Source organism: Ictalurus punctatus, chromosome 5 (genome assembly GCF_001660625.3).
Source record: "Ictalurus punctatus breed USDA103 chromosome 5, Coco_2.0, whole genome shotgun sequence".
Taxonomy (NCBI): Eukaryota; Metazoa; Chordata; class Actinopteri; order Siluriformes; family Ictaluridae; genus Ictalurus; species Ictalurus punctatus.
In genome coordinates, this window is record NC_030420.2 from 6,693,111 (window position 1) to 6,837,289 (window position 144,179).

At 37.3% G+C, this 144,179-nt stretch overlaps 4 protein-coding genes and 3 long non-coding RNA genes across 13 annotated transcripts in view; 3 read left to right on the top strand and 4 right to left on the bottom strand.

Moving 5' to 3' along the window:
- Positions 1–568, bottom strand: part of LOC108265221 (uncharacterized) — a 1,074-nt gene extending 506 nt beyond the window's left edge. Inside the window, exons 1-2 of the long non-coding RNA XR_008396419.1 lie at positions 444–568; positions 93–313 (exon numbers count right to left, since the gene is read on the bottom strand). This is a non-coding gene — a long non-coding RNA (uncharacterized LOC108265221). The remainder of the gene's footprint in view (positions 1–92; positions 314–443) is intronic.
- The window catches only part of LOC108264892 (rhamnose-binding lectin-like), a 22,874-nt gene extending 9,816 nt beyond the window's left edge, over positions 1–13,058 (bottom strand). The window contains exons 1-12 of one of the 2 annotated variants that reach the window (XM_053679997.1): positions 12,961–13,058; positions 12,813–12,848; positions 12,658–12,702; positions 11,894–12,023; positions 11,159–11,268; positions 10,340–10,384; positions 10,107–10,242; positions 9,906–10,009; positions 7,417–7,461; positions 6,289–6,424; positions 6,071–6,170; positions 2,105–2,157 (exon numbers count right to left, since the gene is read on the bottom strand). In XM_053679997.1, coding sequence (XP_053535972.1) covers positions 2,105–2,157; positions 6,071–6,170; positions 6,289–6,424; positions 7,417–7,461; positions 9,906–10,009; positions 10,107–10,242; positions 10,340–10,384; positions 11,159–11,268; positions 11,894–12,023; positions 12,658–12,702; positions 12,813–12,848; positions 12,961–12,994 — 974 coding nt within the window. In that variant the 5' untranslated portion in view covers positions 12,995–13,058. 2 annotated transcript variants of the gene reach the window in all.
- Positions 13,059–13,758: 700 nt separating this feature from the next.
- LOC108264893 (uncharacterized) lies at positions 13,759–18,283 on the top strand. Its single transcript, XR_001812547.3, has 3 exons — positions 13,759–15,215; positions 16,202–16,298; positions 18,166–18,283. It is a non-coding gene; the product is annotated as an uncharacterized LOC108264893 (long non-coding RNA).
- Positions 18,284–28,921: 10,638 nt separating this feature from the next.
- On the bottom strand, positions 28,922–51,684 carry LOC108265167 (L-rhamnose-binding lectin CSL3). Its single transcript, XM_053680564.1, has 11 exons — positions 51,654–51,684; positions 50,019–50,063; positions 49,667–49,802; positions 49,449–49,548; positions 48,207–48,339; positions 38,074–38,209; positions 37,856–37,955; positions 33,550–33,553; positions 29,495–29,539; positions 29,159–29,278; positions 28,922–29,043 (listed from the first exon to the last, which is right to left on the bottom strand). The coding sequence occupies exons 1-11, from the start codon at positions 51,682–51,684 to the stop codon at positions 28,922–28,924; spliced, it is 972 nt and encodes a 323-aa protein (XP_053536539.1).
- An 8,499-nt stretch (positions 51,685–60,183) lies between these two features.
- mfn2 (mitofusin 2) lies at positions 60,184–79,061 on the top strand. 3 transcript variants are annotated; one of them, XM_017468377.3, is made up of 19 exons: positions 60,184–60,292; positions 60,457–60,547; positions 64,095–64,273; positions 65,440–65,575; positions 66,847–67,009; positions 69,930–70,054; positions 70,251–70,359; positions 70,651–70,758; positions 72,240–72,393; positions 72,595–72,662; positions 72,758–72,879; positions 73,226–73,352; positions 73,770–73,874; positions 74,101–74,203; positions 74,534–74,754; positions 74,921–75,076; positions 75,196–75,392; positions 76,708–76,842; positions 76,959–79,061. In XM_017468377.3, the coding sequence occupies exons 3-19, from the start codon at positions 64,099–64,101 to the stop codon at positions 77,026–77,028; spliced, it is 2,274 nt and encodes a 757-aa protein (XP_017323866.1). In that variant the 5' UTR covers positions 60,184–60,292; positions 60,457–60,547; positions 64,095–64,098; the 3' UTR covers positions 77,029–79,061. The 3 variants fall into 3 exon arrangements, with proteins under 3 accessions (XP_017323866.1, XP_047011420.1, XP_017323865.1); XM_047155464.2 differs by having other exon boundaries at positions 60,195–60,547; XM_017468376.3 differs by lacking the exons at positions 60,184–60,292; positions 60,457–60,547 and adding an exon at positions 61,878–62,370.
- Positions 79,062–81,631: 2,570 nt separating this feature from the next.
- On the top strand, positions 81,632–115,184 carry LOC108265021 (uncharacterized). 4 transcript variants are annotated; one of them, XR_001812581.3, is made up of 4 exons: positions 81,632–81,663; positions 82,590–82,665; positions 88,297–88,413; positions 114,811–115,184. It is a non-coding gene; the product is annotated as an uncharacterized LOC108265021 (long non-coding RNA). The 4 variants fall into 4 exon arrangements; XR_001812579.3 differs by lacking the exons at positions 81,632–81,663; positions 114,811–115,184 and adding an exon at positions 106,836–108,138 and having other exon boundaries at positions 82,392–82,665; XR_008396422.1 differs by lacking the exons at positions 81,632–81,663; positions 114,811–115,184 and adding an exon at positions 94,466–94,554 and having other exon boundaries at positions 82,392–82,665.
- Positions 83,423–86,383, bottom strand: LOC108265020 (polyadenylate-binding protein 1-A-like). The gene is made up of 6 exons (XM_047155302.2): positions 86,259–86,383; positions 86,029–86,163; positions 85,583–85,678; positions 84,527–84,760; positions 83,966–84,039; positions 83,423–83,649 (listed from the first exon to the last, which is right to left on the bottom strand). The coding sequence occupies exons 1-6, from the start codon at positions 86,307–86,309 to the stop codon at positions 83,613–83,615; spliced, it is 627 nt and encodes a 208-aa protein (XP_047011258.1). The 5' UTR covers positions 86,310–86,383; the 3' UTR covers positions 83,423–83,612.
- Positions 115,185–144,179: the final 28,995 nt, after the last annotated feature.

Sequence of the window (144,179 nt, forward strand, 5' to 3'; positions counted from 1 at the left end):
TGTAGTCCAGAGCCCTGCCAAAGTTTAATTTCATTGGTTTTAAATGAAAAATTATATAATCCTGATAGTATTGTATTTTTTAAAAAATGTACCTGTAATCTGATGACTTGTGGAAAAGACCCCCCTCACACTTGAACCTCAAAGAGCACACCCAGTCCCTGTCTGAGGTTGACGCCAACCAAGTTCTGCTGACGCCAAAAACTGCTGACACCAGAGTCTGCTGACAAGGCCGATTAAGTTCTGCCATCCTGTTCCACTGGACGTCTCTCTTTTCACCCTGCTAAAGCTGATAACCCACACCTGGGTGCTACACCTGAATCACATTCACTTAATGAGCACTTATGTGTATATAGCCACAATTTGCACTGCACTCCTAGATTTGTCATTTGTTGCGGTTGATACTATTTTTGTATTCAAGGTCTTTGTTAATATTTAATTCTTACTTTAGTGTTTCATTTGCTGTTCATAGCTCTTGTTTTGCTTTTTGTTAGGCATCTTCATTAAAACTGAAAATCTGCACTTGCATCTGTCTCCACCTCCAAATTGTAACACCAACACAACAAAGGACTTTATCAGGGAGAAAAAGCTGAAGGTTTTAGACTGGCCAAGTCAATAACTGGACCTTAACCCAATTGAGTAGCATTTCACCTCTTGAAGAGGAGACTGAAGGGAGGAACACCCTAAATTAAGCAACAACTGAAAGAGGCTGCAGTAAAAGCCTGGAAAAGCAACACAACAAGAAACCAATACTTTGGTGATGTCAGTGAGTCAAAGGCTTAATGCAGTTATCGCAAGCAAGGGATATGCAGCCAAATATTAAGCGTTATTTATTTCAAGATGTATCTGTTCCCATACTCTTTGTATAGGGGTTCTTATCTGCTTAAAAAGTTTCTAGTTTGGTACTTCCCCATCTGATTTATTAGCCCAGAGAAAGCAATCAAAGGTACTGTGGTTAGGACAAATTCCTGCAATAAAACAAGCACTCAAGTACTGACTTTTCAACTCTTGGTGCAACATTATCTAGGCCAGTGTAGGTGCAGGTTTTCATTCCAACCAAGCAGGAGGCACACCTGATTCCACTTGTTTAATCAGTTGATCTTGGCTTTCAATAGATTCAGGTGTGGCTTCTGCTTGGTTGGAATGAAAACCTGCACCCACATCTGCACTTTCCGGATAAGACCGCCCACCCCTATAGTGAAACATTTGCACCAAGTATTCAGTCATTGCTGTTTGTCTAAATTCCAGTGAAATTGTTTGTAATTAATCTAATTATAAGGAACCATAATGTTTGACCTAGAAATTCATACATTTGCAATTATAATGTTTTCTGGGCGGGTCAACGGAGTGGCTTTAGTGCAAGCATTTTGTTTTCAGTTACTGGCAGAGATGGAAACTCGAGTATGGAAATGTAAGGTGCAGAAAAATGACTTGCAATTTGATTGGAGTCGTAAACAACTGACTCAAGATTTGGACTTGAAGACAGAGACTTGTGAAAAACATGTCATTTTGGTTTGGTATTCCCGATTCTCTCTTTACTACCCTACATGACAGCATCAAACCACATTTTTCTATTCATTCCTTCCCAATCAGTATGTCCCCCATCCCGCAACTTGTGATTATGTCCCACATTTTGATTGGAAATAAAAAGTTTGAACAGACATGGGATGTGTCCAAAGTTGCATACTGTGACAGCATATAGTGCAGTCGATGCAGTACCTACGGCATGGCTGTTGAAACAGTACGTACTAATCAGTATACGTGTATAGTATCAATACAATCCTGGACATACTACATCAGCCATGTTGGTATTGTCATAACCTTCAACTTCATCATAAACACAAAAATCTTAAAGGGACCACCAGATTAAAGCAACCACACTAAGGTGAAATGCACATCAGGAAAGTTACCTGAATTAGCAATTTAATGAGGGCAGTGTTAACACGCTGAGGTAAATTCATTGCTGTTAGCTTGGTCAGCTAAATATATTTACAAATATATTTACATATATTTACAGTCCATAGTGATAAAAAAGCATGCGTTTTCTCTGCATATACAATGACATTACTCATTAGCACAGTTGGAATGCATGCATGAGAAACTGCACAATCCTGGGTAGAATACCCTGGAGCTCGCCTCGTGTTCCCTTACCAGCATAACCTGGTAGATACACAGAATACACATTAAAATACGATAAAAATAAAGTCATTTAACAAATAAAATACACTTCCTATAGTTGAGCCTAAATGTGAAAATGGGAACGTGCTCGAGTGCTGTTCCAAGTTGTCTCCAGCTTGAGTTATTCCAAGCCTGTCTCCAGCTTCCTCATTCCCCACCCGAATTTGGGAAAGTGTTATAGTAAAGTTTTATTTATTTATTTTTCTCATGTTTTTACGATAATGGCATTGCTGCTGCAGCTGCCCCTACTGCCATGACCTGTGGTGCTGACTGTTCCTACTTTGACCTGTGGTCGGGATTGCTACTGCTCTGACCTAAAACAAAATAGTTTATTCTTGCAGTTTAAAAACATTTCAGGTAATTTTTTTTTTATCATCAGTCTTGGTCTTTCTCCTCACTTTTTGCAAGTTTAGACAGGTTTCAAGATGATGTGAGCCAAATTTGGTAAAGATTGGACAAAATGTGGAGGAATAGCAGCAAAAATGGCAGTTAGATGTAAGCAATTTTAGCACGTTAGTGTTACTTTTGACCAGTAGGTGGCGATGGCACAATTTGTTGCATAGCGTCAGGTCATGGTCCTGAAGAGCCTAGCAACATTTGTGTCAATGCACAAATTTGTTGGTTAGGTACAGCCTCACATCCTTTTTGCAGGCTTTACTGTCAGGTTCGTTGTCCCAGTACAGACAAACTGTTTGGAATATTCAAAATTCTTTTCATAATTTTTCTGAGGCTTACTCTGAAGATGACACTTGCCAGATTTGGTGCTGAATCTTCCGAGTCTGTCATAACCACTGAGCTATCACTAGTAGCTGTTTCACTCCCATTGGTAGTTGCTGCACCAAGTCTCTCCAAATTTGCATAAAGTTAAACTTTTCTCAACTTTGTTGCATCACTGGACACACCCACATCTAGTCACCAATGGTCACTATCACTCATGTCACTGTTAGTTGCCAGCTTTCATTGAATATTAATGGTTTCTGGTCACTTTGTCCCTACGAATCGCTGTATGTGTGGATGAAGAGTCACCAGTACTGCCCCGCAAGCGTGAGGTCTTATCCATATTTAATTCAGAGGTATAAAGTAGGGGTGCTCCGATCAGGATTTTTGGGGCCGATCACCAATCCCCGATTGCTGGAAGCTGTATCATTTGATACCAATACCGATCACAGGGTCTTTTTGAAGCCTTCTATTTATCATGTAGCATTATTTATTAAACTATATTTAACAACAATGTATATTAAGTATTAAAATTAAGAGATGAGAAAGTATCATGAATTGACAACTGTTTATTTAAGTTTTGATTAATAAGCTGCGCAGTTAGGCTCAACATGGACATGGGACATACACGCAAACTCCAAATGTCACTTTGTGACTCAGTGAAACTGATTGATGTTATGTTATCCTTCATAAGGCTGTCGACATGTGTAAACACTGTTTGGTATAACTGCAGCAGGCATACCATCAGTGAAATATTTACGCCCTGGCAGAGTGAACGTGAATCCAAGTAGGACATGAGTCGCCGGAACCCTTTGTCTTCCACAATAGATAGCGGCTTGTGATCAAGGCATATGAATTCCATTATTTTGTCTAATATTTCTTTATGCTTCTTGCAGCCCTTGCTGTAGGATTGCTGTCTTCTAAATGTCTGTTACCGACAGCTGAGTGAGTGGTGCCTGAGTTGCTGAACTACGCCACTCTCTCTTCGTGCTAGCTAACTTTGAAAACTGCTCATATTCCTTTACGTGACTAATCTTCAAATATCTGATGAGGTTGGTGGTGTTAAAATGTTAAAATGTCTCGCAAGTTTTGCATCATCTGATTGGTTCTTCTGGATCAACCTTTATAGAGACTGATGAAACTATTTAAAGCGATTATCAGCCGATAATGATTGGCGACCGATCAATTGGGGCACTCTTAATATAAAGGTTACCGTAAAAGGTAGTATTTTCTTTAATGTTTTCAGAAAATGTCATTAATTAAATTCTTAATAATACTATCATTAAAGAAAGAATCCTTTAAGGGAGCATTATTAAATTTACAGTAACCATGTAACGTTGGAGTTTCATTAATAATGCTGCCCAATTTAAAATGTACTTGTTTATGATCTGAAAAGGGAGCAAATGAATGAGACACACTTTTAACAAATTGAAGAGCTGATGAGGAAACTAAGAAAAGGTCAGTTCTAGATTTTGAAGACATATTCCTATTAGACCAAGTGAACTCAGGGTAGAAAAATGCCAGGAATTACATAGATCAGCACATAATGATAAAATGTTATCAGGTATATGTACGCCTTCATTTCTCCTGGGAGGAAATCTGTCCAGTGTGTTACCCTAGCATTCATTGAAATCACTGCCTAAAATTACAATGGAATCTGGGTATTTAAGTACTTTTTTCGCTTCAGAAGTTATCTGAGAAAAGAGTAAATTGTTAGCAGAATGGGAATTACAGTCATAAATATTACAAACAATAAAGGCTGAATTATCTTGCTTGAGCAACATTACGATCCATCTACTTTTGTTTGAAAACCTCAAACTGCAGTACATGCCCCTTAAATTTGTGTAAACAAAGATTTTGGTAATATTATTGAGGTATAGTCTACTGTCATCTACTGTTTTCCCTTTTTTTTGTTGTTGTTACATGTTTATATGTTACAAGTTTTATGTAAGTGCTCATTTTGTTCTCCTGAAGGTGTACAGTATCATCACTGTTTCTTCAATAATAAAAAAATATTTAATGAACTGTCCCTGCACATGTATTCACACATCTCTCATCCATGTTATGCTGACATTTAGAATATTTATTGCACAATCATTATCAAAGTGGATTAGTTCAAGAGGAAGTGATTACATGTAAAAGCAAATAATTAAGTTCAAGAAATAAATTCTTCACAGCAGTTGACTATATACCATGCAAATATTAAGTATACCACCACCAAGACTCCTGCAGTGTATCTTTTCAGACTAAAGGGAGGCCACTGGAGAGAAATCTGGAATCCCTAAAGTTATTCTGTAAATAAAAATAGAAAGAACTTTCATATTGTACATATTAGAATGTTTTGTTTTTTTATCTTTCATTTAATAGAAACGTTCATAATAATTGTATATAAAGTCTGTATTGTGTTGTATGATTGTTTTATATTTAATAAAATATTAACATGGATATTAGTGTTTGGTCACTTTTTATAATTGTATCTGTTCCTATTTACCTCTTTACTCTACTGCTATCTTGCCTTTTAAATTAATTACATGTTCTTGCACTATATGAATATATGTACTGAATAAAACATGACAGAGCGTGCTGTTACAGGAAATTATTCACTGACTGGGTGGTGTAACGTGGTGCGGTTATTGTTACCACCACGAAGTTGATTATTTTCCAATGACAGCAAAATGTTTTTTTCCTCTAATACCATAGCATGATTAAAATTTTAAATTTATTATTAAACGTGTCATGATATTAAAATTTTATGTTTACATTTAATGCTGCTGTGGAATGCCTGTGACCAGAAATTTCTCTGTCCTGAAGACTTTCCTGTGTTGCAAAGTGCTAACACTCATAAATGTTAAATAAACATCTCTGTACAAAAACCTTCACTATATCAATGACTAAATGTCTTTTTACATTTTTACAAATCTGTTATTACTAGCCTTTGATTATATGGAGCGCCCCTCCTAGATGTCCCTGTGAATGAGCTGTTTCGATAGAAACAAGTGTATTTATATAAACTTGTGATTTAAATTACATCTGACTTACTGAATACTTTCTGACCACCCAGAATTAATAATTCATCAGCACTGTAGCACCAAGACAGTAATATAGGATTTATCTAGGGCTCAGTATAGGCTGAGTCATGTTCATTAGATCTTTGAGAGAGAGGAACTCACAGTTAGACACAGGAGTACACAATTGTCAGGTACTTATAGGTGCCAAAGCAGGGGTCAGAGAAGACGACATTTGTAGCAGGCACCTCGCAGCTGCTCTGTTCTTCACATCTGCAAAACAACAGGTTTTCATTTGAATTGTCTCCACAGATATCAGTAATGTATTTTTAATGAAAACAATCCTAAGTGATACTGATAAAGATCACACTTCACTTAATACTTCTGTTACCTAGCTGCAATTTTATTTAGTGCATCAGGTGTATAGCAGTTTTTGTTGGAAGTCTGACTGGCAGGTCGTCCAGAAGAACATGTGGTGGAATCGGTTCGGCCGTAGTTAGCGCTGATGATCTTTATACGGTGAGCACCTAAAGTTAGTTGAATTTATCACAAGGAAAAATAGGCTATTAAAAATAAGCAGCTATAAAGAAAAGCAGTGAGAAAAGACCAAAGTTGTGTTGAATGAATGCTAGATCTGCTAGCTATAACACTCATCACTACTTTCCTAGAACATGGGATATTGTCTTAAAATCTATAATAGGTAGTAGATAATGTAAATGTTATTATATAATATGTCATGTAATAAAACAGAACAACATAACATAACATAATGGGTAAAAAATAAGGGAACGTAACAATCTGCAAAGATGTACAACCTGTAGTCATATAACAAAATGTGTATACGTTATGATACTAATTTTACACTGATATGTGGAAACAAAATGAAAATAAATATACAGATTATTCACCCCCTTGTGAAAATAAAGCATACCTACATGCATAAATATTATACTTCAAGTATATAAAGAACAATAAAAATACATTTTTCATTTCTTGCAATTTCTAGAAATGCAGCTAAAATACTTTTCTGTATTTTTCAAAACATATTTTTAAAGTAGTACATTAAAAATTATACTTCAATGAGGTGTAAGGAACTACACTTGAATAAATAATCCAATTTAGGAGGTACACTTCAGTATATTTAATTGTTTTTTCAACTTAAGTCTATTTTATTATAAAGATAATGTTTTTTTTTTTTTTTTTAAAAAGTAAATGATGATAGTACATTAAAGAGATACACTTCTATGATATAGGAGGCTTAGGTTAAATTCCTAATAAATTTAAACAATTTGGAGAAAGTAGCTTTAAAAAATAAAATTTAAAAAAAAGCGGCGAGGAAAGGTCAAAGTTGTGTTGAGAGAATTCTAGATTCTAGACCACTACTCAGCGCCTAGAATGTGCATTTATAGTTTAAATCTTTGTTATATAATAATTTGTATGCAATGTAATGCTATTATACATATGTTGTATAATGTAATAGGTATATGGTAATTAATAGGGAAATAAAAGGTTTACAAACCGCAGTTCAGTGTAGCAGTACTTGATTCACAGGTCACAATTTCCCCTGCAGGAAACAGATTCATTGTGTAATTTAAAGAAAGAGTTGTTTTGTGTGGTAATTGGACATAACTTACATGTTTAATTAGAAAATTTAATTAAAAAAATTGTGAAAATGAGTATAACAGGGCTCGATGTAGGATCAGACCTTTAGGGGTATTCAGCTGTAAAGTTAAACAGTTAAACTGTACAACGTCATGGTCCGGGCCATATCCCCTGTGTATTTCTGTGTGTTTTCCTATTTTCCCCCTTCCTAGTGTCCCTTCCTAGAGCGTGAAGATTCAAAGAAGATTCAAAGCGGGCGAGTGCATCTATTGTGGTCAACTGGGCCACTTCCTGGTTACCTGCCTTCTCCTCCTGCCTGCAGTTGGAACTACCTTCTGCTGTAGTGAGCAAATCCCCACGAGCTTTGTCTCCACCTGATCTCTCAGCCATGACTGCTGAGTACCATGACCTGGGAGAGGTCTTCAGTAAGAACTGGGCCCTTTCCTTGCCACCAGCCTTATGATTGCATTGCAGCCTTATGATGTTTGACCTGCTCTTGGGTTGTGTCATTGAGCACAGACAAGTCAGAGCTGACCATGAGGAGATCCTGGCCATTACTGAGCGACACAGATCCACTACCATAAAGCAGGGTTTTACCGCCTCTTTATCAGGGACTACAGCCGAGTAACAGCTCTCACTAGGCTTACCTATACTTCTACTCTCTTCATGTGGACTCCTGAGGCAGAGGCCACATTCACTATGCTCCAAGAGCTATTCACCTCTGCCCCTATGCTGATCTAACCTGATTCCTCTTGGCACTTCATCATGGAGCTTGAGACCTCAGATTCGGGTGTGGGTGCCCCGGCTTCACCAATCACTCAAGCCTGCTCATGCTCTGCATCACTCCCCCTTCTCTGTGGCACATCAGTTGAACATTGGACAACCACTCAGCTGGTCTGAATTCAAATCCTAGATATGAACAACTAACTCACGTCTGCAGTTAGTCAGGTTTTCTTTATAAAAACTGTTCATTAACTAAAAATACTTAATCTTTTCCAAGAATGGTTCAACACAAGCAGAAATATAAATAGAAAACCTTTACATTTATTCAGGTACAATTTTTTTTGTGTGTTTTGTTGCTGTTAATTCTACATTATGAGCATAGCTATTTGACTCTGCAAACTACTGTCATGAATAGAATAGCTTGCTAGCTGGCCAGTGTCATATTTATATCAGAGAAATCATGAAAAAATTTAATCCTTGTCTTTGCTAGCTTCTGTTTAGGGATACTGGACACCACTGGGCTTTCAAGCAACTAGCTTACAGGTGCAATAGTTAAACACTTAATCATTAGACTCAAACAAACCATATATAGAACATCAAATTAAGTTAAAATTGCTAGTGTAAGTCATCATTTGAGAGCCACAACAATGATTACAAGCTACTTACATTTGTAGCTGGAAGTCGGCTGAGAGTTTATACCCCATTTTTTTCGAGCTGAGAGGCTTCAGAAAACATCATGTAATTTCCAGTAAGGGAACATAGTGAGAATTGATGCTCCCTGGTTTTTTCAGTGTATTGCGGGATTTTTTTAGGGAGCAAACTTCCAGTGCATTGGTAGGATTTGGCGATTGAAACAGCCCTTAAAATGGCCAACTCCCTGATCAGTGCCCTGACTACTGACCAAAGGAGCTGATTGAGACATACAGTACCCCTTGTTTATGTTTGGATGCGCCTCCTGACAGACATTTTATAGACACTCTATTCTATGGACCACCATAGATACTGTGGGTGGAGGTTTGTGAACATGGGCAGGAATCATTCAAATGTCAAACCCGCCTAACTGTTAGAGATCTAATCTTAAAAAAAAGTCAGATGCAGTTTAAGTTATTGTAATGTGTTAATGTCCTCCTGACAAGATGGTGTTTCACTGGCACCTGATATCCATATTCACCTCTGGGTGCAGTTTATGGTCAAAACACACCTGAACTAAGAAAAGTATTTTGTTTGTGCCACTTATTAAGGCAACCTCTAACTGCACATACTTTACCATTTTCTCATGAATCCATGCCTATTAACGTTAATAAGACATTATATGGCAGTGTTGATAGATGCTTTGATAAATATAAGCTAGCCAGTTAGAACAACCGGATATTGCAGACCAGAAATCTTACACAAAAACCTTCGAACACACTGAAGCCACCTGAAAGCTGAAAAATGTTCTTTGTAAATACTTTATTTTATGATGAACATCTTTGGTGGGAACTTAGGCTAGGTCCAATGTTTTCTGATACTTATTTGCCCTAGCCAATTTGATGTTTTTTGTTTTTTTAAAGTTATTTACCTTAGGCTACTTTTATTAATTTAGTTATTCCTGTTTACTTAATGTTTTTTTTTTAAAAAAAGTTTAAAAAAAGAAAAAAGAACAAAAAAAGGACAGAGTGTTAGGGAGAGCAGATTACTCACTAGTGCAGATGTAGGACACAGTGAGGTATTTAACAGTCCCAACACAAGGATCGTTAAAGATGGTGTTTGAAGCTTCTACAGTGCAAGTCTTCTTTCCTTTACACCTTTAAAATGAAAATAAGATGTTAACATGGCCACTTTCACCAAATTTCACTATTTCTAGTAAGTAAGATATTTAAATAAGCAAACAGTTGAAGTTACATTGCAGCCACAATTGAGAGTGTGTTTGGAGCGTAACAGTTGGTGTTCTGGGTCTGAGAACTGAGGATTCCATTTGAACAGGTTCTAGAATTTCCCCGCCCATAGTTTGCATTTATGATCTCAATAGAATCACTTCCTGCACAGAGACAAAAATAAACCTGCTGTGGATCAACAGCAACATCAAATATAATAAAACGCTCAGCAGCCCAACTGTACGGAGAAAGAGTTCCTACCACAGTCCAGTGTGCTGTAGCCTTGCTCACAGATCACAACACGATCTAGAGAAAGGAAACAAAATAATCTGGATAACCACCATGGATAATTATTTAAAAAACAAAACTTCAGGAATAGAGAAAAAATCAAGTGTCAAGAGGTTAGTATGTTATGGGCATCTATATTTTAAATATACACAGTGGAAAAATCAGGAATGTTTTGATAAACTATATTGAAAATATTCTACAGTAATTGAGAGAGTGAATTAAAAAAATAGTTAGAAAAGAGAGATATAAAAATATAAAGCCTAATTCTTTTTTTTTTTTTAATTTGATCTGAATTAATTCTAGAAAACTTCTGAGAGTATGACATGAAAAAGAGGGAGAATAAAAATAAGAATAAAGCAAAATACTAAGCACTGTAAGTATTCATAGCATTCCTCACCCATTACCTGTATTAGACATTAATCATATTATATTATATTACATTATATATATGTATATATGTGTCTATATGTGTTATATACAGGGACTGAGACAGGCCCGAACACTGAATCAGTATTAGGTTGCATTCGACATGTATTCTGATCAAATGCTATGAGCGCACCTTTGGTCAACTGACATGACACAGTTCAGTTGTTACACATCAATACAGACAGCACTTGTGTATTAAAGCATGCAGCCGAGGTTTGCAGAGAGTGAGCTTGTTCACTATGAGAATGCCAGTATTGGACCAGTATCAGTGTGTTAGTGGTGAGAATCCTTCATCCTGCATTGTGATGCCAATTCTATAAGCGTTCTATAACAAATCTCACACACCCCACTCTGTAGCCTACTTACGGCCATTGATGCAGTCGTAAGTGGTGTTGTAGTACTTGTAGGTTCCAAAGCATGGGTCGGGGTTGCCAAGTAAATCAGTTTTTAACTCACATTCTTTTAGTCCGTTGCATCTGTTTGGGATAAAAAGACCAAATGCTTTCACCAGGGTTATGGTGTTGGGTTACATCAGAATTTGAAATAAATAGCAAACATCTGCAGTTCAAACTCTTTCATCGTGAAATTATATTCATTACATAGGAGTAAATCTTATACAGTATAGAACACATTCAGACACGCGAATATCAAACACAGATCCCACAGCCTCATTTCATTCAACCCATGTGTACTTGGAAAAATAATAGTGAAATAGCCGTAGTATATTACTGGTCAACATTTTCACACTTTGTACCCCCTTGTACCCCCCATTTTCACACACACCCCCTTCGCCATCACCCTTCCCACCTTCCCAGGGGTTTTCAGGGGCAAAAAAATAATTTAGGCAATGCCCACTTCACGTTTAAATGCATATACAAATGCATCTATTTGGAGCACTAAACAGATACATAGTTTAATTGTGTTACACCCCTACATACAGATATAAATATAGTATACATATACATATGCACTTTGTTACAGTTACAAAACTGGCCATGGACATTTTTTATGTTGCAGAAAATTTATAAACTATTATATTATAAAACATTATATAGCATATATTAACTTTAGCTGTATATATATCCTAACAAGACACTGTACCTATCAGCGATAGTGGTAATCCTCAAGGCACAGTTGGTAAAAGTAACCTCAGAAAAGGGACGATTAGTATTACAGGTTATGCTGTTCGTACGGCCGTACACAGTAGACTTCACTTTTATCAGTCCAGTTTCTGAAGACATATAAATATATTATAATATATTCCTATAATATACAGTGGTACCTCGGTGTTTGAACTTAATCTGTTCCAATAGGCTGTTCGAACACTGAAATGTTCAAGCTCAGAGGCAATATTTGCACGACCGAACGGAACAAGCTTCTGTGAAGAACTGATGCGCGTGGGAGATGTACGAGTGGTTGCTGGGAGCGTTGTGGCAGTGACTCATCCCCCAACAGACACCTCGCCGGCTGCACTACCACAAAGAGCGCGGGAGGTTCGAATTAGCGGTTTGAGCGGCGGAATTTGTCCTAACACCGAGTCAAAATTTACTCGAGAAATTCGGTTCAAACACTGAATTATTCGAGCTCAGGGGCGTTCGAACACCGAGGTTCCACTGTACAAATTTACAAATTTGCATTGTGTAAAAGTTGAATTTATATTCACTTTGTGTTTTATGATTAGCAACAGTATTCAAGTACAAATGTATAACTGCAGAAAATAATTTGAGGTTTGAGTGAAAAATCAGGGTTTTTTTTCACAGTATTGAAATGTCTATTTTCCTATAATAATAAAATGTTTTCATTCACATCTATCATAGGCTTATTACACTATATGCTGTTGGAAAATGTGGGACATTTAAGCATACCACACGTGAGTCTTTGGACATCACTGTAACAGGTAATCATATTCTCTGAAAAAAGAGATTAGTCACACATCATTATTTGCTTAGGCTCTCTGAGAATCTTTTCTGATATATTAGGTTATTTCAAATGTTATTGTCTGAATGCATTTAAATATTACCTCCAGAAACCATTAAGCCAGGAGCTGAAATAATTACTGTAAAGCAAATGCATATAACTTACTCTCAGAAGAACAGAAATTGTGTTCATTGTTTCTCTTGTTACGATACAGATGGATTTTATATGGAAAAGCATGGAAAAATACATACAGGTGAAGAGGCTGAGTTTCAGGAAGAGCATCATGATTCTTGATGTGTTGAGACTGAAGCTAATTCTTCAAGTGTTGCAACAGATTTGAAATGGATCTATTTATACTGAGTACCAGGAAATAATGATAAAAAAAATACTTTGGACATCCTTGTACAAAAAAACCCTACTTGTCCCCAAGGTTGGAATAAGGTTACTTTAGATGTATTCCATTATCTTCATAAAAATGTTTTCAGTAATGTAATCCAAATATCACAATATGAAGGTAATGTAATCTGATTATTTCAAGGTCACATATGTAAATAAAGTCAAGAGAAAAGCAATATGATTTAATGTACTTTTATTTAGGGTTTATTTTAGAGCTTAAAACATGTACAGTATTTGGATTTGTTTAATTAAAATAAATAAATGTGTTAAATTTATTTGTAAAACTGGTAAGAGAGAACAAGAACTACACAGCAAAATCCACAGAAACAAATCAACTCTATTGGCGTTAATTTCAACACTTAAAAGTGTCCGGAGGGTTCCACACTCCACAGTGTCATTAGAACACTTTTTAAAGTGTTGGCATTTTAACACTTTAATAGAGTTCACATCAACTCTTTGTATAGTTGAAATTTAACACTACTCAAGTGTTAGTTTCTCAACACCAGTGTGTAGTGTTAGAAATTAATTCTCATTGGAGTAATTCATAAACTCTCATAGTGTTAATTGCATACAATAAAATGAGCTGCCTCTAACACTATAAAATGTTAATATGCTACTTCACAATTATAATTACATTTAAATGATTACAAATCTAAAAGCCAAATAAAAAAAAAACAAGTTGATTGCTTTATAATAGTTTTATTTTTTCAACTCTGTCTTTTGTTTCTTTGATTAAAGGACATCTTTGCCCTAATAAATCCTCATATTGATTCTATCTCCAAAAATGTGTTAATATTCCCTTTCATTCACCTTTCTAGTACAACTTTATCCACTTAAATTCTGAACCTCTTACTTGATCCTCCCTTACCTAAACCACCAGACAATCAAGTTGCCTGTACCACACTCAAAAAAGAACTCAGACACTTCATAAACATGACACAAACATGATTTACATTTTTGTTCAGTTTCTGTAAATATATTAATTTCAGCATTATTTAACTGTCTTCCAGCTACTTCTTTACTCTTTATCTTTCAAATTCAAATTGTAGGTAAGCGTTTATTGCACTCGTATTGGTATCATTATCCAAAGTTATTAATTGATCTGCCTCTGCTAGTTTCACAAGTGCATCACCCAGAAAGGACTTTTCCAGTTTCTTCTCACTATAGCCTCCCAATTTACATATGATCACTCTATACTCACGTCCTTAAGTTAGTGGGTTGTGTTATGCTTAGTAAGTAATGACTTTTCCTTTTCTTCAGTTAAAGAAGCATTTTCCTAATAATCCTCATACCAGCTCTCCCTAAAAATGCGTTCTTGTCCCTCTTGCTTCTACACTTAATTTATGCTCCCCTAAATTTATGTCTACCCCTCTTCTTAGGAAGCATTCCACTAGCCTGCCAATAGCCAGCCTAACACCGTATACTGAGGAAAACTGGGAACAAGACTCATCCAGTCAGGACTCCAATAGCCTAGATCTATTCTTCAGTTTACTCCTACAACCCAATTCCAATTTACATATGGCCACTCTTCTTCCATTTCTGCTATATTCTGTAATCTAGATATTCACACCAGGGACTTGTTATTTTTCCACTCTGTTAGCTACTGTCTTATCTTTCCCTCATCTATATAGAATCACTCTTTCCAACAATGATTACTATTTCCCCTTGTTTACACTATAGCTTGATGCACTCTCTCATTCATTAATTTTAATCTTTTTAATTTAATGCGCTTTTGAAATCAAAAGAAAAGCAGCTGTCATGCAATTGATATCTTTTTTACTCATATACACACAAATTGAGCAGAGTTAGCTTTTTGGTGTTGATGAACAGAGTCAATCTATCTCTGCTTGGAATTGATCTGACTCTGTATGTTGTCTAATCTGTTAGATTTCACACTGTACCATGAAAGAGTTGGTGTCAAAATGGAGTGTTATAACTGTTTTCTAGAAATCAACTCTGACAGTGTTAGGAGTGACTGACCTAGATCAGACTGGTCACTGATTCGTCCGTCCTTTTGGCAGGAGTTAGGACCCCTCCCTTAACTCTAGTGGAATGCACAGCAGGTGGAAGGAAGGATATTTTGTGGAAGAAGACTTTTCGCATTGTGTCGGTAAGTAACAGTTTATTAGATGACCCAATGCGTGCTATTGTTATATACAGATGAAAATACGTATTTAGACTTTGGTATGACGTTTATAGTCACTGCAAGGAAGAGCAACAGTAAAGCTAAAGCCGACAAACTAACATTACCTAATGTTAACGTTAGCTAACGTTATCATTAGCTGCAAATTAAGTATCTGGCAAGCTAACATTAGCTAGCGTTTGTTTCTTCTACTTTCATACGGTTTCTGATTACTGGTCTATAAGTGAACTAAATGGAAATCTCGCTGAGTTTGCAAAGTTTGCCAATGTCAATTATGTGATGTTACGTTATGTTAACAAACTTTTGAATAAGAGAACAGTTAAAATTAGCTAGCTAATTAGCTAAAGTTAGACAAGAACCTGCCCCCACGTGTTAGCTGCATGGAAGCAAAGATATTGATATGGGCATATCAAACTTAAATTCAGATTATCAGACATGTGTGAGTAGTTAATTTGAAGTTAGGAAAGCAAATTTGAAGGACTCATTCACAATGAGGTTTTTCATGCATACTAAAGGCATTTTCACATAGGAAGCCACACCGCTAGTATTCAGTTCATTTTCAATGGGAAGCGGGCAGGTCGGTAACGTTATGGCAGTCCCGAGAGAGTTGGCGCTAGTGCACAAAGAGCTTGTCCGTCCGCCTCCGAAATGAACAATGTTAATCTATCGAGGTGCAGGAATTACAGCCAAACCAACTGACAAATGAATGCGACTGTCCTCAAATTATCAGTTTCCGTCTCACTTTTCATAAGCAAGTAATAATCTACCTAACAGACAGAAAATGTGCTAAATTTGCTGACGTGTTTATTGCATGTTTTGACATGAATTCACATCGCGGAATGCACTTTTGTGTAACAATGTCTTGTTTTAGAGAGCCATTATAACTTTGCCTCCTATTTGGACTGTGTTGGCCTGGCTTGATTAAGAAATAATTATTCTCTATCCGTTTACAGGAAATGCTGGCGAAAGTGGAGATAGGAGGATTTCAGACATATATTAAAGTTCCATAGACTGATGAACTCTTTCAATTTGAGAAGTTCCTTCAAGAAGGTTTGTAGTTTATTTATGGGAATATTTTTTAATTTAATGCTGTTATCACTGTAGTTGAACATGCAATATTATAGATTCTCTAAATAAAGAGTTTGCAAGTGCTGTAGTGTTAGCATATGAATTACAAAAATGGTTCTGTCAGCAAACAAAAATCATCTCCATGCCTATTTAATATTGTATTATCGCAATGTACTGCACTTTTTATTCTCCTAGTAACAGATCTACGTTATTCTACGTAAAGTTCTACGTTATTATCAACCAAAAACCGATCCCATGTAAGGTGCACACATCAGTGGCATCTTTTGATTAACTGTTCAAAGCTCACTATGTCTTCAGTCTCTCATATGATGAAGCTCTTTGTGATTTCTACACATTTATCCAAACCACTATCTATAACATCGATGTTGGAAGAGCAAAGGAGAGCCCGCATGTTAAAGAACTTCAAGCACAATTGCTGCAGTGAGATTAACAGCCTTGAAGATGTTCATATGTTTGTATGTAAAGCACACCTCAGAACTTGTTTGGTTCTTTGGCAACATTTAAAATTTCAACATGGTTTATATCCTAGAAAAAATTTACATTTAAAATGTGGAGAGCCAGGTTGCCTGTTATCATTTTGTATTCATAGTGGCTTCCGAAAACACCTCAGCAAGGTACATAGTCACACTAGTATCAATCTCTTGATCCATAATCAGGATCTTTCCACTCAGGGAGAATGAGGCGGAATGTTCAAATGATCGCCAACATTCTGTTGCCACTTCAAGTCAGCTTCAATGAGTGGATCAATTGTTGCTCATTTGCAAGCATCAGGTCTTTCTGAAAGTGCTGTCCAAACAATTGTTTGTTCAGTGGAAGAAGTTGTTAATGATGTTAAAATCCAAGCACGAGATGCAGTTCTTAAAACTGTTACTCCTGAAAGTACAAGTTCAGACACTTGTAGAAGAATAGAACACTGTTTTGATCAATTAGGTAATCCTTTTTCAGCATTAAATACTGAGTCAAAGAGGCATAAATATTATGATAAGAAATGGGAAATAGTTGCACCTAAAGAATGTGTTGTTGGGGTGAGAATGGATTTGCGCAGAGATAGGACTACAGGCATTGTTCCCGTAATGGACACGTGCATGTATGTACCCATTCTGGATACCCTGAAATCCATATTCAAAAACAGTCTAAGTTAGAGAGAGCTTTTAACAGGACAAACAGAGTGGAATTGGAGTTTACAAAGACATTAATGATGGGTCGTATTTCCAAAACCATGCACTGTTCTCGCAGCAAAAGCATGCTTTACAGATTCTACTCAATTACGATGATTTTGAACCTGCGAACCCTCTAGGTTCCAAGAGGAGGATCCACAAACTTGATTGTATCCATTTTACTCTAAAAAATCTTCCACCCAAGTGTAGCTCGGTACTGATTAATGTACGTCTTGCCACTCTATTTTACATGGATGATCTTAAGACATATGGTTTTGATGTGATACTAAAGCCCCTTATTGATGACCTGAAAATCTTAGAAACCGAAGGCATACAGCTACCTTGTTTTGAACAACCATTGTTTGGCTCGGTAATTCAAATAACAGGAGATAATTTGGCTTTAAATGGCTTACTGGTATTTGTGGAATCTTTCAGTGCAACTAATTTCTGTAGGTTTTGTTTAATTAGTAAGCAAGAAGTTCAATCTATATTTACTGAAGATCATTCTGGGTTAATTTTCCATTCCAAAGAGGTTCATACGGAACATTGTAAGGCACAGTGTGGTACTGTATGAACTTTAACAAGGTACTCAAAAAAAACAGTTTAACAGGACTATGTCTATTTGAACACATTGTCAGCTAGGATACAGAGTTTTAATTGTGTTTACACAGACCGTAAAAACAAACCAAGTGGGTTGAAAATGGATGATGAGAGCAAACACCTGTGTTTGAATGCCATACAGCCATGGTGTTTTTGCACAACACTCCACTGATATTTGGTGATGTCACTGAAAGGAATAATAACACTTTATAGTGTTAGAGGCAGCTCATTTTATTGTATGCAATTAACACTATGAGAGTTTATGAATTACTCCTATGAGAATTAATTTCTAACACTGCACACTGGTGTTGAGTAGTGTTAAATTTCAACTATACAAAGAGTTGATGTGAACTCTATTAAAGTGTTAAAATGCCAGCACTTTAAAAAGTGTTCTAATGACACTGTGGAGTGTGGACCCCTCCGGACACTTTAAGTGTTGAAATTAACGCCAATAGAGTTGATTTGTTTCTGTGGATTTTGCTGTGTAGTTCTTGTTCTCTCTTACCAGTTATACAAATAAATTTAACACATTTATTTATTTAATTAAACAAATCAAAATATTGTACATGTTTTAAGCTCTAAAATAAACCCTAAATAAAAGTACATTAAATCATATTGCTTTTCTCTTGACTTTATTTACAAATGTGACCTTGAAATAATCAGATTACATTACCTTCATATTGTGATATTTGGATTATGTTACTGAATACATTTTTATGAAGATAATGGAATACATTTTTAAAGTAACCTTGTCCCAATCTTGTAACCTTCCTTTCCCAACTTGGGGACAAGTAGGGGTTTTTTGTACACGGATGTCCAAAGTATTTTTTTTATCATTATTTCCTGGTACTCAGTATAAATAGATCCATTTCAAATCTGTTGCAACACTTGTTATTGAGGTGTGTGGTGTCATCATACCAAGATCTAACAAGTTCTATAAGGCCTTCAGAAAATAGGTTGTGGATGTCTGTGGGATTTAAAAAGATCTCCAAATTTGAAATACGTCATTCCACTACAAGGAAAATCATCTACAAATGGTGCAGATTTCAATTGACCAGGACTAGCCACCCCAGCAAATTCAGCCCAAAAGCAGACCGTCTGATGCAAAACGAATTCTCGGGACCTTGGGTTGCTTCGCTGCCTCAGGGATGGACAGCTTACCTTCATCGATTCATCTATGAATTCTGCATCATATCAAAGAGTGCTTGAAGATAATGTGAGGTCACCTGTCCAAAAGTTGAAGTTGAACCTGAAAGTGAACCTTTCAACAGGATAATGATCCTAAGCACACTAGCAAATCGACCATGGAATGGCTCAAAAAGAAGAAATGGAGGTTTATGGACACACTTGTGCCTTAAAGCACATCACCATCACTCCTCTAATATTTTGCATAATTTTGCAGGAGAGGTTTGCAGAGAGTTGGCTTGGTCACTGTGAGGATGTCAGTATTTGATCAGTATCACTGTGTTAGTAGTAAGCATCCTGAATTCTATAGACTACTTACGGCCACGGATGCAGTCATAAGTGGTGTTGTAGTACTTGTAGGTTCCTTTACATGGATCAGGGTTGCCAAGCAAATTCGTCTTTACCTCACACTCCCTTAGGCCATTACATCTGTTTGGGATAAAAAGACCAAATGTTCTCACAAGTTTATGCTGTTGGGTCATTTGCAGTTAATCCTTGTGCGACCTTATGGATATTTTTGTCTTTTTTATAATAAAAAAAAAATCATTTTGCATACAGCATACATTTTGCAAAAGGTGTGTATTTTTTATTGGAATTTTAAGATTTCACCCTCATTTGCTTTCATAAATTTATTTTAAACTATGTACACAAAATGGTTACACTCAGGTATGTAAGGACAAAAATGTCCCCACTGAAACCCATTCAAACTGCAATATTTAATCCCTGTGACGTTTAAGAATAAAATCATGCATTAGGTGTTAATAGGCTTTTACTTTGTTGACTAGGTTTCAAAACTGAAAAATTGTGAAATGTGTACTATTTTCTCAGGTTTAGCCTATGGGGAAAATACATGCTTTTCCTTTGATTCCATCTGATTCTGCTGTATTATAGAGCACTGCAGACCAACTGAATAAATGATGCAGCTATAAGTGTGTGGATGTGTTTGTATGGATATCAGAGTTGTGGTTTGAATGTGTATACTGAAAATTTTGTGTGTGTGTGAACAGTATATTGTACTGGAAATCACAAATGCCACACCATATATATGAGTCAAAGGTTACTGAGCTTTGACAATTTTTGCATCATGTAAAGAAACTGCCATTTAAAGGGTTATAATTCTGAAAATGAATGAATGTTTTCTAATTTTGACATGTGATTTGAGAGGAATGATTATGTAATTGGAAAAACAATAACTTTCTTAACTTCCTCTTAAACCAAGCCACAAAAAAACACTTGGAGTTTTTAGAATTTCAAAGTAAATTCTGTTTTTTATGCAAATTCTGTTTTTATGTCAGCAGGCAGTTGTAAAAACGCATTTCACTGCACATTGTACTGCGTATGGTTGTGTGTTTGACCAATACATTTTTTATTTGAATTGAAGTAAATTTTTAGAAGCACTATATACATCAAGGTATTCTCTCTTGTAGCTAAAAAATTCAACCTGCAAAGCAATAATTAAAAAAACAAATTATACCTGATGCTAATACATTAAATATCAAATTGCTATGCATTAATTCAAGACATTTATCGTTGTTCATGTCAAAATATTGTGACAAATTCCGTTGACCTTGTCAAATATTTTAATATTTTGACCTTCTGGCAACATTGTTTTCGACATTCCTCAAAATATGGTAGAAGGGTTGTGTGCAGACGATCAACAAGTACAAACAGGAGTCAAAACATAAATGTAAAAACATTCATTACACACACACACACATGCACACACGTCCCCGAATGTGAACACAACCAAATGGCTGTCACAGAATACAGAATGGTTGTCATAGAATACACCAAGTCATACCTAACATTACATGTCAACTAAATCCATACGCTGAACACATCACACCTACTGTAACAGAAAAATCAAATGCAGCTGGGTGCAGAAAATAGGCCAATAAAAATTTTAATGTGCATAGTACTGTGTTATTCGACTAGAATTTAATTGAAATGAAATACCAGTTTCAATTATCCAAAATGCTATAGCCAAACAGCCAGTCTATATGAAATTAATGCATTTTGAGTAGCTTAAAGACACAACCGCTTCCTGCTGCCTCAGAGAGAAAAAGGCTTACTATAAGGCTACATTGGACAGTGAACAATCATATAGCTTAGAGAGTGCTACAATGATCCTAGCCAGATCCTCTCTCTCTAACTCAGGACAATGCCTAATCTCTTCCCAATCCTCTCCCTCTAAATTATCAAAAAGGAAGAAAGCTTGGTCTGCTGTGGACAGGCAGTGGGCCCACATACAAGCCTGTGCCTCATCAACCCACTTGTTAATATTTATACCACTTACCACTGAATTTTGGCCCCTTCTGGTCCCTAGGTACAAAAACAAACCTATCGGCGCTTGCAGCACTGGCCCCAACCAATGAAGGTCTAGCCGTTGCAGCAACATGAGTACCATGAGCAGTACTAATACTTGTAGAACTGGCTGATTATAACCAAGTGGTGAGGCCCAAGACCAAATCAGAATTGGAGATATTACCTAACTAGAAAGTAATTAAATAACTAATTCCATACTACACCACCCTGGGAATTTCACTTGAAGAATTTGCCTCTAAGGCTACGCACAGGTTTCCCACCTGAGGGGAGTGTGGTGACACTCGTATCTGTTGTCAAATACACAAATCTTTTATTGTAACCAAAGAATGCATCACATGATATAGCCTCCAATAAAAATATGCACATAATAACTTCTGAACACACATTATACAAAACAAACACCCTCACAGAGCTACAACCTTACCTAAAGGGCAGGCTAGGCAGAAAGCAAATTGTTCTCCATCTTCACACCCCACTCACACATGTACCAGCAGAAAATCCGCTTGCACACTGCAAATCACAGCATTCGGTGAGGAAACACTACCACCACAAACAGGACAGCCACTCTCCTTAATCCTATGGAGACCTGCAGCTCCTAAGAGAAGACACACACACAGTTAGCACACAAAATAGTAGCCCTGCTGAAGATAACAATTCAGCATGAATCACAGGGCATGTAAGTTTCGACAGGCTTCAATACACGTAAATGTTTTGCGTGTTAGCTTAACATGCAACCTCAACATTTAATATTGTTAAAACATTTAATAAATATTTGAGACCAGGATGATCCTACCAAAAATAGACAATAATGAGTTCCAGGTTAATATACAAAGAAAAGGAAAAAACTCAATTTAATTATTAAATTATATGTGATTAAAAAAGACTCACTATCATCATCATCATCATCATCATTACCATTAGTAGACTGAATAATTAGCTGGTTGTATCAAACGAAAAAAACTCAATTATGATGCTTCAAATGTATAATACACAAAACGAAGGAAACAAAATAAAACATAGCACAACAAAAACAAACTAAGAAACACAGTATCCAGGAAGAAGACTTGGCCAGACCCACAGGAACAATATGCTCGAGGCCAACAACTAGGAACAATATGAACAAAGCAGCCATAATGCCAGTGCAAGGAAACAGTAATTCCCCCTGTAGTCCATACAGACAGCAAATACAACTGATATAATGATTCAGTGTTATAAAAAAAAGAAAGAAATTGCTAAAGAACGCTAACCTACCATTAAACAGCTGCGGGACTCTGGATATAACAGGATACTCGAATACTCAGCCTACCTTCAACAGTAACCATCCACATGCACAAACTATGATGCTAAGCTAAAAAAGTAAAATAAAAAATAAATACAAATTCCCATGACCACACTACAACAGCCAGTGCACCGTTACAATAATCAGCCAAAATACATACCTAGCGAAAAGCAGATGCGGATCAGCGGAATCAAAACACAAAAAGATTAGCAGTGCTGAACCAGTTGTAATGATATTCCTCACTCTTCAAACAGTGGAGCTATCTCTGGAAAGCAGGCAGAAAAAAGCTGCTACAGGAGCCACAGCAGCCTCCAAACACAGGCCAGGAAACAGGGCGGTATCCCAGGAAATGACGCACGCCTAAGCTGTCTGTGTATATCACTTATATATGCGCTCAACACGGCATTAGTAAATGACGAGTGTCACATGTGTCACAGTAACAAACGTTCCCTGCAACAAAAGGCTGATAAGCCTATAGCCTATCATGCTACAACTGAATTCCAGCATATGAACCTTATCCCATCTGTGAAACATGGTGGTGGTAGCATCATGGTTTGGGCCTGTGTTTGCTGCATCTGGGTCAGGATGGCTTGCCATCATTGATGGAACAATGAATTCTGAATTATGCCAGCAAACTCTGAAGGAACATCTGTTCATGAACTAAATCTCAAGAGAAAGTGGGTCATGCAACCCTATGCATGGAAGTCGTTCTATCAAAGAATGGGTAAAAAATAAAGTTAATGTTTTGGAATGGCCAAGCCAAAGTCCTGACCTGAGTCCAATAGAAATACTGTGGAAAGACCTGAAGCAAGTAGTTCATGTAAGAAAACCCACCAATATCCCAGAGTTGAAGCTGTTCTGTACTGAGGAATGGGCTAAAATCCCGCCAAGCCGATGTGCAGGACTGATCAACAGTTACTGGAAACATTTAGTTGCAGTTATCACTGCACAACGAAGTCAAACCAGATACTGAAAGCAAAGTTTCACATATTTTTGTCACTCACAGATATGTAATATTACATAATTTTCCTAAAAAAAATAAATAAATGACCAAGTATAATATTTTTGTATAATTTGTTTAATTGGGTTTTGTTATTTACTTCTAGGACTTGGGACATACACTTGAACTCCATATGTCACTTGTGAAACTGATTGATGTTATGTTGTCCTTCATAAGGCTGTTGAAATGTGTAAACACTGGTTGGAATAACTGCAGCAGGCATACATCACTGAAATATTTATGTCCTGGCTCACTTTTGTTGCCAGCGGTTTAGACAGTAATGTTTGTTTGTTGAGTTATTTTGAGGGGACAGCAAATTTACACTGTTACACAAGCTGTACACTCACAGTGTACAGCTTGTACACTCAATGTGCACGAGCAGCTTGAGAGCGCGCACGTGCACATGCTTGAAGTGCGCATGGACGCTAAAGCTGTGTCAAATGTTGCCAGCTGTCGGCAATTAAGAGACTGGCTACTTAAATCTCTCACTTTGATGCGCACATCGTGTGGCATTAAAGTGTTAAAGTGAAGCGAAGTGTAGAAAGGACTAATGGTGAAAGGACTAACAGAGAAGACGCGGAATGAATATTCGTGCCAGGTTGTGATGTTGCCATGCTCTGTCTGTTTTCCTGTTCCTTAGTTCATGTCTTGTCATAGTTAAGAGTGTGTATGCCCTGCATTAGTTAAGAATGTGTTTATGCCACGCCATAGTTGAGTGTTTGTGCTGTGCCTTGTTAAGAGTGTTTATGCCATGCCAGAGTTAAGAGTGTCGATGTCACGCTCTAGTTAAATGAAGTGCTCACACTCTAGTTAGATGTGTTCATGCCATATTTAGAGGAGTGTTTCCTGCCTTGTTTCTAGTTAAAGGAGAACTGTTTAAGTCAGTTAAATATGGTAGTGTTTCCACACCCTGTTAAGTTTCATGCTCTTTGCTTAAGTTTGAGTTTTATGTTTAGAAAAGGTTTTCATTCCTGTAGCTGACTGATCACTCTTACTTTCCCAAAAACACCACACTGGTGATCTCTAATGAGCACACCAACAAATAAGCAAACACAAAAGGGTTTTAAAATGGGTATAAAGTGCCAATTGCCAAGTAAATGTTGTGAAAAAATGCTTTCTGAAAAATTCAACTATACCATGTACAATGCTTCTCTCTCTCTCTCTCTCTCTCTCTCTCTCTCTCTCTCTCTCTCTCTCTCTCACACACACACACACATACACACACACACACACACACACACACACACACACACACACACAAACACAAATCTGGATTACTGATGCATGTTTTAGCACTCTAAATAAAAACCTTGATTCCCTTTATACATCAAGTATTCAACTATATTCTACTACCAAGATACTCAAGTTCTATGGAAACAGTCAATTAGCCACAAAACCATTACTTAGTTGATGAAGTTATTATGCATAATAAATGTAATACATGAAAATAAAAAAAAACACTGTTCATGAACTAGAGATATCAAATTAGGTTTATCCTCTGTTTTAATTTTGGCTGAACTTATCCCCACCCAATCTTACCCCAAGCAACATCGTCACCAAAAACATGACACAGAAAAGAAACCAGACAAAAGCAGATCTCACGTATGACAACTCTTTGGAAGGCAGAAAAATGTAATAGCATGTATTTCCTCTCTTTTTCCGGTTTGATTCTGCACTTACTTTTAAATGTAGTAAAGTAACAAATGTAGTGTCAGTTATTGATCCTATTTGTTATGATTTTGTTATGCCGTTATTATAGGTGTGGGGGAGACATGAATAGCTAACGCAAGTCTGCAGTCACTCAGGTTTCCTTTAAAAAAGCTATTCATTAACTGCAGAACAACTCAATAAAATTTTGATGCCAAATGATAGTTCCAAGAAGTTTTGTACTTTAATACAGATAGAAATATAAATAAACTTTTTTAGCTGTTAATTCTAAACTATGAGTGTTGATATTTGAGGCTGCAAACTACTGTTATGAACAGATAAATAACCTGGAATATTTGTAGAACATGATTTGTCAGACATTTTATAGACACTCTACTCTATGGGCCATGATAGATCCTGGGGGCGAAGGCTTGTGAACTTGGCAATATTGGGAATCTTTCAAATGTCAATCCCACCTAACTGTTAGAGAACTAATCCTGGACCAAAAAATCTTAATGCAATAATGCACCTTCGATTTCTAAGTAACATTGTAATATTTATCTTCATTCACATGCAGTTTAACTTGTTTTTATGTGTTGATATCGTCCTGACAAAACACCGCCTTAGAGTTATCACTGGAGCATCAGAGCCTAAACATTCATCTCTGGGTGCAGTTTATGGTCAAAACACCCATGATCTAAAAAAAACTATTTTATTTTGGCCAGTTATTAAGGTGACCTCTAAATGCACAAATGATACCAACTTCCTGTGAATCCATACCTATTAATATCAATGTTACTTATATTGCAGTGTCAACAGACGCTGTCATAAACACAAGCTAGCCCACTAAAATAACCGGAAATTGCAGACTGGAAGTCTTATACAAAAATCTTCGAACACACTGAATCCACCTGAACACTGCCAGTAAGTTTGATACTTCTACATTAATGCATATTTGTGTCTTTACCTCACAGAAGCGGGGGCCAACATGGCACACAGTGACTTGCTTTGAAATGTTGTGACATTTCTTCCTCAGGTTTAATGTAATTCATTATAACATCATTCAAATAACAGTACTATTATTGCAATTACATCTCAAGAGTAAACAATAGCTTGTATAAAAATATAGGCCAGCTATGACATTAATATTTTAGGGTTGCTGAAGAAATTGAGGGGTGCTTGAACATAGAAATCAGCATGTAGATGTGTGTGTATATTTAGATATGAGCGAGACAGAGGTGACACTAGCAAGGAAAACTATCTACTACATGAGACTACATGAAGAAGAAACCTTGAGAGTATTCTTGACTTTTATCAAAACATTCTTCTTGGAACATTAGATAAATTGGGACAGTTAGCAGCATTTATTTTCTAGCCTGATACGTGAAAGTCAAAACATATAAGACCTTGCAGTGGAATTGCTTGATATAAACATGACTGTGATCTCATGTATGGGGGTGTGTCAGCATTCAATCAAAGCTGACTTAAAAAATACTGGCATTGGAAAAATTATTTTATGTGCTTTCAATTATTTTTTTTAAAACTAAAAGGGTTGTTTTTAGCCCAATGGCTGGGTAAATATAGGACAGAACCCATTATGGGCTAAACTAACCCATCAAGTTGGGTTGTTAATTTTTACAACAAAAGTTACTTTGGCATACTATTTAATATGCAGAGATTTTGATTTGTGTAATGTATTGTTATAGTTGTAGAGATTAATCTTGAGATATATATATATATATATATATATATATATATATATATATATATATATATATATATATATATATATATATATATATATATAATCGATTTGTCATGCTGCTATCGCAAGACATAAATTATGTTTTATATAGGTATAATTACTTACAGTATATTTATTGTATATATTTTCTACCTTGGATTTTACTTAATCTGTTTATACTGATTTTTAAAAAGGATTGGTTATGAATTAGAATGTTGAATATTATACAACATCTTAATACACTCTAAAGAACACTGGGTTAAATGCAACACAAATTGGGTTATTTTTAATCCACTGGTTGGGTAAATATAGTACAGAACCCATTTTGGGCTAAACTAACCCATCAAGTTGGGTTGTCAATGTTAACCCAGCAAATGGGTTGTTTTTCAACCCAAAAGATGGTTTCATTTTAATGGATAAATATATTGATATGAACTATCACTCTTAAAACAGATGTGTTAAAAATAACACATTTTTTACTTTTAATTAGTGCCCACGAAATATGTTTGAAAATAGAGCACAGATACTAAATTACAAGAAGATGAAGAAGCCTTTATTTGTCACATATACATTACAGCACAGTGAAATATCCCTTCGTATATCCCAGCTTTTTAGGAGGTTGAGGTCAAAGCGGAGGGTCAACCATGATACGGCACCCCTGGAGCTGTGAAAATTGTCTTTATTTTTTATCTTGTGATATTTTGTGCAAAACTTTCACAAAAATACATGGATATCAAACAAAACACAGGTTTACCAAAAAAAAATCTTTATTAAAAATAAGTGTGCAACAATTATTGGCACGCCTATGCATTCATATGAGAAACATATATTTGAAGTATATTCCCATTGATATGTTGCTTATTTTTTGCATACCTGGGTGACTAGGAAAAGGAAATTGTTTAACCATGACTTCCAGTTTCACAGCAGTATAAATATGAGGTAACACATAGGCCAAATTCCCTTATTCATTCATCATAATGGGTAAGACAAATAAATATAGCTGTGATGTGCGGTAAAAGCTTGTTGAGTTTCACAAAATGGGAAGTGGCTATAAGAAAATGGCACAAGCATTGAAAATGCCCATTTACACCATCAGGGCAGTAGTCAAAGCTACAGTAAAATGGAAATGTTATGAATCAACCTGGAATTGGACATGTGTATTCACTTTTGTGAGATACTGTGTATATATACACACATACACGGTGCATGGTGGCTTAGTGGTTAGCACAGTTAGTGGTTAGCATGTTTGTCTCACACCTCCAGGGTCGGGGTTTCGATTCCCACCGTGGCCCTGTGTGTGCGGAGTTTGCATGTTCTCCCCGTGCTGCGGGGGTTTCCTCTGAGTACTCCGGTTTCCTTCCCCAGTCCAAAGACATGCATGGTAGGCTGATTGGCGTGTCCGAAGTGAATGTGTATGTGATTGTGCCCTGCAATGGATTGGCACCCTGTCCAGGTTGTACCCTGCCTTGTGCCCGATACTCCCTGGGATAGGCTCCAGGTTTCCCCGTGACTCTGAAGGAAGGATAAGCGGTATAGAAAATGGATGGATGGATCTTGCTCTCACTCTCTTTCAGTCTCCCATATATTACCAATATGTGTGTGTGTATATATATGTATTAGAGAGCGAGAGCAAGAGAGAACTTACAGTTAGACACAGATGTACACAACTTTGAGATACTTATAGGTGCCAACGCAGGGGTCAGAGAAGACACTATTCGTAGCAGGCACCTGACAGGTTTGCTGTAGTTCACATCTGCAACAGAACAGAGGTTTGTTTTTAATTGTCTCCATGCATATCAGTAATGTCTCTTTGTGATAATTGTCATGTATGGTAATGATAAAGATCACACTTCAATTAATATTTCTGTTACCTAACTACATTATATAGTGTGTTATATGAGTAGCAGTTTGTGTTGGAGAGTTGACTGGGAGGTTGTCCTGAAGAACATGTGGTGGAATCAGTTCGGCCATAGTTAGCCCTGATGATCCTTATACGGAGAACACCTAAAATTAGAAGAATTAAGCACAAGGGAAAAGTGTAGACTATTAAAAATAAGCAGCTGCAAAGAAAAGCATCACTATTCAGCTGTCCAAGAACATGAATTTATAGTTGGTGCTAATTGTCTTAAAATCTTCATTCTATAATGGGTAGTATTTAATGCAATCTTTATCATACAATGTATAGACATATAAATATATATTATATAAAAGAGCACAAACCACATGTCAGCACAGCAGTGTTGCCTTCACAGGTCACAATTTCCCCTGCAAAAAAAACAGATTAATAGCTTCATTTCGTTTTTTAAAATTTAGACAGCTATATTTTATATGACGCAATGTCTGTGTGTGTGTGTGGGGGGGGGGGGGGGGGGGGTGTTGTTTATATACTGTATATGCTAAGATATTCTTCTGAAGAATGGAGGACATTTAAGCTTACTACAATGCTGGGGGCCATCATCATAACAGGTATTCATGTCCGCTGAAATAGACAAATCATTAACACAGATTTTTGAGTAAGTGAACATGAAACATTCACTTGAGCTCTCTATGAAACTATTATCACATGATAGGTTATTTAAAATGTTCTGTTGGACTGCATTCAAATATTACCTCCAGAAACAAATAAGCCAGAAGCCGCAATAAGTACTGTAAATAAAATCACACATTGTAGAATTATAAGTGGACACTACAGGGAAATGTAGAATATCGCATTTTAATCATGCTAAAAATTCTCCTATTCAGCTAATTAGAAATACAATAGGGCAATGTAAACATGATATGTCAGTAGTAGTTGTCTTTTTCATTAGTATATTATAAAAGAATAAATGCCATGTTCAATAATGCGAAACAAATTTGAAATTATATCAAATATGGCAACATAAATATCTAAAAGAATTTAGAGCATTTTCAAATAAACTTTCAGAATTGCACTGTTGGTTGGACGATTGCACCACATAATATTATGACTATTCTAATAAATGAAAAATGACCAATACATATATAAATTGTTTAATGTCTATTCATGTGTTATAATGTTTAATTTAATGTTTAATTATTAAAAGGCAAAAAAATTAAATGACAGAGTAAAAGTCTACAACACTACATAAACCCACATACAGTACATTCTGCTAATTGTTACACTGCTATTTCACATGTTGAAATGCAAGTGGTGTAATTTAACTTAACTTAACACATGGATATAGACAAGCATGGAAGAAACTTACAGCTGAGTAGAGTGAGCTTCAGGAAGAGCATTGTGGTGCTGGATGAGTCTAAGCTTAAGATGAAACCTCAAGTGCAGCAGCGCTGGAAAATATTTATTTATAATGAGGAAAGAAGTCATAAACAAAGCCAAAATACATCCTTGTACAAAAGAGACCAGCTGATAATTAGAAAGTTAAATTCAATTGCAAAACGTATATTTACTGTTGCATTTCATGAGCAACAATTTTTTTGACAAGGCAATAACAATCCTCTCATTTACCACTGCACTTTCTATGGAAGCTTGTTTCCAGCAGAAAATCTTACACAGATTTACACAACTTTTTATCCTGCAATTGCCAATTTATGTCACTCAGTTGCCTCTTTGTGCCTGCACCTGCATGGTAATATTTCACTATTGCAAATTTTAATCTCACAATAAAATGTAATTATCAGACAATTTTGACTTCCATTCTTCTATTTCCCATTAACCAGCAATGAAACCAGGCACTCATGGCACTCCTTTTGAAACATTCTTTGGTTGAAAAAGGAAAAAGTTGCCACTATTATATTATAACTGTGATATTAACTTGCTATTGCAGGATATAAAGTCACAATTGCATGATATATCTTAATTAAGATGTAAAAAGTCAAAATTGCAACAATAATCTAAATCTGCATAATGTGGTTGTGAATACAATGTAATAAATTAACAAATTGTGTAGGCCTATCAGTAGACATTTTACAGTTATTGCAACTCCAGTGAATATTATATGTACTGTATATGTACTGTATATGATATGCAAGTTTGCTAAGTCAGCATCAGGTCAAGAAGCCCTTCATCCTGAAACAAGATAGAAAATTAGTTGTGAAATGGCTTTTTCTTTTGTTTTTTTTTTGGATTTTGTTTAACACAGAGTAAGAATGTGCCACGAATACTACAAGGAGATACTGAATTTGATAGTAAAAATATGTTTATAATAACATTAGATAGCATTTGAATTTGAATGAAGTCAAGAACATGCCCAATAGACAGAATAACATGAATTCTAATGGACTAGTAGACTACTACTGAGTACTCCTAAAAAGTGACTGTCATATGGCTTTGGTTGATTTGACAGAAAGAATGCATGGCAATCAAAATATATATAAATATCTATGATAATATATATTTTTAAATATTTAAAAAAGCAAATGCTACAAAATATTAATTATTTGATGAAATATTGTTACATATTTGGTTAAGCTGTTAAGTTTGGCTAATTTTTAATTTTGACAAAACCATCTGGTTCCTGTCCATCTGCTTCTTGTCTATTGATTATGTGGGATTGACATTTATTGTTAAAACCACATTAGCTCAACTTTGATTAACCTGATTCGGTAGAATGTTTGATTGGACAAAGTTTTCATTTACAACAGTGAAATGAGAGTTATTAAACATAGGAATTCAGAAACATAGTTCAAAAATGTAAACATTTCTAAACTGTACCAATTTTCAATGTTGGCCTCTTATGCCACTTTTCTTATGTTTAAGTACAAATGCACAATGCTCGTAAAATGTTATCTGAATTAAATTAAATGCTAGTAAAATGTTATCTGAATTACACTGCAATGATTTAGATTACATTCCTTTAGATGGTACTTTCTACAATCGCTTAAAGTTTGTTTAATTGGATTAAAACGGTCACAAAAAATAGTTAATACTCTAATCTTGAATGAAAATGCTCACAAGTGAAATAATTTGTCATAGAGGCAGCTGTATCTATTTAGTTTATACATCTGGAAGATTTGTATCATTAATCAATGCCCTCTAATTTGAGTTTGGCTTAAGACAACTAATGTACTATTCATATTCAAAAGGTTCAAAAACTATCCTTTTAACTCACCAAGATGGGGCTCAATCAGGTCTTGTCTTTTGTAGCTCTTTGGTTCGATCAACAGCTTTCAGATTTTGGTCTATAAAATCTATTCCTAGACGAGATGTTACACCATGAAGCTCTCAGCGCCCTGTACACTGAGTGTGCGGTTGTATCATCTATTTATTGGCACCTGTCCTTGACTTAATCAGAAGATGCTCAGAGAGTACAGACAGATGGGCACCAGCAGCCCAGTCAAATATAAACATACAGCAAAACATCTATTAAAGCAAAGCAGTAAAAAATTGTGAATTTCCCTCTGGGGAATATAAATAAATAAATAAATAAATAAATAAATAAATAAATCTCAATAAGTGTGAACAGTATCAAAGGTCACAGCACAACAGACACTTATTCACAAAATATGGAGCAACTCCAAATAGTCCTCCTGCAGAGGTGTCAACACTGCTAACAAGAAAATCCTAGTGAAAATTTTACCAAAATTTTAGCATATGTTGGTGGTGTGTGCTAACAGCATGAATGATAAAACATGTATTATTGAAATGATGTTTAACTGCAATCTATAGAAATATTTGGCTGTTTTAGCGACCAAATAGGTTTTAAAGCTTATTTTGTTATTTTATAGTTTTGTATACATATTCCTCTTATTATTATTATTCTTCTACAATACATCCTGAAAATGAATTAATTAATAAACTTCCTGTTTAATGAAAAAGAAATACACAGTACTTGTCCTTTCGTACAGTATTTTGTTCTGATCATTGAGAAAGCAGATATTGTTGTAGCAAGGAGTCAAAATAGTAAATGCTATGGCTAAACTGTAAAGGTTGTCACCTGTGATCAATGTGATGTGTGTCCACATCACATATGTACACACACACACGCACACACGCACGCACACTCACAGTAATCACAGTTACATAAAGTGTATATATAGGGGTATATATAAAACTGCAGAGGTATAAATATGAGGTAACACATAGGCCAAATTCCCTTAGTCATTCATAACCATTCATAACATTGGGTAAAACCAAGGAATATAGCTGTGATGTACGGCAGAAGCTTGTTGAGCTTCTCAAAATGAGAAGTGGCTATAAGAATTAGCACAAGCATTGAAAATGCCCATTTCCACCATTAGGGCAATAATTAAAGTTCCAGTCAACTGGAAATGTTATGAATTAACCTGGAATTGGACACGTGTCTATTGTCTCAATACACTGTGAAGAGGATGGCTCGAGTGGCTCCAAGGATCTCAGCTGGAGAATTGCAGTTAGTTGCATTTTGGGGTCAGAAAGTCTCAAAAACTACAACCCGAAGTCACCTACATCATCGCAAGTTATTTGGAAGGGTTTCAGGAAAAAAAGCTTCTACTCTCATACTTATACTTATGTAAATGTGCTTTTTAATACATTTGCAAAGATTTCAAAACAAACTTCTTTCATGTTGTCATTATGGGGTATTGTTTGTAGAATTCTGAGGAAAATAATGAATTTAATCCATTTTGGAGTAAGGCTGTAACATAACAAAATGTGGGAAAAGTGAAGCGCTGTGAATAATTTCCGGATGCACTGTATGTATTAAATTTAAATCAGGACTCAAAACTGACTTATTTTTTTTCAAGCATGCTTCCTGGAATGGTCCCCAAAGGAAAGATGTCTTCTGTAAATTATATTTTCCAAACATTCATTTTTCATAAAAATTTAATGTTTCAGTGAAATGTTTGAATGTCTTTTTATAAATAAATAAAATAATCCATCCATTAATCCATACCACTTATCCTTCCTTCAGGGTCACAGGGAACCTGGAGCCTCTCCCAGGGAGCATGGGGCACAAGGCGGGGTACACCCTGGACAGGGTGCCAATCCATCGCAGGGCACAATCACATACACATTCACACATCCATTCATACACTTTGGACATGCCAATCAGTCTACCATGCCTTTGGACTGGGGGAGGAAACCAGAGTACCCAGAGGAAACCCCCGCAGCACGGGGAGAACATGCAAACTCCGCACACAAAGGACCACGGTGGGAATCGAACCCCTGACCCTGGAGGTGTGAGGCAAACGTGCTAACTACCAAGCCACCGTGCACTACTACTACTACTACTACTACTACTGCTACTACCACTACTACTACCACTACTACTACTACTACTACTACTACTACTACTACTACTACTACTACTACTACTACTACTACTACTACTACTACTACTACTACTACTACTACTACTACTACTACTACTACTACTACTACTACTACTACTACTAGAAGGCAGTCCTGTCTAGGAACAAGAAACAGAACCAAATGTGACAGCCAGGAGAGTGTCCAGGAGACCTGTAGCAGAAGCATTTCACCCTATTCCCACTATAGATATGATATTGTGCCTGTAGAGGTCACTCAGTAGTCATTGTCTTTTAAAATATGTCCTTTGTATGGAACTGTTTTGAATTTGGCTAAAGATTTCATTGTCAGTATTAATTGGACAAAAATGTTGTATAAAATACCTCATTTGCAAATATAAATGAATATTTCTTCCTAAAGTAAGCCAATTTCTCTGCAGTATGAATCTCAACATCTTCTTCAACCTACAGTGTTATAATATGATGCAAAGAAATATCTCAATTTCAAGCATGCAATGTTCAGACCACTGTTTAAGAAACTAAAACAACTTGAGTCATAAAAATCTCATGACTAAAATAACACTCACTGTCTCCAACCAGGCCCAAAGGGATCTTCACCCTATAAAGTAATTTATATAAAATGATCACACCACTGTCTGAAGGGTCAAAATGTTTATGGCATTTAAACATAATGCTATGCCATGAGACTACACTGCCTCTTTAATTAATAGTTTTATTTGTGTATTGTTTTGCCTATTAATAAATGCCCACAAGAACCTAATGTGTATAATTTACTGATTTCTTAACCTTCTTAATCTTGTATTACAACCTTGGACTGTTTACCTTTAGATTTACCTTTTGCATCTTTTGCTTGAGCGCTGTGTTTGAAATATTTCTTGGACTTTATTTATCATATCACAGATTAGACTATCACTGCCTTGGATTACATGAACTGTGTGTATTTTAATAAACTTTGCACATAAACATACACAACTCTCATCCTTATTATGCGTGCATTTAGAGAATTCTTTATTGCACAATCATTAGTAAAATGGATTAGTTTAGGAGGAAGTTATTACAGGTAAAACAACTTAGAAAATTTCAGAAATAAAATCATTACAGTAGTTGATTATAACATGCAAATGTCAAGTACACCACCACCAAGTCTCCTGCAGTGTATCCTGTGCATGTTTCCATATTTAAAACTTGCTCTGATTCCTTTTCAGACTGAAGAGCGGCCACGGAGCAGAAAGCTGGAGTCCCTCGAGTTATTCTGTCTAAAGCAGTAAAACAAACAGGGAAAAAGAATAGTTTTAGTACTGCACATAAAATACCTTTCATACTGGATGTATGGTGCCAATCTGTTTAGGTAAACTGTACTTGAGATGTCAAGTAATTCAGATTAAAGATAAAAGATCATTTAATTGTAATTTTTAAAAAAATGTATTTTTATATATAGTATATAAAGAATATTTTGGGAGTGCTGTGTTTTTTGTATTGAATAACCTTTTATCAATAAGTAAAACATTTTATGCACTTTTTATGATTGTATAAGTCTTTCTTTATTTCTTTATGTCTCTCTTGTCTTTTAAGTGCTTCATTGTGACTTCAAATTGCACTTTTGTCATCAATATGTAAATAATCAAAAAAAAATACAGGGTGTGTTGTCATCAAGGACAGAGTGGTATGACAGTGAAGTTGATTATTTTCCAATAACAGCATATATAGAGTTTTATTCCTTCTGTACAACAGCAATTTACAGCCAACTACTATTTTTTTTAAAACATTCATTAAAGCACACCTATTATGGTTTTGAAGTGTCCCTAATTTTGTTTCAGAGGTCTCATACAATAGATTTACATGCATCCAAGTTCAAAAAACACTTTAATGTGCTCATAATTTAAATTGTAGCATTACATTTTTCCCTGCAGTGTCACAAACGACTCATTAAATGAACCTTTCTAAAGGATTCATTCTAAACTCCCCCTTTCAGAGAGTATACTCTGCTCTGATTGGTCAGATGTCCCAGTCTGTTGTGATTGGTCTACTGCTGTCAGCGAGCAGTCAATGAAGACCAGAGGCAGGCTTTTTTTTTTTTTTTTTTTTTTTTTTTTTTTTTTTTTTTTTAAACAAAAAACTATTTAGCTTTGTGCAGGAACTACTAACAACTCATTTAAGCTGTTCAGAATCAGCTCCTTCTTTTGGGAATCAATATCTCCATTTGTCATGAGCTTTGATTTTTTAAACTTTGTAGATGTTTTTACATTCACAAACAGCTCTATAACACACTACATGTAAGGTAATATTTAAAAAAACAAAACACAAAAAAAGCATAATAGGTGCACTTTAACTGTTAGAGGTCGCGCTACATTGCTGGCAGCCAACAGAGGGCGGAAGAAGCGCACACTGATGACTGTGTGGTAGAACTTAGTTGCCCACAATTCTCCAGGCTGATTACCCTGGATTGCCTGCACCTGCTAGTCAGGATACTTAAGGGCAGCCTTGGAACCAGCCCTCTGTCACACCTTTGTAGAGAAGTGTGGTATGGCCTGTCAGGGCATTATCCATGGTAAGGTAAAAGACTAGGAAAATAAGAATGACAAAAGAATTAGAAAAGAAACTGAAAAGAAATGCAGAACGACAGTGAGACAGTGGAGTAAATAAGGGCCAATAAAGATTAGTCATTGCCAGGAAAAGAGAAAGAAAAAATACAAGACAACTGTACCAAAGGGAGAAATAAGATAAAAAGTATCTCTGAAAAAAAAAATTGTATATAAGTTTGTATATAATCTATATAGTTATAAAATATAAAAATATAATCTTTGGCATTTACACCTCTATTCGGTGGTCTTTGCTGTTCTAGAACTCAATTAAAAGATCTTGTATGGTAACACTACTTGTGTTGCTCTCCGTTTGATATATAGCTTTGCTTGTATTTCCTCCTTTGTAATTTGCTTTGGATAAAGCGTCTGCTAAATGAATAAATGTAAATGGAAGTATATACACTCACTGTCCATTTTTTTAGTAACACCTGCACATTCATGCAGTTATCCAATCAGCCAATCATTTGGCGGCAGCACAATGCATAAAATCATGCAGATTAAGGTCAAGAGCTTCACTTAATGTTCACATCAAGCCTCAGAATGACATGTGAAAAGTGTGATCTCTGACTTTAAATGTAGCATGGTTGTTGGTAACAGATGGTTTGATTATTTCAAAAGCTGCTAACCTCACGACATTTTCACACACAGCAGTCTCTAGAGTTTACACAGAAATTTACATAGTTTGCACAAAACACACCCAAACATTTCCAAATTTGCATTTCACTCTGCAATTGGATATATATATGTCCAAGAGAGAGAGAACTTACAGTTAGACACAGATGTACACAACTTTGAGGTACTTATAGGTGTCAACGCAGGGGTCAGAGAAGACACTATTTGTAGCAGGCACCTGACAGGTGTGCTGTAGTTCACATCTGCAACAGAACAGAGGTTTGTTTTTAATTGTCTCCATCCATATCAGTAATGTATGTTAGTGATAATTGTCATGTATGGTAATGATAAAGATCACACTTCAATTAATATTTCTGTTACCTAACTACAACATTATATAGTGAGCTAGATGAGTAGCAGTTTGTGTTGGAGAGTTGACTGGGAGGTCGTCCTGAAGAACATATGGTAGAATCGGTTCGGCCATAGTTAGCGCTGATGATCCTTATACGGCGAAAACCTAAAATTAGAAGAATTAAGCACAAGGGAAAAGTGTAGACTATTAAAAATAAGCAGCTGCAATTTATAGCATTGCTATACAGCTGTCCAAGAACATGAATTTATAGTTGGTGCTAATTGTCTTAAAATCTTCATTCTATAATGGGTAGTATTTAATGTAATCTTTATCATACAATGTATAAACATATAAATATGTATTATATAAAAGAGCACAAACCACATGTCAGCACAGCAGTGTTGCCTTCACAGGTCACAATTTCCCCTGCAAGAAACAGATTAATAACTTATTTTCTTTTTTAGGCAGCTATATTTTCTATGAAGTAATGGTGTGTGTGTGTGTGTGTGTGTGTGTATGTGTGTGTGTGTGTGTGTGTGTGTGTGTGTGTGTGTGTGTGTGTGTGTGTGTGTGTGTGTGTGTGTGTGTGTGTGTGCGTGTGTATGTGTGCGTGTGTGTGTGTTTATATAGCCTAAGATATTTTTCTGAAGAATGTAGGACATTTAAGCTTACTACAATGGTGCTGCAAATCATCATAACAGGTAATACTGGTCTCTGAAATAAACAAGTCATTAACACAGATTTTTGAGTAAGTGAACATGAAACATTCACTTGAGCTCTCTATGAAACTATTATCACATGATAGGTTATTTAAAATGTTCTGTTGGACTGCATTCAAATATTACCTCCAGAAACAAGTAAGCCAGGAGCCGCAATAAGTACTGTAAATAAAATCACACATTGTAGAATTATAAGTGGACATTAGACGAAAATCTAGACATATAATGTTAACATTATATGTTGGTAGTAGTTGTCTTTTTAAAAGTATAAATCTTTCTTTTCTCCTAGCAAGATAATCATCTCTTGATTAGGGACAGAGTAATCCCACTGTCTGAGATGTGCAGGTTGTTTTTTTATTTATTTATTTATAATAATTTTAAAATTAATATATTTACACTTGTACTTATTTTCAGGAAAACACACTAAAATGCAGACAATTCTGCTGCAAATTAAACTGTAATAAAGAACTATCTGTATATGACCCATAAGTTGATTATAAAAGCAACAAAAAAGACAGATTTTTTAATTTTAAATTTCCAAAATCAAAACAGACCACCAAAGCAAAATGTCATTGTTTTCTTGGTGTTTCCATAAAACAAGACAGCTTCTAAATGTTTCCAATAATCCTAGGCATGTTACTTTATGTTTGTTTGTTTGGTTGTTTTTATTTTTGTTTTTGTTTTTTTGCCATTGAACTCTTTGTCATTATTGTTGGTGACAGCTGATTTCCTAAAATAAACAATTTTGGACAATTTTTCATTAGTATATTATGAAAGAATAAATGCATTGGTCAGTAATGCAAAACACATTTGAAATGATATCAAACATGACAACATAAATATCTAAAAGGAGCAATTTCAAATAAGCTTTCAGAATTGCACCAATGGTTGGACAATTGCACCACATGATGTTTTGACTATTCTAATAAAAGAAAAATGACCAATACATCAAAAGTATCAATTGTTTTATGTCTATTCTTGTGTTTTAATGTTTCATTTAATGTTTAATTATTAAAAGGCAAAAAATAAATGATCATTAAAAAAGTCTGCAACACTACACAAACCCACATACAATGCATTCTGCTAATTGTTACACTGTTATTTCACATGTTGAAATGCAAGTGGTGTAATTTATCTTAACTTAACCCATGGATATAGACAAGCATGGAAGAAACTTACAGCTGAGTAGAGTGAGCTTCAGGAAGAGCATTGTGATGCTGGATGAGTCTAAGCTTAAGCTGAAACCTCAAGTGCTGGAAAATATTTATTTATAATGAGGAAAGAAGTCATAAACAAAGCCAAAATACATCCTTGTACAAAACATACCAGCTGATAATTAGAAAATGCTAACCCAAACATATATTTGCTATTGCATCTTCCAGATATGTGCACACAATTTCAAACATAATTCAAATTCAATTTCAAAACTTGCATTTCATGAGAAACAGTGTACAATAACAATATTTAAATTATAATATATATATATATATATATATATATATATATATATATATATATATATATATATATATATATATATATATATATATATATATATATAATTTGACAAGGCAATAGCAATTCTCTCATTTTCCACTGCACTTTCTGTGGAAGCTTGTTTCGGGCAGAAAATCTTATACAGATTTACGCTACTTTTTATCCTGCAATTGCAAGTTAATGTCATTCAATTGCCTCTTTATGTCTGCACCTACAAAGTAATATTTTACAACTGCAAACTTTTATCTCACAATAAAATGCAATTATCAGAGAATTGTGAATTTCCATTCTTCTGTTTCCCATAATCAAACAGTAAGGAAGCCAGGCACTCATGGTACTCATAGTGAAATATTCTTTTGTTGACAAGTAAAAAGTTGATATGTTATGTTGCTATGATATTATAACTTTGATATTAACTTGCTATTGTGGATATAAAGTCACAATTGCATGATATAATATGTTAATTAAGATGTAAAATTTCATAATTGCAAGAATATTATAAATCTGCATAATGTGGTTGTGAATACAATGTAATAAATTAACGAATTGTGTAGGCCTATCAGTACACATTTTACAGCTATTGCAACTCCAGTCAATGTACGATATGTACTATATGTGTACTGTATATGATATGCAAATTTGCTAAGTCAGCATGTTTGTGAAAGTCACAAACTCTCCCATCAGGTCAAGAAGCCCTTCATCCCAAAACAAGATAGAATATTAGTTGTGAAATGCCTTTTTTTGTTTTTTGTTTAACACTGAGTGAGAATGTGCCACCAATACTACAAGTAGATACAGATTTTATTGCAAAAATATTTTTAAAATAGCACAAGTTAGCATTTGAATTTGAATGAAGTCAAGAACATACCGCATAGACAGAATAACACAAATGCTAATACTAATGGACTAGTACAGTACTATAGTGTACTTCTGAAAAGTGAGTGTCATATGGCTTTGGTTGCTTTGATAGAAATTATGCATGGCAATCAAATTATATATATATATATATATATATATATATATATATATATATATATATATATATATATATAGTGAAATGAGAGTTTTTAAACATAGGAAAAATGGCATAATGCATTTTTTTGAAGGCCAACATTGTAAATTGGAACAATTTAGAAATGTAAACATTATCTGAATTAGATTGTACTTAATTAAATTGCAATTATTTAGTTTGCACTCCTTTAGTTGGTACTTTCTACCCTCGCTTAAAGTCCGTTTTTTTTGCATTAAAAGGGTCACAAAAAATATTTAGTACTCTAATCTTGAATGAAAACACTCACAAGTGAAATAATTTATCATAGAGGCAACCTATGATGCATAACCCTTAAAATGCCATCTAATAAGTTATAGTCTAGTTCTTTTGCTGTTCCAGTTTCTTTTGTTTTCAATCCTTTTAACTCACCAAGATCGGGCTCAATCAGGTCTTGTCTTTTGTAGCTCTTTGGTTCGATCAACAGCTTTTAGATTTTGGTCTATAAAATCTATTCCTAGATGAGATGTTACACCATGAAGGTCTCGGCACCCTGTACACTGAGTGTGCAGTTGTACCATCTATTTATTGGCACCTGGCCTTGACTTAATCAGAAGATGCTCAGAGAGTACAGACAGATGGGCACCAGCAGCCCAGTCAAATCTAAACATACAGCAAAACATCTATTAAAGCAAAGCAGTAAGAAAATGTGAATTTCCCTCTTTGGAATCTAAATAACTAAATAAATAAATCTATCTCAATAAATGTGAAAAGTGTCAAAGGTCACAGCACCACAGACACTTATTCATAAAATATGGAGCAATTCCAAATAGTCCTCCTGCAGAGGTGTCAACACTGCTAACAAGAAAATCCTAGTGAAAATTTTACCAAAAAAGGCTAGCATATGTTGGAGGTGTTTGCTAACACCATGAATGATAAAACATGTATTATTGAAATGATATTTAACTGCAATCTACAGAAATATTTGGCTGTTTTAGCAAACAAATAGGTATTTAAGGTCATTTTTTAATTGTATAGGTTTGTATACATACTCTTATTATTCTTATTCATATTATTTTATTAAAATATGTTATTGTCTGGTCTGCTGTCAGGTCCCTTGTACAATACATCCCGTTAAATGATAAAGAAATAAACAGCACTTTGTTCTGATCACTGAGAAAACGGATTTTGTTGTAGCAAGTGGTCAAAATAGTAAATTCTATGGCTAAACTGTAGATGTTGTCACCTGTGATTAACGTGATGTGTGTCCAAACTTCACTTAATGATGGAGAATAACAATTAATTCCAGTTGAGTAAGATTAAGTAAAATAGCTAACTCAGCTGAATAACCTTCAGTGCTATCAGGACACTTTAGAAATAAACATTTCTAGATAAAATGTAACACCATGAAACTCTCATGACCATATGTTTATTTACACCTGACCTTGACTTAATCAAAAGACATACAAAAAAGTAAAGAAGGCATTGAAAAATCGACTTTATTGTTTAACCGTTTGATCTTTTGCAAAAAAAAAAAAAAATCACAAAAATACTCTGCTCTCATGGGTATCAAACAATTGCAAACACAACACAGGTTTGTCAAAAGAAATCTTTGTTAAATATAGCTGTGCAACAATTATTGGAACCCCTGTGAATTCATATGAGAAACATATATTTGAAGTATATTCCCACTGATATTTTAAAACAAAAATTTAGTACGCCTGGTTGACTAGGAACAGGAAATTGTTAAACCATGACTTCACAGGGGTATAAATATGAGGTAACACATGGGCCAAATTGCTTTAGTCAGTCACAACAATGGGTAAGGCCAAGGAATATAGCGGCAAAAGGTGTTGAACTTAACAAAATGGGAAGTGGCTATAAGAGAGAATATATATACATATATGTATATACACACACACGTACACAAACACACACACACACACACACACACACACACACATATATATATATATATATATATATATATATATATATATATATATATATATATATATATATATATATATATATATATATATATATATATATATATACCTACTAACCACTACTAATCATCCCTGGACAAGTGAACCACACAAGACTTCTTCAGATTTATAGTAAGTAATGTAAGGGAGAAGTCAGCTTTTAGTCAAAGAGAGTTGCAGGATTCACTAGAGCTGCAAACCATTAACACATGCGTGATAAAGTCCAGGCAGCATCATCACTAACTACCTGTGTCCACTGCCTAATTTACACAAGTGCATTGCAAGTCAGGCAAGGGATGTGGATTATGGGAATTACACAACAAAAATAACTTAAGAAGGCCTTGCTCCTGACTTGAATGCCACTGAATATTTATGGAGAATTTTGAAAATATGAGTCCATCAGAGTGACCTCCTTAACCATCGGGAATTGAAGATGATTTGCCAAGAAGAAATGGCAAGAATCTATTTATTTTCTATATTATTGAGCACTTAACATGTATTGCCTTTGCACAAATCCCCATAATAAACTAATGTGTGGAATTTGCTGATGTCTTAGCTGTGATTGCTTATATGACAACCTTGAACTGTTTATCTCTTTTCTGCATTTAGATTACATTTTGCTCCTGTCTGCTTGAACACTGTGTTTAAATGTTTATTGAATTACAGATTGGATGGTAAACTCTGCACATAAGTTCACACAACATCCATCCCTGTTATACTTGTATTTAGAGGACACTTTATTGTACATCATTAGTAAACAGCAGATAAGTAATCTTCAGAAATAAAATCTTTACAGCAGTTGATTATATAACATGCAAATATTAATTAGAAAATAGGTGTGAGTATATTTAGATATGAGTAAGATGGGGCGACACTAGCAAGGAAACAATCTACTAGACTACATGAGGAAGAAACCTTGAGGGTATTCTTGACTTTTATCAAAACACTCTTCTTGGAACATTAGATAAATTGGGACAGTTAGTAACATTTATTTTCTAGCCTGATAAGTAAAAGTCAAAACATATAGGACCTTGCAGTGGAAGTGCTTGATATAAACAACATGTCTGTGATATCATATAAGGGGGTGTGTCAGCATTCTAGCAAAAGCTGGCCTCAAAAATATTGGCATTGGCAAAAATGATTTTATGTGCATTAATTTTTTTTTTTATAAAGTATTTAAATAAGCAGGGGGTTAAGGTAGACTGGGAAATCAAGAAAATTATTTTAGCATACTATTTAATATGCAGAGATTTTGATTAGTGTAATGTATTCATATAATTTTAGAGATTGATGTTGATAGATAGATAGATAAGACATAAATGATATTTTTATGTGGGTATAATTACTTACTATATATTTATGGAATATTTTCTACTGTGGATTTTACTTCATCTTTTTATACTGATTTTTTTAAAAGGATTGGTTATGAATTAGGACACTTCTGGAGATTTTTCTAGACCCTCTAATTGTATTAAATTAAATTCTAAGTTGGAAGAAGAAGAAGCCTTTATTTGTCACACATACATTAAAGCACAGTGAAATGTCCCTTTGTAAATCCCAGCTTTTTAGGAAGTTGGGGACAGAGCGGAGGGTCAGCCATGATACGGCACCCCTGGAGCTGTGAAAATTTGTATTTATTGTTTAATCTTGTGATATTTTGTGCAAACATTTCACAAACATACTCTGCTCTCATGGATATCAAACAATTGCAGGTTTATCAAAAAATATCTTAAATATAAATGTATTTAAGATAGGTGTACAACAATGATTGGCACGCCTATGAATTCATATGAGAAAAATATATTTGAAGTGTATTCCCATTTATATTTTAGAACATCTGCATGACTAGGAAGAGGAAATTGTTCAAGCATAACTTCCTGTTTCACACGGGTATAAATTTGAGGTAACAGTGGGTAAGACCACAGAATATAGCTGTGATGTGCGGCAAAAGGTTGTTGAGCTTCATAAAATGGGAAGTGGCTATAAGAAAATAGCACAAGCATTGAAAATGCCCATTTCCACCATCAGGGCAATAATTAAGAAGTTCCATTCAACTGGAAATGTTATGACTCAACCTGAAATTGGACGTGTGTCTACATTGTCTCAATGCACTGTGAAGAGGATGGTTCGAGTGGCCAAAAAATCTCCAAGGATCACAGCTGGAGAATTGCAGAAGTTAGTTGCATCTTGGGGTCAAAAAATATCCAAAACTGCAATCCGAAGTCACCTACATCACCACAAGTTGTTTGGAAGGGTGAAAAAATATATACTCTAATCCAAAAACAAACTCAAGCATCTTCAGTTTGCCAGACACTACTGGAACTTCAAATGGGATCGGGTTCTATGGTCAGATGAAACCAAAATAGAGCTTTTTGACAATAAACCATTTGACCATTTTTCTGCCAGAGGACCTGGACATTTTGTTAGGATACATGACATCATATCAACAGACGTTAAATGAAAACCTTACAGCCTCTGTCAGAAAGTTTAAAATGGGCCATGGTTCTATCTTCCAGAAGAACAATGATCCAAAACATACATCAGAATCAACACAAAAATGGTTTACTGATTCCAAGATCAAGATCCTGCCATGGCCATCAGTCCCCTTACTTTAAACCCATATAAAGCATGTGGGGTGTACTGAAGAGTCCACCAGCGTGGACCTCGAAATTTGAAGGATCTGGAGAGATTCTGTATGGAGGAACGGTTTAAGATCCCTTTCCATGTATTCTCCAACCTCATCAGACATGATATGAGAAGCTGTTATCTTGGCAAAGGGGGGGTAGCAGAAAGTATTGACTAAAAGGGTGCCAATAACTGTTGCACACAATATTTAACTTTTTTTTTGTCAAACCTGTGTTTTGTTTGCTATTCTTGCATATCAATGAGAGCTGAGTATTTTTGTGAATTTTATTAACAAAAGATCAAAAGGTTAAACAGTAAAGACAATTTTTCACAGCAATCTTTGCTCATATTTACCAAGGGTGCCAATATTATTGGAGGGCACTGTACATATGTATGATTGTATTTAATTTAAATCAGGACTCAAGACTGAGTTCTTTTTTTTTTTTTTTTCAAGCACGCTTCCTGGAATGGTCCATAAAGGACAGGTGTCTTCTGCAAACTGTAGGTTTGCAAACATTCATTTTTCATAAAAATGGAATGTTCCAATGAAATGTTTGAATGACATTAAAGAAAGTAGCATTTTAAAAATCAGACCACTTTTTAAATAATAATAATAATAATAATAATAATAATAATAATAATAATAATAATAATAATAATAATAATAATAATAATAATAATAATAAATGAAGGCAGTCTTGTCTAGGAACAAGAACAACAAACAAGAACTAAATGGGACAGCCAGGTGAGTTTCCAGGGGAACTGTAGCAGGAGCATTTCACCCTTTTACAACTATAGATATAACATTGTGCCTGTAGAGGTCACTCAGTTGTCACTGTCTTTTAAATTCTTTGCTCTGTATGGAACTGTTATGGAAATGTATAAAATACCTAATTTGCAAATATGAACCAAGTTCAAACCACCATTCAAAGAGGCTAAAACATGTTGTGCCACCAAAATGTCACCATAATATAAATGAATATTTCTTCCTAAAGTAAGGCAATTTCTCTGCAGTATAAATCTCAACACCTTCTTCAACCTACAGTGTTATAATATGATGCAAAGAAATATCTAAAATTCCAACATGCAATGTTCAGACCACTGTTTAAGAAACTAAAAAACTTGAGCCATAAAAATCTCACAATTAAAATAGAATTGTCTCCAACCAGGCCCAAAGGGATCTTCACCCTATGAAGTATGTTATATAAAATGATCACACCACTGTCTTAATGGTCGAAATGTTTATGGCATTTAAACACAATGCTATGCCACCAGACCACACTGCCTCTTTAATGAATTTTTTTATTATTGTTTTGCTTATTAATAAATGTCCACAAGAACCTAATGTCTAATGTGTATAATTCAAGGATTTCTTAAACTACTTAATCTTCCTAAGCTTGAGCGCTGTGTTTGAAATGTTTAATAGACTTTATTTATCATATCACAGATTAGACTATCACTGCCTTGGATTACATGAACTGTGTGTATTTTAATAAACTCTGCACATAAACATACACAACTCTCATCCTTGTTGTGCGTGCATTTAGAGAATACTTTATTGCACAATCATTGGTAAAATGGATTAGTTTAGTAGGAAGTTATTACAGGTAAAATCAACATGGTACATTTCAGAAATAAAATCATTACAGTAGTTGATTATAACATGCAAATGTTAAGTACACCACCACCAAGTCTCCTGCAGTGTATCCTGTGCATGTTTGCATATTTAAAACTTGCTCTGATTCCTTTTCAGACTGAAGAGAGGCCACGGGGGAGAAAGCTGGAGTCCCTCAAGTTGTTCTGTCTATAGCAGTAAAACAAACAGGGAAAAAGAATAGTTTTAGTACTGCATATAAAATACCATTCATACTGTATATACTGTGCCAACCAGTTTGGGTAAACTGTACTTGAGATGTGAAGTAATTCAGATTAAAGATAAAAGATCATTTAATGAAAAAAAGTTAATATATTTTTATATTATTATTATTATTATTATTATTATTATTATTATTATTATTATTATTATATGTTGTGTGTTTTGTATTGATTAACCTTTTATCAATAAGTAAAATATTTTATGCACTTTTTATGATTGTATCAGTCTCTCTTTATTTACTTATACCTATCTTGCCTTTAAAATTCTTCACTGTGACTTGAAATTGCACTTTTGTCATCAACATGTAAAGAATTAAAAATGACAGGGTGTGTTGTAAGTGGTATGACAGCGAAGTTGATTATTTTTCAATAACAGCACATGTAGACTTTTATTCCTTCTGTAAAACAGCAATTTACAGCCAATTAGAATAAAATAAAAAAATTAATAAATAAACAAAATATAAAAAAACATTCATCAAGTCTTAGAGGCCGCGCTAGATCGCCGGCAGCCAGCAGAGGGCGGAAGAGGCGCACAGTGATAACTGTGTGGAAGAACTCGGTTGTGACCGAGTCTCCAGGCTGAGTACTCTGGATTGTCTGCACCTGCTAGTCAGGATATTTAAATCAGTGGTTTTCAAAGTGGGGGCGGCCAGGGGGCGCCCGGGGGGCGTCAACAATTTGGTGTGGAAAAATAAATAAATACATGATTATCGTATATATATATATATATATATATATATATATATATATATATATATATATATATATATATATAAATCACATTTGCTATACCTAACTTTTTAATTGCTAAACAGACAAAACATCAACGTTAAAAAAAGGGGGCTGTATTCAGAAGTCTGTATTTTTAATGTGTTTTAAAGACATCTTGCAAAAGGGGGGCCTCGGTCAAATGTTAGTGCCATTTGGGGGGCCTTGCCCTGGAAAAGTTTGGGAACCCCTGACTTAAGTAAGCCTTGGAGCCAGCCCTCCATCACACCTTTGAAGAGGAGTGAATGCTACAGTCTGTTAGGGCTTTACCCTTGTAAACGTAAAAGAATAGGAAAATAAGAATAACAAAAGAAATAGAAAAGAATCTTAAAAGAAAAGCAGAAAGAAAGTGGAGGAAATAAGGGACAATAAAGATTTAAGTCATTGTCAGGAAAAGAGAAAGAAACTAAGACAAAAATATAAGGCAACTGAAACAAAGGGAGAACTAACAGATAAAAAAGTATCTCTGAATTGTTTTTATATATAAGTATATACACTCACTGTCCAATTTTTTAGTAACACCTGCACATTCATGCAGTTAACCAATCAGTCAATCATTTGGCGGCAGCACAATGCATAAAATCATGCAGATACAAGTCAAGAGCTTCACTTAATGTTCATGTCAAACATCAGAATTAAATGTGAAAAAGTATGATCTCTGACTTTTAATGTATCATGGTTGTTCATACCAGATGGGCTGGTTTGATTATTTCAGAAACTGCTAACCTCAAGGGATTTTCACACACAGCAGTCACTAGAGTTTACACAGAATTTTACATAGTTGGCACAAAAGACACCCAAACATTTATCTAAACTTTAATTTTACCAATATGTGTGTGTGTGTGTGTGTGTGTGTGTGTGTGTGTGTGTGTGTGTGTGTGTGTGTGTGTGTATATATATATATGTATTAGAGAGCGAGAGCAAGCGAGAACTTACAGTTAGACACAGATGTACGCAACTTTGAGGTACTTATAGGTGCCAAAGCAGGGGTCAGAGAAGACACTATTTGTAGCAGGCACCTGACAGCTGTACCTTCCTTTACATCTGCAACAGAACAGAGGTTTGTTTTTAATTGTCTCCATCCATATCAGTAATGTATGTTAGTGATAATTGTCATGTATGGTAATAATAAAGATCACACTTCAATTAATATTTCTGTTACCTAACTACAACATTATATAGTGAGCTAAATGAGTAGCAGTTTGTGTTGGAGAGTTGACTGGGAGGTCGTCCTGAAGAACATGTGATAGAATCGGTTCGGCCATAGTTAGCGCTGATGATCCTTATACGGCGAAAACCTAAAATTAGAAGAGTTAAGCACAAGGGAAAAGTGTAGACTATTAAAAATAAGCATCTGCAAAGAAAAGCATCACTATTCAGCTGTCCAAGAACATGAATTTATAGTTGGTGCTAATTGTCTTAAAATCTTCGTTCTATAAAGGGTAGTATTTAATGCAATCTTTATCATACAATGTATAGACATATAAATATATATTATATAAAAGAGCACAAACCACATGTCAGCACAGCAGTGTTGCCTTCACAGGTCACAATTTTCCCTGCAAAAAAACCAGATTAGTAGTTTATCTTCTTTTTTTTAATAGTTGTGACAGCTATATTTTATATGACGCAATGTCTCTGTGTGTGTGTGTGTGTGTGTGTGTGTGTGTGTGTGTGTGTGTGTGTGTGTGTGTGTGTGTGTGTGTGTTTATATATCCTAAAATATTCTTCTGGAGAATGGATGACATTTAAGCTTACTACAACGGTGCTGGAAATCATTATAACAGGTAATCCTGGTCTCTGAAATAGACAAATCATTATTATAAAAAATATATTATATTATAAACATATTTTTGAGTAAGTGAACATGAAACATTCACTTGAGCTCTCTATGAAACTATTATCACATGATAGGTTATTTAAAATGTTCTTTTGGACTGCATTCAAATATTACCTCCAGAAACAAGTAAGCCAGAAGCCGCGATAAGTACTGTAAATAAAATCACACATTGTAGAATTATAAGTGGCTATTAGAGGAAAATGTAGAATATTGCATTTGAACCATGCTAAAAATTCTCCTATTCAGCTAATTAGTAATACAATAGGGCAATGTTAACATTATATTTTGGTAGTAGTTGTCTTTTTTAAAGTACAAATTTTTCTTTTCTCCCAGCAAGATAATCAGCTCTTGCTTAGGGACAAGGTTTTATTCACTGTCTGTGATGTTTTTGATGATGTTTTTTAAATTTATAATAATTTTTAAATTAAAATATTTACAAATGTACTTGTCTGCATTTTCAGTGTGTTTTACTGCAAATAAGTACATTTGTAAATATTACAAATGTACTTATTTTGTAATATAAGTACAGCCCAGTCACTGAAAATGCAGACAATTCTGCTCCAAATTAAACTGTAATAAAGAACTATGTGTATATGACCCATGAGTTGAGCATAAAAGCACAGAAAAAAACAGATTTTTGGTCACATCACATGATATTTTTGAATTTTAATTTTCAAAAACCAAAACAGACAGAATTGACCACCAAAGCAAAATTTCATTGTTTTCTTGGGGCCTTGCCATAAAACAAGACATCTTCTAAATGTTTCCAATAATCCTAGGCATGTTACTGTATGTTTTTATTTTTATTATTTTTGCCATTGAATTCTTTATGTCATTATTGTTGGTGACAGCTGATTTCCTAAAATGAACAACTTTGGACAATTTTTCATTAGTATATTATGAAATAATTAATGCATTGGTCAGTAATGCAAAACACATTTGAAATGATATCAAACATGGCAACATAAATATCTAAAAGGAGCAATTTCAAATAAGCTTTCAGAATTGCACCGATGGTTGGACAATTGCACCACATGATGTTTTGACTATTCTAATAAATGAAAAATGACCAATACATCAAAAGTATAAATTGTTTTATGTCTATTCTTGTGTTTTAATGTTTCATTTAATGTTTAATTATTAAAAGGCAAAAAATAAATGATAGGCAGTAAAAGTCTACAACACTACATAAACCCACATACAATGCATTCTGCTAATTGTTACACTGCTATTTCACATGTTGAAATGCAAGTGGTGCAATTTAACTTAACTTAACCCATGGATATAGACAAGCATGGAAGAAACTTACAGCTGAGTAGAGTGAGCTTCAGGAAGAGCATTGTGGTGCTGGATGAGCCTAAGCTTAAGCTGAAACCTCAAGTGCAACAGCGCTGGAAAATATCTATTTATAATGAGGAAAGAAGTCATAAACAAAGCTAAAATACATCCTTGTACAAAAGAGACCAGCTGATAATTATAAAATGCTAACCCAAACATATATTTGCTATTGCATTGCTATTGTGTGCAGGTATGTGCACACAATTTCAGACAATTCAAATTCAACTGCAAAACTTATATTTACAGGTGCATTTCATGAGCAACAATGTACAATGGGGAAAATAGCAATTCTCTCATTTTCCACTGCACTTTATATGCACTTTAGTTGGATTAAAAGGGTCACAAAATATAGTTACTACTCTAATCTTGAATGAAAACTCTCACAAGTGAAATAGAGGCAACTGTATCTATTCAGTTTATACATCTGGAAGATATGTATCATTAATCAATGCCCTCTAATTTGAGTTTGGCTTAAGATAACTAATACACTATTAATATTGAACATGTTCAAAAACTTTTCTTCGACATGGATGTGTAAGTTCTACACACTACCTGTGATGCATAACCCTTAAAATGCCATTTAATAAGTTATAGTCTATTTCTTTTGTTGTTCTAGTTTCTTTTGTTTTCAGTCCTTTTAACTCACCAAGATTGGGCTCAGTCAGGTCTTCTCTTTTGTAGCTCTTTGGTTAGATGAACAGTTTTTAGATTTTAGTCTATAAAATCTATTCCTAGACGAGATGTTACACCATGAAGGTCTCGGCGCCCAGTACATTGAGTGTGCGGTTGTACCATCTATTTATTAGCACCTGGCCTTGACTTAATCAGAAGATGCTCAGAGAGTACAGACAGATGGGCACCAGCAGCCCAGTCAAATCTAAACATACAGCAAAACATCTATTAAAGCAAAGCAGTAAGAAAATGTGAATTTCCCTCTTTGGAATCTAAATAACTAAATAAATAAATCTATCTCAATAAATGTGAAAAGTGTCAAAGGTCACAGCACCACAGACACCTACACCTTAATAATAGATCAGTACATAAAAATGTACAATTATGAAAAATGTCATAGACCTTGTACGATACATCCTGAAAATAATGTTAAATGGCAACCCACATTCTTTCACTCTTTGCTTTCATTAATAAACGTCCTGTTTAACGAAAAAGAAATACATAGCACTTGTTCTTTCATACAGTATTTTGTTCTGATCACTGAGAAAGCAGATTTTGTTGTAGCAAGTGGTCAAAATAGTAAATGCTATGGCTAAACTTTAGATGTTGTCACCTGTGATTAATGTGATGTGTGTCCAAACTTCACTTAATGATGGAGAATAACAATTAATTCCAGTTGCTTGAGATTAATAACCTTCAGTGCTATCAGGCCACTTTACAAATAAACATTTGTGTATAAAATCACTTTGACATCTAGATTAAATGTAACACCATGAAGGTCTCATGAGCATCTGTTTATTTGCACCTGACCTTGTCTTAATCAAAAGACATACACAAAGAAGGTACAGATAGATGGGCACAAGCATGTGACTGAAATACAAACATGTCTGAAAACATCTAGCAAAGCAAACAAGTGGGATATATGTATAGGATATACAGTATCTCACAAAAGTGAGTACGTCCTACACATTTTTGTAAATATTTGATTATATCTTTACATGTGACAACACTGAAGAAATGACACTTTGCTACAATGTAAAGTAGTGAGTGTACAGCTTGTGTAACAGTGTAAATTTGCTGTCCCCTCAAAATAACTCAACACACAGCTATTAATGTCTAAACCACTGGCAACAGAGTGAGTACACCCCTAAGTGAAAATGTCCAAATTGGGCCCAATTAGCCATTTTCCCTCCCCGGTGTCATGTGACTTGTTAGTGTTACAAGGTCGCAGGTGTGAATGGGGAGCAGGTGTGCTAAATTTGGTGTCATCGCTCTCACACACCCTCATACTGGTCACTGGAAGTTCAACATGGCACCTCATGGCAAAGAACTCTCTCTGAGGATCTGAAAAAAAGAATTGTTGCTCTACATAAAGATGGCCTAGGCTATAAGAAGATTGGCAAGACCCTGACACTGAGCTGCAGTATGGTGGCCAAGACCATACAGCGGTTTAACAGGAGACGTTCCACTCAGAACAGGCCTTGCCATGGTTGACCAAAGAAGTTGAGTGCACATGCGTCATATCCAGAGGTTGTCTTTGGGAAATAGACGCATGAGTGCTGCCAGCATTGCTGCAGAGGTTGAAGGGGTGGGGGGTCAGCCTGTCAGTGCTCAGACCATACGCCGCACACTGCATCAAATTGGTCTGCATAGCTGTCGTCCCAGAAGGAAGCCTCTTCTAAAGATGATGCACAAGAAAGCCAGCAAACAGTTTGCTGAAGACAAGCAGACTAAGGGCATGAATTACTGGAACCATGTCCAAGATATACTTATTTGGTTCAGATGGTGTCAAGTGTGTGTGGCGGCAACCAGGTGAGGAGTACAAAGACAAGTGTGTCTTGCCTACAGTCAAGCATGGTAGTGGGAGAGTCATGGTCTGTGGCTGCATGAGTGCTGCCGGCACTGGGGAGCTACAGTTCATTGAGGGAACCATGAATGCCAACATGTACTGTGACATACTGAAGCAGAGCATGATCCCAGCATGTATTCCAGCATGATAACGACCCCAAACACACCTCCAAGACGACCACTGCCTTGCTAAAGAAGCTGAGGGTGAAGGTGATGGACTGGCCAAGCATGTCTCCTGACCTAAACTCTATTGAGCATCTGTGGAGCATCCTCAAACGGAAGGTGGAAGAGCACAAGGTCTCTAACATCCACCAGCTCGGTGATTTCGTCACGGAGGAGTGGAAGAGGACTCCAGTGGCAACCTGTGAAGCTCTGGTGAGCTCCATGCCCGAGTGGGTTAAGGCAGTGCTGGAAAATAATGGGGGACACACAAAATATTGACACATTGGGCCCAATTTGGACATTTTCACTTAGGGGTGTACTCACTTTTGTTACTAGCGGTTTAGACATTAATGGCTGTGTGTTGAGTTATTTTGAGGGGACTGCAAATTTACACTGTTACACAAGCTGTACACTCACTACTTTACATTGTAGCAAAGTGTCATTTCTTCAGTGTTGTCACATGAAAAGATATAATCAAATATTTACAAAAATGTGTAGGACGTACTCACTTTTGTGAGATACTGTATATCCAGTAATATTGGCACCCTTGGTAAATAAGCAAAGAAGGCTTTGAAAAATTGTCTTTATTGTTTAACCTTTTGATTTTTTTTTTTTTTAGAGAAGAATGTTTAAATGTTTATTGGACTTTGTTTATTGAATTACAGATTGAACAGTAAACTCTGCACCTGAATTCACATAACTTCCATCCCTGTTATACTTGTATTTAGAGGACACTTTATTGCACAATCATTTGTAAACAGCAAATAAGTAATCTTCAGAAATAAAATCTTTACAGCAGTTGAATATATAACATGCAAATATTAAGTACACCTACACCAAAACTCCTGCACTGTATCATTTGTATAGTTGCAAGTTTAAAATAACCGGTCTTAATCCTTTTCAAACTGAAGAGAGGCCACTGTGAAGAAATCTGAGTTCCCTCAAGTCATTCTGCTGTATGGTCTTGGCCACCGTGCTGCAGCTCAGGGTCTTGGCAATCTTCTTATAGCCTAGGCCATCTTTATGTAGAGCAACAATTCTTTTTTTCAGATCCTCAGAGAGTTCTTTGCCATGTAAATGTATATATGTAAATCATATATATATATATATATATATATATATATATATATATATATATATATATATATATATATAATCAAAACATATTAAATCAAAACCTACTCATAATACACAATTGTAAATATGTTTATCCTATTTCTATATTTGTTAAAAAATTTATATAGCATTTTTAACAATAGACACTGTCACAAAACACCTTTATAGAACTCAGCATGTAGGTGTACTTATATTTAGATATGAGCAAGACAGAGGCGACACTAGCAAGGAAACAATCTACTAGACTACATGAGGAAGAAACCTTGAGAGTCTTTTATCAAAACACTCTTCTTGGAACATTAGATAAATTGGAACAGTTGACAGCATTTATTTTCTAGCCTGATACGTGAAAGTCAAAACATATAGGACCTTGCAGTGGAAGTGCTTGATATAAACAACATGACTGTGATATCATATAAGGGGGTGTGTCAGCATTCAAGTAAAAGTTGACCTTAAAAATATTGGCATTGGAAAAATGATTTTGTGTGCCTTATATTATATGCATATATTTTTATAAAGTACTTAAATAAGCAGGGGAATAAGGTTGACTGGGAAATCAAGAAAATTACCTTGGCATACTGTCACGATTTCCCCTCAAGCTAGCGCTGCAGTGTTGTGGATATTAAATGAAAACCTGACTGCCTCTGCCAGAAAGCTTAAAATGAGCCGTTTTTGGATCTTCCAATGGGACAATGATCTAAAACATACATCAAAATCAACACAATAATGGTTTACTAAACACAAAATCAATGTCCTGCCATGGACATCCCAGTCCCCTGACTTAAATGCACAGAAAACCTGTGGAGTGAACTGAAGAGGAGATTCCACCAGCGTGGACCTCGAAATTTGAAGGATGTGTAGAGATTCTGTATCGAGAAACTGGTCTCAGATCCCTTGCCATGTATTCTCCAACCTCATCAGGCATTATAGGAGAAGCTGTTATCTAAGGGAGATAGCACAAATTATTGACTCAAAAGGTGCCAAAAATTGTTGCACACCTATAATTAACAAAGATATTTTTTTTCAACAAACCTGTGTTTTGTTTGCAATTGTTTGATATCCATGAGAGCTGTGTATTTTTGTGAATTTTATTAACAAAAGATCAAAAGGGTAAAGATGCATGTGAGATTTAATTTATTGGTGCTTGTGCCCTTTGGCACACTCAGTGGGCAGTAATATAAAACTTAAATAAACAAAAGTGCAGCTCTTCAGGTTGCTCAGCACTTATCCTGCTCAGCTTCAGAATTTACTGAGAGAGAAAGCATAAATAAGGCATTACGAGCACTACCAAAGTGAATCGAGCTACTACAAACTGTCACCATCATCATCCTCAATCTTAATCAAATCATTCGGAAACTGAGAGTGACTACGTTTAACTCGAGTGAGACTCATCAGAGGGTTTTAGTTAAGCACTGGCTGTTTCACTATTATTTTTCGAAGTTCATGGCAGCCAAATGAAATGTGGCTGCGGGTCGGATTTGACCCATGAGCCTTGTGTTTGCCACAAGCTCTAAACACTAACTAGCTAGTTAGCCACTATTTTTCCCATTTTAATTACATTAACAAGCAGAATAAAAAAAGTGGACAAACTGACTAGATCCAAATACTTAAGTTGGTTTTTATCCATTTCTCCTCTTTCTTTTCTTTCTTTTTGTTGTTGCATTTTTAAGCTTGAGGTAGATATGAACACTTCATGATCTGTGCTTCTTCTTGATCTTTATTTATATCTGACTTTGGTTATGTTAATTACCAATTCTTTTCACACCACACCCTGTAACTGTATGATAGACTGTATGCTTTTTTGCATATCTGTTTTAAAAATCATGGGGGCCCCCCTAAGCAACCACTTACACTGCTTATAGCAAGACATGGCCCTGGTTACTGTATATTGTCATATTGTCCAGATCTAGTTGCTAGATGGCTAGATGTAAAAATGACTTACATTTGTTTAATAAAAACTTCATAATATATATTTCTTACAGTGGAATTCTGTACTACTGCTTTGTGTCTAAAACCCTAATGTGTAATAAGTTTCTTCTTTGTATATCAAAGAAAGCAGTGAGATAAATTTCAGCTAGTGCCACAAGGTGGCATCAAACTGTCTGCAAAAAAAAGCCACTTTAGGTAAATATGGCCTGTGGAAGAGGACAGCAAATACAACTGAACAAGCATTAATATGAGATTAGTTTAAAGCTTGAGTGAGCAGTGAGTGCAGTGCATCCACATTTAAACCAGATTAAAACTGGTTTATTAAAATAAATCAATACCAACTTGATAACGAGGTGAGTCCCTACAAAATAAATACAAAACATGTGGACAGCCACAGATTTGATTTTGGTTCGAAATTATTTTAGTGTGCTTTCTTGGCATAACTTAATGAATTTTGTTTCTGCAAGGGAAAAACATATTTTTTTTCCATTTGTGACAGAATTCTTTTATTAAAGTTCCAAAATAAAAGTTTAAAGAGACAGTGCAGTAATTGAACTGGGAATATGTTTGTTTTATTCAGTATGTTGTTTTGCTGCTTTGCTCACTCTGGGATATTACTAGGACTGAGTAAAAAATATCAATTCTCTGATTTTAATCAATCTTCAATATAAGGAAATGATATCGATGAGCTTTACTTGAGAGGATATTATCTGTAGTTCGCCTCTCGTCCTGAACATGTCGCCATTGATGAAAACATGAATTTCTCTGTTCCACATTTACAATGTTTTTTTTTTTTGTTGTTGTTGTTGTTTTTATAGTAAAGTGTATTGTGAAGTTTGTGCTTACCTTGTGTACACTGTATGCACATATTTATGATTTCTTGTTACAATGTTTGTTACTCAAAGTAAAAAGTAATTAAACATAATTGTGTGGGCCCTATTGTTAATGTAAATGTGTATTTCAGTAATATAGCTAAATTGGAGAATTTCAGTTACCAGCATTTATGTTAAAACATGGATTCCATGCCAGCAAAACTAACATTTTAAATGAAATATTGATAAGTAATCAATTTTGAATCGAACTGAAATCAAAATTTAATCGAAACCATATAAATAAGAATCGAATTGCCAATTGGTCGCAATACCCAGCCTTACTACTTACCCAACCGCTATTATCTATACGCCAAAATGAATTCATGTGAGATTATGTTGTTGACAACTGCAAAATACATAATTACAACATTAAATAAAATTTTTATGCTTTTGCTAAATATTGAGGAACACAGAAAACACATTGTATAACAATAACGTTGTTTGTTAATAACAGCCTAATTTGAGTAAACAACTGACAAAACCACAATACAACAAGCTAGCTGCATTACAACAAGGTATGCATTATAGCTGACATATAGTTGTACACTTTACAGTTGGTTGTGTGACTGTAAATCATTCCCTTCAAATGCTATTGAGCTTTAAATTATGGTATATTTTGTGTATGGGCCCATTCGGTAGTGAAATTCATATCAAATTTGCATGTGATTTAATAGCTTAATTTCTTAAATATCAAAAATCTCAAAGGTGTGCGTCATACCTGAAAGCTAGAGGAACACTTTACAGTTGGCTTCATGACTGTAAGTCATTCCCTTCAAATGCTATAGAGCTTTAAACTATGGTATATTTTGTGTATGAGCCCATTCTGTAGTGAAATACATGGCAATATTTACATATGATTTAATAGCTTACTTTAATAAATTTCTAAAAATCTAAAAGGTGTGCATTATAGCTGACACCTAGTTGAACACTTTACAGTTGGTTGTGTGACTGTAAGTCATTCCCTTCAAATGCCATTGAGCTTTAAATTATGGTATATTCTGTGTATGAGCCCATGCAGTAATAAAAGAAATGGCAATATTTACATATGATTTAATAGCTTATTTTGTTAAATATCAAAAATCTAAGAGGTGTGCATTATAGCTGACACCTAGATGAACACTTTGCAGTTGGTTATATGACTGTAAGTCATTCCCTTCAAATGCTATTGAAATTAAACGTGTTTAACAATGTCGTATGTAACTTTAAAGACGGTCCCTTAATTTCCGCATATCCGCGAATATCGAACATCCAACGTCAAACCAACTTTATTCCAGTGAACCACGAGTACCTGGAAATCGGACATCACTATTTCTTGTGAGAACCCTTTGATTTTTAAGGGAATTGCTAGTTTTGCTAGTCTGAGCATATTGGGGAATCTGCCACAGTTCTTCTGAAGACTTTGACTTTAGCGTTTGCTTCTTCTTCTTTTTTTTAGCAGGTAATTCCTGACAGCCTTCATTAAAATTTTTTAAAATGGGTCTATTATGTAATATGTTACTTTCTTTACTGACATACAAACGTTTTTTTCCACCTGTAACATTGAATTAATTATTGAAAAAGTAATATACCGACTCAATAAATCAAGTCATAAAATAAACATCTAAGACAAAATTTGTATTTTAAAAAAAATAGGGTGCTTAAGACTTTCAGACAGATCTGTATATATTTTGTATCCACTGATATATGGAATTATACATCAGCATTAACTTTACGCTTTTAGAAAAACAAGAAACTTTGTCATTCGATTATTTAAGTGTTTGAATTTTATTTAAAAGTTGTGTGGTCTTCTATGTTTGCTCGTTTATTTTATATATCATTTTTTATTAAGATATTATAGTACTATTATCGTACAAAAAAAAAAACAATGGCGCGTTCTGATGATGTCATAAATTGTCGCCAGAGAAAAGTAGGCAATGCTAATGCTGACCAGTAATTGGACAATTGTTAATTTTGTGTAAACGAGCTACTTACTGAGTTTATTTTTCCAAAGTAGCAAGGACGTTTATGTTTGGTAACAATAGCTGTTGTATTTCCACATCGTCTGTTCACTGTTTTACTTATCGTATTGACCTGCTGCAATCTTACTAGCTTAGCTTGCTAATGTTAATCTTGCTTTCACTATTTGCCACAGAAGCGTTGGTCACGGTTTTCTGCCCTTGTTGTTTGTAAACACAGCAGAGACCCTGTTAAGAGACTATTGGAAGAGGAAATATTCGTTTTCTTGGACCAACATGCCTGAAGACTTCTCATAGTCACTTCTTCCTTGGTAAGTTGTTCATCTTAACCGTCTACTTTCATAATACTGATTTTCTAACGTTAGTTATGTATTGGTTTTGGAGCAGAGCTCTGTAATCTGTAATAATGATTAATGTTAATGGTCTTGATGAAAATCGCTTTCAATAATTTTACCGATGCCAACCAAGGACACACGCTGGTGGCTCAGATTGTTAAATTGGTGTATTAACTGTTTCTTAATTAACTAGCTAGGTAATTTACAGGTTTATCTAAAAAAAATAAAAAATAAAATTACAATATTTTTAAAGTTTTTTTTCTGATAATTTCATATATTCTAGATTCATTACACATAAAGTGAAATATTTCAAGCCTTTTTTATTATTATTTTTTTAATCATGATTATGGCTTACAGCTCATGGAAATCAAACATCCAGTATCTCAAAATATTAGAATAAAGAATTTATAATACAGAAATGTCAATCTTCTGAAAAGTATGTTAATTTATTTACTCAATACTTGGTCGGGGCTGCTTTTGCTCGAATTACTGCATGAACGCGGTGTGGCATGGAGGCAATCAGCCTGTGGCACTGCTGAGGCGTTATGGAAGCCCAGGTTGCTTTGATAGCGGCCTTCAGCTCGTCTGTTATTGTTGGGTCTGGTGTCTTTCATAGATTCTCTATGGGGTTCAGGTCAGGCGAGCTGGCTGGTCAGTCAAGCACAGTAATACCATGTTCATTGTTTATTACCATACCATGTAAATGTAATAAATTTATTAAAAAAAAAAAAAACGTATGAATGGGTGTGTAAGTGTGTATGTGATTGTGCCCTGCGATGGATTGGCACCCTGTCCAGGGTGTACCCCGGCTTGTGCCCGATGCTCCCTGGGATAGGCTCCAGGTTCCCTGTGACCCTGAAAAGGAGTAAGCGGTAGAAGATGGATGGATGAAAACAAAAACACTCTAAGCACTGATCCTGTTTTTTATATATATATATATATATATATATATATATATATATATATATATATATATATATATATATATATATATATATATATTAATGCAGTCAGATTCAAGGTTACACTCTTTCTAGGTGTATGAGATTTCTCTTAAACCCTGTTTTATTGATGTGACTTGCCAATCTTGACTTGCAACTTTGATAATGAACTAATAACTATAGCAGCGTGTATGCTAGTTGATTTCCTCTACTCTAGTGTTTAATACAATCATAATAATAAAGTTGACCCTGAATCACAGCCAGGAGTCAAACTCGTTCACGTGCGTAGATCACACATGAGAGAGGGGCGGGCTTTGTTGGCGGGGCTTTCATACAGACAACGCAGCCAATCAGACGCTAGTGTAGTCTGCCTCGCAGTAAAATTGCGGAAGTGAAAGAGTAGACCGAATAGAGGTGTAACCCCTGCTTGTGCGGCATGCGGTGAAGACATGAGGCAACTTTAAATACACAAAGAGCACGGCTTTACAGAGGAATGTTAGATGTTAAGAGTCGTGATGGCGGATTAACGCGCAGATTTCAGCTTTGAACGGATCGGAATAGAGAGCAGTGACTTGTGTTGTGTGACATTGACATTGGACTTCTGCTGCCTGCTGAATCACACAGGGTTGATACTAGAGTCGATTTTCTCACATCAGCAAACGGTGTTTTGTAAAGATTTAGAAGTGGTTGTTTTAAAGCTAGTCTTTCTCATTGTGATCATGGTTGACCCGGCGCGCGCTTGTGTAACTCTGGTAACTGGGTGAAAGGTCACCTCTGGTCCACCGCTAAAGCACCGGCGATATTTATTTAATGCTCCTGGACACATTTCTTATCGCAAGATTGTTGTACTACTCCAAGGTAAGGCTATGATAAATATTCACACCCATTTTATTATTATAGCATTAGTATTGTTTATTTCTTTTTAAAAAATGTATAGGATGAAGAGCGACGTTCTGTTATTAACCTGTCCTAGAACACAAATCACTAATGTATTTACTTATTATATATATATATATATATATATATATATATATATATATATATATATATATATATATATATATATATATATATATATTGCATGTGTAGTTTCTAGTGTTATTTGTGCTCCTTTGAAATTCTCCTGACGCACTGCCGTGTTCAATAATGACTTGTATGTAGGATAGGGCTGGGCGATATGACAAATATCATATCATACGGTGTATCACGATATATGATTGAGCTAACAAACTGTGTGCAAAACAGTAGTAAACTAAATAAAATAAAATAAAAACATTAAACTGAGTTTGAAGATACTTTTGTTTAATGCCTACAAAGACAATTAAGTTTTTTTTAGTTTGTTTGTTTATTTTGTTTTTAATTACGTCGGCATCCGTTCATACCATCACCATACCAACGATATCTCAGAAAAGTGTATCATGTAATCTTACGTCATGATACTGATACTATATCGATATATCACCTAGCCTGACTTGAATACAGTATATCCGGCTAATGCCTGAGATTAAGCCTGTTTTAACAAGCGGAAGTCTACCCTTTGATACAAGTGTGTCTTTAATGTGTCTGTTTCAACGTGAACATACCAGCAAGAATTTTTTTTTAAAAAAAGGCATGACCAAAATGTCCAGTTAGGCCTGTAAGAGCTCAGGATTTGATTACAAAATAGTTCAGGGGTCAGTGACTTGCCTCAGGCTCATCAAAGTGTTCTGACCTTGTTTATTTTTTTTTTAAATACATGCAAACAAATTAATTATTGAGTCAAGCGTATTGTGATTCACCAAATGAGATTAGTCAACATGCTTACACACACAAATTAGGAAATTGGATGTCTTATCTTGTTTTGGATATGGCTGCATTATTTAAAAAAAAATAAATAAAATAAAATTTTATAAAGAAGCTAAGTCCATTGCAGCCACATCATTTGAACATGACAAGCAAGCAAACAAAGTCCATCTGGAACTGTGTCCTTCCAATAGATACAATAGGAACGACTTCAACCGGACATTGTTTGCACTGTTTTGGATGCATGCAGAATTTCACACACTCCGCTTTCTACAAACATTTACAGGCTGTAAGCAAACATGCAAGTGTGGACAGTCCACTGATTTTCTATTTACCGTGGTTATTCTGATGTGTATTATGCGTTTACTTTTATTTTTAAAAATTTTTATATAACCCTGCTCTGTGTCATGTGATCAGCTTTTAAAAATCCTTTAACGCTAAAAATGGGTTAACTCATTCCATATCCCAACTATAACCCCAAAAATAAGATTAGAGGGGTTGAACTGGGATCTTAATGAGATGTTTCACCTATGTCTAATTCTTGTCCAGCGTTTGACATTTATTTATACCACAGTGCAGTTTCATTTGGATTCCGATTGGTCAGAAGCATTTCCCGACGTCTTGTATTCTTTACTTATTACACGTTTTATTTCTTGCTTAATTTCTAAATGTTAACTACAGTCACCTAAAGCTCATTTCAGGCTGTTGACTCTTACAGATAATTTCTCAAATCCAGCACACAACAGTATTTTGATTTGTATTTTGCTCTTTCCATTTTTTCCCCTCCCTCGTGTCTTCAGGGCAATGTCTCTGGTTTTCCTGCGGCCCAACACCAGTGCAGTCGGCAAAAAGGACAAGCGACTCATGGCCGAGGTGAACGCCTCCCCACTCAAGCACTTCGTCACCGCCAAGAAGAAAATCAACGGCATCTTTGAGCAGCTCGGCGCCTACATCAAAGAGAGCTCGGGCTTTCTGGAAGGTAAGTGCTCACAGATGAGCCGTAATCCGTGGTTAGATGTGGTTTGCAGGATCTGATCCTGGATCAGTTCTGTTATTTTGCGATGTTGGTAAATATGGCTCCAGGAATGTCAAGCACAGTGATAACAGGATGGATGCCGGTCCCGATTAACACTCCCGAGGATGTGAGGCTTTATGAAGAACCTTTTACAAGGTTATAAAATGACCAGAGGGACATGATGAGAGAGATGGGCTTAGTCAGAGCCATTGCAGAACAGGAATAGGCTACACGCTCTTTTTACTTAATCAGCTCTCTTATGCACTTGCGTAGTGAAACTGAAAATTTGTAATCTCATGCAAAGTAACGTTTCTACACACATCTCGTTTTAAAATATAATAAATAATGTATTTTATTTAAATACAAAAATGTAAAAATGCTGACTTCAAGTAGTCAGTTAATACAAACCCTTAAAGTGCATCTATATCAAATATTACCTTTCATGTAGTGTGTTATATAACTGTTTGTAAATGTAAAAAGTCGAAGTTTCAAAAATCAAAGCGTATGACACAGGTTGATTGACTCCCAAAAGAAGGAACCGATTCTGAACAGCTGAAACGAGTCGTTAGTGATTCCTGACTTTACTTCCTGTACAAACCTACATAGGTTTGTAACAAAAAGCCCTGTCACTGATCTTCATTGGCTGCTGTGAACAGACGTAACTGAAACACGTTATGGGCATTTCCTTTTTGACACGGTAGACCAATCACAACAGACTGGGACATCTTACCAATCAGAGCAGAGTATGCTCTCTGAAAGGAGGAGTTTAGAATGAATCCTTAGAATGGATCATTTAACGAGTCGTTTGTGACACCGGGGGCGGCAGCGGCGGCGATGCTGCACTTTAAATTATGAGCACATTAAAGTGTTTTCTGACCTTGGATGCATGTAAATCTATTGTATGAGATCTCTAAAACAAAATTATGCATGTTTCAAAACCATAATATCTATGCTTTAATTTTATTGTGATGTGTTGTGACAGTCACAACAACTTTTAAGAGAGGTACACTGATCATCCTGTAATTATAACAGCATGAAGCAAATATTTTTTGGTTGTCCTTAGAGATATGGGATAATGTCAGAGTTTCTCTGGAGTTTGATATCATAGCTGTGTTGTGTTCATGTAACAGAGACCTACAGCAATGAGGAGCTGGATCCAGTCACTACAGAGGAGCAGGTGGCGGAGGTACGGGGTTACCTGTCCAAGGTGGCAGGGATTGGCGAGGTGCTGTCCCGTAGACACATGAAAGTGGTGTTTTTTGGCAGGTACGTCGTCACATCCAGTTCCCAACACAAGTTCAGATGCTCAGAGTGTTTCTGTGCTCTTTCTGTGACTCATTAACAACCGCATTAACTACTTGACATGGCTCAGGCGCACACAGGCTCAGACTCATGCTGGGAGCATTCAAACGATGGTTTATTGCTCAGGGTGTGGTTGCTTTCAAAGATTTCATAATGCAGCTTGGAATGTGTATGCATGCTAACTGTTTAAATAGAGCACATGGTTGTAATAATATGCAACATGCCAAGGAGCCTATGTACAATCAGCTCCAAAATGACTGGCACTCATGTTTAAAAAAGAAAAGAAATTGCGGGGGTATATTAGAAACATTTTTTTGTGGTAAATTAAAAAAATATGAGGGAAACCTAATCTTTAATTTATGTAAATTTGCTGTAAGAGGGAAAAAAAACAATGTAATTTTTTTTACCCCTAGAACAAAAACATAACCGAATAATGTTTCTATTTATATTTTACTTTTGATTTTTTTCCCCTGTGTGTTTAGTAGAGGTTGACCGACTGATCAGTTTTTCCGATTAATCTTCACCGATAACAGGTTGCTGGAACTCTCGGTTATCAGCAATAATCCACACCGATAATTTTTCCCGGTTGCGTCCATTGCCGGAGCGGCTGAGAAGGTTCTGCTGTCATTATACAGACAGTACAAGGGTGGCGTCTAGATGCGAAATAAAAACTACCACTGACAAATTTTGTTGTGCTATTTGAAGTTATTTTTTTTGTTTTGTTTTGTTGTTTTTTTTTTTTAATTCATTTTGGATATCTCTATTTTTATATTTTGCATGTTCCTTTTTGGTTTAGTTTGGATGTATATCTTTTGTTTACTTTAATATTTATTAATAGTGTGTATGTATAATTAATATATTAACATTTGTACATTTATTTCATTAAAGTTTTCATGAGGTACTGTTTTTATTTTTGTAATAAAAGTCAGCAATATTTTACCTTGAGTGTTAGTTTTCAAAATTGTTGCTGAATGAAAACATCTGATAACGTAGTTATCAGTATCATAAAACCCACTATCGGACGACCCTCTAGAGTTTAGGAACTCTTAACTGGTCGTGTAGGACTTGCTATGTCTCTGGGCTATAAATATAGGGTGACACAGGTGCCTCTTTTACCCATTTTTACCAAGGGTGGCAGTAAATTTTATTTTGTTTATTTTTATTTTTTGCTTCTTGATGGTAGTGGAGTTTTTGGCTCACGTGTGAAAACCCCTGATTTTGTTTTATACACACAGGACAAGCAATGGCAAAAGCTCCGTAATCAACGCCATGTTGTGGGACAAAGTTTTACCATCGGGCATTGGCCACACCACCAACTGCTTCCTGCGTGTAGAAGGGACTGACGGCAACGATGCATTCCTGCTTACAGAAGGATCTGAGGAAAAGAAGAGCGTTAAAGTGAGTGAAGGAACAGGGTGATGTTTATTGTGCATGCATGTAGTAATAATAGAAGTCTAGCTATAGTGTTGGACCTAGAAGTCTTTTTCAGCATTTCTAAGCTAGGTTTAATGCATGCTCCATTCACCAGTAGGAAGCACATAGTTTGTGAATGAATCATAATTGCTTAGCTTAGCAAATGTGTCTTGTTCTTTGCCCGATCATGCCTGAGTCCTTGGCTAGGCAGCTCACGCCTAAATAGTCCATCTGCGAGAATCCAAAATACCTGGTGGATGCTCCACATTTAGGGATGTATGTAATCGTTTATATGGTAAGGTGATGTTTAAATAGCATCTATGGAAGGAGTCTCCAGTATCAGCACATCAGTCAGATGTATAGCTGGAACTGGACCTGGAAAGTCTTCAGAATAGAGGATTTTGTGGTTGTTTGGTTACATCATAAGCTGTTTTTTCCTTGGTCTTAAATTCAGGACTGGGAAAAAAGAGAGGCTAGTGAGGGAATGACTGATAATAGTTACTATAACAGAAGTGATAACATGAACAAACTTGTTTCATGGACATTTCACAACAGGAAAAGTAACTATAAATAGATTTTTTTAAAAATGATGTGCTGTTCGTTAATTAACTAAAAGAATAGAACACTTCAAGATGTGCTATCAGTGGAAAATAATCCATTTTGGTGTCATAACAGGAACTCTGCTTCCAGTCTGCATCAAAGCACCTCATTGTTGATTATTTTCCTGTAACAGCCCTTCCCGTCATGTTTTAGTCCTTACTTAGAATATATCGTTAAAACCGTATAAAGAACTAGTACCGTTACCGAAACCCGCATTTATTCAACCTAGTATAGAGAACAACAAAGTAATTATCCAGTTTTGTACATTATTTCCTAGATTAAAGTATTTTTTTAAATGTATCTAATAATCCATGATTAGACAATAACAGTATTTGATCTTTATGTATGATTGGATGAAACTCTTTGTACTGGACTCTCATGTTGAAGCTTACTGTCTGTCGGTAGTTTTGAAAAACCTTCTTGCGTTCACCAACTGTATTTTTTGGAACTCATGTAAGTTTACGGCTTTGACACCACTGAACTGATCTGTCTGCTCTGGACTGATCCGGTTGACCTATAATTAGTCCTACGTGAGTGTGGAGGTCCACGCTGCCAGCTGTCATAGGGCCACACGTTCGTTTTTTGCGATCTTATCTCCGGTCTCATGACTTCACATGTCACACTAAAAGGCATGAGAGAGGAAAATCTGTGCAATGTTATTATGGCTGTATTAGCACGTTGCTGCCTTTTCCACAATATGAGGGGTTATTTTGTTTTGTTTTTTTTTAATTCAGGTAGGCAGTCAGTGATTATTAAAATATTTGAGTTACGTGCAGAAATTTGAAATAAAGTGTTGCTCAAGATCACACAGCACTTATCAGCATCTAAACATAGCATAGACATAATGTGCCACAATCTCCTGACCGTAGCGTGCTTTCTCGTGGTACACGCACAGACGTACACCCTTTCGGTCACGTACTGCATTTCTGCTTTGCTTGTCTGCATGACGTACAGAATAATGCTAAATGCAGATGCATTTCAAAGCTGTCTGTCATGAAGAGGTCTAAAACAAGGTTTCATATTTCACATGGCCTTTGCCAGCTGCGTAGACTTCCTCTGGTGTTCACTCAGACGTTTACTGCCTTTGCAAAGTGTGTTGAAAACTGTGCATCCAAAGCTTTTTTTTTGGGACTAATTAGGATCATTTTAAAACGATCAATTATTAAGATGTTGACACAGAATGAACTGACGTCTTGACTTGTACACAATTGAGTGTGTTGTCTTGGCGGTGCCTTGAGTGTGTTGTCTTAGAAAGGGATGTGTTTATAACGTAACACACGCTGCAGGTCTTTCCTGCCAAGCAGCCTGTGCTGGTTTTCCTGGGAGTTACCCAGACGTCGGGGGTGTATTCTCATTTCAATGCGCTGCTTGTATAGACTGTCGCACATGGCCTGCTGCTGAGCTGTAGTCTGTCTGCTGCCTCTTGCACAAGCGTAAGGATCTAACAAGCCGAGGTAGTCATCTTCAAAGCTTTTTAATGTGCAAACTGTGTACGATGAAATGCTGAAGCTTACTTCTTCAGGCTTTAATTTTATTGGTCAGTTGTAATGTGTAGTGTCTGAGCAGTCATCTATAGACATAGAAGGATATAATAAGAAGATAAAGCAGTTGTAGAAAGAAGCATTCAATTTTTTATTATTTTTTTTAAAATAAATTATTCGCTCAGCTCTAAGAATAAAAATACACAGAAAATAACATGAAGCTGACTGTACTGTATCATACTTAGCACTGTAATACAAAGAGCCTTTAAAGTCCCTGTGAAGTGCCTGGAAATGCACAGCGTTATTCAATATGTTTGATATTTTTCACTGAAACAGGAAGTCAGGGTGGGACATATCAAGTGGCCCCTCCCCCTTTTAAAATATACTAATAGTGTTTAGTTTACCTCACAGCCTGGGCTAAGCTGTACTTTACAGTTCGTACCATGGATTTTTTATAATGTTGTATACGGGACTCTTCAGATTCTAGAGAGCATTTGATTGGGCAGAAAATGTGATTAGAAGCTGAAGTGCAGAAGGATGTCATCAAAATTGTCGCTCTGTATCGGTGGTAGAGAGAGGCTGTAAATTTTGAAGGCATATATCTTCTAAATGTGAGTTTTGTCATTGTTTTGGAGGACACTAGTTTATAGATAACCTTAAGGCTAACATATTCATTCTAAAAGCTGCTGAATTTTGACTTTAAGTGAAAACTGCATCTTTGTGCATCATCATATTAATGTTAATGTAGTAGTGTTGTTTAAAAGAACTGGATTGTGCCTGTAGCCTTTATTCATGTGTGTGTGTGTGTGTGTGTGTGTTTGCAGACAGTGAACCAGCTGGCCCATGCCCTCCATCAGGACCAGGAGCTGGATGCAGGCAGTCTGGTGTGTGTCATGTGGCCTAAAGCTAAGTGCGCTTTACTGCGGGATGACCTGGTACTGGTGGACAGGTGAACAGAACAAACACACACACACACACGTACAAATAGCTTTATGTATTTGTTGGACGGTATAACCTGAATAATATTTGTCTTGACCTCTTCAGACACTTGTATCAGAAAATCATGACTCATCGTGCTCGTGTGATTTTTAAACTGTATAACACTGCACAGAGCCGAGTATGATGTATTCTCCTCCTTTCTCCAGCCCTGGCATAGATGTCACCACAGAGCTGGACAGCTGGATCGACAAGTTTTGCCTGGATGCTGACGTTTTTGTGCTAGTGGCCAATTCAGAGTCCACGTTGATGCAGACAGTAAGATTTCATCACCACAGATGACTTACTAAGCAATGACACAAGAGTAGTCCAACCAGTACTGGCCCAGGCAAATACGTTTTGCATTTGATTGACCCTGTGTGGGAGTGTCATGGGAGCTCAATGAATGCCTGGCATCTTAACACTTACAGAATAACAGCCGTTCGAGGCTTGTTTTGATGAAACGGTTCATTTGCTCTAAAACTTGGAATTTAACAAAGCATTAAAATGAGGCAGAAGTGAGCAAGACTCTCATTCTCTCTTTCTTTGTCCTTGTCATTGCCCTTGTAGGAGAAATCATTCTTTCACAAGGTGAATGAGCGACTCTCGAGCCCTAACATCTTCATCCTGAACAACCGCTGGGACGCCTCGGCCAACGAGCCTGAGTACATGGAGGAGGTATGACCGCAAACGAAATAGGGTCACGTCTCGTGACCCCATTTCTATTCAACTGACTTGACGAGACCGAGCAGAAAGGCAGAAGAAACTACTAAATAGTACACCAGGGCTTTGTTAAAAATTTTCCTTAGCAAGTACTATTTACTATAATAGAGAGTTAGAAAATGGCTGTGTTGCTTGTGTAGCTTCATTCCATCTTTATTATTAGAGTGGAATAAAAGGTCAGTGATGTCTCAATTGTAAGCACCAGCTAGATTTATGTTTGTAGCTTTTCTTTTTTTCTCACAACTGATTGCTGATTTAGGAATTGAAAATGAAACCAGAACTGTGAGGTTAATAAAGAATGCCAAGATATTAATGAGCCCATTATTGGTATCATATTGGCCTGACGTTGGTCCATAAGCATCTGTATCAAACTTTTTGGGCAAATTTCTCATTTGATTCAGTGTTTTGTTTTGCATCAAGCAAACAAAAGGAGCTTAAAAAAGCTGCAACCACTTTCTTAGTACTTCAGCCCCCTATTAGCTGTCCCTAATGGGGCATGTGTCAGATCTATTTTTATTATCAATTGCAGACCCCCCCCCCCCCCCCCCCCCATCTAAAATTGACCATCTTGAATATCATATGTACAGTAGTGTCTGAAAGTTTGTGAACCCTTTAGAATTTTCTATATTTCTACATAAATTTGACCCAAAATCTCATCAGAAGTCCCGAAAGTAGAGGAGGAGAGCCCAATTAAACAAATGAAACAAAATATTATACTTTATTGAGGGAAACAATCTAATATTATACAGTGCCCTCTGCTAATATTGGCACCCTTGGTAAATATGAGCAAAGAAGACTGTGAAAAATTGTCTTTGTTAAACTTTTCTGATGTTTTTGTTTAAAAAAAAAAAATCACAAAAATACTCTGCTCTCATGGATATCAAACAAGTGCAAACACAACACAGGTTTATCAAATAAAAAAATCTCTTAATTATTGGTGTGCAACAATTATTGGCACCCTTTTAGTCAATACTTTGTGCAACCTCCCTTTGCCAAGATAACAGCTCTGAATCTTCTGCTAAAATGCCTGATGATGTCGGAGAATACATGGCAAGGGATCTGAGATCATTCCTCCATACAGAATCTCTCCAGATCCTTCAAATTTCGAGCTCCATGCTGGTGGCCTCTCCTCTTCAGTTCACCACACAGGTTTTCTATGGGTTTCAAGTCATGGGACGGGATGGCCATGGCATGACCTTGATTTCATGTCTATATTTGGACAGAATTGTTTACTTTCTGTATATAAAATGTTAGGTTTTGCTTGATTTTTACTGCTCATTTTGTGCCATTATTCTCTATGTGACTAATATTAACATTATCTAAAAAATGTATGTATCTTTTTACAATGCTATTGGTTTACATAGCAGCATTTTCTAACCCATTTTGGTCACAAGTAAAGAGAAGTATGAGAGAGTGAAGCTCGTTGTGTGTTTCAGGTCCGCCGGCAGCACATGGACCGCTGCACCAGCTTCCTGGTAGATGAACTGGGGGTGGTGGACCGAGCGCAGGCCAGCGACCGAATCTTCTTTGTGTCTGCTAAAGAGGTGCTGCAGGCACGTGTGCAGAAGGCCCAGGGCATGCCTGAAGCAGGTAAGCCACAACTTGTACATATCTCTTAAACAAGACGCTTCATGGGCCCCTACAATATATAGACCACTAGGGGTCCAAGCACCCTTCTCAAATAACACATAATTGGCATCTGGATTACCAAATAAGTGAAGTTGTTGAATAGGTGTGCAAAAATTGGTTTAACAGTCTATTGACCCTCATTTCCTTTTTACTGCACTGCAGGTGGTGCACTGGCTGAAGGCTTTCAAGCTAGAATGTTCGAGTTTCAGAACTTTGAGCGGCGTTTTGAAGTAGGTACTTAGGGTCTGCATGTGACACTCTAAAATAACATTTCAAAGGGTAATTTCTTTATTTGTCTGAAAATTGTTGGTTTGCCTGGTTGTAGGAGTGCATCTCCCAGTCAGCGGTGAAGACAAAGTTTGAGCAGCACACCGTGAGGGCCAAGCAGATCTCAGAAGCCCTACGACTAATTATGGACTCTGTGCATGTGGCAGCCCAAGAGCAGAGGTATGAAATGAAATACTGCACATTGCCCTTAAGCAGTAATATGATTCCACAATCAGTCCAGGCTCTCAAATCAGAAGTAACCCACTATTCAAAATATCCAGTATAATTAGTCAAAGTGACTGGTGTCTTCTGTGGTCTGGAATTTGTAGTTTGTTTTTTTAAATGGTCTTAAAAAGTCTTTTTGGATTATCTGAAATTGAACTGATCTCGTATCCAAGTTTGTATCGGTCTGAGTACATATGTGAAGGCGAGGCTCGAACTAATACCTCTTCGCATGCGTTAACATGCATTTGCTGTAAAATTCATCCGAATCCTCTTGTAAAATATGTAATGATTGGCGATTCAGGATCCACTGCATGGAAACAAAAGAAGAGCGAGAGGATAGGCTGGAGTTCATTGATAAGCAACTGGACCTGCTCACTCAGGACTGCAAGAGTAAGATAAAGAAGATCACAGAGGAGGTCGAAAAGCAGGTAACATAAAGCGCCACTTAATTACCATGCGTCAACCTGTTTGAACGATTCTAAAAGCAGTCACTATGCCTAGATTCCAGAAACACCAACTGTAGAAACACCCTTAGGCTTTGGCTTATCTTTGCATATTTTGACACAGGTCCTCCCTGCTGTATCAAATATCTGTGGAGATCAGCACAGCTCCATAGATATTTGTGTTTGTGTGCCATCTAGTGGTGAGAGTAATGAAATGTGGAGGTAGAAAATGGAGAATAATTATTCACTTGCTTTGAACAAGCAAAGTGATTCTACCAAGCTTTATATGCTACTACTTCAAGTATGACATCTTAAAAAATAAATAAATAAAAAATATTGTAGAATTAATAGCACAATATGGATAATTTTTTGATTATCCTTTAAAATTGTGCTGTCTTTAAGGTGTCGAATGCAATGGCAGAGGAGATAAGGAGACTGCACGTGCTGGTAGACGATTTTCACATGGACTTTCATCCCTCGCAAGTGGTTCTGAAAGTCTACAAGAACGTGAGTGCAGTAGCTCCAGCACTGAATTTCCCTCGTCTGTTATGCTGTACTGTATGTGCACGTGTATTCCTTTTACTTTCACTTTTGTTCATTACTGTTTATTGTTGATTCCCAGATCAGAGTGGAAAGTACACAGCTTTCCTGACCCATATTTAGTCCTGTGTTAGCAAAGAGGATTGGTACTTGGGTTTGTTGCACCTGAAATCTGTGTGGTTTTGGATTGCAGGAGCTTCACAAGCATATAGAAGAGGGTCTGGGCAAGAATATGTCTGACAGGTGTTCGAACACCATCAGTGCAGCCCTGAACAGCACACAAACTGAAATGATAGGTCTGTATTGCAAGTATTGCATTCAAAAGTGAAACATTGGTTTATAATGGTTTTTAATAATACTTAGTTTTTAGTTTAACATAGTCTTAGTTTTAGGTTTTAGTATACTAACTTGCAACCATAGCTATGCTAGCATTGCGAAGCTGAAACTGCCTTTTAACCTGATTTGACAGTTGTTTAATTTCAAATTCATGTGGTAGTAATGGTGATGGTGGTACAGACGCACAACGGCGATAACTACTATTGACCGACTACTTTCTTAAGTCTTACACTGTTTATACCAATTCAGCGGTGCCTGGTAAACGAACATCTCCATTGTACTTACCCCAGATGGCCTGAAGCCCTTGCTGCCCACCCCAGTGAAGGAGCAAGTGGATAAGATGGTGCCCAGACAGTGCTTCAGTCTCTGCTATGACCTCAACTGTGACAAGCTGTGCAGAGACTTCCAGGAGGACATCGGCTTCCACTTCTCCTTAGGCTGGACCATGCTGGTCAATCGCTTCCTCGGGCCTAAGAACACCCGCCGTGCCCTTATGGGCTACAACGACCAGGTACTGACTGGCTTCACACTGTATGATGGTGTTTAGGTTTGCTGTTATCCAAGCTTCATTGCCAGTGAGACTTCTTTACTCTAAAGTGATCGAGGGGGGGGACAAATTTTATTTGCTATGTATCTCTTTATGTAAATAACTGCCAATTGTGTTTGCGTCACTGGAGGTTCCCAGGCCTTTGGCAATCACTCCTGTCGGTACGGCCATGCCCCCCTTCCCACAGGGCTCTGTGACCCAGGAAGAGCTCATGGTCTCTATGGTGACGGGACTTGCTTCTCTTACGTCCCGAACATCCATGGGCATCATAGTCGTAGGAGGAGTGGTAAGATATGTTGTTCATCTAAACATTTAGATGTGGGTTGTTTTTGTTTTTCCTTTTTTTACGATATGTCTAAATTTTACAACCTCCGTACTCACATGTTTTGTGTGTGTGTTTGTCAGATCTGGAAGGCTGTAGGTTGGAGGCTTATTGCTCTGTCAGTGGGGCTCTATGGCCTTCTTTACGTCTACGAGAGGCTCACGTGGACCACTAAAGCGAAAGAACGAGCCTTCAAGAGGCAGTTTGTGGACTATGCCAGTGAGAAGCTGCAGCTCATCGTCAGCTACACCGGCTCCAACTGTAGCCACCAAGTCCAGCAGTAAGCTTCAATTAAGCTGGAAAATCTTAATGGAATTGCGGGGGGGGCTGATTTATGGGAAATGTTTAGTCTTGAACGGAATGGAAACATTGTATGTATACACTAGAGGGTCGACCGATAGTGGATTTTAACAAAACCAATAACTAAGGTGGGCAGGATCTGCCGTTAATCAACCTATAGTTTTTAAAATCGATACTGAATGAAAACATGACACTGAAAATAAAATGCTGCTGAACTTTATTACAAAAAATAAAATAAATTGCATCCAAACCGAACAAAAAAGTAACACAATCGAATCTAACTAACAATAATAACAAAGTAACACTCCAAATATCAAATAAAAATAGAGACATCCAAAATTAATTTTAAAAAAATACTTTAAATAACACAAAATTAGTCAGTGATAGTTTTTATTTTGCCTCTAGAGGCCGCTCTCGTACTGTATAATGACAGCAGACCCTTCTCAGCCACTTCCGGACGCAACCCGGAAAAACCATTGGTGTGGATTATTGCTGATTACCGATCCAGCAATCTGTTATTGGTGCAGATCAATCGGTCGACCTCTAGTATTTTCTAGGATTTATTTATATACATTTTTCTCAACAAATAATCATCCACCACATATTAATGTACCTTTTTGAAGTGTTTCCAATAATGCAATAATGTTGGAAATTTACTTAAAACCATGAAACATTTGCATTGAGGTCAAAAAGGCATAAAATTACTGTAATCGAAGACTATAGTGCCAAATTGTATTATTTTACATGGTCTTGACCAGTTCCTCAATATCTCAAAAGACTTTCAGACTACTACAGTATAGTAATTTGCTATAATTAATAGTTATCGAAATGGAATAAGATGCATCTTGTCTTCTTTATATAATTAAATTTGGCCCAAATATTGGAAATAATCTATTCAAGCATGTTTACTATTAATATTCTTTGTATGCTTTCTTGTTTATTCAATCAAAATCTCACCAAAATCTGAAAATGGCTCCTCTATTTGGTTCATTTTGATTGTGAGAGTCTTCCATGACTCCAATTCTCAGATCATCAGAGCTTTCCCAGTAAATGAGTACTATAAGCTTGGATGTAATAAATGATAAAAAGAAAATTTCTGGGTTCTTTCATTGCTCCCTCTAGTGGGCAAGGCTCTACATTGCATTTGAATGGCTACAATGAAGGATTACTGTGTACTAACTTGATGACAGCCAGTGTCCTGGTTGTGTTCAAAATGAGATATTTTAGAGATGCAATGCGCCACAAAAGCATTTATCCAAGTGCTTTGCTAATGTGTATGTGTCCGTCTCTTCCAGGGAGCTGGCAGGCACCTTTAACCAGCTGTGCCAGCAGGTCGATGTGACACGTCAGCAGCTGGAAGAAGACATTCAGGACATGAACCGCAAGATCGAACACCTGGACACATTACAGAGCAAAGCCAAGCTGCTCAGGTAACACCCTGAGATTTTGTCCTCTTCCATGCACAGAAGTATGTCTGAGCAGAAATGTAGTCGGGGAAATTGATGAGATTGTTAATTATATATGATGTCTTTGAATTTTTCTGTAGGAACAAAGCTGGCTGGTTGGACAGCGAACTGAACATGTTCACCCAACAGTACCTTCATCAGAGCCGATAAAGGAATACTTAAAGTCTAAGATAAAGTCTAATTATTTAGCTACATGACCAAGACCAACATCATTCACTTCTACTACTACCTAAAGAGTGCTCCCAAATGAGCACCCCCAAATTACTCCCTCTTTCAGTCAATTTATTCTGCTTGTACAAATGATGAGATCTTTTAGCCATGCTTTTACAGAACAGAAGAGGAGAGGAGGATTTAATAATAATACCAAATCGATTAGAAGTCTGGAATGACTTGTTGTTTTCTTTCGGCATTTCATGTACACTTGCCTTTGAGGATTCTGAGGTAGAGAACTTAAAGAAAGGTAACACTTTTTTTTTAAGACCTTTGTTTTCTCTTGGCAAATAGATTTTGTTTGTGTGAATGAATTATTTATTCTTTGCATTAAGTTTTCGAACTCGTCGTCTTGTCTAGGCTGTGGCCAGTGGGATTTACAGCGATACTTGATATTTTGTACGCTAAAATGCCATGAAGAAAGAAAATGGTAGATTGCAAATGCATCCTTATCTTCTCTGTGTGAGTTCACATGATGAAATGAATATGGGAATAATGTTTCACAGTCACAACCCAGCTATATCTAATAGAGTTCAGCAGGGTAGATGTGCTTTGGGTGACTTGAAAATGTGACAGTCTGGGAAAACTCTTCACATGGTGAAATTTTGAACCGAAATAAGTTTGGATCTCAACCAGACATGAAGTTCTAGCATTATAATGTCACCTCAAACATGAAAAGGGAGCAAATTTATATACTTCGTTCTTACTTCATAATTCTGATTTATAAACCAAATTGCTGAGGCTTATGTCTGTTTTGCTGTCACACATAGCTACTCAATAACAACTTGATCAAAGCATGATGTTCACTATGTATGGAAATTACACTGCGCTAGCAAGGTTTTTAAAATATTTAAACAGACCGACTCCTTACCCAATGTGAAAAAAGTCTTTGTAGAAAGATAGCCTAGACAAGACCAAGCTGTTTTTGAGAGATTTTTTTTTGTTGTTTTTTAAACCTTGTTTTATGTTCTAGGCAGAGAAAACACGATTTTAGCTCAAATCAAATTTTTCGTCAGTTTTGGCCAGAATTCAGATATTGCAGAAGTCCAGCAGGTTTTCCCAAACCACCACATAAACAGACTTTTGAATGGACAGCAAGATTTCCTGTGAATTATGCGTACCTTTTTACATCTGTATAAGTAAGCCCATTATATTACAGCAGTTTTCTTTGGTACCGGGTTTGGCGTCTTTACTGGTGCGAAAATAGGTCAGTGTTTGGGAAGCGGGACCGTAGGTGCAGAACGAGAATTATTCCAGTATGTAGTCTTGGCACTGTGGCTTGTGCAGGAGACATGGTTTTGTTGTTGCAACCACACTACAAAAATGGTGTATATTTGCAGTGTTCAAAGGCTGCGTGTATAGAAGTGGCACTATTTATTTAATCTAAGCTAAATCAAATCATCAGGTTTGTGTTAAAAGAAAAACACATGAAATGAAGAATGCAGGATGAAATGTTCTAGTATGTGGTGACTGTTAGTGAAACATGAAATTCCCTTGAGGGAAAAATTGCTGTTTAGGTTTACGGACTACTTATTTAATATCATTTGAATTAATGAAATGCCTCTAGGATTTGTGATGTATATCTGCGCCATATTGTCTTACACTGAGATTGATATCAACACATTACTACATATAAAAGGCATATTTAAGGAATGTTCAACTCTTACATGTAATGAGAGTGTGTGTGTGAGAGAGAGAGGAGGGGATCATCCCCAGTCCATCGCTGTTTCCACGTCATGTGTAATAGCCGTGCAGTTTGGATTATAGTTTGTGCCAAGTGTTTAAGAAAGGGATCTGAAGAATTCTTCACTGATTGTGCACTTTACTTTTGCTGCTTTGTTGTTATTTTGTACATTTGATCTATAGATTCCATGCCAATAGTAATGTATAGCTGTGCATGCTTTGACTATTGTAACACGATGTCTGATATCCAACACATGTTAAACGAAATAAAATCGAAACCATAAAATTGAGCTTTGCTTGTGCATTATTAAAATGATGTCCCCTACAATGTTGGAGGCTTCAGATACATGCTGCTTGCTTAAAGTCAATCATTTGATTAACATGTTAATAGTAATCATTATAGTAGAAAGAGTGAAAATTGGATTTGAAAAAGAAATTACTGCAGAGGATGGCATTTATGGTTTACCCTAACTGTTAAGATGCGTTTATAAAATTGATCTCTCTACGGTACTATTGGTACCAATGCCTAAGGCACTGTATAATTTAATATGCTATTTAATTAAGGGCTGAACTTAGATAAACTGCTTAATGAAGCTAAGCTAATTAAAATCTGAATTTAAGTGTTTGAGATGCCTTCTACTTCATAATTAATTTAACAAACCCAAGCTGAATTGTTTCGAAAGATGTTGCGGATATGTGTCTGTACATTGAAGGTGAAAGGATATTCATTATTAGCTCTTGTAGGTTGTCATAATGTGCTGTCGTTGAAGAATGCTTTCAAATATAAAAAAAAAATAAAGTGACTGATGCTATTTATCTTGGACAAAGGAAGGTAGGGGATTCTGGGTAAAAGCACGGGGAGGGGGGTATTCAAAATTATCATAAGCATCTCTCTCCCAGAACATAAAGTAGCATGATTAATATCTAATAGTGTAGAATTCAAACAGTAATTAAGGCCTTAATGAATGAAGCAGCACTACCAACCTCTCACCAGTCCCTGAACTCATTTGCATGTTAATTATCATTAGTAGAAAGGGAGAAAAAAAAACCTTCATAAGCTAAATTACCAGCTCAATCACCTTATGGTCCAGATGTTTCTCCACCTTAAGCATTAGAAAAGAAAAACACCCATTGGATTTAAAGTAGGCTATCAAAGGTAAATATTTGGAGTGGCTGTTTATACTTTTATATATATTGAAATATCTGTGATGTGTTTAGTGGTTGATGCTGTATTTTTGCTATTCTCATCAGAAGTTACCTGTTGTCTTCCACTTTGATATCACCATTACAACGGCACATAATAGGAGAATAATCTAAACGCTCTCAAACATAAGGGATAACAGGAGAAACAGTCATTTTTCGCTGTTAGCTGACCATTTCCCAGCAACATTCAACATCATATTAATGAGACGTCTCTGTACACTTGTGGACACAGCAAACCCTGGACCCAAAGTTTTTATATGATTTAATTCCACTGAGTTAGGGCTCAGCTAGTTAGCAATCTACTAGATGACGAGCACAATGGTTTTGATGGTATTAGCACGAAAGGAGAAGCTTATGAACGTAATCTGTTTGAGCACAGTGTACAGATGAGGAGGGAAGAGAGATGGCCAGACTAAAAGACTAAGGCTATATCCACATTAATCCGGATAGATCTGAAAACTGCATTTTAATTTTCTCTATCTACGCTGTCAAACTTTTCAAAGGTTTTCCAAAAATTGATCATCCACAGTGAATCGTCTGAAAGCGCTTATATCTCTTTACTGCGCATGTGTGAAAAAACGTTAAAAGTGAATCTGGAGGTTGTACAAAGTGACATTAATATTTAACAAAGATATCAAACTGGATAGCATGCGCAACAATTGCAGTACATCATCCACCATCTTGTTTGAATTGAGTTGAATGGGTCACATGACTAAAACTATGTCATGGTTTTTTAATATCTCCATTTTCTCAGTCCACACTACAACACGAAAGCGACGTTTTCAAATTTATCGACTTGAGAGAACGTTTGTGAAAAGCTTCTTGTTGTTTTTTTTGTGCTGGAAAAAAACTGTCTCAGAGTAGACCAAGTCCAAAATGTAGAGAAAAAGATGTGTTTTCAAATGTATCTGGATTAATGTAGTCGTAGCCTAACGCTTTCTTTAGGTAGAGATGAAGCAGGGGCTATAAACTCATCAGGAGTGCCACTCTCAGGATCTAGTCAAGTCGTATTATGGATAATGTAGGAAACCAAAGTGAAAATAGACCAATATGTCAATGAAAGCTGATAGAAAAAAATAACTGCAGCAATTTTGGACGCCAGTGATGATCACGTTAATTATAAAGATTAATATGCAAGTTGTTCCGGGTGGATTTTTCCTTTCGTCAAGGATGTGTTTATTCCAACAGCAGATTCTGCACCCATATCATGCACTGTGTTTGCTCTTATGTCTTAACCAATTAGTACCTATGTTTTTAATAAACCTGCTAGATACAAAAGGCAACACACGAAATCATTTATAAATAAAAAAATGCCATTGCAACTGATTTCTGAAGCATATTATACTTTGGGGCAGAAGAAAACACAATGTAAAATGTGTTTTGCAAAAAAATTTAAAGATTTAAAATGTATGGGTCTTCTCTTAATCAAAAAAATTATTCCCTTTATCATCAATTATTATTATTATTATTATTATTATTATTATTATTATTATTATTATTATTATTATTATTATTTCTGGTTTGTAGTAGACTAGAAAATGTCCGTAAACGACACAATTAACAGGTGAATAAATGTTAGCTGGTTGTAAGGAAGGCGGGACTTTATTTATGTGAGTATTTCTAAGATATGATTGGTGGATTGCCATGTCACACAACACTAAACTGGAGCAGGGACACTACGCCACTCAGGTGCTAGCAGCGAATAAAAAAAAATAATATAAATAAATAAATAAATAAACAAAAAACTGATGTAAATGTGCCAGCTGTTGAAAAGAAAAATGTTGACGACGTAAGAAATGCGGGCAAATGTATACAATTAATATGAAGCCGTTTATGTTTTTTTTTTTTTTTTAAGTAATGTACTGTTTAACACGTCATTCTGTATTGGGCTACAGGGCGACTAGATTAGGTAGCTCATTTAGCTAACTCTTAAAGTAGTGGATTATGGCAAGTGCTTTTACAGCTCTTCTGTCTTCTATAAACACACTAGCCAGGCTTATTCATATCATTTATTGCACATTGGTCTGTATGACAGATGTTAAAGGCATAAAGTGTTATATTAGTGTAGACTATTTCCCGTGTGTAAACTAGGTTAGATTAGCCGCGTGTAAAATGGGAGTGTGCGCCTCAGTGTTGCCAGGAGAATTTGTCGCTCTATTTGACGACTTTTTAGACAACTTTAATTATATACAAAAGAGCCTAGCTTTGTAAGCAGACTTTACTAAATGACTTGAACCCGATACGGTTCTCCAGCTCACAACACAGCTGCTGTTCTACAAGTTTAGAGACCGCAGGTTCACCCGACTCGCTCACCATCAGTGTGTTAAGCGTGACTGCGTTGCGCTTCCGACCAATCACAGATCCCCGTTGTTCCCATTGCCCAATCACAGATCACCATTGTTCCCATTGACCAATCACTGATTACAACTGTTTGTCCCACCCTCGCGCTTCACTCTAATCCTCTTTGAGATATTTATAAACAATAAAAGCAAATAACCGTTTCCTTCATGACTACTCACGTTTCAGAAAGTTTAGTATTTTGTAAATGCATAAAAGTTTTCTGTGTTTTGCCATGACCAAAGACTTCTTTCTTTAACAAATAATTCATTTTTTAGACAAGTGAAGCCGTGAGGTTGATGGCGGTCAGGAAGGGCAGCAGCTTTCAGCAGACAGTCCACATTTAAAAAGCAGGTAATTGGTAAATGTGTTTATATTGTAATCTTTGTACTGTTTCATCATTACCATAGGAAATTAGTAAAGATTTGTGTACAAAACTACTAGCAATGTTTCTCACACAAGGCTACACCTGGATGGTCTGTCAGAGTATATTGACAGCGACCAAGGTGTATTCTTTCCCATTAAAAATGAAAGTATATTATTTATTACGCCATTTTGGCACTGTTTTCAACTTGGCTTTGAAAAGAACACACTTCGAGGGAAGGAACTCTGAGAGTTGTAGGGAAAGTGTCGGCTGAGCAGACCTCACCTGTCCAAGTAGCTGACTGTAGTAACATCAGTTTGACAAAAACCAACACAGGGAGGGGAGAAAGCCAATGAATTGTCTTGATGAATTCACACTGTTGTTCTTAGACATCAGCTAATCGTGATATTCACAATCCTGAGCTCCTCATACATTAAAGTTTTGGAAATGCCCCTGGGCAGGGTATTTTGAATATTTAATTAGTGACAGGTTATTGATGTATGGTCAGTGTAAAAGGTTTAATGTAAGATGGGTCAGGGGTGTCATATCAGAATATTATGAAGCAGGGCGGTTTCTTGCTATAAGCAGTGTAAGTGGTTGCTTAGGGATCCTGGATCACTGGGGGCCCCATGATTTTTAAAACAAATATGCCCCAAAAAAAGCACACTTTACTATCAAGAGGATTGTCTATCATACAGTTACAGGGTGTGGTGCGAAAAGAATTGGTGATTAACATAACCAAAGTCAGATATAACCAAAGATCAAGAAGAAGCACAGATCATGAAGTGTTCATATCTACCTCAAGAAAAAAAAAGCAAAAAAAAGAGAAAGAGACCACATTTACTGCTGTTACTGTGTGAGTTATTTACACCAACTTTTATTTACTATGATAAAGATCCAGACCATTTATGCAACATATTGCAATTGTAATATATATTTATTCATCCAGTGGGTAGGTGCGACACAGAGGCGACCTGAAAGAGAAAAGCAGATACGTGTTACTTTACACAGTGTATATGTGTGTGTGTGTTTATATATCACATCCATACTGTCATCCACACTGTAGTCCAGACTCTTCACAAAGCATTCGACTCTCTATAGAACAGAGAGCAGAGTCGGTATCTAATGTTTGTGTGTGTGCATGTGGGTGTTTGCACTGGGGGCTTTAAGAGTACATACTGATCAATCACTCAGTATTAAGCCAGTTATTAAGCTAAAAATGTGAGACAGCACTTGACCAAAACCTGGTTCAAATAATAAAAGTCCCTGGAAATATAATCAGTATAGTACCTGTGCATCCATGGACTGCAGTGTGGTTTGCGCTCTGCTCGTGGTCTTGTCCTACTGCTTTTCTCCCAGTTCACCTGTAGATGCATCCAATCATTTCACTTCAGCATCCAATCACTTCATTTTAGCATCCAATCAGTAAGTTTACCTAATTTGTATTTGTTGTTTTTTGCTAGTACCAGGTTCGACTAGCATTTATTTCAGTAGTGAACATAAATTGGCTAGGCAGGAAGTAAAATTTAGCTAATGGTAACTATTGCAAACTTACAGAGACTGAGTAATGATTTCAGGCTAAACACCATTAAACAAAAATCATCTTACAGTTGTTTATATATATATATATATATATATATATATATATATATATATATATATATATGTATATGTATATATATGTATATATATATATATATATATATATGTATATGTATATGTATATATATATATATATATATATATATATATATATATATATGTATGCCTATATATATACTATACTCTCTCAAGTACAGTATTTTTGCGCTTATCACTAAACTGATACATAATCAGACAGCTGTGACTCACGCTGTGGCTGTGGTTGTTGTTGTATGGATTTGGGTAGGGTTCAGTAGGCCGGCTAATCTGCGTCATTTCTCTCTGCCTTCCTCCATGCTCCTTCTTGCTCTGAGACGGAGTCACATACACCGACCTGCCACTCAACAACCTGCCGTTCATCTCCAAGATGGCCTTTCTGGCTTCATCAGGAGATGAATAGCTGACAGTCCCAGTGCCTCTGGAGAAGCCATTCTCCATCAGCACCTGTAGAGGACAGCGAGGAGATATAGAAAGCATAGAATGAGCATTACAGGCGTTGCATGTTAACAATATCATAGCTCTCCACATTCAGAAAATAAACCAATTGAGTAAAAAAAAAAAAAATAACAAAATTAAAAAAAAAAAAAAAACGCCCCTACACACTCGTCACCTTGTGCTGCAAGATCACATTGTTTTTTAAATTTATATTTTATTTTTAACATCAAAATTACATTCAATACCGTACTATATTACTTTTTGGCATGTTAGTTTTTCATATTCTAGCTGCATCGATAGTGATTCAGTTTTAAGTATATCAGGTACATTTTATAATAAATGAAACCATCCACTTCGGCCTCTGAAGCCGTGCCACATATGTGATTTCTTCCATTTCGTACAGCTCCCACACTTTTTGGATCCAAACATTGTATGACGGAGGTTCAAGTTTTAACCATTTGAATATAATCCACTTAATGGTGGCTGCTAGTAGGATTTGTAGCAAATATATTTTAGCTCTGTCATTGAAGCCTTCTGGACGCACACCAAGAAGGACTACTTTGGGATCTTTGGGAATCTCATGGTGGAAGATTTCTCCAAGAACATCAAATACATCCTTCTAATAATTTCTTAATTTTGGGCATGACCACAGAATATGGGTATGATTACCAACTTGCTATACAAATTTTCTCTGACACTTGTCTGAACCGGTCAGATTCCATTTCTCTGTTATTGTGGACACTGGTTTCGATGTAATCGAGCGAGTAAGAGGAAGTGAACACAAGTTATCGGGAAAGGAATAAAATGTAGAGATTAGTCATTTTAAGTGACCTTTGCAGAGATGACAGTTCCAAATCGCAGGAACTCTTCTTGCAGGCGTCTGTCATCCACACTGGGGTCAAGATTCCTCAGCATCAGTTTGACTGTCTACAGAACAGGGCAGAGTCAACATCCAGTGTGTTAATTAAGCCAATTATTACACTAAAAAAGTGTGAGGTAGCATAAAACACCTGTACAAAACCTGGACTAAACTCATAAAAGTAAAAGTCACAAATCAGCATTGTAGCTTTGAGTACTTAATTATTAATTTCCCAGATCATCTACTCAGTGTTATGCATTTTAATTTCTCAAAAAGTCTAAAAGAAACGCCAACATTTCTGTACATAGACTCCAGACAACTCTGAAACAGGCATGCTCATATTCACAGACGAACTCAGAGATACGCCCACACGTCCATAATACACACATGAATCATCTGCGAGACTTTACTGCTCTACCTTGGTGTTCTTGCTGAGGCGTTCCTTAGGGAGCTTCTTGATTCTAACAGGCATCTGCTGTTCTTTAGCCTGCTCCTTCTGCTCCTCTACCTTCTGCTCCTCTACCTGGCTGGTGGTTTTCGTGCTCCAGGGATTCTGTTTTACACAGAAAAAGAGAAGGAATTAGAGACACCCCAAAAATAAGATTTATATTATGTATGCCCAACTTATTAATAAGCTTATTGTCTTACATAGAAACAGGAGGGTTCAACATTCTCCAGCCCACCGTCCTCAGCGTCCATGAGATCACCCCATGAAGGCTTTGGAGGTGCTGGGGGTGTGGATGAGGGTACTTCAGACACGAAATGTTCGATTTACTGAGACTGTAAATAGATGATTTAAACAATGATTTAGGCCCAACTCCCAAATTTGCTAATTAACATAGCTGTAATTAGAGTGATATTTGGTTACAAATTACCATTGTCCAAAGAGGATAACGTGAAAATGCGAATAAAATATGTTGTAGCTGAAATTGTTCTTGCTGTGCAATACGTGTAGCTGCTTGTTTATGCTCTGCGCGCTGATGTTCTGACTTGCGATTGATCAAAACTCTTTATGTGTCCCGTCAGATAAAATTTTGAAACATGCTGTGATTCAAATGATAACAGTGACATCACAGGGCAGATCCATTCCAATATGTCTACAAGCCCCCTCCCCCACCCCACCCCCAACACACATTAATTATATTAATAACAATTTAAACAGCAATTAAACAATTTTAATATAAAATGCTATACACATTTTCTCCGACACTTGTCTGAACTGGTCAGATTGTTAATAATTCAACAACAGGGTTGATGAGGAGTTAAAGGCCTGTACCGTATGTCTCAGAGAGATGAGGCTAAGGGAATAGCACAAATAACTGGTAGTATAACTGAGACAAAAAACACTGTACACTGTGGAACCATGTCACAAAACTTAATCAAATGAAAAATAAACAACATCATGTTGTACAGTTAAGCAGAAAAATGAATGATGGGAAAAGGCTTTGGTGTATTTTAAATAATCTAATGGGAAGACATCTCACCACAACCTACTTTTATGGAGTGTGGAGGTACTTTTATTGCAAAACCAAAAGAAATTGCAAATTAGTTGAATAATTATTTCAGAAGCAAGGTACTTAAATTAAGAAATGAATTATCATATGGGACAGATAATACTGTATCCATTTCTAATATAAAAAATTATATGAAAGATAAACACTGCTATTTTGACTTTAGTGAATTAGAAGTAGAAACAGTTAATAATAAATTGATCAAGCTTGCGTGGTGCAAATTCACCTCCATGTTTTTGGGTGATTGGAGGAAAACGGAGAACCCAGAGGAAACCCAGGGAGAATATACAAACCACCGCACAGCAAGAACTTAAGCTCAGGCTCGAACCAGGGACCATGTGGCTGCGAGGCAGCAGTGCTACTTGCTGCACCACCATAGTATGTTTGGTAAATTAATTTATACCACAGAGATACCATATAGTGATCACCATGCAAAACTCAGAGTGATATAAACTTTTTTCCCGTTTGCAGTCAGGTTGCCAGTAGTTCTTCCACTTTATAAGAATGTCTGTGTAAGAGACTGCTCGGGTGACATTTGATTGACTGAACAGTATTATTATAATGTTTATTTTCTCATGCTGTATTAAAACAGCAAAGCTCAGGAGGCAGCCCGTTGGCCAAGTAGACTGTGAGTACAATTTAAGTGCCTCAGATTATCATTTTAATTAATCAGAAACAATATAGCATTATTTCAGCTTGCTTTCTGAGGATTTAGGCTAAAACTGCATTCGTGCCATGTCGTAATTAAAAAAGTTTAAGATTGGTAAAAAGTGTTCACCTCCTCGTAGAACTCGTAATTACCACTTTGTAAACTAGGAATTGTCTGAGAGACTTGTACAACCTGACCGCTGCAATGTCACGGAGAAACACTCAATTTGAGGAGTAAAATGTAGTTTAAGTCGTTATCTTGTAATATTTCTGTTATTTCTGTAATTGACTATTATTAATGTCTTAATAATGCAAGATTAATCAGAAAATAAATGAAAGATATACAATACCGTTTAATGTAGCTAGCACAGACTGTTACTTGTTGTATTGTGGTTTTGTCTATTGAGTACCCAAATTAGGCTGTTATTAATAAACATGTTATCGTTATATAATGTGCTTTCTGTGTTCCTCAATATTTAGCAAAAGCATAAAAATATGATTTAATTTTGTAATTATGTATTTTGCAGTTGTCAGCAACATAATCTCACATGGATTCATTTTGGCGTATAGAAAGGCATAATGACAAGTCCGAGGACATGAACAGCTCCGAGGAGAATGTCCTGGGTTGTCATCTGGCAATTACGGTAAGTCTGACATGGCGTGAACGCAACGTAATAACCGCTGGGTAAATATTTAGGGCTGGGTATTGCGACCAATTGGCGATTCGATTCAATTCTTATTTATATGGTTTCGATTCGATTTTGATTTCAACTCAATTAAAAATCGATTAGTTATCAATATTTCATTTAAAATGGTAGTTTTGCAGGCATGGAATCCATGTTTTAACATAAATGCTGGTAACGGAAATCCTCCTACTTAAAGCTATATTACTGAAATACACATTCACATTAAGAATAGGGCCCACACAATTATGTTAAATTAATTTTTACTTTTACTTTGAGTAACAAACATTGTAACAAGAAATCATAAATATGTGCATACAGTGTACACAAGGTAAGCACAAACTGCACAATACACTTTACTGTAAAAAAAAAAATGTAAACGTGCAACAGTGAAATTCAGTAACAATTTAAAACGTTTAAGAAATAAAACCGTTTCCAAAATTCAAAACATAAAAGATGGCGACATGTTTATTACGAAAGGCGAACTACAGATAATATCCTCTCAAGTAAAGCTCATCGATATCGTTTCCTTATACTGAAGATCGATTAAAAACAGTGAATTGATATTTTTTACTCAGCCCTAGTAATATCCCAGAGTGAGCAAAGCAGCAAAACAACATACTGATAAAACAAACATATTCCCAGTTCAATTACTGCACTGTCTCTTTAACATGGGGGTTAAACTGTTATTTTGGAACGTTAATAAGAAAGATTTGACAAATGAAAAAAATATGTTTTTGCCTTGCAGTAACAAAATTCATTAAGTTATGCCAAGAAAGCACACTAAAGTAATTTTGAACCAAAATCAAATCTGTGGGGCGCATGGTGGCTTAGTGGTTAGCACATTCGCCTCACACTGCCAGGGTTGGGGTTTGATTCCCGTGGCTCTGTGTGTGTGGGGTTTGCATGTTCTCCCCGTGGTTTCCTCTGGGTACTCCAGTTTCCTCCCCCAGTCCAAAGACATGCATGGTAGGCTGATTGGTATGTCTAAAGTGTCCGTAGTGTATGAATGTGTGTGTGATTGTGTGCCCTGTGATGGACTGGCACCCTGTCCAGGGTGTACCCCACCTTGTGCCCAATGCTCCCTGGGATAGGCTCCAGCTTCCCCGTGACTCTGAAAAGGAGTAAGTGGTTGAAGGTGGATGGATCAAATCTGTGGCTGTCCACTTGTTTTGTATTTATTTTGAAGGGACTCACCTCGTTATCAAGTTGGTATTGATTGATTTTAATAAGGTACAGTTTAAATGGTTTAAATTTAAACTGTACCTGGTTTAAATGTGGATGCACTGCACTCACTGCTCACTCAAGCTTTAAACTAATCTCATATTAATGCTTGTTCAGTTGTATTTGCTGTCCTCTTCCACAGGCCATATTTACCTACAGTGGCTTTTTTTTTTTTTTGCAGAGTTTGATGCCACCTTGTGGCACTAGCTGAAATTAATCTCACTGCTTTCTTTGATCTACAAAGAAGAAACTCATTACACATTAGGGTTTTAGACACAAAGCAGTAGTACAGAATTCCACTGTAAGAAATATATATTATGAAGTTATTATTAAACAAATGTAAGCCATTTTTACGTCTAGGGACTAGAGCTGGACAATATGATTACACTGTCCTGAGATATTGATAGTATTGCAGATCTAGTTGGTATTATTTTCTAATTGAATGCAGCAATATTCATTACAAATTATGCTCTATTATTAACAACAACTTGAGTAAAATGTAGAATGTTTGAAATGTTTACATGAATTTCAGAGTTTCTTAGTATTTGGTATGACCCCTTTTTGCTTTAATGTCAGTGTGCTCTTGAGCTGAAACGGACTCCACAAATTTGTGCAAAATGTCATGATCCGTTTTAGATCGAATTAATCGAAGTGTCATCTGAACACACGCTTCAGTAGAAGAGATTAGACATGGGGAAATGCAGAGAATAGGTTCAGTGCTTTAATTCAAAAGCACAAAAGAAGGCATTTTTTCCCCAGTTATACTCCGTAGTAAATATTCATTCACGTTTTGAGCAAATCACTACATACAGTCTTATTCTCATATTCACTATCTTTTGAAAAGAATACGTAATACGAAATGTACATACTGTAGTCATCCTTGTTGGTTTTGACAACTGAAAAAGTCACTCAGCACAGAGAGATCGCTTAGATCAGGGTTGCATTTATTGTGTTGTGCCTTGAGGTCTGTTGATACAGAATATCATTGTGACGACATATCATGATTTGGAAATCTGAAATAGTCATACTATTAATGTTGTGTTATACCAGGATAGATAGCCATTGCAGGTTGTTTTTTTTTCTAGAACAGAAATAGCACACTTTTCATTTGTTCACTCATTAAATTGAATAAATACCAAGATGAATTTTTTTGGAACTTGACCAGTTGCAAAAATTTAAAACATGTACATTTAAAAAAAATGAGAGAAGTACCAGGTAACATGAAGTATAATTAGGGCTGCAACTAACGGTTATTTTCATAATCGATTAGTTGGCTGATTATTTTTTCCGATTAATTGGATTGGGGGAGGGGGGCAAACTTTTAGTACCTTTTTTTGTTTATTTAAAATGAAATACACAAACTGAGTGTTACAAATATAAACTTCAGACTAAAACTTTTCACACCTGTTTGTCCAATTATATAAGACTGAAAAGAACCCAATACACACAGATACACACAAGAAATATTAATAATATATATATATATATATATATATATATATATATATATATATATATATATATATATATTATTCATTTAGGACTGTAGTTTAATTTAGCGCTTTGTGTACATCCATAAAAATAATGTATGAACACTTGTATATAATATAAACTAATATATACGTTTATGTTGTACAATAGTATTTATGCATTACTTTTAATAAAAGATAACACTGAGATAAACAGTAAACTGAAGAAAGTAATTGTCGGTGACTCTCAGTATCTGCTAAAGCTAGCAGCATCACATTACATGCGTATGACGTCATGCGCCGTTGACTAGGAAGCGGCTTATACTTCCGGTTAGTAAAAAAAACCCGCTCGTGTTCCTTTTGAGACGATACTACCTTTCTGAAATTCACACACTAGACGGTAGAGTACATAGTACATAGTGTAAGTGTAGAGTACGTCATTTGGGACACAACTTTATAATTACTGTCCAAAGTTTTCAGAACAGAAGTAACGTAATGAGTAAATCTCCCCCGTGCTGTGGATAGACCAACTAATTGATAATGAGATTCATTGACAACGATTTTCATAATCGAGTATTATCAATTTTATCGATTGGTTGTTGCAGCTCTAAGTATAATATCGACACAAATCACCACTACTACTAATTTATATGGAAAACCATGATATTGGGTTGTACAGTCATGGTATCGAGTATTTTTTTTACTGTTCCACATCACATAGTGTGACATAACTAATAATGTGATTTGAAGATTTATTACTTACTTAAAATTGGAAAAGAAATTGCCTGACATGGTTTTTTCAAGAAATATTACATTAAACAACAAGCACCAACCAGGAACAATGAGTGCCAGTGCATGCTTTCTCTACCACTACATCTTTTTGAGTTGCTGCTCATGCCATGCAGGAAAACAGCAAAACATGCTTAGAGGTACAGCAACTGCACTCTTCTGTCTTCCTTCCCCAACCCAGAGAGCAGGGGTAACTGTGCTCCCCTGGACCCCCGGTTATGAATACCTGGTGGCATTGTCAGGAAAAGTGCCCACCATGGTGAACCCTCTTCTACTGCACTACTCTCAGAATAAGAAATCCAGATTTTATGAATACACAAATTGGAACCACTCCCAAACCTGGACACATGCCTGCCCTTCGTGTCCCTTAATAAACCAGCGTTGTATTTTCCTACAAGATTCTCAGCACCGCCCTGGTTTTTTTTTTTTTTTTTTTTTTGGATAGAATTTGTAAAACTGCTGCAGTGTCAGTTCTTGCACGTTGGTTCCGCTTTATAAAGTGTAGGGTGACTTTTGAACGCAAGGCGGGAATATCTTGAATGGAGAAATTTGTTGCGCTGATGCCTTACAATGTCATTCTTAAAAACACAACTTGAGATTCTGACTAGTCATTAAATACTGGTCATTGTGGCTTGGCTTTGCAGAAATATTTGTCTCAGTTCAGTCGCAACGTCGTAAACATATTAGAAATTAGGATGCAAGAGCAAAGGAAACCAGGACCTGTTGCAGTAATATGTACTGATTTATCAACGACAGAGCTTATTTATGTGAGCAGACTATGCCAGTCTTCTGATGTCATACTGTGTGTGTGTGTGTGTGTGTGTGTGTGTGTGTGTGTGTGTGTGTTTTGTGTGGGCACGGAGGGACAATATGGTCTTTATGAGCAGAGCTGCACTCCAAGGCAGAAACATTGTTCGGCAGTAAAACATTCTGAAACCAAAACCACATGTTCTAAAGTGCAGGACACACTTTACATTGCAGAGCTGTTACTCAAACGGGACTGGAGGCTCCTGAGCCGTGCCACACCAGTGTTGGACATTGCACTTTTTCATTTCTACCTGGAGGCTTAAATGAAGAACAGATTCTGTTTCAGGCATGCTGCAGGAAAGGAAAGGGGGAGCAGCCGCTTGGGAAGGAGGGTGGTAGAGAGAGAGAGAGAGAGAGAGAGAGAGATTTTAAGCACAATTGAGCATGCTGCTTAATGCTCACTGTTTTGACAGTCTTACAACTGATAGTTTTGCGTAGTGTATAGTGATTTATTTTCATTTTTTATGGATTTAAAAAAAATATATTTTTTACAGTTACTCTGTGTGCTGACAATTATATCCCTTCGTACACCAATATCATGTACCATGTTTGGTCATAGAATACCACACCAAATATGTTGTTTGTGTCTGCTTTTAAGCTGTTCGTTATCATGTTTATCTTTTCAAGTAAAGGTTTAAGAGTATTGCCCCCCTTCCAAAATTATTTTCAAAAATAAAAATGCCCATAGATGCCTTGTGTGATGATCTGCAAATAATCCACAGCACAGTACTGAGACCAGACCAATACGTGCTCAATCTTGTTTCACCGCTTTTGTTTCAAAATGTCTTTAATGCGGGCGCAAATACCACACTCATAATTTTGCACAGCGTGGCGCTGTGAGGCCTCTTCAAAGTGGCACGATTTCAAGACTCAATTAAAAACGTGCCGTAGCCAGTGACGGGGGCCCCCTTGTGAACAAAGAGAGCCCGAGTGCGTCTGCTACCCGTGCACGGGGATGCCGATACGCAGGCAACAGTTGCCTTTAGCTAGAGTTGAACCCTTGACCTGTGCAATGCCAAGTCAGTTTTGGGTGTAACTTTGTGTGCCATGTGATAGCACAGGTGTGGATTTTTTTTTTTTGTGAGTAATTACGCTAACAGTGGGTGCATCTAAATAAATAGACCTTCATTTCCATAACTACCCCTGACCGACTGCTGTTGAACATGTGTTCGCCTCTGTACGGACAAATAAGGCTGCATATGCTGCAAGGTTTAGAAATGGCTTGCATTTCATTGTGTTACAGGCACCCATGTTTGATATTTTGTTAATAACTTTGTGGGTTTGTGTTCTGTCATAAAGTTTTCACCCGTTGTAGGTAATACATGATATCTAATGAATTTTTAAAAAAAACTCAGTGCATACAGGAACATTTTATTTATTTGAATTGGTGCGGCAGTTAATCAAATGCTACACGTTTTTACAGTTGATTTATTTCTCTGTAGTTTCTCTCTAGTTGTAGTAATGTAAACCATGAAAACATCATTTTTAATCAAAATGAAGTTATGATTCTTATACAAACAGTGATAATATATGGATGTATCTGCAGTATGTAAGAATGCACAAAGGGTTTAAAATTTTTATGACAAAAGTTTTGAAGTCCCAAAGATGCCTCTATCTTTGCCATAATGCAGTGACCAGATGCTTATGCAGGACATGTAGTGCCTGTTATACTACTGTATATCCATTGATGTGTCTGTTGTTGGTTGGTGATGTTATATTCACAGAAGAAATCGCGACCAGATTGAGAATTATCGGCACCCTGGGTTAATTTGTGTAAGCTGAAGAGGCAACACCATGAGAGAGGACCCTGGAGAGATTCTCATATCAATTCATCTCATATCAAGTCAAGTCAGCTTTATTTGTACAGAATATTTACAAGACAGTAAGTGTCTGCATAGTACAATCCAATCAGTATAAGATTAAAACAGAATAAAATAAAAACAACACAATTAAGAAATCAAATAGGCTAAATAAAACAATAGAGAGACAGCAAAAACAAAGACCATCAATAACAAGACCAAAACCAAATAGATAGCCAGATGACAAGGACTCAAATGCCTTGGAGAATAAATATGTTTTCAAATTGGATTTATAAATATATGTTGTTGGGGATGACCTTATGAACAATAATACAATGGTCCACAATCTTGGAGCAGCAACTGAAAAAAGGCCTGGCCACCTTTGAACTTCCACTGTGAGTGTGGAATGGTTAAAGACTGCTGATCAGGTTCTGGATGAGGGAAGGGGGCAAAAAAGATCATAAATGTACTGTAGCTGGGTGCAGTACCACGTAGAGCTTTAAAAACAAACAATAAGACCTTAAATTCAATTCTGTATTTAACTGGTTGCCAATAGAGGGAGACCATAAAGGGGAAGGTGCGTTTCCTTTTCTCGGTACCTGTACCTGAATCCTAGCAACTGCATTCTGGACCTTCTGCAGGTGCGACAAGGTTGACTGACCGATCCAATAATAAAGGGAATTGCAGTGCTCTGAATTCTATAGTCTCACCATGACTTATAGAAGAACCAATTCTCTTGGCAATGTTGGCAAAGGGAGGTTTCACAGACTACTGAATGCAAGGATGACAAGCATTGTGATGTTGTATTGTTAAAAATATATACTTTTTTTTTTTTTTTTTTTTTAGAATAAACTGACTTCAGTTAAAGATTAGATTTCTCATTTGATATTTTCAATATCACATTAAGATAATTCATCACAGAGATATTTATTCATCATCATTTGTACTCATATTTACCAAGGGTGCCAATATAATTTCTAGAGGTGGCTGATACTGCTGTCAGTCAGCGTTTCTGCATACTTTTTAACCAACTGTGATGGAGAGTCAAATATCCTTTATTCTATAGGGCTATTCATTATATTATGAATAAAACCATGTATGTTCTCTCTTTAAACAACAGAAATATAATACCTACTGCTCCTTTAGAAACTTATCCAAAGGTAATCAAATCACACATTTCTATACAAATTACATCGTCATGCATGAAAGCATCATTGCTACACTCAAACTAGTTACTTTTGAGTTAAATCTATTAGTCTTTCTACAGGTGCATATACACATGAAAAAGCGCTAAAGCCTTAGATTTTGTTTAAGACACTGCCACTGATTGTAATGTAAGTAAATGATAGGTCCTGTGGGAAATCCCCACCTTTTAGTATGCTTTTTTCCCCCAACTCGTTTTGAACAGTGGGTTGATCAAGAGTATCAGATATGCTTCGATATGATTGTATTGTGGATCAAAGCGTCAGACCTGAGCTCCGTCTTGACATTTTAACGCGTGAATTCGAAATCATTTTAAGGACAGTTTCACTTTTTAAAAACCCGGTGAAAGGAAGTGAAAAAGCAGGAAATATTTAGCTCTTCATGTTTATTTGATTCTTTGAACATGTTTATTTAATAATCGATCACCATAACCGATCTATTCAAAGTCTTTTAGTTGAGACATAGATGTAGCTAGAACAGCTGTCTAGGAGGTGAAAAGTTCCCTCATCAAAAAAAAACCTCCCAGCTTTATTTGATTACAAGGGGATGTATGCCTCTCATTGAGGAGAAATACTCCAAAGCCTGAGTCCAATCTGAGTCCAGGCATTTAGGGTTTGACCGTAAGGATCTCTCTGAAAATAAAGTATATTTTCTCCAGTATTTTGGCTTTGAAAAACCTCCAAAAGTCCCTTAAGCACCCTCCAATATTTTTTTTTTATCAGGTACTGCTTGCCAGTGACTTACCACTAATATCTCTCTCCAAAGTAAACAGCAGGAGATCCTATTGTCCAATTCCTCATGCCGAAGCCCACCCTCCCACTTGCCTTGTCTTCCCTTCTATATTCTACAATTGCCAATCCCAATCTAATTTATGGAATATTTTTAAGGTAACCGTATACGGTGAGGTGGCAGCGATAACATCTCCAGGCCCCTGTGACAGGCAGGAACCATGCAGTGCGCAGTTAATAACATAAACTCCTGCAAAAGGCCAGGCCAAGCGAGCAGAGATGCAGGGAGAAGAGCGTGGAAGTCAGAGGGATCTAATTGGGAACATGTGAGGTTCCCTCAGTGGAGGATTAGCCAAGAAACGGAACTCGGCCTGAGCCCCGAGATCGCATTCAATTAGATGCGCCCAGGGCGAACGAGTGCGAGAGACCCAGAGAAAGATTTTTGGAACGCTGAATGGAGGGCACGGTCGAAACACTCCTGGCTAGGGCTAGCATGGGGTCACGTCTAAGTGGTGCTAATAGAAGGCAATAGGCTGAGTTTCAAGAGTGCACTAGCTTTGAACTGACCAGCATACAGCATAAAGCAACAATTATCCTTGGGGAGATAGGATGAGGAGAGGTAAAGAAGTAGGCATCAGTGGGTTACTTGTACTTGTTGATGCTAAGCTGTAATAAAAAGGGCACATGTACAAGTCTTACCTTACCAAATCGATCCTGCACTCCAGATCACTCCTATGACATTTTTAGCATAGTCCAGTCAAACCGCCACAAAAAATTTCTTAGGACAAAATGAATGAAATGTTTCTATCACAGTGGGGCAGAGTCTGAAAGAGATACATTTAGTCACATGGATGTAGGCTGTCCAACTTGTAGTCTGTCACAGCAACAAAAGTTGCTCTATTTCAGTGGCTAGTTGTTGATTCTTTACTTTACTGTTACTGCTTTTATTTAATCTCTGCGCTTTCTGCCTTTATGCGATTGTGCTCAGCAGCAGATGGAAGCACGCTCATTCTTTTCACACTCTGCTAATGGCTGTACCTTTTGACACACACTCTGGCATCCACCCAGCAGACTCCTGCAGCTCCGCTAAGTAAGTCTCCCATTAGGCGGCAGTCACAAATTCAGCATATAAAAACTAAGCACCCATCGGGATGTTTCATTGGTAATTAAAAGTTGAAAGCTTTGTTATAAAAGCTCACCAGTTGACAGACACGCAACACAGTTGAGTGTGTAGTCCCAGCAGAGCACTGGAATAAGGGTAATACAAGTGGATAAATATCATCACTGGAAAACTTCAACATAGCAACGAAGTTTCCAGTCACGCCAAGTCTCCCCCTCTCTGGATACTATTCACTGATGCATGGCCATTTAAAAACATAGGACAAATTAAATCATCTCTCACCTAACAGCGACAGATTGGTGCTTACAGCATGTGACAGCTATGATTGATGCAGTTTGAACCCTCCTATGGTTGCTGTATACAAAGCCCCACAAAGGCTCATTTCACTCGGAGCTCACCATTTCTCAGGCACCCCTTTTGCCTACTTTGCACCATTTTGCAAAGTAAGACCTTGATTTTTAAAATGTTTTTTTTTAAGTTTATGTAGCTTATTTTTACAAAGTTGTTTTTTTTGGGGTTTTTAAAAAAAAAAAATTTTAAACGATACCTCTTCATAAAACTACATATGGCCATTCATTGTTTTTTTTTCTTTTTCTGCATAATTGAATTTAAACTGTGTGCTTTATATAGACACGCACCTTAACCTTTGAGTACAGTGATCAGGTTTATAAATTGGCTAACTGAAGTGTGAAGGTAGACATACACATACGAAGATATATAGAAAACATATGACTGTTGACCGTCATTTATCCGGAAAAAAAAAAGTTACAGAAAGAAAACAAATATTCCCCTGATTAGGGTTTAGCAAGGCACTGTAATACATAAAAAAAAAAACACTGTAGTGCAGGGTTAAAGGTCATTTTGTTTGCCTGGTTCAATGAGGTAATTATGTCTTTGTGTTTATTACATGCTGACTGCTCTGCTTCTGTCTCTGTTTCTCTCATTCTCTCCCTTCCTCCCTCCCTTCTTCCTCCTCTCTTCTCCCTCCCTCACATTAGGCCTCTCCCTGTGGGTAGAGGTGCCTGAGATGTTGGCTGGGCCATACATCTCTGTCAAAATCTCTATGAATAAATTAACCTTTTAAAGATTAGTGCACCCTAATACCTCAGGGTTTTTACACAGAACAAACACTGAAAAATGTTTTTTTTTTTCTTTCTTTCCTCCAAAGCCTCACTAAGTTGGTGTTAGCCATGCGTTGAATCCTTTAAAGGTATAGGCACCCTGTTGGATATGTACTCTTGTGTTTATAAACCGGTTTAATGTTATACCTTTTTAATACAATTTACTAAGTAATGAATATGTAATTTAGATGATTTATTGTGAAGCGGATGACACATAGAAGGCAGCAGCAGTGGTCACTGGCTAACCTTTTTTGTGCATATAATGAGGTTCAGCGTGAGGCTTCCAATCAGTTTATAAACCACGAATTATTTCTCTGGTGATGGAAATGTATTAACCGCAGGTAGCTTGTTTTTTTCAATGAAAAATTCAGATTTTTCTTCTTTTCTTTTTTTCCCCCCAAGCTTAACATTTCCATAAATAATGCTTGTATCTGCAAGTGATTTAAAAAAAAAAACTGTCTTTGCAGATTAATGTTTTTTTTTTTTTGTTTGTTCCACAAAAAGGAACGAGAGTTTATAGCCAGTTTAAATGTTTGGGTTATACCAAGTTTTGATGTGCTTCCTACAATATATTTCAACACAGCACTAGTAAGTTATTTAGGTTTAAGTATGAAGGTAGTTTTTGTGGTTCCAGAACTGAATTGAAGAGATTTCCGCAGCACCTGGGCTCGCTTAGGCTACAATACACACCTGGATGTTTGCAGACTTTACTTGATTGAGCCGACTGCATTAAGAGTATAACTACTCAGACATATTTAATTGATGAAGAAAACATATCTTGAAGGAATTTCTAAAAAGAGATGAGATGAGAGATTTTTTTTCTTTTTCTTTTGACGATCGAGACTGTCCACCTAGGTTTTAAACAAATCAGGATAATTGTGTGGGGCAGGTTTTAGGTTAAAATTCCTCCTTGAAAAATAAACTCGTCATGTATACTGGGGAATATGACATGTATCGACTATGTCACTGGTTTTAGGTTACACTCGCAGGACTGACGGGAGGCGTCTCCTATACTTCCTGACTTCTTGCCCGTGCCAACTCGTGTACAGGAGGTTTTCTCCCTCCCTAAATTTTGTATTTGGGGGCAACAAAAAAAAAAAAGAAAGAAGGTGGTTCATGCCCCCATCTGTGCCCATATTCCTGCATCTCTCCCCAATTCCCCCCCTCATCACTCAATCTTCGTTTAAATCCTGACGTTTTAGGTAAGCATTCTCAGGGTTAATTTACGTCTACAGAGAGACGCTTGCCAAGACGAGAGCTCAGGAGAAAAGGCCACTGCTCGAGTCTTGAGACTTATTCTGTGGCTAATTTAGGTTTTAGTGAGGAAGCAGGGCTTTTATTGCCATAAACTTTATAATGCACTCCACATTTTTGTAGGAGAACGTTTCAGAAATGAATTTTTTTTTCTAACCATGTGCCTAGAGGGTAAACGCATAGAGACATTTCAGCTACATTTTATATTCTTCGTTGTAACAGAAAGACGTGGTGTAAAAAAAAAAGAAGAAGTAAAAAAGAAAACATTATAATTCTCTTATAATCCTTTTCCTGGTACTGTATGGCGATTTTTCATTTTAATTCACACGTTGGCAGAGGTCATACAGTTGCAATAAAATTTGAATAACCAACACTGTGACTTATTGCTTAAACATATTACAGTCTGAACTGTCAAACTCCTTATTTCTCCCAACACTTATCGATCTATCATAGATCCATCAACACCCGGTCAGAACCACTAATCCCAAGAAGTAGTCCACTTAGTGTAAGCACAGTGGGAATGACCTTGTTACACAGGATTTTATTTTCCATAGAACATTTGGAAGCAATATTGTAAAACAGTGCCGCATGTAGTATTATCATTATAACGATTTGTGTTATCGCACGATGAGCACGTCTTGATTCGGCTTCTCATCCGGGCTCAGTGGCAAACAATGCTGGCGGCAAAAGCCACGCTTCAGTGTTCACAGTAGGTGGCTCCCTAGCCCATCATATCCTGCAAGCATTTGTCTCATGTCCCTGATAGTAAGCACACACGCGCACACACACACACAGGACCACTGCAGTAACAGCCAACATATGGAAATGCTTGATTTGATATAGTGTCATTTTACATTGCAGAAATGAGTGCATGTCTTTTTTTTTTTCTCCCCCCCTTTTTTTTTCTATGCTCCTTTTTTTTCTCACTCTCTAACCGGTGGAGTGCGAAATATGATCCCGGCTAACTACTAGTGTTAAAAATAAAAAACAGACATATGTTATTAAACCATTAACCATGCCTAGTGTAGGATGGAGCACAAGGTACGGGGATCATTCAGTGCAAGTAATGTGTTTTCTTTCTGATTATACCAAAATCTTTAACCTCAGTTTCACTGAAATATAATATACAGTGCATACAAGTAACATGTTATTATTAAAATACTCTCAATAATAATGATTGTATTTGTATTAGATTTATATTCTAATTAAGGTCTCATTTGTAATGTAATGTGTATTGTCTTATACCAATTCCTTTGCAAAATCATATCCTCTCTTTGCCCACATGGACATTTGACTCCATGCTTCTCTACCTCAGTCTTACATTTCCTATAATGTTTCCCTACAACCACCACCCCTGGCCAATAAAGCAGTTTCTTTACAAGCTCTTTTGTTTATTTATTTATTTATTTATTTATTTATTTATTTATTTATTTATTTATTTATTTGCTGTGACGAAGGGAGAGAAAGAAAAGCAGGAGCGCTGTAAGACTCCCACAGTTCGAGAAAAAGCTGATGCGTGTTACCGTTCTCAGCTGTAAAGGACCAGCAAGCTTTTGGGTCAGGTCTACATCCAGAATGAGATCATATCAGAAAAGGAGAGTGAAGGGGGGGATGGGGGGGATGGGGGGTCCGTTGTTACGGTTCTGTCTGTCAAAGCAGCAAAATAACAGTGCCAGCTGTGGGTTCTCTTCTGTTTACAGCAAGCTGCTCTACTGTAACACATGACAATATGCTTTCTCAGGTTTGCTGGTAAACACTGTGTCCAGTGGAAACGAAGCAGGCTCATTGTCTGGACTGTGTGTGTGTGTGTGTGTGTGTGTGTGTGTGTGTGTGTGTGTGTGTGTGTGTGTGTGTGCGTGTTTGTTTATTTATTTTTACATTTTGGTGGGGACCAGATACAGTTTTGTCTTTGAGGGGCCATTTGGTTGGTCCACATTGTTTTTAATGTAACAAAAGTTGCAGGTTTTATTAAAAAAAAAAAAAAGACAAGCATGAAAAGTTTCCTTTTGGTTTCTGAGGTTATGGTTAGGGCTCATAAGGTTAGGGTTAGGCATTCATTATTATGTCAGTGAAAGGTACTTACAAGGATAAGACAACGTGTGTGTGTGTGTGTGTGTGTGTGTGTGTGTGTGTGTGTGTGTGTGTGTGTGTGTGTGTGTGTGTGTGTGTGTGTGTGTGTGTGTGGTCATTGACATCAGAGCTTCTGTGTGGTGCATAAGGAAACAGAAGTAAACAAAATAACCCATGCGCCACATGAGAAACAGACCAACAAGCCACAGACTCTGCTTCAGGCAGTGGGCATGCTGCTCCTTTTTTCTTTCTTTTCTTTTCTCTTTTCTTTTCTCTCTTCTTTTCTTAAAATACATCAGATATAAGAAGCAATGAATGAAAAAGAAAGAAGAAAATAATGCACACGCTGAACAAAGAAAAAGTGTTCTTATGGCATGCGATTATGTTGTCATGTTAGCGCTGTAATGAGCAGTGGAACCTGTTGTGCTGGGTTGAGTCCATGGTGGAAAGTAACCAAATGTTTGTTTTACTAATCAGACTCCTTTTCACGTGACATACAGCTTGAAAAGTTTTTAACTTTTGCGTTAATGAAGTGAAAAATGAAATCAGACCATCGAAACGAATATAGGATTTTGCAGTTAGAACGCTTTTTATTTACGCTGACGAACCCTGATGAACGGCACGGCACGGGTCTGAGCTTAAATATGGAGAGAAAAATGATGAATTTGCTTTACTTTGGCATGTAAAAGGTGACATTGTCCACACCTTATGCCAAATCCACATGTGATCCAATGTGATTAGAGTCTTTCATACAGGGAAGAAAACCGAACACGACAAAGATTTGTAGTAGTACAGAGAGACGTGAGTTTCTCTAACTGGTATTAAATAGAACTGTCTGGAGTCCAATGCCAAAACTCTAGCGAAACACTCCTCCTCGTGTAGGAAAAGCTGATTCGGAGTGGTTTGCTGTTTCATTGGCTGTTTGTTGTTTCCTGCGAGGCTGCGGTTGAACCGGGCTCTCCTAATCTTGCGTCGGTTGAGACCTCAAACGCCTGTCACCTTTGCTGCAACGCTCTGCTGCCTGTCCCCGATTGGCTGGAGGCAGATTTATTTCTCCCTGTCACAGCCAATCGCGTGGCAGCGCCGCTCATGGCTCTGTTTAGTTACAGTGACACACATGCTGATTAGAGGCGGGACATGATGGATGGACCTGGCCCAGGAGTTTTTATCAGCTCATAATGAGCCTGACACTGCACAGACACACACACATACATACCGCCTCACACTCGAGGGTCACGTCTCCCACATACACACTCGCACAGGAGGTCAGGCGCTAACAAACAAAGCATCTTTCCCTCCCGAACACGGCAGCCAAATGAAACGGACCTGCTTTCGGTCATCCGCGTAGATACTCCATCATCATTGCCATCATCATCAGCGCTGTCATGCTAAACAGCGCTAACGTTCCCAGTCCTCCTCCTTTGGCAGTGAGTGTGATTGAGTTCCATTTCTGGCTCGAACGAAATAAGGCAACGATGGGAACTTTTGCAGACCCCCTTGATTATGTCAAACCATAAGCAGTATACACTCATTTCCAACCCACAGCGGTGGTTTCTGTCTGCGTCGTATCCACCGTATTTGTGCCAATTCGAAGGGAATGCAGCCTGCGGTGTGTGACAGCTCGGCATGAAGTCATGCTTGAGATTGGGCCGTGAGAAGTGTACCATTTCAATCTGCCATGACTCTTGCCTAGAAGTCTCCAGAACTCCTGGGCAGTTAAGGTTGCCAGGCTCCACTTTGCATGGAGTTTGAGGTGGTTTCTATGTGCATTGACCTTGACATTGATTTTCATCATTGCTCCAGAAGTGTACAGTGATGGTTCACGTGCGTATTTATATTGACGTTTGCTTTATGAGAAGTTTATTCAGCAAAATTGGCAAGGGTTTTAGCATGGCTGGTGTGCTTTTTCTTCAGTAATTTAACTCTGGTCTTAAGCCGCGTGATGTTTTTTTTTTTTTTAAAGAAGGATCTGCAGACCCAAATATGATAAATGTTTTGGTTTTAAAATAATTTGTCAGCTGGGAGATAGAATGATTTCAAATCAAAGGACTAAGTACGAGATAAGATTTATAGTATAGGAAAGGCACTCAGATGGACATGTCATCTGAGGAAGTATTTGCTTTGAATGGCAGTCATGGCCCAGGAAACTAAGGAAATAGAGCTTAGGGCCAGTCTCTAATTGCCATTCTTCTGCATATACAATATACCCTGGCCAGCATGATAATGACTCCAAAACTAAAACATTCATAAAGTGTTGCTGGATTTTAAGTAGCAGGGTTAAGAAATGCAACCTTAGAGGGCCAAAGTGCACTTTCTGGCTTCATCATCAACCCCCCCACCCCCCACCCCCCACCCTCCTATCTGGCTGTCTGTCTGTATGTCTGTCTCTCTCTCTCTCTCTCTGTGGCCTTTCTCCTATGTTGGGACTGTCGGGTTACATCATAGGGAGCAGTGGCTCCAAATTGGATGCAGAGAGTGAGAAGTTCAGCACTAGCCCGGGGCTGGGAATATTTTTCCATTTATTTGGGAAGAGAGCGGAGAGAGTTGAGGGGAATAAGGGGGAGAAAAGAAGCATGACATGCAGACAAAGGGGGCGGAACGCATTACAGGTTAAGTAATGAGTAATCAACAATGGCTCCTTCTGTGTAACCCCCCCACCCTCCCTACTCAATCTCTCTTGGAAGTGAAGCATGGTAGCATGGCAAGTGCCAAATGACCCCCTCCCCTTCACTCACACACCCCCACCAACCCATACACACCTTCTGGTGGTAGAGAGAGGCCAGACTTTAGGCTCTTATGGCGCTCAGAGTTCCAGCACAACAAGGTGGAAAGGGCCCCAAGACAATCAGGAACACCGTCGCTTCTCAAATTCAGATTCGTACAGACCCCCCACCCCCCCCCCCCCCACCCCCCATGTCACTTGTCTTCTGTGTTTAGTTAATATAACTGTGTCCTGGGTCTTGAGATCAGATTTGTGGAGGCATGCAGCTCTTGCAGCTCAGGTTTTTCACTACAGTCCAAATCCATGGCACAACTATAGTGTTTTTATATTTGCCATCCATTCTGAATGAAATGAATTATTAATCATTTATTTCCATGTTCATTCAGTGTTGTCTACGTAATATAGTGTATGGTATGCTTCCAAATATAAATAAATATATGTTAAAAAAATGAAATATCTACATAGAATTTGTGTGTGTGTGTGTTTACAGGTGTATGGCGTGTCTCACTGGTAGACACATATTACTACAAAAGCTTATGCCTGGGGCCCAGTGTGTGTGTGTGTGTGTGTGTGTTTGTGTGTGTATGTATGTATGTATATATATATATATATGTATGTATGTATGTATGTATGCGTGATCTATAACCATGCTCTATCTAAAGCCTCAGGGACGTACCCAGAGCGTGTATTACATTTCTCACTCCACACTCACACACACTCTTAACACACTTATGGTTCTAATCACCTGATCATTCCCAGTATTAACACCCCCAGTTGCTATCAATCGCAGTCATGTTCAATCAAACAAAGACTTCTGAGCGCCTTTTCTTCACAGTGACGATTGTGACTTTCATCGCTCTTTATTCTCATGCTCAAATTAATGTCGGTGTACCGGACGGGACTTTTGTGAACGATTTGGTCTTGGCCGCGTCGTTAAAGCGCTATAACTGTAATCTAGAGAGAGTGAAAGTGTTAAGCCGCCATGAAATAGAGGTTGGAGTTTGGGTCCAGGCCCAGTGTGCTTTGTCACTCTGCCAGACCATCTGTACCAAAACGAGAAGCTCAAAGTGTTACAGTGCCTGCAATGCTATTTGAATCCATCCTAAACGAAACGTGGTGAAAATAGAGCCCAATCGCTTTTTAGCTTCTGAGTTCCACACTTACTTGTACAATTTTGCCTGAGTGCTTCCAAGCTTTCACCCGCTATCACAAACCCTTACGCTCAGATCAATGAAACGCACTCGTCTTGCTAGCCATGCTGCTGAGAATTGGATTGATGATTTGAGCTAGAAGACTGTATCTGGTGGTGGAGTTGTTGGGAAACCGCTCGTGTTAGGGGACGTTAGTCAAAAGGAGACACCTACAGTACAGACTGGTGACCCTGGCAGTAAAAGCTGCAAATAAAAGTTGTTTGACAGGCAGGTCTGTTCTCTGCCATTCCTTACCTCCTTTTTTTTCTTCTTCTTCTTCTCAAATTCCAATTAAATACAAAGCTGATTCCTCTTAACGGTGTCTGCTTTTTTAATATCGCACCAGTCACCACTGAGCAGGAATTTTATGAGTCTGCTTCAGTAACAGGACAGGACTGTTAAAAGTATTTTAGCAATAAAAATCCCATAAAAGATGTGCCAAATTGAATTATGCAGGACCCTCATTAAAAAATGGGGAATTTGGAAATTGATTGTGTAGTGTGGATTTGTTTTTTTTTAGTGCTTAAGGTCTTTTGTAGTTTTAGATTGTTGAATCTAAACATTCCTCTAATAAGTAATGTGTAGATAGTTGTATACATTTGTCCAGTATGCTCATTAATGATCTTAGTAGTCGCAAGTATTAGAGAAATCTACTTACTATCAAACTTTTTTCTTTTGTCTAATGGTACAACAAATGAATTGAAGGAAGGGAGAATTTGGAACGCAGTGGAGCCGTTCTGTGGTGTAGCATATGGCTCATATTGAGGGTGTCTGAAAAATGTCTAGGAAGCATGACTCTGTAATTGGACCATTATTGAACATGATGCAGGCATCATTGACACAATTTCTTTTTATGCTCTTTTACCTACTCTGTTCTGTTCTTTTAGGTTTAATTCCTCACCCTTGTGACCCGCTTCCTTCCCCCCAACGTGAGGTTAACGTATCCATGATGACCGTGAACGCCAGCGTGGTGCTGCGGATCCGGAGATCCAGCTCACCTTGTCTCGGGACGTGACTCAATTAGTCCTTCATTAGCCTTGCTCTGCATTTTTTTGTGATTGCCGAACCAAATTGCTTTCTTATGTGCTATTTTCATTTCTACTGGCTTGCGGAAATGTATCTGATTTGGTGTCAGGGTTCAGAGAGAATGCAGCGTGCTCTTTTGCCGATAAATCTCGGGTGGGTGCCAGAATACGCAAGGCAGTTTCGCTCGACTGAAGATCTGAGATTCTAATCTGACTTGAGCTGTTTGTGCAGTGCAAAGTTGCATATAAGGGCCAGTCTAATTCCACACTAACGATATTGCAAAAAAAAAAATTAAAATACGCACATTCTATAGGCATTTGAGGCTTTTGACATTTGCAGTCCATATGTTTGCATGTGGAAAAGGCAGTATGTCCTTTCATATACAGGTTTCATGTTGATAGGTGCAGGAAAACAGTCACGTCTCCACCCATGTCATTTCTATTTCCACATCATGAAAGCCTGAATGAGGCTCAGCCGCATTCATTGGGGCTTTTCCCATTTAATTTTGAAGGCCTTCTGTGCAAGTGCAAAAGCGATCGCTCCTCCAGTACAAGCACATGTGTAATGCATCTCGTGCCCCGGGCCATGTTTTCTTAGGGTGATGGTGTCCTTTTAATTCCCCCTCCTCTTTCCCTCTCTCTGTTTTGATTTCTACTTAAAGTTTGATGTCCGTGCCCTCCCTCTGGGGCAACATTAGCTTGTATGCTAATAGGCCTATGCATATTCTATTAGCACTGTCAGTTCAGGATGAGGGACATATGTGGTAAGAGCCGGTTTGGGGGCGATAAACCCAGCAAAGGGATTCTGGCTGCTCCTGCGCCATCAGTCATCTTCTTGCTCTGAGTGGCTCTGACTTACAGGCTTTAACAATCTCTCCATTTAGAGCTAGATTTTAACTGCTGCTATCTCAGTTCACTAGCTGGATGTGTATGTGTAAATCAGTAGGAGAGATAGGAAACTTAAATACAAAATGGAACACATATGTTGTATGTTGCATTATAAGTTTATAGGCATATTGGAGAGGGAGAAGGTTTGGTTTATTAATGTAATAAATTTCTTAGACAGATGCACTGTACCAGTAATTCCAGCACTGGGTTATTTTTAGAGATGCACCGATACTAAATTTCTCAGCTGATACGGATAACCGATTATTCAGAGTGATATCGGCCGATACCGATACCGATAGTTCAGCCTTTTATGCCTTCTTTTAAATGAATAATAATTAATTCCACAATTCTGAAAGAAATGCAAATAAAAACTTTATTCTCTCCATTTCAACAAGTTGTTTCACAGTAACTGGTCTGATAAACAGAAAATACATTACTCACATTAACATTAACACATGAACTAAATTCTGAAGATTAAAATAAGATTTCTTAACTTATTGAATGTTATTAATTCATATTAACAGAATTAATTGACTGAATTGTAAAAATCCTCCTGTTAGTCTCACATTCTCGCACCACAAACAAAAGCATTTCTACTTCATCATTGAACATCAAACTGGTCATATATAATATCAACTTTTTTATATATTAACGTTAACTGGATATGAAATACACTACTCTACAAATATATTTTTCTGTGCAATATATACTTTTTTGTCAACTCATCTTCATTTAAATCTTTCAACAGAGCGCTGGCGCTTTAATTCAGAGCGGCAAAAAAAAACAACTTTAGATTCGACGCCGAAACTCCCGCTTCACTGCTGCAGCGTCCGGTGTAAAATTTTTATCAGTGCAGAGCTTACAGAGCTTACAAACTGCAGTTTTGAGACATCAAAGCAAGAGACATCTTTACACACAGCACGAAATCGATGTGTTTTCCCTCCCTCTTTTGATTGACAGGATATAATCGGCCCCGATCATGACTATGATAACCGGTAGCGTGAAAAATTGCCTTTATCGGGTGATACCGATTATTGGCCGATGCATCGGTGCATCCCTTGTGATTTTAATTTAATTTGGTCTCACTTTGATGTAATTGCACTGGAATTGAGATAAGGGGACAGGGCAGATACTTATATCACATTTACTGGTGTAAGTGTGCCTTTTATGTTAATACTGTGAAAATGTTCGTCAACCAATTTAATACTGATTGGTTCAGTGATGAAGAGGTCTGCTTTCAGCAGCATGTAAACTGGTATACATTCGCACAAGCCACCAACTTGAATGAAAAGCTACAAATGTTTAAGGTCAGGCTGAGTAGGGTGGGTTTTGCAGTTGTCATTCAAATTCCTGTGATTTTATTGGTTTAAGTTCAGGCTTTTAGCTGTAGTACTATTCCTCCAACGTTGCCGCATTAGAACCCGAGACATCATACAATCATCATACAATGTGTTTGTGAATATACCCATCTGTATATACCCAATTGTCTAAAGTACACCGAATTTAACTTTTTTTGTTGTTGCACTGTTAATTATCGATTAAGCACTGAGATTTCCACATAAAATAGGATTGGTTAAACATGTTTAAAAAGGCAGCTATCTGTATCCACATTTTTAGCAGTATTTCCCCCGCCTTTCTGCAGCTAACCAATAAACTGGTGCTCAAAATTGGAAAAGTCTGTTGGATGAAAAAGTTGGGCTGCTCATTTAAGATGTTGAATTAAAATGATCTGAGCTGAAGTCTACATTTGTGAGAGAGCCAACTCAAGCTACTTTTCAGACCCTTTAGACTTACCGTAGTGCTTGGGGACAACGTTCTGACTAATCGGAGATTCTATAAAAGCAGTCGACCGATGATATGACTGACTGGGGTTGAATATTTTACATAACGTGCACAACGAAATGTTCTGCGCTGTTGGAAGTATTTATACTGAGGTACGTTTTGGCCTCTCTCTGCGACATTACAATTCTCCACACCAGCCTGTAATGAAAATGGAAACCACACTGGAGATAACACAACCAGCAAAATATTCACCATAAAAGAGAGAGAAAAAAATTTCTGTTTATTCCTAAAACAGACGAACCTTTTATAAAAACGTGCAAGCGATTACTTTAAGGGTCGTCTTTTAGAGCAATTCCCAAATGAAACTCTCCGACCCTGTATTTATGAAGCCCGTTGCAGAGGACTCTAATGAGGCAATTAAGCAAAGGGTCGGACGACTTTGATCTAAATGTGGTGATTTTTTACCAAAACGTCTCATCATTATAGATAGTCATAACTCAGGGACCTTAATTGTGCTTAATTTGTTTGGAATAGGAATGTGTTTTAAATTAGATACTGCATTCTGCCAGCGTGTTTAAAGGAGTCTGTCAGAGAAAATTAAGAACTAGTTTGCTTTGGAATCGGCTGCTTTTTATCACGAGGAGGAGTCTCTCGAACAGAAGGCAGAGGATAATTAGACTCTAAAGAGAGGTCTGGGGAGGTGGAACGAGATGGGAAACAGGAGAGAGGGAGAGGGAATGAGAAAGAAGGGATATTTGCGGCAGGGGCAGCCAAGAGGAGCAGGGGATAGTGAGCGGCATTGGTGTGACTGACTTTTACTCGTCACACCACCAGGCACACTTAAGGCTTACTGGTTGAACGATCTGATACTGGTGTGGGATGCGTTATAGGAATGCAAGAAAGCTATTGTATTATATAATTCAGGATGCGGAATCTATTAAGGCGAATGGAGATTAATGGTTGCCTTTTTTTAATACACGGCACTGGAAGTTCTCATTGATGTATCGCAAACAAGAATTTTGAAAAATGTTATGATATATGTTATAATGGTATGATTGTTGATGTGCTTAGAAATCTAATCACATTTGATGTGAGCAGTGGTAGCTCTGTGGTTAAGATGTTGGGTTACATGTCAGAAGGTTGTGGGTTCAAAAACCCCAGAAATACCAAGCTGCCACTGTTGGGCCCTTTGGCAAGGCCCTTAACCCTCAACTGTGCAGATGAATAAAAGAGATAAATGTAAGTCACTCTGGGTAAGCGTGTCTGCCAAATTACATAAATGTAAATGCTGTAATGTTTATCCACTGGTTGTATTTATTATTTCGTCTGCAACATAGTGAAGTTTGTGCAGTAGTCTGTTTGTGATGTAAAATCAGACAGACAACCTAACCACTAAAAGCACTGCACTCTGTTTTCTTTCTCTATATATGTATCTCTCTCTCTGTCTCTCTCTCTCTTTCTCTCTGTCTCTCTCTCACACACACATTCTCCTCCGTCTCTGCCTTCCACTTCACACTCCATTAGCTGTGTCTTCTTCTATCTGTTCACTGTCAGCCCACATAGACAAACACAAACACACACACACACACACACACATGCACACACACACACAATCATTACCAGGCAGAGTAGGTCTTAAAGTTTAATGTGCTGAGAGAGATACTGGTAATTGATTCAAAGCAGATGCCGACATCAGTGTTTCCACTCTAGCTGACATGAGAGTTGACGTGATGGGGAATCTCTCTCACTCAGATGATGTTACTGCTAGTGAACTTTTCTGTGTATGTACACACTGTGTCGTTGTTCCAGGAAGTACAATTGACTACACCTGCTGCATGCACACATATTAGGTCATTTACTGTCATATGCTGTTTGTGTTTCCTTGTATTACTGCCTACCTTATGTGGTAATGAGTGTGTATTAAATGCCTCAACATAATTGTTGATATACAAGTAATTTAGAGCCACTGGTAGACCAAAATAATAGAAATGTGAAATATATACAACTTTATACAGAATTAGTGTTAAATGCTTCGTAATCTGGAGCAGTGGTTTTCAAAGCGGGGGCCGCCTGGGGGGTATCAACAATTTGGTGTGAAAAATGAATAAATGTATGTTTTATCTTTCTCACTCTCAGACACACACACACACAATCAATTCCTAATCTAATATAAAGATGTAAGAAAGGGGGATATATTCAGAAGTCTGCATTTTTAATGTGTTTTAAAGACATCTTGCAAAAGGGGGGCCTCGGTCAAATTTGAATGCCATTTGGGAGGCCTTGCCCTGGAAAAGTTTGGGAACCACTGATCTAGAGCAAGGGTGTTTTTACACCACTACAGAAGAATTCACTCCAGGATTTTGCAATCTTGCAATCTCAGAAATGAACCAAAATCAATCAAACGCCACAATGTTCGGAGGAGCTTGCAGTTTTACAAAATTACCACAGATTTTCCACAGGTTTGTTATCACAACGTACATTCAGACAAAGGTCTCGTTGATTCCCGTGCATCGAACATGAGTAAAGCTAAAAGGTCTCATTTACCAACAAACATCACTGTGAAAGACTGCAATTTCTGCAATTAGTTTAATTTCGCCAGTTAGTAGTTTTCAAAACTCTGCAAACGATCACAAATTTCAATAATAATAATACCTTAGATTTATATAACACTTTTCTGGACACTTACAGTGCTTTTACTTTGTATGGGGGGAAATCTCCTCCACCACCACCAGTGTGTAGCATCCAACTGGATGATGTGATGGCGGCCATATTGTGCCAGAACGCCCACCGGACACCAACTATTGGTGGAGAGGAGAGGAAAGTGATGTAGTTAATTCAGAGATGGAGAATATTAGAGGGCCATGATTGATAAGGGCTAATTTAACATCTCATCTGAAAGATGGTGCTGTTTTATAAAGTATTGTGTCCCCAGTTACTTCACTGGGGCATTAGGCCCCACTCAATGAGCACCCCCTGCTGGCCATACTAATACCACTTCCAGCAGCAACCTAAGTTTTCCCCAGGAGGTCTCCCATCCAGGTACTGGCCAGGTTCAACCCTACTTAGCTTCAATAAGAAACCAGTTGAGAGCTACAGGGTGATATGGATTTGGTGATTATTGTTGGGGGGGTGGGAGCACACAGCTCAATCACAAAAAACAGCCCAAAATCCTGCATGGACTGTTATGCTTAAGAACTAGATGTGTAACGATACAGTGTATTGTATTGTGTCATTTGATTCAGTACATCTGTGTGAACAATACATTCAACAGACTTATTTTTTTGTTATCATTACCTATTACCTATTACTTTTCACAGATTTGCACGCTGTGCAGCATTATTTATTCGACATAGAACTGACATTGAATATTGATGAATATAGTCGATGTTATACTCATCGGTCAGTTGACTGTATCTCACTATGTGACTAGAGCTGTTCATTATATGCAGTGTTTCTAAAAACATTCATGTTTTTTCATATCGTCAATCTGCACAGAAATAGATGAAACTGACTTGCTGACTAATTACTATTGTAATACAAGCATGCATAGGATTTGCTTGATAATCTGTATAGTAGGTGGTGTTATACACCTAAGCACATGGTATTCATACCCAGTTGTTCTTTATGTGGTTTATCATGTAAAAATAACCACAATCAGATTTTGAAAAGTTTACTCTTCTTTTCTGGGTGCATATAGACACAAACAAGTCAGTTGCAGTAGAAATGGCTTCGTGGCATAATTCCCTCAAGATTTGTGATTTTGAATGTGTTTTTATACACTATATGGCCAAAAGTTTGTGGACACCTGACCATCACACCCATCTGTGGTTCTATCCCAAACTGTTGCCACAAAGTTTGGTGCATACAGTTGTATATCCCATCTCTGTATGCTGTAGCACTACGGTTTCCCTTCACTGGAACTAAAAGGTCCAAACCTGTAACAGCATGACAGTGCCCCTGTCCACAAAGCAAGCTTCATGGTTTGCCAAGGTTGGAGTGGAAGAACTCAAGTGGGCTGCAGAGAGCCCTGACCTCAACACCACTGAACACCTTTAGGATGAAATATATATATATATATATGTATTTCTATGGATATGTATATTTGGTTGAACTTCTTTAAAAGTACTTTTGAGTTGACAGTGGGGTTGTGTGATTTACAGATGGCTGCTGAGGGGTTAGTTAGCTAGAGCTGTGAGTCAAATATTGAGCAGTGTGTTTTTGCTTGAAGGGATAGATGAACGTACTGGCTCACATAAGACATATGAGTTTTTAGCTAACATACAAATAAGCAGTTAAGTAACTGCCTATGAAGTGCAAAGCTAGCTGGTCCACTTGGTCAAGCTGCATTATAAAATGAAAAAAACTCTGGCACACCTTTATGAATCTAAATAAATACAAATCGCTGAATATTAAAACATTAATATTTACAATACATTACTTCGAAGTTGTGTTTTTAATAACACCCGTGGGTTTGACTTATCTTGTCTGCTACATATAGTCTGTATCTAGATAAACGATTTCACTAAATCAGGTGTTGAGTTGGTGACAAGATTTTGGTTAATAAAATAATATTATTTTAATATTAATATTGTGGGCTTTTTAAAAGAAGGGGATTAACTCTGACACAATAATATTGCAAAGGAAAACACATATTAATACGTTTTCCTTGGAATCTAGGCACCCCAAAGCTATTAAGCTATTTCTGCTCTCCTTTTTTTGCTTTGTTCTTGGGAAATCATGCCAAAAGACTTAATTAGGCTGAATAATAGCCAAGCATGTGCAGCCTGTAATCCCCTGCACCGAAGGCGTGTGTTAATGGTTTCCTTGTCATTCACTGAAGTTATAAGAAAACATGTTTCCTTTCAGCCTCCTGAAACATGTTCTCTGCATGCTGTCTGGGCTGAACGCCCTGCACCCCAAGCCCCCCCCCCCCCCCCCCCCCCCCCCCCGATCTCACTTTCTTTTGTGCTCTCAACCTCAGCTTCTCTCTCGCTTTCTCTTTCCCTCTTTATTTTGACCTCCCTTCCTGCAGTTTTGATTCATCTGAAGGGAATTATGATGAATCTGGTTGGGTTGGCACAAAGTCTGCCTTCCCGTCCTCAAACGAGAGAACAAATTACTCACTTCCCTTCTTCATATTAAGTTTTTTTCTCTCTCTCTTTTTCAGGTGGTGTCCAAGACCTTGTTGTTTTTGTAAGTGCTGAAAGACTTAAAGATATTCATGAACCTTTGACCGTGACTCGCTCACCGGCCAAACAAGAATAGCTGAACCATGTGTTTACCTTTACGCAGAGAGCAAATAGTGTTTCGTTCTATTTCATATGAAGTCGAGATTGAATATTCATGAATCCTGTATACATAATGTATCATGCGGTAGTCCAACTTTCTGTGATGGTAAACAAGGTCACGAGCACATGCTTGAAACTCTGTTTTGGTTACTAATGTTTATTTTAAAATGATTTTGCAATCCTGTCGACATGCAATTTCTGTATTATATACACACCGATTTTGATCTGTAGCTTTTTTGTAACCACTGACTAAATAAACCATTGAGGGAAAATGAAATCAGTCATTAAAGCATCTTCAAACCACCAGAGCATAAACAACAAACATTATTAATGTATGACATATATGAATATATGAATGTACGATGGCATTTTTAAAAGAAAAGAAAAACGTAAAAAAAAAAAAATATGATGAAAAATGACCTAAACATTAAGTTAGATGCTTCTGGCATTCTGACTGTTGTATGGGAGCCATTATGAGAATGAGCAGGATGAATACTCATCATTAGATGCCACGGATATAATTCCATTCAAAACACCTCCCCTTTAACATTTAGTGCATTCACAGAAAGCGTGCACAGATATTGAACTGTGTGAAGATCAAACAGAATTTATATTCGATGTAAATCAATAAATAGAACTATTTTAATGGCCAAGTATAAATCTTTTAAACAATAAATCGATAAATACGTAATAGAATCATATGTAAATAAATAAATAAATGTTTAAGTAAGGAAGTGGTGTAGAGTAGGGGAGTGAGAGATTATCCATACTTATGTACAGGTTGGAGGAGAAACATTAACATTCACACCTCCTAAATGTATTTGGTAGAAAAATGTATTATTTTAAATGTATTAGCATTTGGGTTTGTGTGACCTAGTCCACAAAAAATTAAAAAAAGATCAAAATCACCTGAAACACTAAGCAAGAATGACGTACGTGGCTAAAATAGAAAGCAACATAAAGAAAGACTGACATTCTCTCCCTTACACGATGTATGAGCTAGACCTAAATTGCATGGCTGTTATATTCTGTTATGTGTGGCACCTTTTCTGAACTTTTGTGGACTCGAAGAGATTTGTTCTGTAATGTACATTTGCATATTTCCTGCATGCTCGATGTATCATGGCTGCTGGCAGTTGTATAAAAGAGATAAATGTAAGTCGATCTGCAGAAGGGCGTCTGCCAAATGCCATAAATGTAATGTAAATGTAAATGATTGCCAGATGGATTCAGCCAGGATGCTATATGTGGTGGCAGGTCTTGTTGAGGGTGCTACGGTAGGATTGCTGACGGCAGCCACAGCGACAGTTTGCTTGGGCTTGCTGTAATTAATAGAGTTTAAAAAAATGGGTTATTAGCCTGTGGCTGGACTCCAAATACCACAGACAGAGACATGCCCTCATTTCAGCAAGAGCGGCACAGACTCTAGGGTTTTTTTTGGAGAAGCAAGGTTTTTCTAACAGAAGTGTCCTCTTGGGAGCGGTACCCCATCTAGTGCTGAGACGTGTTGGTCTGCTCAGACATATCAATTATCAAGGTGGCACACAGTTGGACCGTTTCTGTCTAAACAGAGACTTTCTCACTGGGTTCTGGAAGTCATCACAATTGCCTACAGACAGGCTGGATGTCTGGCCGCAATCGTCTCATGCTACTCTATGAGGAATGTTTCCTCCTGGTCGGCATGGCATCCAGGTATGTCGATCCAGGAAGTCTCACTGCTGCTGTCTGGACATCACCATGTACTTTTTCCAACTTTCACAGGTTAACATTGCCCCTCCCAGTGGTGTAGATATTATGTATGCAATTGTGGCTCTCATTTGATACCCATCAGTGCCATCCTGGAGAGATGGACGTATCACAACAGTATTTGTTGCAAATATGACATCATACATCACTTTGTTGGAAGGTCTTATAATGAGTGTGCATTCGCACAAGGCATCAGGTGATTCTTAGCAACCCTGGTGTTACTTATAACACCTGTGATTATTGAAGTAAAGTTATTCTGCTAAGCAAATTTTTTAAATGACTGGAGAGAAATTAGTTATAATCCATTTACAGTCAACGTGAATTTTCTTATTTTCTCAATTCCAGATTGATATGTGCACTTCATTATGATCCTCCCAGAGCACATCTCTAAACTGTGGACCTTTTTAAAGCAGTGGTCACCAACCCTCTTCCTTGAGATCTACCTTCCTGCAGGTTTCATCTCCAACCACAATCTAACACGTCTTTCAGCCGATCAAGAACTCCTTAAGGCAATGTTTAGATGGTCAAGTGGGCACCATTGGTGGAGCTAAAATCTACAGGAACGTAGGTCTCCAGGAACAGGGATGGGGCGATATCTTATCATTTGCGATATTCCGGTAGAAATTCTCCCCATAGTAAGAATTAATCTTCACGCGATAATAATGCCTAGTTGATGACGTATTTGTTTGTGATGGTCTGCGACCCGTACGCAGCTCACGTGCAGAGCGAAAACAAGTACGGTGGAAGGTGGACGTGAAGCTGAGGAGGAGTTTATCACTAAACGAGGAGCTAGCTCTACAATCTGGAACTGGTTTGATTACAGAAAATCAGTTTTATTTTTAGATCAATGTTTGTGTTTCCGAGGCTCTCAAGATCCCAGCTATCACTTGTAGCTAAAAACAGTGGTGAACGGTACTATATTTTATACCGTCACCGATATCGTTATCGCAATACATACCAGAAAATATCGTGATAAAGTTTTAAGTCCATATCGCCCATCCATAGTGACCCCTGTTTAAAAGCATTACCTGTTCTTTTCAGACCACAAGACAGCCATATGTGACCACCAGAGAAACAGAATCACTGAACGACATCCTCTTGGGGCCATTAACCAACTTCTTATATTGCTTATATCAAGCAGCTGATAACTATAACTTACTCTATCTCTCTGTCCTATAAGATGAAAACACTCTGGGCCTTTAATTGACTGTGGATACCGTTTCAACTCAGATATTTGTAAAAAAAAAAAATAAATAAAAATAAAATAACTAAATAAATAAAAATGGGGGGAAAATGTTTTTGCTTTAATTTGTTTATGTGAGGAAAATAAATGCTGCTTATCTGGTTAAAGCTGTTTAATTAGTTCTTTTCAGAAGTTGAGCCTAGATTGTAGCTACCTTGTTTAGAAAACAACTACCATCCGAGTTTATTTGTGACAGTGCCATGTTAACTACAGGAGAGGAGAGAAAAAAAGAGTAATCAACGGGCTAGCTGTGACATAACAAACAGCACGGCAGGCAAAGCAGAGCTGAGAGGGCCATTTCCGCCATGCGCCCAATGTTTATCTGTTTGATGTGCGTGACGCCTTTTTTCCCGCCGGGAATTAATGTCGCGGAACGTTCCTGCCGTGCACATGTCTTTTTCATCTGCTCAGTGGGGGAAAAAAGTGACACTGGAGGTGACAGTTCAATTTGCGCAGAATGGATGATGGCTATCAGCGGCGCGCCTAGCGTGTTGATTTTCTGTTTGTGGCTGCTAGTGGAGTTGTGGCTGCGCGAGGAGCCCGAGAGCCCGTCTTCTCATCTCCGTTTGGACAGCTATAGCACTGTCAGCGCTTCGGCTTTTCACGCAAATTATCCCCGCGTTTCCCTTCCTCTCTATAAAGGGCACAGTGATCTATAGCTTCAATTTCCCCACTCGCGCTGTTCTAAGGATTGATCTCTCTCCATAAATGATGATGATTATTATTTTTGCCTTGCGCCGTCTTGTCACCTTTATTAGCTCCTAATGTGCTAATGATGAGCTCTCCTATTCTGTCATTCTCTCTCTCTCTCTCTCTCTCTCTCTCTCTCTCTCTCTCTCCCCACATTTTCTTGTTCTCTTTCTCCTGCACTGTTATACTCTTTTTATTCCATGGCTTTTGTTTTATTTTCTTTCATTGTCATTCTGTCCTTGTGTCTTTCCATCTCATTTTATATCCCACTATATAACTCTCTCTCTCTCTCTCTCTCTCTCTCTCTCTCTCTCTCTCTCTCTCTCTCTCTCTCTACTGTTCACACTAACACACATCTTGCCTTGAGGTCAGCGCTTCCCTTAATAAATAGATAAGGATAAGGATTTGATCAGATCAGAGCTAATTAATAAACAAAACTGCAACAGTATGAAAAGCTGGCAGTGTTCTGCTTTTTTATTTATTTATTTTTTTAGGAAGAGTGCCTGAAAATAAAAGTATTCTAGGCCTACTATAGAGAGCTCCGGCTTGGCCACAGTAATTTGTGCTTGAAAAGGCTCTGTTGAGACTCTCACCTAACGAAGCTCCAACTGTGTCTTAATGATTCATTTTACTATTTCGTATCCTTATTATAGTGTACCGTCCATGTGGAGATTACGGCCACTCTAATAGGTGATCACTGCTGTTTCTGCACCTTCTAGCCAGCTTTTTGCTCCTAATGAAAGCAGCAGATACTGAAGAGAAACCAATGGAAATATCTAGGTTGTACACCAGAGCAGTGATTTTGGCTGTCAGGCTGCTTCGCTGTACTAGGAACTCAGATGTGATCTAGCCTGCATTCACGTGTGATAGCTTTGTTTGGTTATTTGTCTTCTAGGATTGCGTGGCTCAATGCTATATTAAAAATCACTGGGAACCATCTATGGGTGATACAGGGCCCATCAACGGCACACAGTTCTTAAAGAAATACCTATTCGCATTTGTTAGCTGAGGCCGATAGCACATTTATCCAGTAAATGGAATTAATATATATTATTTGAAAAATGCAATTTTTCCCCCTAGTCTATTTCCGCAGCTTTCCGATAGATCAAAATGCAAAGCTCTCGTCAGTTACAGTTCCTATCGAATCACAGCCAGCTGAGCAGCATTTGTGACTGAAGCGCTTGCCATCTTGACCTCAGTAATGACACGTCTTTCAAAGTCAATTGATTTTAAGAAGTAAAACTGGGCCTGCTTGGCATTTTCATACATAGCATAGCAAGATCGCATGGCAGAGATGTTAATCGCTTAATTATATCATGTAGTACACCTCATGTTTCTCCACTCACTTATTCCAGTTTTCCTTTTTAAATCGTGTGTACGTAGATGTGAATGGCTGTCAATTGCAGTCACTGTGACATTATCTTATTGTATAAGTCATGGCTGTTTAACATTAACACAGCAACAAATAAACAAAGGGCAAACACCGGAGCCGCAGTCCACCAGCGGTTATGTGTTTTGCCAGCAGAACCTCCCACACTATGGGACTATGCACTACAGGCCGTAGGGAAGGACGCTTTCCCTTAAAGTTACACCCATTTCTAAAAAAACAACTTCCAAAAAACCTAAAGGACATGCAAGTAGATGATACAAATAGCATCACTATATTTGAAAGTAATCCTGATTGCTTTTGTATTGATGTTTTTGTATACTAGTAATTCAGTATTGTACAGCTGTCCAATCTTTACTTAATTAAATTACTGTGCTCAAACATTAATCTGCACAAATAAACACTTTTCATTAAACTCACTCATACCCTCGAGGTAGCCTAAAGTGTGCACATCCGTGTATTTGGGAACGTGTGTGTGTGTGTGTGTGTGTGTGTGTGTGTGTGTGTGTGTGTGTGTGTGTGTGTTGTAGACTGTGAGGCAGGGTAATGGAGGAGCTTCTAACGGTAGGCCACTTCCGTTATCATCAGCAGAGACTCTGTAAAACCCAAACTCAGCAATCTCGCACTGCCCTCTAAACTGCAGGCCCAGCAACCCAGCATTAATGGATAGAGGAGAGGGAAAGAGAGAGAGAGAGAGAGAGAACGACTGAGAGTAAGAGAAAATTATATTCAGCAGATTTTCCCCAAAAACATTTTCTCCGCCTGAGCCCTGTCAAAACAGCCAGGGTCAGATCCTGATGGGCCAGCATTTGAATCTATAAGCTGTGTAGCAACGGAGAGCGAGAGGGTGGCCTAAACAAAGCTGTGGTTAATATTTAACAAGAAAATAATGGAAAAATAATGTTCAGGAAAAAAAAATGCAAAAATGAGAGTCCAGCATGTCTTTTATAATAGGAAGCCAGTCTAAATAATGTATCTGAGTCATATGTTTTACATCAGGTTTGATACTGTGAACGTTAAACCATTATATGAATATGTAGAGCACAACACTACATGGATGGAATGGAGCTGTTTACTGGGTTAAGTGTGAACATTGTGTGTGTGTGTGTGTATGTGTGTGTGTGTCTATTGGAGAGGATTTCTGTAATTGATTTCTGCCAGTGTCTTCTAAAACTCATTTTGCTAACTCATGGAGTTTTTATATTCCTGATTCTCTCCATAACATTTGAGATATTTTTTTTAACGAACGCGAATATTCATAAATGATTCATTTTGAAGACTTGCAAATGGGTGCACTGGCAAGAGAATCCATCTAGTTTATGAAAAATGCCTTTTCATATTTTCACTTCAAATTTCCGAAATGTAATTCTACGCGTGTGATGGTAGCGTTCAGTGTCATGAATATCATCTCCATATTTGCAAACTCCCCTTATTCTGACCTTCAGGCTAATTTGTCTCTGCCATCTACCTTGAACCTAGTTAAGCATAAGCTTTTATTTTTTCTTCTCTTTTTTTTTTATTATTAGGCATGAGACATATTTCACTTCAGTTTGTGTTAGACATCAGTAGGAGGCCAGTCTGCCTGGGGGACAGTGCTTGACGCACTGAACATTTTTTGTGTATCTTGGCGGTGGAAAGATGACGAACTCGCTGAGGAATCTGTATTTTAATGGGCCCTGTGGCACCAGGAGAGGCAGCCCATGAGGAGAAATACATGGGCATAAGCCCTGTTTCTGAAGAAGAGCTCTAGGGTGCAGCAGATTTAACCATTTAACAAGAACCGTACTAGATATTAGCATTTATAACAATTATAACATACATAAAGACCTTGTATGAAAGGACGTCCTTGCCGTTTGTCCCTGGAATCAAGCAAGGCTAATCGCTGTCTAGAAAAACTTGCTCAAACCGGTGTTTCCACAATTAAAGCCAGTGCCTTTAACACCATCAAAACAAGCAGTTTCCCCAGGCTTCAGTAGGCCTGTATTTTCCCTCTAATCATTACTTTGGGTTACTATCTACTACTCTTCGTTCTGCTTATTTATTCTGTATATTGTTTGAGTAGTGTGACTAAGGTTTGAGTAAAAAATTGTTTAGCACAGTCACATCTGAAGTTAAAATAACTCTTATCTGATCTGTGCAGTACAGTCACCCAATGGAAAGACACTTAGTTACACTAGATGGAGCTAGTTAATAATAAGACTTGTACTCTGTGTCTGAGTGGGACTAGGAACCGAAGTAAATGTGTTTCTGAACCTGAACCTTGATTGATGTTCTGATAAATGTAATAAAAAATAAATTAAATGAAATTGAGCACTGATTTTAAGTTCATTATCTTCATTTATTCCATTTTATAGTTGGGTTTTGACTTAGTTTTTTTTTTTTTTTTTTTAAGAGTGAAGAATCACATGAAACACGAATGCTGTCATTTGATTATTTTTGTTCCTTGTCAGTACAAATGGTAATTGACATTTTCTCATGAACTGTGTTCCAGAGGCCAGTGTTTGACATATTGCCAGTTTAATCAGCGACTAATAGTGGTCAGATAACACTACAAAGTGTCAGAAGCACGATCTCTCACCCTGACATATCCGTTACACATCTAAGTTGTCAAACCTAGGAATTGCTTCGCCTTCACCAGGTGAAGCACTTTCCTAAAACCGCCAAGTACAGCTTCAGTAAAATCACCCTCTCCAAGCTGACAGGCAGTTTCTTTACTTTGGGTAATATGCGATTTACCTAGCAAAGGCAATAGAAGGGAACTCCAGACCTTGAACCTGCCTTGCGGTTAACTCTGCTCATTGGCAGAGGCTCTGTTCGATTGTAAATGGTCTGCTTAAGCTTGATCATTATGAGGGAGCAGGCACTGCTGCTGCACGGTGTACAGACTCTGCACACAAAGAGCTCTTTTCTTGAATAATTGGTGATTACCAGTGGAACAGGCACGGCCTGTGAGTGTGTGCATCGGTGGGGGGAGCGGGCCACTTCGTGGTCTGCTGGCACCATGTGTTTGTGATTTAAGCAAGGAAGGTGTGCCACTGTACTCTCAGCTGGCATCTGCAGAGTGCCCTGAGTGTGCTGGAGCAATTGGCCCTGCAGCTCAACCTCTGCCACCTTTTCCACCTCCGCAGCACTTCACTTGTAACATACGCACGGGGATCGGCCAGACAGGTCTCCCTCAGATGCCCACAGTTTTCATCGCTGGCTGCCTTGGAACAAGAGAAGGACGTAAATGATTCCCAGTGGTGTAGTGTTTTTTTGTTTTGTTTAGTTTTTTCCTCCCTCAAGAATATTTGATTAGCATAAAGTGTTGCTGTCTGGTCCATATTGGCCTGCTGCTTGCTTTTCAGGTTGACCATTTATCTTTCCAGTAAGTGATCAGGTTCAGTGGTATGTAAAGCGACGCGTGGAATGCCAAAACAGAGTCAATAAAGCGACGAACATCAAAGGTCTCGCCCCGGTGCCAAGGACAATGGTCTCCCTCGGCTGAATGGTTGATCCATCACCTTTTAATGATGCTTTGTTCATCTGTTCTCTGGGGTCACTGCGCAGTGCATCTCTAATCAGAGGAGTGCTTCAAGACTTTGGGCAGCAGCCAGTATCTGATGCATTCCAGTAATCCAGCCATCCCAAGACTCCTGAAATGCATTTCCTCCTCTTTGGTGTACTGACCGAGGGGTCTTAATTTAATTGCACATCTTGCTGTTGTTCAGCTTGGATAGGCAGAAAGCCAATCGACTGCTGCCTCAAGCTGCCCTGAGAGAGAGAACGAGAGAAAGGAAAAAGGCTGGAGATTTCAGGCGTTGTGGAGCGATTGAGATCTGAGATGGTTACCTTGGTAACATAGCTCTTAGTGCGCCCTGTCTACAAGTCCTGACACTAAATTTGTTCAAAAACGAAGTATTTATTTAAATAGCACATTATGTTTGTTAGCATTGCAAACAAGCACATGATCATAAGTACATATGCAGGTCTGTAAGCGTGGATAGTCATTGCTTCTCATACTTGTACTTTGAGACAATGTTAGTTTACTGTGGTTTTTCTGCTGCAATTTTTCATGGTTTTGTGTTGCTGTCTATGTCAGCCGCCAGAGCTAGGTTTTCTTTTTCCTCTGATCCGCGATCTGCTTATTTACCCAACATCCAAGTTTGCAGTTTTAAGAGAAGCCACAGGACTGGTGTCAGCATAGTGCAACAGGGCCGCTGGATCAGCGTAGAAGTGCAGAACTTCTGATACATTGCCGGAGTGAGTCACCAATGTGTAGGCATTTTTAGACCTGTGGTCATGAGAAAACTCAGTGCTGTGGATCTGTCATGAGCAGCGGATACTTTTCCCAGACAAAGCGATCGCGGATGATTACGAATTTGGCTATAAGTGTCTTTCAGTATACATTTGTATTGGAGACAAATTTGTGGTTGCATTCCTGCATAAGAATCAGAGGCAGGGTTGTTAAAGGGTGGTGGTGGTGGTGTGGGGGGGGTGGTCATGGAGGGGGGGTTCTGCATTTATTCAGTGTATGCATAAGTTATTCAAAGAGCAAGTGTGTCCTAGGGGCATGGCAGTTAAAGTTGAGGATGAGGTAAGAGATCACAGAGGTTTGGGTTAGACGTTAATCTGGCCTCAAAGCAACTTTCGGCTCCATAAAACATCAGTGTGTTTCTACAGGGTGTCCACTTTCATGGTGGCAATTCAACTTCCTCCCATCTCATTTTCTTTCCTCTGCATTCTTATTAGTGCATGTCTATTAAAAGATTCAAAAACCGTTGGTGGCTCCTTTTTTTTCATTTAGTCTGACAAAACCGCAATTCAGTGAACTCACAATTCACACCGAGATCCAGATGATGTGATTTTAGGTTTTTACAACCGTTATTATATTGCTCAAAACATATAATATTTTTCCCCCCTTTTTTTCTTACCAACACGGCATGCGGAAAAGTGAACAGATTTGTGCAGGGCATTAAAATAATCTACATTGTGTTTATTTTAGATGTAAATTTTTAAAGTTTTAAGGATAATGCATTCTTTCTCTCTCTTTCTCTTGCTAATTTATATTGTTTTTATGAATGGAAATTAAAAAGCCAAATTCATGCCATTACACCCACCTTGTAATTTAAGTCAATGTGGAGTAAATCATTTTTGTGGCCACAATTAAATATTCCCACCGGTCCAGAGTGTTCACAATATTATGTTCTTTGCTGAGACCACCAGATAAATCTGCGCTGTCGGCTCCGATTCACTACGCCGCATTAAATTCTTTTAGATCAATTAAACTTAGCAGCTCGGTTTACAAGTGACGAGTTTTAATGCTAGCTGCTAGGAGCTGTGGTAGGAGTTACTGAAATTGCAAACACACAACAGAGCAGGGAAATCCCGAACTGGGCATTTGGAAACTCAAGTGTGTGTGTGTGTGTGTGTGTGTGTGTGTGTGTGTGTGTGTGTGTGTGTGTGTGTGTGTGTGTGTGTGTGTGTGTGTGTGTGTGTGTGTGTGTGTGTGTGTGTGTGTGTGTGTGTGTGTGTGTGTGTGTGTGTGTGTGTGTGTGTGTGTGTGTGTGTGTGTGTGTGTGTGTGTGTGTGTGTGTGTGTTTTACAACTTGGTCTAGTCCCCTGAGAATGGATATTTAGAAAAATTCACTTTAGTCTCCAGAGCAGGCATGTTATAATCTCTTTTTATGTTTACAGTGACTGCTAACTTCAGGTGAGGACTGGCGTATCATAGGAGCAGCATAGGTTCAACAAAGTTCTAGAATAATTGTTGTAGTGGGATTTCATAATGGACAAAGAACATCTGAAATTACTCCTTAACAAATTATAAACTTCCATTTCTTCCTATCAGGTAGTACAACAGAAAACTTGGAATTCTCTTTGTAGTTGTTTCACTTTATTCATTGTCAAAGGGAATAAACAGTTAGTTATTAACAACAGGCAACAGAAGCCCATGCTGGATCTCATTTTTACGCTGAGGGTGATGTCTAAATTATGCAACGTGACAATATTTATTAAATAATTATTATTCTTTTTTTATATCTCAGTTTTGGCTGTCACAGAGAACAGAGAAGGAGCGTTCAAATCGTTGAATATATTAACTTTACGACCCCGGTGTGGCACAAGCATCTGCGATTTCACACGCTTTATGTACAATTTACAGTTGCGGTATTGAATGACATGGTGGCAGAGGTAACCCGAGCCGCAGTCGTGGCTAAAAGTCCGTTTTTGGTGAGCAGCGCGCATGCTTTCCCGGCCACGCTGTGGCTTTACTGCCTCTCCCAGTGCACAGAGGTGTGGGCAGAGCGGGATGCCGAGTGTCACGGCTGCTAAATAAGCGCTACAGCATTATTGGCCTAGCGTAAGGGGCTAATGGGGAAAACACATGGGGCGCGGGAGATCTCGCTTTCACAGGGAGCCAAGAAGAGGATCTGTGGGCGCGGGTAAAGCTTCTGACCATGGCCTCAGCCTCAACATTCATTCAAGTGCTGTGAGAGATGTTGCAGTCATTTGTAGTTCACACGATAACCAATTTCAAAGCGGTCTTTGTGTCACATCAGGGTCAACATACAAAATTTGGGTTTTTATAATTCCCTATAATTCTTCCAGGGAAAAAAATGAGCGTCTGTGGGACAGAGCTGTTTGGAAATAATCATAGCTCATGGCAAATTTGTGTTTTGATGTCTTATTTTCAACCACTTTAGATACTTGGGCAAGATGGTAATATAATTATTTGTGATACTTATTATGAAATACTGACATTATTAGCACAATAATTAAAAAAAAAATAGTCCAGTAAAGTATATATTTAACTGATTGTGTGTGCCATTTATTCAACAAATATAAGGGTCGCTCTGATGAAGAAATTTGAAACAGCTTACTGCCAAGACAGGGATGACGAGAGAGACACATCTATTCACGTACTGTCATCAAAAATGGATTGAAGTGGGGCTTCAAAATTGTTTATTTTACTTTATTTATTTATTTATTTATTTTACATTTCTACTTTCCTTCAGCTGTGTGCTTTAGACATATACAAAAATGTTTATCTATACTGTATATATGTGTGTGTGTGTATATATATATATATATATATATATATATATATATATAAACATAAACACACATGCATACATTACTGTGCAAAAGATTTTGGCACCCTATTTCTTTCTGTACAAACTTTGTTATAGATTTTTATTTCATTTTAATTTTTTTAATTTTAGACTTCTACATTATCGAGCCAGTACAAAAACAATTTAGATTTCCAAACATTAGTTCTCCAGCACAAAATTAAATGTTACAGAAAAAATGTTTGTATGTCAGTAAAGAAAGTAGCATATTATGTAAGAGAGACTTTTCAGACAAAAAAACAATGAAGGCTGCTGAGTTTTGCTGCAAAAATAAGAAGCAAGTGCGACAGTCAAAGTCTCCAGAAGAACCGTGGCTGGTTCTGCAAGATGCTCAATAAACTATACAGCTCATTTCCTTATAAAACTATATATATATATATATATATATATATATATATATATATATATATATATATATATATATATATATATCCTGCGAGGGATTGGCACCATATCCAGGGTGTACCCCGCCTTGTGCCCGATGCTTCCTGGGATAGGCTCCAGGTTCCCCGTGACCCTGAAAAGGATAAGCGGTATAGAAGATGGATGGATGGATGGATATATATATATATATATATATATATATATATATTCATTTAGCAGACACTTTTATCCACAGCGACTTACAGGTGAAGAAATACAAGCAAATATCAAGCGTAGAACAATACAAGTAGTGCTACAATACAAGATCTTTAATTGAGTTCTAGAGGATCAAAGTGCAAGAGCCAGTGTAAGTGCAGATTTTTACATTTAAAAAAAGTTATTCTTATTTTATTAAGGGGGGACCAGGGGACAAGTGAGAGGTTAGTTAAGTGTTCACAGAAGAGGTGGGTTTTTAGCTGTTTTTTGAAGACAGTGACGGATTCTGCTGCATGGATTGAGGTTGGAAGTTCATTCCAACACTGAGGGACAGTCAGTTTGAAGATTCTGGAAAGGGACCTCATGCCTCATGGCAATATCTTTCACACAAATTTCCATTGCGAGATCATAGTGTCCGGCACTATGAAACAGGTCTGTTTATGTAACCTTCATTTATCGTGGCCTGAGGGTACCTCTTGGTTACTGTCCATCTGATGCCTCCATCTTTGTTTACCCTATAGGTCATATATATTGTTTTTGTTTGCACTGAGCTGAGTCCAAGTAATACCACGGTGGGACTTTCAAACTGAGTGAGAGAGAAAAGGGCTGTTTTACATACAGTACATCCTGTGTTGGAGTCTAAGTTTTCCACCCTGGTGAAGGTTACATCCCCTGGTACTGAAAGCAGACTGTTTGTGTTGATGGAAGGAGGGCAGTGAAAAAACGATGTTTGTTCTGTCTTCGTGGCCCCTTAGTGTCAGCAGTCCACCTGGGTCTCTGTCCATCGCGTCAGGCCTCTCTGTGGCAAAGGCAGTGTTGTTCCTCCTCCACCAAGCCATAAATGTGCAATAAAGTTGGCGCAGGCCATATGCGCGGTGTGGGTAACGCTCCATATATTTTAATGATACTCTGGACAAGTCCATACATTTTAAAACATTTCTGTCTTATGTGCACAGATTCAGATTTGAGTTGGATGGGTTGTTTTTTTTATCGTGTTGAATGTCCATGTGGAGCATGTTTTTTTTTTTTTTAAATGGAAAGATGCCAAGCATTGCAATTCAGATCTAGGATCCTAGCTACATGAAGGATCTTAACTGCTTGACATTCATTCAGAAAATGTGTTCATTCATTCAAAACCTACCACCACAATGCACATAAACTGGGAAATACTTGACTTGGGGAAAAAAATCCCAGATACATGGGAAGAAGATTTCCTTGTCCCACCAAAATGTGTTAGAAATGTGTCTCTCAGAGCTGTCTAGGAAGGTTTTAACAGTCCTTAAGAGTCTGAAAGAGAGACTCAGATGCCATTCATTACATACTACTAGAAGATATGTTCATAGCTGTACTTCTTAATTAAAGAAAGGAATAAATTTGCCTTATTTATTTATTTATTTATTTATTTTATACATGTGCACTTTTCTTCCACCTTGTAATGTCAAGTATAACTAAGCAGACCTTTTCCTCTATGCTCAGTAAGAGGTGATTTGGGGAGACACTAGCTATTATTGCACCAAAACGTAATCATCAGAACACTTTGATTCATGTCTATGAATCAGTCAGTAATGAATATGGTCAGGAAAATAAGCGACACTTTTTAATCCTGCTCAGATGTAAAATGAATTCTTCTTCATGCGGTTTAAAATGCCCACATGTGCTGAACACAACACAGCTATTCATCAGTCTCTGTTTCATTTATTTTATGAGAAACTGCTGTCAGGTAGAGTGTGACTAAAAGTAGAAATGAAGATTTGTACCACTAAGACAATATCACATGTTTAAATTAGCATGGTTTATATATGAATACAGATGGGGTAAGTCCATAAATGTGTTTTTGTGGTGGAATTTGACAATCAAAGCTATGCAGAGATGACCTTTTGGAAATTATACATCAGTTGTTGATTTCATTTTGCATAATCTAACTAGTGCGTGTCTAGCGGGAAGGAGATAATCAAGCAATTACTTTACAATTATTCTGGTGTGTCCTACCAATTGGAGGTGGTAAATGAAGGAGGTGGTCAATGAAGGAAATACCCACAAAGCAAATCTGTTGGTTGTTCGCTTTGTTTTTGTAATCGTGCATATTACATTTGTTTCAATGGAATATTTACTCCTCCACACAGCTCTGGTTCTGCCATTATTTCAATTGCAGATAAGACTGCATGTGCATCAGCATATACATGTTGTTATTAATTTTGGAAATCAGTTTTGTTTATATGCTCTATGTCTCTCATGTCAAGTCGATTGTTATTGCAAAAAAATCCCCTATAACTGCACTCCAACATGTATACAAGAGCAAATCCAAAACTAATACATCAAAATAGCCTAGGGATCCGTAATGACAGCTGATCATGTTCTACACTCGTCTTTGGTTGTGTTTTAGCACGACTGTGAGAGATTGGAGTATGGAGATAATAAAGGGCTTCTCTTTTTAGTTTGAAAAAGCTCTTAAATTAAAGCAGATTCTGGGCACGCGTGCTGGAGGACTGCGCTTTGAGCTGCAGATGTTCCTCTGGTTTTGATGGAAGCCCAAAGACAACAGCCAAAATGATGAACAAGACGTGGTGGTTAGTGCAGTTGTCTAAACACAAGGATGCCGAAAGCTCAGGCTTGCTGGTCTACTCACCCCAAGGGTGGCTGATGATGTGTGTGCTTTTGTGTTTTTGTGTGTGTGTGTGTGTGTGTGTGTGTGTGTGATTGCTGTGGACATAGGGTCAGGGACTGCCACAGGAAGCTGTTACATTTGTGTAGCAGCTTTTTTGTTGTTTTCAACAACAAAAAATTCAGCCATCCCTTCCAAAAAGCTTTCTTTACCATGCCATGTTTTATGGTTTTACTATTGTGCTTTCAATGATGATGGAATCAAAACATTACATAACAGATGTCCGAGCATGTATTATTAAATATATACACATTAGGTAACAGATTCGCGGACGTTATCGTGACACCTCGGCTGACTGGGTAGGGAACCGGGACACAAGAGCCAGTTTGGATGTCATGTCTTTTTATTTATTTATTTTTCAAACACAAATAACTCAAACAAGCACGTTTTGTTGCAGTTTGTGTCATACACAATAAACAGACAAACAGTTCTGTCATCTGGATTGGTTTTTATTTAATCCAGTGTCGTTGAGCTCAACTCTGCGGGTCATCGTCTCTCAGGGAATCGACTGCCTACTGACAAAAGACAGGTACATTAGTATGCTAGTGCAAACAAGGCACAGGTGTATGCATTTACTCATTACCTGCTCATTTCCTCTGGCCCCTCCCCCCTTTTGGCCACGTGCCAACTTTATTCAATAAATAAATCATTTGAGTGGCGTGTAGCACTCTGGGTGAGCTCTTTGCTTGTGTAAGAAAGCCAGGTCTCAGTATTTCTTTCTATCATTACACAACACTGATGGTGCTCTGAAACAATACTTGTGGAAATGCAGATCAAAAGTGATGCCTCCTCCTGCTCCATGGACTTGTCGAACATCACATTTTTTCATAGTGGATCATTTTCACATACTCCTATACTTGGCCCTGAGTGAGTCGGAGGAGATGTTTTTTCCTTCAAACTTGGGCGAGTGCCTTAACTTTTCTCCGTGACAGTGCTTTGAATATCCAAAACCTTGAGGCAAATTCTAAGAGTTGAAAGCTGAGAGGCAGGAAAGGATTCACGGACAGGCGGAATTTGTATTATTTTGTTTAGGCTCACACAGCGATTTTCACTCTTCGCTGTTAAGCCCACCTATTCTCTCTTCTTTTTTTTTCTCCCTCTACCTGGCTATGGTCTGCTCTCACATGTGTACATAATGTATGCTTCTGGCTTGCCAGATCCCATCATCAGACCATTTTGACCATTTTCCAGCTGTTTTTTTCTTCTTCTTCTTCTTCTTCTTTTGTTTCTGTTCTACCCATCTTCTTTTCTCATCCATAATCTTTTGGGATTCAAGTTGTCCATCCACCCAATGTGAGAGAAATGGGTTCGGAAGTAATCCAGCGCTCCACTTCAGGTCTTCTGTCTTCCTACGAGGAAAGAGAAGGAGAAAAATAGAGAAGGAAGACGAAACGAAAGCTCTATGAAAGAGTGCCAGTTGTGAAGCAAACCTGATTTATTATCACCAGAAATCAGCAGCAGATGTCAGTGTACAGCTCCCCGCTGCAGCCAATTAAAGACAAGCACGCAACGATCTCCCTCTTTCTTTCTTTTACTCAGAACAAACATATAAACAACACTCCTCGCCACTCCTTCCGTGCCGTGCGCCCTCAATAACGGCAAATTACTGCAAACCGGTGGCATAATGTATAGCGCGTCATTCTCTAGGGACGTATCGCAGGCAAACGAAAGAAATACAGTGTGATTAAGCGTTACTAATGGAAGACGTTTTAATGACTGCTCTTTCTAGAAACCTCTCTTTGTGAGTAAAAATGTTTCAGAAGCCTGTTTCTGATAGGAGGCACTATTGGCAGGCACCCTTTTAGAATGATATACATACACTTGGAGAAGAATATATCCTCATTTGTAGGTCGCTTTGGAGAAAAGCGTCTGCCAAATGAATTAAATGCAAATGTAAATATGATATATTCCTTACAATTGACGTAAGCAAAAATAAATTGGAATTATCTGTGGTAGCTTACATTTAATAAACATGGCTTGGTCCATCTCGATCGATATTTGCCAGAAATAACAAAACGAACACGAGAAACGGACACGATTAAAGGATTTAGGTGCAACATCGCCGCTACATGCATTAAGCTGCTGCGTGCATTCCAGCAGCGAATATTATCCATAAGAAGTTATTCCTCGTCACACTTAGGTACATTTCGGTTAGTGGATTACAGATGTTTGACCAGCATTCATAGCACAGCTCAAACCAGAGTGCGAAGCCAGACGCATAAGTGCCGTCTTATATTTCGATCTTCTCAGGTGGGCTCCTCTGCTTCCAGAAAGCAGGCCTCGGCCAGCTGGCCGGCGTGTAAGAATATAATGCATCCAACATAAAAATTAATATTAAGTAGCCTATGTTTTGGGAATTACAATGAAGAAGAAACGTGTTGGGCAACATCGGAGTTTCCCATCATCCCATAGGATGAAGTATTTGGCACATTATGTTTACATACTGAACTGTGTGTTTCAGAGTGCTAATCTCCTACGATAGGTGGCCGATGTTTCAGTATCTCTGTTCGAGGAAACCCATTTGATGATGTATCATGTAAATCTGCAATGTGAATGAATGTATGAATGGATTTTTTAAATAAGGGGTAAACATTATTCAAGAAAATTTGAAACGGTTTCTAAGAGTAACCGAGATTTCCGATCTATTTTTCAATCTTCTTCGTACGTGCAAGGCAAGTAAAGTTTCAAACTATGTTTAATCTATCATTTAGACACATTTTAATCATTTGACTTGATCAAGTAAGGAATAAAACGCAGTGGTACATGCTGTAATAGGAAAATCAACCAAGTTACTGTTGCCACCCCCAAGCTGATTATTTACCTACAACAGCAATTTGCCAAAGACTCCAATTAAAAAAATAATACAATTTTTATTCAACACCTATTTTTTATTGATTTATAGTTACGTTTAACGTTGTGTAGAGTCCATCTGTGAAACAAGTATATATCTTATAACTAACATTATAAGAGCTATAAAGTCATTCCCTCGCCAGCCTCTTATTTTGCTCAATCATGACAAAGACAAAAAAACTTGAAACAAGAGCAACGCTGTCCTGACACTCCTGTGACAGAAAGCGTACTGGCCGTTACAAAGCACTGACACATTCAGACTCCTTCCACAAATGTTAAATAAAGGCATCCTTACAGAAAACATCGCCATCATCAACAATAACACCTTTTTCTTTGTTAAATAACAACACATTTTGAATCCATTTAATATGCAAAGCAACGTGAACGAGCCGTTACTATAGAAACGATAGCGTATTAGAACTAGCGCATTAATACGAACCTGTGATTTGAATTACAGCCAGTACAACTGACAAAACTGCTAGTAAGCATCAGAATGGAGCATTCAGCAGCTCTGCGATTATAAGTATGGGTATGAATAAATGAACGACTGAACTATTTTTAAATTTGTGGTTTGTAACTGCTAGGAGTAAGTGGACAGGAACCCTCGGGAATTTACCCAGAGCACACGTACCAAGATTTAAAGCTAGATTTAAAGACTACTGCATTTGTAATATTCTTTACAATCACTTAAAGAAAAAGCATAAAGAATCAATGCTTTATGATTGCATTTTTAAAAGAAATAAGATGCTGTTTTATTTCTGAGCACATTTTTTTCGGAAACTCATTCGTGACATTACTGCCAAATGCATCATTAGTGACAAATGCACAGAGTTACGCTTTAAGTAAATATCCCCAGGCGAGCTTTGTCAAGAATCAACGGCTCTAAGTTCCAGTGACCATCACAGAAAGTCCTCCCAAACGTTCATGACGAACGAGCAGTCAGTTTCTCTTGCACCTCGTATACTTTGAGAGCGTTGCGATGCGTGTTAGCGTATAGCAACAACGCCGCTTTGCTCACTGACGCAATCAGGAATCGAATATATGGTTTATGGTATGTAATGACGCGTGAGTAAAATAACAATTATGCTTAACGGCGAGTCCAGGAAATTATCTTATGTTTGGGTGGTATCTTTAAGTTTGATCTATGATGCTTGCATGTAGAGTCAATAAATACAAGACATGGTCTTGATGAGAAGTCTGAGTTTACAGTTTACAAACTTGAGAACTGATATATTGATTTATTGCTCATTTCATCCTGTGTGCAGTACTTTCTCAGAGGTTGGAGCTACCTGTAAATTTGATTTTGTTTCTAGGTTAGGCCCTTTGACCCTGTCCATCCTGTTGGTGGTAGGAAAGAGTTTGATTTAAGACATTAAGATTTTCGTAGTAGTCGAAATAACTGAATCAAGGTTTGTTTTTGAGAATGTCTTACATCTGTTCAATGTTTCTTCACTGAAACAGTAATAGCTTCAAATTAAGAGTATTTCTTTCCTTTTTTTTTTTTTTTTACTGTGCAGAAGATATAGTAGGGTAACCTCAACCTATATTATTTTAAAGTCAGTTTGATCAAATTATAATCCCCATTTTAGATTTCTTATACCCAACATTGCTTTACAACAGACAGAAAACAATTGCAAAGAGAAAATAGGATTATAGATACACTTGTAACGCTTCTTCTCAGAGAAGCCGCAGTGTAATCCAGTCTAATGACAGGGGTCATCTTTTTGACTCTGAATCAAACGTACTCCCCCTGCTGACTCTCTTTTCAACATGGTAGAAAGATCTACCTTCATGGAGAGTGGGAAACATTGCTTTAACATCTCTTTAATTGTTTTCATTAAAATATCACGATATCAGGACTATACGGACTAGAACATTCACGATTTTTCAGTCATTCTTGTATCTTGAAATAATTTGAATGTTTTTTTTTTTTTCTTCTGCTGACTTTGGTATTTAAATCTGAAAATAGTCCTAGCCTCTCATATGCCGTTGTCTGGTTTCATATTTGTATATATTTCCGGGCAATAATTCGGTATAGAAGTTGGACGCCGCATTGTTTAGGGTTGTTTGCCTGTGTTTTTTATTACCAGTCAGGAAGTTAGGAAAGATGTTTTCAATCCTTTTTTCTTTTCTTGGTTTGTATATTTGCCAAATAAAATCAGAAACGTGTGTTATTTTGGAAAGTCCTAATATACACCATTATTATGGAACATGTATCTAACATGTAACTTGGGCTTAACACAATTAAAAAACCAAATTCTTTACAGACTCTCAGCATTTTGTCTAACCGTTTCCATTCTGCCACTTCTGCCACAGACAAATACATTTTTTCTCCATTTGTCTTTGAATGCTAAACAGCCTTGTACGAATTTGTTTATGGAATATCAGGTAGGCCCTTTTTTTTTACATACAGTGTTATGCAAAAGTTGAAGCACATGCAAAGAATTAGATGATGCCTTCAAAGTAATGAAATTAAATGGTTCTACATAAGAAAAAATACATTAAAGAGCAGTAGACAGTAGTAAACGAAACATAATCAATATTTGGTGTGACAAAAATTTTAAATAGTAGTCTCAGGTACAATTTGTGCAGTTTTATAAGGAAATGAGCTGTAAGTTTTATCGAGCATCTTGCAGAACCAGACACGGTTCTTCTGGAGACTTTGACTGTCGTACTCGTTTCTTATTTTTGCAGCAAAATCCAGCAGCCTTCCTTATGTTTTTTGTCTGAAAAGTGTCTCTTACCACTTAATACGCTGCTTTCTTTATTGTCATACAAACATTTTTCCCTAACATTTAATTTTGTGCCAGAAAACGAATCTAAGATGTTTGTTTTTTTTTGTACTGACTCAATAATGTAGAAGTCCTAAAATAAAAAATCGACATGAAAGTTTGTACTAAAATAGGGTGGCTAAAACTTTTGCACAGTACTGTACATCCCGTTACTTAAATCACAGAGTGTGCGTTAAGGTCTTCGTGAAGTTTTCAGCTTTCCACTCTTAGAAGAACAATCATCGAAAGCATAGCACGAGTAAGTAAGCTATTGCTTGTCGGTTTCTCAGAGAGTTTGAGTTCTCAGAGTTTTCAATTCGCAGACCTGGATTTGAGTTTAAAAAGCATTAGGTCTGTCGCAAAGTTAGTTCAGTGGAGCACTGAGAGCTGCACTTTAAACCAAAGGCGTAAACAGTAACTGACATTAGAGAAATGTATTAAAAGCGTCTGTTGTAATTGATCGTCGATGCATTTCGTAAAGAATGCTCGCTTACTGAAACACTCTTTGTTGCCAAGCTATGATGTGCAGCCTCGGTTGAGTCGGAATAAATCTTAAACAATGTGAAACTCGTCATACTGCTAATGGCTCGCTAATGTGTGTCTTAATAGTGTTTGACTTTGGAATATAATGCAGCTGTTCATGTCACACTCATGTGAGAGGAAGGCGTGCCTTCTTTTCCGTGCTCATTAATGATCTAATATGCTGTCCGAATGGCAATTTGCAGACTCTTGATGATGCAGGTTTTATGAATTGTTATTAATACATTCACGATTAAAAGCATGAAGGCACTAATGTGTATCCATTATATGATAAGAAAGTGCTAGGCTAGGCTAACTACTTGACCCTGCGTACAGAACCTAGCAGTTTGCTCACAACGGAGAACGTGTTTGTCTTAAACGTAGAGTACGAGCGAAGGTTCACAGCTTTACTTTTCTAAATGGATTCCCATCACTGATCAGATCAAATGAATTGCTCGTGGTGTAGATTCATTAATAACTATAATCTGATAGATTTTATAATGGGAAAAAAGGGGTGCAATTATTACTTTACATCGTATTTTATATTGCGGTCGATGCTCATAAACCATAGCAGACGATAATAGAAATAAAATCTTTATCTGTAAGCTGTAAGGCTGCAACTAACGATTATTTTCATAATCGATTAGTCGGCTGATTATTTAAAAAAAAAATCGATTAATTGATTAATCGGGTTTGGGGGCAAACTTTCAGTACCATTTTTTCGTTTGTTTAAAATAAACTCCACAAACTGAGGGCTACAAATATAAACTTCAGACTAAAACTTTACACAAATGTTTGTCCAATTATATAAGACTGAAAAGAACCCAACACACACACACACACCAGAATATATATTATTCATTTAGGACTGTAGTTTAATTCAGTGCTTTTTGTGCATCCATAATAAATAACGTATAAATACTTGTATATAATATAAACTAATATATAAGTTTATATTATATAATAGTATTAATGCATTACTTTTTTATAAAAGGTAACACTGACATAAACAGTAAACTGAAGAAAGTCATTGTCGGTGACTCTGGGTATCTGCTAAAGGTAGCGGCGTCGCATAACGTGCGTATGACATCATCCGCCGTCGACTAGGAAGCGGCTTATACTTCCTGTTAGTAAAAAAAAAAATGCTCGTGTTCCTTTTGAGACGATACTACCTTTCTGAAATTCACACACTAGACGGTAGAGTACAAAGTGCATAGTGTAAGTGTATAGTACGTCATTTGGGACACAACTTTAGTATTTATTCTCCGATGCGAGTTTTCGGAACAGAAGTAACGTAGGGAGTAAACACACTGCATGCTGTGCATAGACCAACTAATCGATAATGAGATTCGTTGACAACGATTTTCATAATCGATTATTATCGATTTTATCGATTAGTTGTTGCAGCTCTAGTAAGCTGTAAGGTTGTTCTGGAAGGCTTGGTACACGTAGTTGTTCCAGTCAGTGGTGTTAGAGGATTGTGTTACCTTTTTCTACATTACCAGTGTATATCCTTGCTGCCATGTTTCATACATAGGAAGGCTCATAGTATTATCAATAGAAACCTGAGCATTTTTACATTATGTACTTTGTGAGAGTAGCACATATAAAAAAAAATCATAGGATTGACCGAAAGCTTTCCTCATGTCTGTGGAATATGGTGTTGTGCCCTGTCAGTGTCTGGAAATAATCAAGGCAACGTGCCCTCTGAGGCACGGTGCCTGCCTGTGACATTTTGTACCAGCAACGACTAAACACACACGGCTAATGAAACAGGCTAATGACTCTGCTCCACACCTGCATTGCAGATTTTATGAGCCAGTGTTACTCAGCGACACCTTGAAGTCGAAAAGAGAAGAAAAAAAATAAAAAATCAGGTGTCTGACCATACCGGATCTCTACAGTAGCAAGCATTTGGGAGGCAACCACATGTTCCTACAACACTGTGGTAGTACTGAAAGTGTGCGATAGTTCTGATAGTAAGAGGTTTAATATATAGCTACGACCTAGGCTACGGTTCGACACTTCCATATGAATGAAGATTGTTGTGTTTGGTGTAAGGTACACATATTTGCGTCTTTTCTAAATGTAGCTCAATTAACGACACATTAGCCGCTTCTCATTTAGCCCACGTAGGGCCACATAACCCGGTGCCATGTTTTGAAAAAGGAAACATGGGGATTATATATTATATTTCTCAGAAAACTACACCTCCCCCGAGACTTAATTAGCCGGCTCGAGTTCTGCACAGCTACTCTGTGTAAGAAATACCTCGACGCTGTTCACACTCCGTAAATCTCCGTGCCTCACGTCAAGGCGTGCGGGGTCTGCCGCAACCGGAAACGCAGACGCTGAGCACGAGATCAAAAGGATCTCATGCCTCACCTTTGAGGGATCTGTATTCTGACATGGACACATTTTTTTTTCCTTTGTAAATTTGCAGCACTTGAATAATTGGGGATAACGTGTAACAGTAAATTCGAGATGTAATCAGGTTAGTTAGCCGAAACTAGCGCAGAAGCTAGTTTTCTTTCAGATAAAGATGTTGGGATGGATCTGATGGACGTCGTCTTTAATCAATTTTGTAGGAAGTATTACTGAAATACTTTTGTATTTCTAAAAGGGGTGACTGGATATAAAAATGCCTCTATACAGTAATATGAAAGATAAACTAATGCATTTAATGAAGATTTATAAATAAAACATTTGCTCTGCATTTACAGTACTCAAGAGCTCTGTCCATTCTGCAGTACAATATGCAATGCCTTAGATTCTGCATAATATAATAATCTTATGAATCAGTTATTTCTGCCTCTTTTTTTTGGTATGTAATTCTGTCTGTTTCCACATGAAATTCTTCCATAATGAGTCAGACGGAGAGGACAACAGCTGCCGGAGTCACGAGAGCTTATAGATTAGATCCTTACCATAAGCATGGAGCATGGAGTTTCCATTTCAAGGTAATATAGCTCACAGTGTCAGCGTGACTAATACATGCGATTGTATTCTCATGCATATTAATATTTTAAAGATTTTTTTTTTCATTCAGACGTAAAAGAAGAAAAAAGTAATTTCTTCAGTATATAACTCCAGTCTTGCCCTCTAATGGTTTCTATTATATGCAACCAAGCCTCAAACTCCAGTCATCTCTAATAACTTGATGATACAGTGGAATTATGTAGTAGCATTAAGTTTTAATATAGTGTACGTTTTTTTGTGTGTGTTAACTTCTAAAATAATCGTAGAATTTATACAAGGTCGGATTTGCTTTTCACGTTTTCGTTCTTACATTCGATCCTAAATAGTTCCTTTCCCTGCATTGAGATTTAAAGTGGGGAAAAGAAATTATTAGGTAGAATAACTTGGACTGATTTTAGACCAAAATAACATTCCGTACTGAAGCTCTTACACTTTTATTGCTCTATTTTAAAACAAACCATTAAGATGTTGTGGGAACTGTAAACATTAGTAAGTAGCTGAATGCTTAGTTGTTTTTTTTCTTTTTTTTCTTTTTGGCTAGATTGTCCTGAAGTTGAAGTTTTTTTTAGATTTCAATGATAAGGATGTTTGGAATTAAGTTTGCTGTATAGACTAAATCCCTCCCAAGGTTGTGTAATATTGGTAATTGTAGTAGCTTACTGTGCAGGTTCACTTTACGTGGTTTAACTCAAAGTCCACAGAAGGCCGGTGTGGCTGCACATTTTCGTTCCAACCAAACAGGGCTCCTCTACAGTGATTTCACTTGTTGAATTAGTTGTAAAAACCTACCCTTTGCGGGTAAGATCGAAAACCTCTGGTTTAACTAATAACATTGTGATGCTTTTGGCACGCTGCTACAATAGGAAACGTTATGTCATTATTTAAAACACCTGCAGTATATCCAGACAGGTGATTTACGACCTCACTGTAGAATAAATAAAACATCCATGTGATCTAATGTTCAGCCAAGCACTTTCTTTTTTTTTTTTTTTTTTGCCTTTTTTTTAACCAAAGTCAGTCACAACTTAACATTAGATTTCCCTAAATTGCTCTTCAGCTAATGTTAGCATTTTGCAACTCAGCATGTGCCACATCCAAGAAGTTGTTTTCAGGCCATTCCGATGTCGTTTGAAGATAAAGATCTTTCCTTTAAGAAAGGGTTCAAGCTCATGGTCGTCACTGAGCTATTACGGAATGGAAGAAGCTTGTTGCTGTAATAAACATTACTGTACTATTCATCTTTATTTGAGGCAGTCACTTTGAAGCATTTTGAACCCAATAACATCAGTGATGTCTGCGATAAGCTAACACAGCTTCACAGCAACATGGAGATTGAACTCCTCTTATGTAGAACGAGAAAGATTGATTGTGTGCCACCACAAAGAGGACGAAGGAGCAGCAGGTGTTTGGTTCACCTCTGTAAGTTCTGCCTCATCGTTCCTCTGTAGTTATAATGTAATAGCAGATAACGCTTCTTCTTTTCCCTAGTAAGTATCTACTTTCAGGCAGATACTTGTGTGTGTATAATGTGTTCAGATACAGTGTGTGTAATGAATCAATCCCACTCAATAAATTGCATTCAGTCAAGACATTATGGCAGAAATTAATGTAATGTTGCAACGTGAAGTAATAAGTAAAAGATAAATTAATACATTAATAAATATTTTTTTAAAAATACAAACAACAATGCAAACATGCTTTATTTGAGCACTGACAGTTACTCAAGCAAACTTAATAAACAATTTGTTTCGATAAGCATCTCTGTTATAGCTAGCAGTATACGATCTAGATAAAGCCAGCAGTATATGATCTGGATACAGGTTAAGGCTTTGAGTTACTGATTGGAAGGTTGTGAGTTCAAACCCCAGCACTACCAAGCTGCCACTGTTGGGCCCTTGAGCAAGGCCCTTAACCCTCTATGCTCCAGGGGTGCTGTATCATGGCTGACCCTGCGCTCTGACCCCGGCTTCCTGACATGCTGGGGTATGCAAAGAAATGAATTTCTCTGTGCTGATCAATAAAGACTCATTATCATTATAAAGCCAGCAGTATACAATCGGGGGCATTGGTGGCTTTGGGGTTCAATCTCCAGCACCGCCAAGCTGCCACTGTTGGGCCCTTGAGCAAGGCCCTTGACTCTCTCTGCTCCAGGTGCCCTGTATCTTCTGTCCGTAACCCTGTGCTCTGTCCCCAACCTCCTAGCATGCTGGGGTATGCAAAGAAAAGAATTTCACTGTGCTATAATTATCATTATCAAATATAAAATAAATAAATATATATATAAATATGATATATAAACATACATTTCCAATCATTTGTGCATTAAAGGAAAAGAAAAAAAAATTGCAACTATATTTACAGTGGAATGGAATGTCAGGTAAATAATTATATGTGTGTGTGTAATTTTATATATATAAAATATATAATTTCTATAATTTCTATAATTCTATAATTTTTTTTCCTTTAATGCACAAATGATTGGAAATACCTTCATGTAGAGGTAAAATTCACTTTATAACATCATGGTGTAACCTTTGTCCAGCTTGGTAAGATAAGATGGAACCTGAAGCGACAGGCGCTCTGCTTGACTTCCCTCTCCCACTCGGAATGGCAGAGAGCAAAAAAAAAAAAAAAAAATCGCCAAATTGAGGCCACAAGAGAGAATGAATGGAGGACAGGAAGAGTGTGGTGAGGAAGGCCATTAAAAATAAGAGGAGGTGAAAAAACGAGGAGGCAAGGGGAGAGAAGACAAAAATAAAAGAGAGAAAGAGAGGGCAGACAGAGAAAAAGTCCTCCCGTGGTACACAATGCTCATAGCTGGGGTTAAGTGCTAGTGTTTCATCCAGTGGGATTTAGGGTCCACATTTAAGCCGTCCCTAGTGCAGGGGCCACCCCAGTCATCTGCCATAATAACAATGATGATATACAGGGCCATTAAAACAGCGAGCCGCTGACATGCTGAACAATAAGTCCTCACAGCAGGCCTGGCCTCTCTGGACATCCAGGTGCACTCATGGCCCTGGCGACTGCCTTCGTTTTTATTCTCTGGCCCTCATTGTGTGGCCAAAGATGCTCTTTCAGCAGTGGGAAGAAGGGAAGGTATGAGTGGCAGTAAGAGAGAATGAAAAGAAAAGTAAAAGATTGAAAATTTAGGAAACTCTGGGATATGGGGGGACCGAGAAATGATGTAATATGCATGCTGAAAACAGTGAGACAGTGGTGGCTTGGGAACCACTTTTTTGTAACAATAGTCATAATTGTGTCTTTTTCCTTATGACCTACCGCAGTGTTCACATGGGCTTAAAAAAAAAACCAAAAGGAAGAGGGGTAGAGAAAAGGATCCTCATCATCAGGTCAGCCGATCTGTTGGCGCTGAGCGAAAAAGAGATACAAGCCGCACAGAGAAGGAAAGCTGAAGGTCCGTCTGTCAGCAGGTGCTCAAAGCTTTCAGGGAGGGAGTGAGGGAAAGATGGAGAGAAAGAGAGAGTGAGCAGTGGTTAATCTGGACACACAGACCGAGCCCTGTGTCTGCTCACTCAAACGTGTGTCCGGCAAGGCTGACCCGGCCCGGAGTTGCCCCCATTACCCACAATCCTGCACTCCCGACAGCCTCAGCCAGGGACAGATTTGGAGGCTTCACTGAGCAAATCCTCGCCGTCGTACACATTAGATCGGAGCCTTCTTCATGTGTGGTCCGACTGCGGTTTATGGCTCGAACGGGGAAAAAAAAAGAGCCATCCCCAAATCCACCTATTAATGAGCTAAGTAGTCACCTTGTCACCAGACACCTAAAATCCCATATCGAATTTGAGCGCTTCTGATACAGAAAGAGGAAAAAAAACAGGAAGAAAGAGGAACCGTTCTCCTCAAGGTTGGAGTGCAGCCCTGTATGGCGAGGTGTTGCTGATTCAGGCACGAAGAGGCTCATGCTACAGGACCAATCCAATGCCGCAGAGGAAAATGTCAAATATAAATTGGAAAAATTCAACAACAAAAAAAGGAAGAGTAAGCGAGACTCCTAATCACTGGTGGTATACTGGTGTCATTCACAAGGGCTTGACAAGACTGTGTATCTATTAGATGGAATGTTTTTGTTCTCCCAGGCAAAAGCAGGGACTAATTAAACATGCAGAAATATTTGCAGAAAGGTTGATTCTCTGTTCACACTTCGTTTTCCCCCTTCACACTTCTTTTCCTTACCCCTCTTAGTCATGCGACTTTACTGGCACGACTGGCAAAGCACAATTTGGTAAATGGAGCAAACGAATAATAATATAAAATGATCCTTGGTATCTCTATTAATCTATCTTACTCTGTTTCTGTCTTTCCATAGCACCAGGTCTACAAAACAATGTAATCACACGAAACAAAAAAAAAAAAACCCAACAAAACACCACTGAGCCAGAACTTGCTGTATTTGTCGGGATGCATTTGTCATACAGGATAACATAATAGCCGAGGGGGTCTAGCTCTTAGAGCTATAATTATGAGTAAAGCTGTAGAGAGTTTGCATACTGTGTGGTGGGTATGACCAGAGCAGTGGATGGAAGCCATGCAGGGCCGTCATAGATCTCTCTCGAGACTCAGACATCGCTCACGGGAGTGTCTGTTCAAGCTCAGGCAACAGCAGAACGCAAATCTAACACGCAGATTAATTCGTATTTTCCGTGCTTCTTTTTTGATCGAGGCTCAGATTTGATTGAAGAAAGACTC

Excerpts from the sequence above, each read along its gene's own strand:
- LOC108265167 (XM_053680564.1), bottom strand. The coding sequence starts at position 51,684 with ATGCTCTTCCTGAAGCTCACTCTACTCAGCT. Across the intron at positions 38,210-48,206 it reads GCCTCTAAGACTTGATGAAT|GTTTTCGCCGTATAAGGATC; the intron begins GTTTTTTTATAT and ends TTCTAATTTTAG. Across the intron at positions 29,044-29,158 it reads CTACTCATATAACACACTAT|CTCTGTTCTGTTGCAGATGT; the intron begins ATAATGTAGTTA and ends TTAAAAACAAAC.
- mfn2 (XM_017468377.3), top strand. The coding sequence starts at position 64,099 with ATGTCTCTGGTTTTCCTGCGGCCCAACACCAGTGCAGTCGGCAAAAAG. Across the intron at positions 72,880-73,225 it reads GTGGCAGCCCAAGAGCAGAG|GATCCACTGCATGGAAACAA; the intron begins GTATGAAATGAA and ends TTGGCGATTCAG. Across the intron at positions 75,393-76,707 it reads TGTAGCCACCAAGTCCAGCA|GGAGCTGGCAGGCACCTTTA; the intron begins GTAAGCTTCAAT and ends CGTCTCTTCCAG.
- LOC108265020 (XM_047155302.2), bottom strand. The coding sequence starts at position 86,309 with ATGGACGCTGAGGACGGTGGGCTGGAGAATGTTGAACCCTCCTGTTTC. Across the intron at positions 85,679-86,028 it reads GCCTCAGCAAGAACACCAAG|ACAGTCAAACTGATGCTGAG; the intron begins GTAGAGCAGTAA and ends CCTGTTCTGTAG. Across the intron at positions 84,040-84,526 it reads ACAACAACCACAGCCACAGC|GTGAACTGGGAGAAAAGCAG; the intron begins GTGAGTCACAGC and ends ATGCATCTACAG.